The sequence below is a fragment of the Lactuca virosa genome, chromosome 5 (genome assembly GCF_052849685.1).
Source record: "Lactuca virosa cultivar CGN04683 chromosome 5, Lactuca_virosa_CGN04683_v6, whole genome shotgun sequence".
NCBI classification, from domain to species: domain Eukaryota; kingdom Viridiplantae; phylum Streptophyta; class Magnoliopsida; order Asterales; family Asteraceae; genus Lactuca; species Lactuca virosa.
The window spans coordinates 34,531,427-34,675,605 of record NC_136430.1 but is presented as its reverse complement, the minus strand read 5'-3'; positions in this window follow the sequence as shown (position 1 = coordinate 34,675,605).

Below are 144,179 nucleotides of genomic sequence, written 5' to 3'. Positions count from 1 at the left end.
ATTAGAATTAGACACAAAATCATCACCAATCAAATCATCAGTTTTAGACACAATATTATCTGAAACAGAAACATCATTTTTCAAAACAGAATTATTATTAGGACAATTCTCTCCAGACTCCTGCTTTCCCTGCCTTACGGACACATCTGCATTTGAAGTAGAAATGTTAGTATCCAAAACCCTATCACTAGGTCCTGTTGCCTGTTCGGCAGCTGGTTTACCATAAACCATATAAGGTTCTCTGTCGATCTCTTCCTGAGTCAAGGGATTAACATAATACAAATGGTTAAATAGAGGAGGGACTTTATCATACCCTAGAACCTTGGTTTGAATATCTTTAAAACTCAATTGTTTTTCAACTAAGGACTTGACTGTCTTACTTGACGCAGTATAAATTTTGAAACTAACATCTGTTTTTCCACACTTAATTTTCAAAGTGTCAAGTTCTTCAATTACAACAACATGTTTGTTTTTGATGTGATCATAATTCTCACACTTGTTGCTGTAATCTTCTTGCAGTTTCCTAAAATCATTTGTTTTGGACTCTAATTTTCTTTAATGGTTTTTGTTCTTTCCTTATAGTATACCTCTCGTATTTTAGATCCTCATTTTCTCTTTTAATCAACTCGATTTGTTCACGTAAAAACTTGACAGTCTTAATACAAGATTGAGAAAAAGAAACTTCATTGACGGGGATGTTTGAGGAACTCATTTTATAAAAAATATGCCCTTTGACTGAAAACTCAAAAGTCAACCTTAAAAGTCAAATTTAAAAAGTTAAACTTAAAAGTCAAACTTGAAAAGTCAAACTTCAAAGTCAAACCGAAAACCTAAATTTGAAAATTTGAAAGTTAAACAAGAAAGTCAAAGTTTAAAGTCAAAGGTCAAACTTTAAAGTAAAAGTCAAAATTTTAAGTAAAAAGTCAAAATTAAAAGTCAAAAATTAAAAACTAAAATTTTTGAGTTGAAAATGGAATTTAAAATTAAAAGGAAATTGATTTTGGGTTTAAAAGTGTCAAAAATGCGAAAGTAGGATCGAGACAAAGACGCCTTATGGATTAAATTCAGAAGGAGTGAAACAAAGGACTTGCTAGTCCAACTGGTAAAACACGTGGGATGAGGAGGTAGGAGACCCGGGTTCGATCCCTGGCACCCCCAATTTCGTTTCTTATTATTTAGACGTGCGTGCGAGGAAGCAAGGATACGAGGACGACTGCTGCGAATACGAGACCGAGGCTGCTGAACGAAGACTCGTTGGCCGAACACATGCGAGGCTGGCCGCACACCACGGACCGTGAACGCCGACCGAACACATGTCTTCGGACCGTAAACTCGCCTGACCGTACACGTGCGAGGCTGATGAGTCGTATACCGAGTCGTAAACGAACTTTGGCCGTACACCTTCAACTGGCCGTACACCTTCAACAGATCCGAAGAAAAACGATGTTTTTCACACTTTTTGCTCCAAAACTCGATCCAGAACTCGTTTTTATGAAAAATGCAAAGAACAACCCCCCCCCCTAATTTTCAGAGATGTATCCAAAAATGCAAAAGTCCTTCAAAAATACGATCAAATAAGCTCCAGATCTGACAAAATTGATTGATACAATCCAAGCTCTGATACCACTTGTAAGTCCCGAATCTGCTTTAGTATCAATCAGATCCGTTTGATGGTGCAGAATCCCAATCAAAAGGATGATGCCAGATCAAAATAGAAGAGAATGAGAAGAAGAATAACTTGAATCTATGATGTATTCAAAGATATGAGTGATGCTTCATACACATTAGATTCTCTCACACACACTATTCTTCTCTCTTCTCTCTAACTTTCTCTCTCTACAATATGCTCTCTGACATGCATCGATCACTCCTTACCCACCTAACATCTATTTATATACTTATGGGGAACATGGGCCTTAGATGGGTTCACGGTCGTGAACAGGTTTACGGCCGTGAACTGGTTTATGGCCGTAAACACTCACTTGGCCGTGAACACATCCGCAAATATATATTACATTACAGAAAAATATATTTTCCTAGAAAATTAAAGTATAAACCATATTTTTGACCCAACATATTTATTCTTTTTTTCCCTAACAGGAAAAGCGATATCTTTAGTCCCCTCGGTGATTTGGTGTTGACTTATAGTGCTGGGCCTAGCCAGGACTCAAATGATGTGGTCAATTTGAAGTCTTATGACGTCATAAAAAATCTGGAAATTAGGAAAGAAAACGTGGACAATGAGATTTATTCTAATCCATGTCTCATGTTTGTATGATATCTAGTAGAACGAAAGAATATTTGATCACTTATCTTAGGACCAATGTCTTTTCAGATCAGAGTTTGGCAGTTGTTACGGAAACACACTTTGTTGTATAATTTAGAAGTTATACTGGTAATTGTTGTTATAGACTTATCTAAGTGGGAGACTAGTGGAATATGCGTCTAAGCCAATAACTGAATTAGTATATACTTGATTTATTAGCAATGTCCTTTCGGGTTGCCCTCAAACTTAGTAATTGAATAAGATCATTTTAGACAGAGAGAATGATTTATCGATTTATTATATGATTAATAAATAGCAATAAATGAATTTAATAATTTGTTATGAAAATAATATATTAATTAGAAATAGTATTATTTAATTAATAATTAATCAGAAATTAATTGTAATTAATTTTGGGATAAATTGGATTAATTAAAAGTGGAGGGGTCTAATTTTAATTATTCAGTAGTTGAACAAGAGGTTCCAGAACCTTCCTCCTATGGAGGCGGATGGTTTCTTGGAGGATAATCTAGGGTTTCTAGAATATCCCTTATAGATAATTAGGGAGTGGATAATTACCTAATTTAAGATATTAATATAATATTCAAATTAGGGTAATCTAAGGTTTCCTAATCTAACTTTAAAAAGACCCTAAAGAATCCAATTTTCGGTCACTCCCTTTTGCCAAGGCAGAGCTGAAATTCCTTCTCCCCTCTCTTCTCTCCTTAAGCCTCCTTGTTGCTAGGGTTGGGTGTGAACCATCAAAGGCACGAGATTTCTGGTGCTAGCTTCAAAGTGACTACAAGAAGAATTTTGTTTTGATTATCTACTAGAATAATCAAGAGGTATGTTTATGTAAACCCTTTTGTTATTTTCTAAATTACTAGGGTTTTTGCAGGGTTCTTGATATTCAATTGGTTATTGCATTCAATAGTAAAAACATAGATCCTTTAGGGTGCATGTTAACTTAAGGTATATCTTTTTCTGCCAAAAATAGATTTTTTGTAACATACAAAACCCATCGATATGTTTTTGTGGTGGTAATTTTGGAAACTCACTAAACTTTGGCTTACAGTTTAAGTGTTATGTTTCAGGTATGACCGTACACATCCTTCAGTGACATGTTTTCGAGATTTTTATGATACTCTGATTTTGGGATAATTGTATTTGGCATCTGGTTTTGATTGGAAACAATTATTTTACCTTAATTGAAAATTGAAAATTTTCTTCGTGATTTTCGATATATATATATATATATATATATATATATATATATATATATATATATATATATATATATATATGGAAATATATTAGACTAGAAAGGTTATTACTCCACCAAAAAAAATTAATAGTAATAACAAACATTAGATTTTTATGGAACTTATATGTAGATAAATTTAAAGTATTAGGATAATATATAAATTAAATTTAAATAGCAATAGCAGATTTGTTTTGATACACTTACATCATGTGACAAACCATACTTTATGATTTACAAGCATAAACAATTACAAATACATTGTCTCATAGTTTACAAACAATAACACTCAATGTGACTAATATCAAACATAATGATTAATCGTTTTTGTCTATTATTGCTCTAAACAATAGCTACATGAATATTTCGCGAGGTGACTAATAAAAATCATTTGGATAAACATTTGTTATATGGTGTGGCTATTAGAAATCAACACAGTTACTTTGAAATAACATGTGACTGCACACATAAAAAATTACAAATATATTGTCTCTTGATTTACAAACAATAACACTCAATGTGACTATTATCAAACTTAATGATTAACACTTTTTCATCATTTTTTCTCTAAATAATAGCTACATGGATATTTTACCATGTGACTAGTAAAAATCATTCGATACACATTTGTGATATGGTGTAGCTAATCGAAATAAATACAACCACTTTAAAATAACAAGTGACTATACAAATAAACAGTAGGCAAGCTATAACACACGTTCAACTTCAGTTACATATATAGTTATGAGACATATTTACCGACTTTTTGCTACACTAAAATTATGTGAGACCAACACCAGCTTATGAGTTAGTGACATAAACATTTACTTCATGTGACGATTTATGACATTTGGACACTCTTTTGTCACTTTTTTTACTCTAGTATATTTGTCACTTTTTGTTATGTATAGAGTAACTAATGCGTCGAACTCAATCTTCTATAGTCACACCTCCCAATTAATAAGTGGTTGAACGCTCCACTAAAATCTTTCAGTTCACTTCAGGTACTTAATTATTAGAAGGTGTGCGAATACAGTTTCGAATAGTCACACGATGGAGACATTCAGCTACTTAAAATATCGTATGAGTGACTATTCGTTTCCGGAGTCGAGTGACCAAATCCATAAAATGTAGTAGTGACAAGAATTTTCTTAAAGTGAAAAGGCATTTGTAACTACAGTTTAAAGAAATATTGATGTGTATTGTTCATCTGGTGATGAAGGTGAAGGAAAAATATGGGAGAAACTTGTGTCTAATGGTCGGACAGTCAATTGAGTGTGATGAAGGTTACTGGTCTTCCAGTTCGGAAGTTAATGATGAAGATGTTGAGCCACATTCCAGCTACATGGAAACCAACGATCCACCTAGCCGTAGCATCATCCAGCAGGCAAAATCCTTGATCACTGATAATAATGTTGATTTATCTATTTGTGAACCTTATCTAACTCAAATTCAATTAAATATGAGAATTATCCATAAAGCATATGAGTTTACCATATATGTTAGTGAGAAGTTTGATAGTGAGTTGACCAGACTTAGATTACGATTTGAAGACCAGAAGCTTAAGATTGAATCAGTAGAGAGAGAACTTATAATGGCCAAATATGAATGTATTATTTTAAATGAAAAATATAAAATTTCAATTAGTGAAAGAAATGTTTTGGCTGCTGATAAAAAATGTCTTCATGCTAAAATCGATAGTTTGCATAATTCAATTGATGTTCTTGAAGCTATTGAAAGAATGACACATAATTTTCGTCATCCCTGGTCCAAAGCATCTGGTCTCGGAAGCGGGATTCTAGAACCTATTGCTCATCTCCTGAAGGAACATCAAAATTTAACATTTATGGGAGAGATTCTGAACCACACTTATTCGGATACCCCTGTCTCTCCATTGTCTTCCCTTAATGAGACCTCTAACATATACCAATCATTAATTCCTAAGTTCAAACGAAGAACTGTCACATGTCCTGATTCTATGCAATTTTCGCCTCTGATATCCATGGACCTGAACTTGTCTTTGGAAACTGTCTTTGGAAATTCCACATGTCATAGATGGTACTGGAATTTATATTCTAAACTCTTGTCCTCCAAACAATTGTGTCATTGAGGAAATTATTCCTGAGAAAAATGGACATGACTTGAACAAACTTAACGATTCCACAAATTCATTTTGGACGTCTTTTGATAGTGATGTAGATGTAGAAATTAGGTATGATGACGACACTTCGTCCGAATCCTGTGTTTCTAACTCCAAAGTTGTTTCTAAGTAGATCTTAGTTCCTATTAAGCCTCATTTCAACAATCCATCTGTTGGACAGTCTTCCAAGTCATTATTTGACTCTCAAAAGAAACCGTGGTTGAGCAAGAATGATATTTTTCATTCAAAGATCGAAGCTAAGACATCTATAGAAAAAGAAACTTGATTTAGGCAATCCTCTAGGTTCCTTGATAAATCCGAGAAGAAAGTGTCTCAAACAGTTAGTCTAACGACTAGGAATCACAATACCTTCATGCATGTTAAGATTCTTAAGAGACCATCTATTCCTATTAGCTCGAATACTTGTGACAAGTCTATCCAAACATGTGTGAAAATTGTTGTTGTTGATCCATCACCTAAGAAAAATCACTCTCCTCAGAAAGTATCTTATGTTATGTTTATTTCTACCTCGAATGGAACGATTTTCAAACCAAAACATTTTCCAAAATCAAATGTGCCTACGAATACATTGAACAAAGAAAAAGATACTCGGAATGCTATTGTTCAGAAACCTTCAAAATGATCAAATCAAAAGTTTGTATGGAAAGTAAAAAGGGATGAATTGTGCCTCTGGGGAAAGTAGTGTTGAAACAACCAATAGTTGACTATGACTTTTGGATCAATGAAAAGACTGTGAGATTCTGCATATTCCCATAAGATTCTCGAAAAAAGATTTCTGAAACATCAACTACTAATAATTCTCAAGCTAGGTCCAATGCCCAAGTTAAGGTCCCTAAATCTAACACGGAGCCTAAAAACTCCAAAACTCTTTGATTTTCAAGCTTTTTGTGCTTTGGAATAAGATAAAATATGATATATTGATAGTACTTGTTCCATGCACATGACTGGGCAGAAGGATTTTCTACGTGATCTAAAGCTTTCTCCGAACGTTGGTTCTACGTAATCTGAAGCTTGCTTCGAGGTTATGGCATCTTAACCAACAACAATCAAAAGATTAATGAATTCTAAATCTTAGAACACATGTAATTGAAGAAAGTTTTGACATCACTTTTGATGATAATTTTGTTCAGAACTCAGGACCTACTCATGTCATAGAACACATCCTGGAGTCCGATGCTCCACCTCCTCGGTCTCCAAATCCTCAAGTTATCTATGAAGTTGATTTCGAAAGCCTGTCCGGACCAATATAAACCACTGTTGATTCAGAATATCGATCAAGACCATCCTCAGTTTCCATTCTTATTTCTCAAAATATTTCTGGTCTGACCCCAACCTTTCCTGTATTTGATTCCTAAATTTTCACATCTTGGGTTAAGGGGGAGAATATCTCCATCACCGTGCCTCAAAGGAAAGAAAGTAACCCAACCCTCAAATCAAATGTCGATGGATTCCAAGATGCAACAGATCAATTTGTTGAAATTCCGAATAACAATGAAGATGATGTCAACTTCTTTGACTTTCCGAACGATGCTGACATATCTGGTTCAGAAGTTCAGGGTGACCATCATCCTTAAGTTCAAATTATTTAGGGGGAGCAACACAACCATATAGTGGATGTCAGATCATCTGTTGTATAAGAACTTCCAAGATTGCATATATGCACAAAGGATCATCGCCCGAATAAAGTTACTGGAAATATTTGAAGGTTTGTATTGATTGGATACACTTCAAGTATGAATAAAAAACGTAAAACTAATCTAAACAAAATAATAAACAGAAAGTAAATAACATAGAAGTTCTCCAAATTGTTCTTTCAACAAGAAAGAGTTTTTTCTTCACCAAGAAGACGGGTTTGTCACAAATATGATTTACATATAGCCACGAACACACACACACACACACACACTCTCTCTCTCTCTCTCTCTCTCTCTCTCTCTCTCTCTCTCAAGATTAGGGTTTTCCCTAATGTTGTATATATACTAATCTATACATCTATATCCATTGATTGAAGGGGTTGTGTCTAATCTATACTAAGAACCAATCTTCTCACAAAGATACCGGATCTGTGATCTATTGTATACTTATCTATATCATTACCTAATATACAAAAGATTACAATCGGATAACTGAACTGTAAGGTGATGCTGATAAGCTTGATATGTTGGCGCTATAGATGTAGTAGACGTTGACGCAGATCTATCAACGTGTCATGTGTTTGACTCATTCGATCATACTGTGTGACCTTAAAATCTCCCCCTATTTGATGATGTCAAAACAAAACTTCTTCTTCATATTCATTAGAAGAGACATTGTAGAACTTGTCAGCTTCTTTTAAGATTTCAGGATTGACCCATATGAACTGATCAAGCATAAGTTCATCCAGTCTTCGACTGATCTCCAGAGATATCAGTACACGATATCCTCTTTCTAGTTTATAATGAGCTAGTCCTTCCAAGCGAAGATCAACCAAGTGTTTACTAGGAGCAGAAGGAAGGTCATCAGTGCATTGAAAGCACGTCTGATTTTGACTATCGAGATAGAAGATCTCATGCTCTGGTTCTAGAACAAACATATACTGAATAGGTTTAACACCCTCTTGCAATTTGTTGTTGATGTATCTGGTGCCAAAAGGAAGAAGAAACTTGGTATTCTTGGACTGTCTGGGAACGCTTCTTCTTCCTGATGAGGTTGATCTAGATGAACTAGATGATGGACCAGCGGATGGCACAAGATTCAGTTTCTTTACTTTGTTGAGGAGATGTTGGATTTCCAACTTCACCTCCTGAGCATGAACACCCTTGTGTTTCTCGATGATTTCTAGAATTTTCATCCACTCGATATAGCCAAATTTGACTAGCTCATAAGCAAATACAACCTCAGTGTATTCAAATTTCACCTTCTTTCTGACCAAGTGAAGCTTTAGTGACTCGTTCTTTGGCTTGGTGCATCTTACTTTGATGATGGTATCAGGCTTTGTTCTATGAGTCAAAACATATTCAAACTTCTTTTTATCAATCCGGCCATATAGGTCTGAAACAATGTGTTGCTTTTCAATATTGTTATTGAAGATCTTTTTGACCTGATTATCAATGCTTTAAACATCATCACTCTTATCAGCGGAAACAAGTTCTTGAACAATTTTGGCAGACAAACATTCTTGTTTTCTGACTTCTTTCTTTTGTCAAACAGCAGCATTATACTCCAACATGATCTGTCTAACTTCCTCAATAGGTAAGTTCCATGTTTATGCTAACTCATTCAGATCAAAGATAAGCTTGTTTTTCTTTTTAGGAGGAGCTGAAGTATCGACAAATACAGAGGAACTTCCAGCTTCAGTGGTAAGATTTCCCTTGAGAAGGAAACCTTCCTTTTTCGAGGATTCAGTTGGGCACCATCATTAGAATCAATGTCACTATTGGTTCCTTGAGAAACCTCATGAGAAATCTCCCCCTCAAAAGAGGAACCAGGATAGACAAAATTTAAGGGAACAGCAAAAACAACAGCTTGTTGCATGCAACCAAAATCAAGATACCCTTCATAGTCATTGGTTTTTGATTGGTCAGCAGTGTCTGGAATGGGATGATCAGTTGTAGCATCAGAATCTATAATATCAGCAACAATAATCTGCTTTTGAGGATCAACTTCAGCTTCAACCCTTCCAATCATCTCAGGCTGAGATGCAATTACCACCTGCATTTGCATTGGCTGAGTACCCTCTTGATTATTCTCCCCTTTTTGGAAACATCAGATTGGGGAGGAGAGTTAGGAGGAGGAGGAGGATGATAAGTTCTCGGAGGGGGAGAGGATAGAGGAGGAGGTGGTGGAGGAAGATTTGTTGATGGAGGTGGAGGTGGAGGAGGTTGATCACTTGGAGAGCTTGGCAGGGTGTCATCAACAACCATATCATCATCATCATCACATAAAGCCATACATCACTTCATTGTGGCCACATCCTTTTCAACTTTTGTTAACCTTCTATCCATTGACTGAGTAATCTGCACAATTAGAGAGAGTTAGGAAAGCACAATATTTTGAAAGTTAGAGCTCGATGCTTCCTGATCACGCTGATGAAGAGCAGCAGTAATAATAGGTGTTGGCGTAGGGGGAACCATCTCAGCTTGAGGAAAAGTATCATATTGAGGAGAAGGAGACGGTTTTGGAGAAAGTTCATCTTGGATCATTGGCTCATTAGTATCTTCAACGGGAGGATTTGATCCACGATGTATAGTTTCATCAGCAAAGGAACAGGATGAAGAAGTAGTTGAAAAACGAATGTGCTTGTTTAACCTTGGAGGAGAGTTCATTTTTTGAGTGAAGTATTCTCCCATGTCATCTGGTGATTCTTCTTCATCTTTACTAGTGTCTTCTTCCTCATCAGCCCCTTCTTTATTACCAGCTTCCGAATCATCATCATTCTCATCATCATCATCTTCATCACCAGCATCATCATTATCATCGTACTCATTATCATTGTCTTCTTCATTACCAGTATCATCATTATCATCATCCTCTTTATAGTCTGAGGATTCAATCACATAAGGTTTTTCAATCTAATTTTGCATCCTTGCAGTAATAGACAAAGCACCCTGAGATGGAGCAGCACTGATAATTTTATAGGAGAGGGCATGAATTGGAATAATAATTCCATGACTTTCAATAGAGCCTTCATTTCGAGACAAGATCAGACCAATCCAACGAGGATAAGGAACATTCAAAGGCTTCTTGTTTCCGGTAATGCAGCCAATTTTTGATCAAAAAAAATGGAGCGAATTCCATTCTTTTGTTGTAAACAATGGAGTATAAAATCATTTTCTCAAAAAGATTCAGTTGATCCAAACTCTCAATCTTGTGTCCAAGACATTTTCCAATTACACCTATTAAGTACTTCCACCCTACATTCAAACATTGACAAAGAATGTTCTTGTATGGATCACGACTGAGGCCTGGAAGATGGAAGGTATACCCTAATTTTTCACATACAAATTTACAACTTTCTTCAAAGGGATTTTCAAAGTAACCTTCGAATCAAGGAAGACGAAGAGTAGTTCTAAAGGATTCCACATCAATGATAACCCTATATTGACCATCTCCAATGGTGCCAGTGATGGTTTGAGCAATAATATCAAAAGATCACGTATAGTAAAACCCACATACTTGTTTAGGGTAGAACGGATCAGGAAAGTCACAAAATACATATCGAAGAGGGAGCCTTTGGCATAGTTGACAAAATCTTTGATTCCTGAGTTTGCGAACTGCTTTAGGATTTCATCCGAGAATGCCACATTGGTGGATTGAATGATGATGTTTGATTCAGGAGCATGCGGTCCTTTGATGGTGTTTGTGTTGGGGAAAACTCATACAAGGGCGTTGACATGGTCAAGGTTTTGTGGAAGATGAAAATTTGGAGTCTTTTTGAGAGAGAGAGAGAGAGAGAGAGAGAGAGAGAGAGAGCTTAATTGCTTGAATTGCTTGTAAAAGTGACCTAGTATGAAGAATTCCTAATTTATACCAAAATGTTCTTCCTTTTTACGTGACGATATATACGCCGTAAAGATCTCGTATTCCAAGATAATGAAGAATCCTTTTAGAAGTTATCCAAAAAGTTACTGTTGAGACAAGGAAGTTACATCAGTGAGACAAGTCATTAGCTGCAATGAGCATCAGCTTAAGCGATCGGCGAATGAATTTATGATGATCATATACTTAGTTTGTGATGTCTCCTGATAGTGTGGGCTAAAACTACCACTCACTGACATAGTATTGCGAGGTTTAATCAGCATGTGGTTTCATACGCTGAATCCTAAATCTATTTTATTAGAAGAAAATGGAAAGAGTGGATAGGTGCGTGTAATATATCATGGACAATGATATACCCATCGGCACAGATTTGTCAAGCTCTCATCAATGTATTGTACATTACACTCAATCATAAAACCTTAAAGAATAATGTAAGGGCAAGAATGGATGGGTGCATGTGATAACCTACGGTACATAGACTAACCATTGGCACTGACTTTTGAACTTTTATTAGTGTGTGGTTTTAAACAGTGAATCATCAATTTATGTATTAGAAGACTTGTTGAGAAAATGGATTGTTTTAATAATGCTGAGGTGAAATCTGTGTGAATCATTAACAGTTTAACTCATCAACAAGAAGTCGCCTAAACTTTCGTATCATAGAGTAAGTTGCAATCTAGAATCAAAGATTCACCATTAACTGATAATGGTACCATGTCATACCTCAAACTAGGAGGTTAGGGACATGAACAACCCTTTATCATTTAAGGACCAAGCAAGTATTTCTTACGCTGATGACTATACAATCAGGATAAGCCATTAGGTTATGCTCAATGTTTCAGCAGAACATGAGATATGATGCATATGGAAAGCATGCTTTCAGGGACAGTGTCAGGTAAAGAGGATTAAATTAAAAATAAACAACCGAGCCTTTTTATCAATTTTTTTATTTGGATCAGCCAATCTTAATTGGGTAGTTTAGACAGTGCAAGACAGTTAGTGTGAGAGGGTGACTCAATTTTCTCAACAAATGGTCTCGTTGATGAGAGACTTAGAGAGATTTAGTCACATATTGCAGCATGCTTCTAGGGATGATGATGTGTCAAAAGTTACATACTAGGCTCAAAATTTCCACCGTCGGATTCCTTTACAAAATGGTTCAAAAGAATAAACAATATAATAATACAAACAAAAGAATTAGTCAAACAAGAAAATATTTTAAATAGTGAAAAATGTGCAACTTTTTCAAAAAGGTGATAAAGACTCGTTCCATCAAATCTTTGGAATTGAATGGTCATTAATGCACTTCCATTTTCCAAGATATCTACCTCTTGAAATTCCAGCTATAAAAGAGAACAAACAAGATCAACCATATCACACAAAAATAGTACAATACATAGTAAACAAGGAGAGAAAATGGCTTTAATCGTTGAGGTTTTGCAGATTGATTCCAAGCTTCATGTTCACCAAGAAAAAAAGAAGAACATGAACCAGTCTTTGTAACCAACGAGTAAGAGGGATCCAATCTTTGAAACCTTCGAGTTATGAGAGTCACCAAGACAAAATTCGAAGGTTCCACACATTGAGATCCCTGAGGGAAGAAAAGGTGGGATCATTGTCTTGTGGAAAACACATTTGGATCTTTGAGGTGATGAAGTTATAGTGACATTGTCTCTGGAAATTAATCGTGCCAAGTCACCTAACTTCATATCATTCCATTGAAACAGAAATAAGCTATTTAAGATACAAGAGATATGTGTCCAGAAGAACACTTGGTGGCACAGTTATCCCCATCAGATCTCATCAACATGAAGCAACATGTCAATCAGCATGTGCATCAGTGTCAGTGAGAGGGCAGTTGTAGCTGAAGAAAAGATGTAGAGTCAGCATTAAATAGATCTTCCAAGGAGGGTGATTCATTTAAGAAGTGACATGCTGATCTTAATCGGTTAAGGTCAATGTTGAGAGGAAAATGGAAGGTCCTGACACATATAGAGGAAAGAGAAAAATGAACATTGGTAATGTTAATAGCAAAATGTGTATTCACAATGTATACTTCGTTGGTAAGACAAAAAAAATAATGCGCAAAAATATAGTAAATAAATAAAATAAAAACTAGCAGCTTATGTTCAGAATTTTTAAAAGTAGCAAAGCATAAAACAACAATAAAGTATCAGCGTCAAAACCAACAAATCAAACCATATAAATATTGTTTTCCCTGAGAGCAAAAAGCACGATTTGTTTTTATAATCAAACAATTTTCCCACATGACGGTTGAAAAGAACTTTGTAGCCAGCGTCATAAAGTTGACTGATGGAAATGAAGTTGCCTTTCAGACCTTCTACATAAAACATGTGCTCCAGCTTAATCATCCTGCATTCAAAAGTTCCAACTCATGTTACATCTCTTCCATTATTGTCACCAAAGGTTACTATTGGACCATCCTTCTCTGTAAATTTTGTTAACAGGGACATGTAACCAGTCAAGTGTCTAGAACTTCCACTCTCTAGGTACCAAGTTTGACCTAGATTTGGACTTGATCCTTTAATAGCGTGAGAACCATAAACGTCATAAATGCTATCATGGGAATCATTTACAAGTGCCATGAGACCCTTAATGTTTAGCCCCTCATCTTCAAATGTTTCTTCTTCATCCACCCATTCTTCACGATCATCTTGTTTTGCAATGAAAGTTTTCGGTAGAGAGATGTTCTCTTTCTTCATGTGGGCCACCAGCTTCTTCTACAAAAATTCATAGTTCTCAGGACTTTGGACTTCTTTCTTCTCCTTGCAGTCCCTGGAAAAATGGTTAGGGCTCCCATAATTAAAGCAATTACATGAACATTTCTTCTCTGGAGTGGATCTTTTTGCTAAGCTGCTTCCCTTGAATTGAGCTCTTCTAACGCCGTTTGTTCTGCGTTCTTCTTAGCGCTTAACGATACGAGCGGCGTTGGAGCCAAGCTCATCGGATATACCTTTATCACTCTCTTCACCCTAATCTAAATTATATGAGTCGCTTATGTGCCTTATTTCCTTCGTTCGGGACACCAAGGCAATAGACTTTTTCTTTCTTGAGTCCTTCATGATTTCCTTACAAAGAGCTTTGGTCTCTTTATAATTTCGCAAATTACCGAACAAGGAATTCAGATCCATGGTATCAATCTTCTCACCGTTCTTAAGAACATCAAAGTGATGTTCCCAGCTATTCCCAAGAGAATCGAGAAACTTTAGAACCAACTATGATGAGTGCTTGACAATTCCCAGTTTGTGCATATCATTAACCAAACAGTTAAACCTATTGAAGGTTTAGGTAAGATACTCACCTTTTTTAGAAAAGAAGTGCTCGTATATTCGATTAAGGTTGTTGATGGTCGTAACATAGACTTCCATGGTGCCTTCATAAGCCACTGTCAGTGTGTCCATCATCTGTTGGGATGATTCACAATTCTGTATGAGATGATATATGTGGTATGGGAGAAAGTTTCCAATAGCAGCCATGGCTTTCACATCAAGACAGACCAGTCTCTTGTCATCGTCATCATAACTTTTTGTTGGCTTTTGCTTCAGGGGGCCAACGGGAGCGTTGTTTACCATGGGTTGGTACATAGGAACATGGGGACCTTTTTCAAAAATATTTCTCATCTCATAGTCAATGGTTTTAAGAACCACCATGGCCTTGGTTTTCCACGTGGCAAAGTTGTGTTCATCGAAGGGAGGAATTTTGTTGAGCCCAAAGGATTTGGAATTGCTTGAAATCGAGATGATAACTTGAGTACATCAAAAACCCGCTCTGATACCAATTGAAGGTTTGTATCGATCGCATATACTTCAAGTATGAATAACAAACGTAAGACTAATCTAACAAAAATAATAAACAGAAAGTAAATAACACAAAAGTCCCCAAATTGTTCTTTCACCAAGAAAGAGTTTTGTCTTCACCAAGAAGACGGGTTTGTCACAAAGATGATTGACATAAAGCCACGAACACACACATTCTCTCTCTCTCTCTCTCTCTCAACATTAGGGTTTGCCCTAATGTTGTATATATACTAATCTATAGATGTATATTCCTTGATTGAATGGATTATGTGACAACCCGAAAATTTTTGCCTTGTATAGTCAAGCCAATCAACCAAAGGTCAGACTTAAGTTTATTGCCTTTTAGCCTTGCTAAGGGTCATTCTAATGAGTTTTAAGCCTAGAGCATCCAAGGAATGAGTAACAGGAAGTTCCTGCTAGAGTCACTGTAAAACATACTAGCCTTAAACACCATCAAAAGCAGTTCCCGGCCATAACACATGAGTTTACGGCCGTAAACTCAAGGCTGGCCGTAAACTCCCCTCTTAAGTCTCATTCCCTTCACTTTTCTTTCATTCTTACACTTTCAACTCAAGAAACTTCCATTTGCTCTCAAGTATCATCAAGCCTTTCATCCCAGATCTTCAAAATCGTAAGTGTTCTTCCATCTTTGAGTTGTTATTCTTCTTAATCTAGTACACCCTTATGATTTCAACCATAAAAACATCTCTTTTGGTTAGATCTTCAAGATCATCAATTTTCACCAAGAACACACACTTGTTCTTGGTGGCCGAAAACTCCTCAAAGGCCCTCGAAAGAGTGAGTATTCCATCTATCATCTAGTTAGACCAGTTAAACACTAGATCATAGTCTTGAAACAACCATCTAGGCATAAACCTCATGAGTTTACGGCCATAGGAATCTCCCTTGGCCGTAAACCCATGTTTTGGTCACACATTGGCCACAAACCCTTCTCATATCCAAGCATTAGACCTTGAAACCCTAATTGTTCATAAATAGGACATTAAAACACCATAAAGTGCATAATGTTCATGAGTTTACAGCCGTAAACTCCTTGATTGGCTGTAAACTCATCCATCTTGGTCGTAAACAACTTAAAGCCTTCTAAGAAGTTAGTTTTGTTTATCCTCTTGTTGAGCCATTGTCCCACAAGCTTTCCTTATCATTCAATCACCCTCTTGTGCACATTTTAGCATGAGTTTCCGCTTCATTTCCTGTTCCTAGTTTGGTTGTGGGCTTAGAGCAGATTCACCCAGCCTACTATCTATCTGATCTTAGCTATATACATGTTCCGTATACACCAAGTAATCATAAGGGGTACCAGGTAGGGGCCAGCTCTAAGGACACTAATTCAATGCACCGTTTTCTAGTACAAAACATACTTTTCAAATAAATCATTTGATATTCAAAACTAGAAACTTACCCAGTAAAGGGTTTAATCCATTTTATTAAACAAGTATACCTTAAAGGACCTTAGGTAGTTAAATCTATAATACCTTAGTTTATACATCAGGGTTATATATAATTAATACCCGATAGGTAGTTAGATGTGTGCTTTCCGCTTCATTTCCTGTTCCATGTTTGGTTGTGGGCTTAGGGCAGATTCACACACTTAACTATCTGTTCGATATTAGATTATATATAACTAGTATAAACTAAGTGATTATAGAAGGAACCACTGTGGTAACCATTTTTACTAATAGAAATAAGGGTTTTCTTAAAGAATCTTTTCATCAAATATAAAGGAACTATTACAGTTAACTCTGTGAGTACCAAGTGAAAATGCCAGGGTTATATACAACGATGATCTAACAAACAATGGGATTTATGCCTTCCGCCTCATTTCCTGTTCCTTCTTTGGTTGTGGGCTTAGGGCAGATACACACAACTGATTGTTTGTTTACTCTGGGTTTTATATAACTTGTATCCATTTAGTACTCATAGAAAGGGATTTTAGAGTCGTTTTTACTTATCTTTCATCAAAGCAGGAAATATAGGATTTTCCTGGGGAAGAGGCGAACTTTTCTAAACAGAACTTACAAACTCACCAGCTTAAATGTTGATCTACTCTTTCAAAATAACTTGTATTCTCAGGAGACCAGTAGACAGGTACGCGCACTGGGATTCAGAAGATGGAGCAGTATAGCTTCATGTCTTTTTGTTATTTACTTTGTAAGACTATGTTATGGGAACCACATAATTTGTAAACACTTTCTTTCTAATGAAATGGTTGCTTATTACTTTGATTACTATGATACATGTCTTGTGATATTAAACATGATGTCCTCCACCCCAGAACGTTTCCGCCGTTCCGGTTTTGGGGTGTGACAGATTGGTATCAGAGCATTGTTTATAGTGAACTAAGTATATCAACCGATAAAAGATATACAACTATAAATACAATGGGGCCGAAGTGCTCTGGATAATAATATATTTTAAATATATAACGATACCATACATACATACTAGAACAAGTATCTCAGCAAGAACTGAACATAAGTATTTAAAGGTTAAACACTACGGTCAAACCTGGACAGTTATGTAATCATAGCTAGGATCAATATAGCCTGATCAACTATATTCATTCGAGATGTAACCGACATGTGTTTGGGAGTGATGTGGTGTTGCAACAGTCTTAACACTTACCTAACTCTATTCAAGAGAATTATAGATCAGAACATAAAGATAAGATAATATGGGAGTATTTTTATGATACTATAACACGATAACAAGTTTAAAACATACCAAGTAGATTCATTAAAAAACTATAGGAGTATTTTAGGCACTATATAAATAACTTACGTGATAACTTAAAAGACCCTTACGGATAGGTTTATAATCTTGCAATGTATACTCCCAAGGTTATATATAATTGAGATTTTATAGACTTAGAATTTGTGATCTACGCTTTACTACCTGTTCCTTGTTTGGTTGTGGTTTTAGAGTAGGATCACTTATTTGAAGGTCTATTTAATCTTAAATTATATACAACTTGTATACATTGTGTAATTATAGGAGGACTCTGTAAGGATCGCCCCGTAATGTTTCACTAAAACCTCATAGATTCTGTAGACACTTCCATTCTCGCACGACAAACCCAGATAGATGTAACCACTTCCTCATAGCAGTCAACAGAAGAGTCAAGGAGGAACAAGAGCAAGTTCAAGAGAAGTTTTCAAAGAGGGATCATCCGAAGTAACCAAAACGTCTTATGCGTCACACTAATAAATAATAATCTTGTTTAACTTAATGAGTTAGTGGAGACACTACTCACATTATGTGTTAGGATTATTTTCTTACATGCAGGTGGTAACAGATATTCATTCGAGGATAGCCATTCCAAATTCATAAAGTTTATTAGGTATAGACTCTTTTATGAATTGTTTCCAGAACCCTGTAGAAGTCAGGACCCGATACACTCAGAACTAGGATAACCATGTCTTTCAACTTTCGGCTTATAAACCACTGCTATAGACTTATTCCATGTCATCTTTGTATTCTTTTAGCAAAGATGCCTCCTCGCACACCAAACAGACGCACTACTCCGATAACTCCAACTCCTCCGCCACAATTCGATCATGCTGCTCTCCAAACAGCAATATCCTCCGTAGTGGCAACTACTCTAGCTCACTTCGGCGAAAGTGGTACCCTCGGATCTGGTAGCGGTACCCACTTAACCAACCCCGGAGTTACACAAAGACACCCAAGGGAGTGTTCGTACAAGGACTTCATGAACTGCAAACCCAATTCCTTTAACGGAAATGGTGGAGTCATCGCTCTAATGCGATGGTTTGAGAAAACAGATTCGGTCTTCGAAATCTGCTCGTGCCCAGATTGGAGCAAAGTGAAGTTTGCTGCTTGCACCTTCTCTGACAGAGAACTAACATGGTGGAATAGCCATGTTATGTCACTGACCCTATTAGTGGCTAACTCAATAGGTTGGGAGAACCTAAAACAGTTAATGTGGAAGAATATTGTCCGAGGGGCGAAGTTCCAAAGCTGGAACAAGAACTATGGGAGCTCATGATGGTCGGCTCAGGCGTAGTGGCCTACACTGACAGGTTCAGCGACCTAGCAGCACTATGCCCCGGGATGGTTACCCCGTAGAGCAAGAAGATAGAAAGATACATCTGGGGTCTAACTGCCCCGACCCAAGGAGATGTGTTGTCTTCTAACCCAGCCACATTCGATAGTGCCAAACGCTTGGCTCAGCGACTCATTGACCATGGAGTCTGCCATGACGTGGAAGAACTCAAAAGGAGAGGAATACAAACGGAAGTCGGGGAAGAAAAGGAAGAAGAAGAAAACAACACAAGAAACCCCGTATGAGCAAGAAAAGGGTTCTATATACGCCGCCACAACACCTCCTGAGGTGTGATGGTTGTAACTACCACCACACCGGAGTATGTCAGGAAATGCAGTGTCTGAACTGCCACAGAAAGGGACACACAGTCCATTTCTGCAGGGCACCGGTACAACCGATCTCCCAAGTCCCCATAGTTAAATAATACCAAGCCTGCTATGGCTGTGGTGAGACTGGACACTACCAGAGGGACTGCCCGATAACAAAGAACTCAGGAGCGGATGGACGAATTATGATGATCACCACAGGAGAATCAACCCCAGAGTCGTCAGCGAGCAGCGGTACGTTTTCGAAATAATAATTACTTTAAAATTTTATTTATATTTATATAAGATTAAAACTTGGGGAAAACACTTAAAAGTAATTATAATAACTCATAATTTGAAACAAGTCACAATATTTAAGAGAACTAAAAGATCCATTCAGAGAAGCTATGATGGCTTAGTATGTACATCAGGGTTGTGCATAGCTAATATTTTGTAGACTTAGAGTGAGTGATTCCCCGTTAATTCTTGTTCCTTGTTTGGTTGTGGATTTGGGGCAGAGTTACTCAGTCGACTGTCTAATTCATCTTGATTATTCATGACTTTTATATGACAGGCGATCATAGTGGTACCAAGGAGGATTATAGTATAAAGTATCTACACTAGTTATCAAAGCACTTTTACGGTATGTACTAGCTCATCGCGGTACGATACGTAGAAGTGTTAACATCAAAGGGAAAAACAGAAAGCACTAGAACGTTTACAAAGAGTACATTGTCAAGCACACTAGGGGTACATCATCGTATAACAGACGTTTCTTTCAAATCGGCCAAACTTTGTTCAGTAAAGAGTCCGCTACTATCCTTCGTCATTAGTTGGCGTGGTCCTCACCACACTAAGTTCATATGTTTCTATCGCCTCGACCGTCAAATTCACGAAACCTTCGTCATTTGTAACGACAGTTTGACCCAGACCTCAGTTTTGTCCTTCGTATTCTAAACCCCGAAGTAGTCATGCGAAGAGTACTTTGCCCTCCGAATCCTTGCCACCGTATGTCTCGCAGACCTTCACGAAATACCACTCGTCCAGCAGACCCAGTTCAAGCGCAGAGGGTAAGGACGAATACAGCCCACCTATCACTATTTAGGGTATACGCGAGGGTGGTATATGATTATGATTACACAGATTTAGTATGTGTGCTTCCGCCCTATCTCTTGTTCCTTGTTTGGTTGTGGACTGGGGCAGAGTAACACATCCGACCGTCTTACCAATCCTAACTATATACGACTTGTATACACGAGGTAATGATAGATAGACCAAGTATGAGTCCTATCATGAACAATAGGGTAAAGTTTCCAGGTCTACGAGTGGGTATTCTGCAAATCAGAGGAGCTCAACCCCAGTAGTACTACTAAGAAAGCTAATTTCGGGACGAAATTCCATCTAACGGGGGGATGATGTGACAACCCGAAATTTTTTTCCTTGTATAGTCAAGCCAATCAACCAAAGGTCAGACTTAATTTCATTGCCTTCTAGCCTTGCTAAGGGTCATTCTAATGAGTTTTAAGCCTAGTACATCCAAGGAATGAGTAACAGGAAGTACCTGCTAAAGTCACTGTACAACATTCAAGCCTTAAACACCATCAAAAGGAGTTCACGGCCATAACACATGAGTTTACGGCCGTAAACTCAAGGCTAGCCGTAAAATCCCCTCTTAAGTCTCATTCCCTTCACTTTTCTTTCATTCTTACACTTTCAACTCAAGAAACTTCCATTCTCTCTCAAGTATCATCAAGCCTTTCATCCTGGATCTTCAAAATCGTAAGTTTTCTTCCATCTTTGAGTTGTTATTCTTCTTAATCTAGTACACCCTTATAATTTCATCCATAAAAACATCTCTTTTGGTTAGATCTTCAAGATCATCAACTTTCACCAAGAACACACACTTGTTCTTGGTGGCCGAAAACTCCTCAAAGGCCCTCGAAAGAGTGAGTATTCCATCTATCATCTAGTTAGACCAGTTAAACACTGGATCATAGTCTTGAAATAACCATCTAGGCATAAACCTCATGAGTTTACGGCCATAGGAATCTCCCTTGGCCGTAAACCCATGTTTTGGTCACATATTGGCCACAAACCCTTCTCATATCCAAGCATTAGACCTTGAAACCCTAATTGTTCATAAATAGGACTTTAAAACACCATAAAGTGCATAATGTTCATGAGTTTACGACCGTAAACTCCTTGCTTGGCCGTAAACTCATCCATCTTGGCCGTAAACAACTTAAAGCCTTCTAAGAAGTTAGTTTTGCTTATCCTCTTGTTGAGCCATTGTCCCACAAGTTTTCCCTATCATTCAATCACCCTCTTGCGCACATTTTACCATGAGTTTACGGTCGTAATCTCCATGGCCGTAAACACCAAATGGTGGCCTTAAGCATCCCTTAGTTGAATCACATGTTATTCTAACACTTGGTCCAAGTGTTTCCTAGACCCAAAGGGTGTTTCCTTGCATGTTAGTTGCTTATAAACACTATATTCGTGCAAATACTTGCCATATATGTCATTTAGGACTAGTTTGTGTTTCGGGACTTCATTCGTGGAGCTTCTCATCCTTACGCGCATATTCGCTTGAATCACCCACATAAGGTGAGTTCATACCCCTATAATGAATCTTTTAACTGTTTTAAATGCTCTTAAGGGCGGGAATACAAGTTGAAAACAATGATAATTGTGTAATTGTTTGTTATAAACATCTTTCAAAAGATTGCTTATGTCTTTTATCAGTGATCAAAACATTTCAAAAACTTTTTTAAAGTTATGTTACTTTATAGTTTAACAAAACTCCGTTTTTAAAGTACAAGCATAACTTAGTAGTAAAATGAGTCTTTTCAATAACAGTTCAAGTAAAATACTAGTAAACTATAAGGGGTATAGATTAGAGGTTCAGTTCATACTAAATACTAGAACATACTATAAAAAGAAACAGGGAGGTAGATACAATACATCAGATAGACATACTATACACTATAACAAAGAGAACATACTAAGATACTATAACAGAACAAACATACTAAATGCTATAGCAGGAGAAAACTACAGGATCTAATTATACCAATAATCACTAACTCACTGTTCTAAACAATAGGTGATAGTAAATTGGGTATACATGATCATATAACTTTAATGTGAATTTACACGGCCTAGCAATTTGTTTGCGGAAGTCGCGTTTGGTCGCCAGAATCTCTTGCAGGGAGAGCGTATAGTATGGGTACTATTCATCACATTATGACCTTAATAAAACAAGCATGTTTTAAAGGTAATCAGTACTTAAGTATGTCAATTCAAAAGACAACTTTGTACTTAAATTTTCCCATTACTTTTATTTTGTGACACTTCCACTTGAAACTTAATGCAAACTATTTTCGAGTCAAGATAGTTATAAACTATGGGAAAACTTACATTTTACAAACGACAAAATAGAATAGTCGAGTCTAGTACATTCAGTAGACAGGGGGCCTATAATGCTAACTTTATGATTCCTTAGTGTATGCATTTAGGGATATATATTAATCGGATCTGATAGGTAATAGGATGTGTGTTTTCTGCTTCATTTCCTGTTCCTTGTTTGGTCGTGGGCTTAGAGCAGATTCACCCAGCCTACTATCTATCCGATCTTAGCTATATATATGTTCCGTATACACCAAGTAATCATAAGGGGTACCAGGTAGGGGCCAGGTCATAGGACACTAATTCAATGCACCGTTTTCTAGTACAAAACATACTTTTCAAATAGATCATTTGATATTCAAAACTAGAAACTTACCCAGTAAAGGGTTTAATCCATTTTATTAAACTAGTATACCTTAAAGGACCTTAGGTAGTTAATTCTATAATACCTTAGTTTATACATCAGGGTTATATATATAATTAATACCCGATAGGTAGTTTGATGTGTGCTTTCCGCTTCATTTCTTGTTCCTTGTTTGGTTGTGGGCTTAGGGCAGATTCACACACTTAACTATCTGTTCGATATTAGATTATATATAACTAGTATAAACCAAGTGATTATAGAAGGAACCACTGTGGTTACCATTTTTACTAAAAGAAATAAGGGTTTTCTTAAAGAATCTTTTCATCAAATATAAAGGAACTACTACAGTTAACTCCATGAGTACCAAGTGAATACGCCAGGGTTATATATAACGATGATCTAATAAACAATGGGATGTGTGCCTTCCACCTCATTTCCTGTTCCTTGTTTGGCTGTGGGCTTAGGGCAGATACACACAACCGATTGTTTGTTTACTCTGGGTTTTATATAACTTGTATCCATTTAGTACTCATAGAAAGGGATTTTAGAGTCATTTTTACTTATCTTTCATCAAAGCAGGAAATATAGGATTTTCTGGGGGAACAGGCGAACTTTTCTAAACAGAAATTACAAACTTACTACAACTTTCTTACAACTTACTTACATCACTAAAATCTTATGAACTCACAAGCTTAAAGGCTGATCTACTCTTTCAAAATAACTTGTATTCTCAGGAGACCAGTAGACAGGTACGCGCACTGGGATTCAGAAGATGGAGCAGTATAGCTTCATGTCTTTTTGTTACTTACTTTGTAAGTCTATGTTATGGGAACCACATACTTTGTAAACACTTTCTTTCTAATGAAATGGTTGCTTATTACTTTGATTACTATGATGCATGTCTTGTGATACTAAACATGACGTCCTCCACCCCAGAACGTTTCCGCCGTTCCGGTTTTGGGGTGTGACAGATTACGTCTAATTTATACTAAGAACTGATCTTATCACAAAGATACCGGATCCATGATTTATTCTATACTTATCTATATTATTACCTAATATACAAAAGATTACAATCAGATAACTGAACTGTAAGCTAACGCTAATAAACTTGATACGTTGGCGCTATTGATGTAGTAGACATTGACGTTGACCTATCAACGTGTCATCTGTTTGACTCATCAGATCATAATGTGTGACCTTACAATCCTAATGCTAGATTTCAACTCACTCTGCTGCTAATATTCAAAATGATTTTCACTTAATGACATTCATTCCAATGGTTGAACCAAAATCCATCAAAGAAGCTCTAGAATATTCTTGTTGGACTACAACCATGCAAGAAGAACTAGCAAAGTTTGATAGAAATCAAGTGTGGACTCTTGTCCTTACTCCTCAGGATCACCCTATTGTTGGAAGACAATGCGTCTTCAAAAACAAACTCGACGATGTTGGAGTTAGCATCTGAAGCAAAGTAAGATTGGTAGCCAAATGATTTACTCAAATAGAAGGTCTTGACTACGATGCGACTTCTCCTTTTTCCCATCTTGAAGCTATCCGAATATTTCTAGCTTACACTGCTCATAAAGGATTTAAAGTTTACCAAATGGATGTCAAAAGTGCCTTTCTCAACGGCGAACTCGACAGTGAAGTCAATCTTCAACAACCTCCTAGGTTTGTGAACATTTCATATCCGAACTACTGCTACAAACTCCAAAAAGTTGTTTTTGGTCTAAAGCAAGCTACTCACACATGGTATGAGACATCATCCCATATTATTCCAAAGAACAAATGGGAAGCATCTTATGTTAGTTTAAATCTATGGCGACGACATCATCTTTGGGAAACTGATTCAACGATGGTTGCTGACTTCGCTAAGTTGATGGTTAGTCGATTCCAAATGAGTATGAATCAAGAATTAAGTTTCTTCCTCGGACTACAAGTTAAATAGACCAACATAGTAATCTTTTTTCATGAAGAGGAATACATTTTCTAGCTTTTGAAGAAATATTCAGTGGGCACCTGTGCCTCTACAAAGGTTCCAATGGGTTTCGGACACAAGATCTTCTCAGACCCATCTGGTGTTTCCGTTGATCAAAATAAGTATATGGGAATGATTGGAAAACTACTATATCTCACTGCAAGTCGTCTCAACATCATGTTCTCCACATGTCTCTATGCTAGATTCTAGGTCATCTGAAGATGTCTCATATCTTGGATGTAGAGCAAATATTTAGATATCTCAAAGGAACAAAGAGCCTTGGAATTTGGTACCATGCTAATGAAAGTTTCCTATTGCAAGCTTATTCTGACTCAAACCACGGCGGACTTCAACTCAATAGAAAAAGAACATCTGGTGGGTGTCAATTTTTAGGTGGAAGATTAGTTAGCTGGTCATCCAAGAAACAAAATTGTATCACTCTTTCAACAATCAAAGCCAAATACATTGTTGCTGCTAGCTGCACCTCTAAAATTCTGTGGATGAAATCTCAGCTTTTGGTTTATGGTTATCGATTTCAAAATATTCCAATCTACTGTGACTCTGAAAGTGCTATTGCGATCTCACACAATCCAATTTAGCACTCCATGACCAAACACATAGATATTCGGTACCATTTTATTAAAGATCATGTTCTCAAAGGTAACATTTAGCTCATTTTTGTTCCATATGACGATAAAACTATTAATGTCTTTACTAAGGCATTAGATGAAACCAAATACAATGGTTTTAAACAAAATGGGAATGATGATGTCTAATCCTCAACTCTTCCTAGAAGTTTGCACTCTCTGATGTAATCATTGAAAAGTAAAATAATTCCGAACAAAACACTTCTCACCTCAGAATTGTTTCTTCTCAGAAAATAAAGGATCATTATATGTCTTTTTGTCTAAATTTTTCTTCTAGTCCTAAGTTTTTCAGCATGCCACCTTATGAAAGTTATGTCTGAAGTAATTTAGTGCAAAAAAATTTGCCTTGGAATATATCACATTCTGAGATCCTAACGATGAATAGACCTCAGAATTCCACTTTGAATTGGTAATGTGATCTCATACTTATCACATTCCGAGATTTTCTCATTCATCTCTCAGAACTTCTCGAATCTAAGCTTTTCAAAATTTGACCTCTAAGATGTTCATTCATTAAGATCTCTAAAATTCATTTGGAGATTGTGCCATCTCTGAACGTATATCAAGAACCAATGCTTCCTTGAAAATTCTTCCAGAGTATCTTATGTCATTTCCATCTCGGAACTTGATCTCTTCGAGATTCCCTCTTAAATAAACAATAAATTATTTTTAAGATCATCATTTAAAGAATTAATTACGAAACGTTTTCTCACGAAAACTTAAACGGAAATTTCTTTATGATTACGCTCTTAATCTCCAATAAACATGCTTCTGGCATGCATTCCAATAAAGTACTAAGTGTTTCTAAATCAAATCGTCGGTTACCAAAATTGAACAAACAAACTTCCCATCTCATGGTTTCCAAATATCATGTTAGAAGGTTTTCTAAACATATTCATTTAATGCAATCTGTTTCCTTTTTTGGGTGTCATCCTTGTTACCCTTCGACCCGACCCAGAAACATCCACATATAAAAGGATTTTGAATCCCAATTGTTCCCCTTTTTCTCACTTTTGGCTATCGTCTTCTTTCAACCATACTCTTCTTGTTCTTCAGAGTTCTTCAAACTTCATCAATTGCGTCGACAATTTCCAAACCTGTAACTAAGAAGAAATCATCAATGGGGTATGCTTCGTTATCATCAACTAAACTCATCCTTAGGGAAACCACCCAACTCTATTCCCTCGATCGCATGGACTATGATGAGACCGTTAGAATCATGATCGAGTTCATCTCCATACATCCCATCGCAATTCCTCTCACTAAAATACCAAACCCTAACTTCCCTCTTAGGTTGTTGCACAATGCCTTTGAAAGAGTCAAGATCTAAGATTGTGTACTTGACGTAAAAATCGCATATGATCAAATTATACATGGTCACAAAGCGACTTTTGTTAGTGTTATTGGAGTTGTATAAAATCCTCAAGGTTTTCAAGTGTGGGAACACACATCAGACGAATTTCAATCGTTTCTAACTCAAATAGGGTATAATGGTGAATTCAAATCCAAATAGTTTAAGAATTCAGTTGTTCATGGCTTATGGATCATCTTGATGCACCTCATTCTCATATGATTATCCATACGATATCTTGTAGAACAAAGGAATATTTGATCACTTATCTAAGGGCCAGCGTTTGATTATATTAGAGTTCAATAGTGGCTATGGAAAACACACTTTGCTAGTTATTCAAAGTCTATATTAACACTTGTAGTTGATGACTTGTCTAAGTGGGAGACTGTTGGAATAGGTGTCTAAGTTCATAACTAAATTGGTCAATGTCATAACTAAATTGGTATAACTTTATGGAATAAAAGTAAAGTCCTTTTTGGATTGCCCTCAATAACTAGAAATATCTAGAAATGACTTTAGGAGAGAGATAAAATGATTTGTTAATTTATTATATGATTAATAAATTAAATAGAAATTAATGGAACTAAATAATTATTAATCAGAATTAATCTAGAATTAATTTCGAATTAATTAGAATTAATTAAATGTGTTAGGGCTGAATTGTAATTGTTAATAATTGAGAAAGGAAGACAATTATATAATCCTCCATGGTATGGACGGTTTTAAGAATGCGTTTAGGGCTTCTGGAAGCTTCCTGATAGCCGATAAGGATAACTTATTTGAATAGATTAAATCTATTATTTAATTATACAAATCAAGGTTTCCATCAACTATAAATATGACCCCTTGGCATCTTATTTTCGTTTCTAAGATTTTTGGAAGACTGAACTCTGAATTTCATAAGTCTCTCCTATTTCCTCTTGATTTCTAATGCTCTAGGGTTTTAGGTGTGAGTCATTAGAGGCGTTCATACTATTGGTGCTTACTGTACATGAACCATTGAAGATCGAAGGAGTTAGTATATTCGTTTATACTTAAAGGTATGTTACTAATCTGATTTTTTTATTTCAAATAAGTAATTTAGATCGATATTTGATAATATGTTTGTATATTGAGAAAATGTCATAGATCTCTAGCTTGCATGTGCCCACAAATAGTTTTGTGTTTTTCCGTAGTGTTATTCTTATTGTAACCTAGAAAAACCATCATATGGGACATCAGTTTTAGGGGATTCAAAGAAGGAAATGATTTCACCTAAGATAAATGTTGAATGGTCAATGGAATCTCTACTAAAAGATACTTCATCAAACTTAAAATGTATGGATTCCTCAAAAACTTGTTTTCTCAGATTAACACCCTAAATGGTTTGGGAATTGCGGAGTAATCCAAGAATATCCCTTCACCAACTTTTGCTTAAAACTATGAAAGTTGTCCCTTCTGATTTAAAATGAAACAAACACAACCAAAAACATGAAAGCAAGAAATCCAGGCTTTCTACCCTTAAGCAGCTCATATAAAGGTTTTCCATGACACTTTACAATTATGGATCGCTTCTGATTGTAACATGTAGTGTTAACATCTTCAGTCCAAAAAGAGAGTGGATGACCAGCATCAACTACCATTGTCCAACCAGCTTCAATAATTGTCATGTTTCTTCGTTTAGTGACACCATTCTATTCAGGAGTACGAACTGTAGAGAAGTTTTGAGTAATCCCTTTTTTACCATAGAATCCTTCCGGTGTGTGATTTTAGAATCCAGTGTCACGATCGCTTCTGAGTTTTTTGATCTTTCGATTATATAGTACATCTAACGTTTTGAAGGATATAATCTCTTCAGTAGTATCTGTAACACCGTAAATTTTCAAAAAAAAAATTCAATTTTAAATCACATGAATCTCATCAACACATTTCACAATTCCCCAAAATGTCAATTTATCAAAACATATATTCGTAATTGCTTAAGCAAAATCTAGGATCCTCAAAAACATAACTCCGTCTCGTGTGTACAATCAAGTCGGCGCCTTCCCGTGATCCTGAGAAGTACCTGAAACACATAACATATAACACAGTAATCACAAAGCTTAGTGAGCTCCCCAAAATACCACATATAACTCATTAGCCTCTCATGTCTATATCTCAAATAAGACCCTCTGGTCGATGTGTCTCAGTGGAACCCTCCGGTCCCACAACTCGGGTGGACTCGTCCTAACTCAGTAAAGCTCAGCATAATACACAGCATAAATCACAAAGACATAATGCAAGATATCACAATACTCAATATAAGCACACAAGACCCTCCGGTCACACAAAATTACCACTCAAGGTAAGTATAGTGAGAAGACTCACCTCGTAAGCAAGCAAATAAACCTCGTACACGAATCACCGATCTATCCTCCGCCTAACACATAAGATAATTATCTCTAATTAACACTTAAATCACAACTCTAAATAAACCATGCTATTTTCTCTCTTCAATCTCTTGAGATGGGTAAAAGACCATTTTACCCCTCCATGGTCTCCAAAATCCCTGACTTGACCAAACCCTAAAGTCAACCGAAGTCAGCACTCGAGTCAACAGTCCATGTTGACCCGACTCCTCGAGTGCATCCATGTGACTCATCGAGTCCCCTCGTTCCTTCAAAAATGTCACGAAAATCCAACTTAACTCGTTGAGTTGTCTCATCAACTCGCCCAGTTACTCATGTCCAGGCTCGTCGGGGAAAACCCTAGCCGACTCTTCGAGTTAGCTCATCAACTCGGCGAGTCCTTTAAGTCTATTTTCTCATTCATACGTTTTAAGGAAGAGTTACAACCCCAAACTCTAGATCTAGCTTTCCAAAGCTGAGATACCACGTAAAGCTGCAAGCTTTACGTCCATGCATGGCACTTAGGGCTTGAAATGCCAAAACAAGTTCCATTTAGAGTCCTAAGCATAAAAGCTCTCCTCTAGCTTGATAAAGCTTGGATCTTTGGGCTTAAGGGACCTGACAATGTCTAAATCTGAAGTCTCATTCTCTTGGCAAGCTCAAAATACTCAAAGTCTCAAGGAAAGATGGAAAAAACCCTAAAACTTCCTAAACACGAGATCTAATCAAAATAATGAGCAAGGTGGTGACTTTTACCTTCAAACAGAAGCTAAGGATGGATAAACACTGGATCCAACAGTCCCTTCTCGTTCCACGCCTTGATACTCTTCTCTTCTCTTCCAAAAGTACACTAGAATGCTCAAAGTTAGCCCTTTTCTCTCTCTTAGATCAATCTAAACGATTAGGGTTTCACACAGGGGAGTAAGGTGACATGGGAGGCAGAATTGAGGGCTTAAGGTCCTTTAAATAGGACACAACCCCAGGAAATTAGGGTTTCCTCTCACAGCGCCAACTCGTCGAGTTGGTCGTAAAACCCACGCGGCCCAAATCCCTCTCTACTCGACGAGTTGGGGCCTCCAACTCGTCGATTTGCTCAGTCAAAATCATGAAAATTATGTAAATATTATACCTGGGAGTCGGGATGTCACATTATCATTCTTGATATGCACAAATACTACCCAGGTAAACCTCTAATATGCATCAACAATGATCGGTGAGTATCTTTTTATGGTCAGGAAATACCTTTTTATTTATGCTTATTTAAATACAGAGTTTATTTATTACTGCAAAATTTTTCCTATAAAAAGTATTTTCAAAGAAATTTTTTTCATAAATTATTAATTACTTGGGATGTCATAACTGATACAAGAAACATAAGCATAAACATAGTCATTTTAGGCATATATTATCATACTACTGGCCTATATTTCCTTGAATCTCTCATCAAATCACTATCCATATACCTTCGTAGCGCTACTTGTGATACAAATAAACTGAGTGGGTTAGACTTGGGAGCTTGGTGAGCACATAGTTTTTCCAACCCACACTATTATTATTATTGAATTGTTTTAAGCATATTTAATATGTAAAACAGATTTAATACCGATTACCCATTCCCGTTATTCTCACTCTTAGATCCTAAAATGATAATCTTAAAGAAGTTATCCTAAATGATATTTGTAACGAGTATATAACATTGCCTCAGGGATTCCTTAGTAATACATGTCTGTAAGGAAACCGTGAGAGGGATAGAGTACTCGAATGAACATACAATCCGTACTCCCGGATAGTATGATTCATTAACACCTACAGATTACGAGTATGCTAGTGTTTCACTAGACTGTCTAGAAGAGTCCATGGTCGTCATCAATACTCTGCTAGATTGTAACATCCAGATCTTCAAGGTACTTAACTTCTTGAATTTCTAACATTTCGGAAGAGGGTCACGACGTGGTAGTTACGTTGTGAGTGACCATTGACTTGCTAACCAGCGTTTTCGAATCTCATAACGTGAGATATGAAACCTCACGATGTGAGAATGTCCTGATGATCCAAAACCCCAATGTTCGAGTATTTAATAGAATGAGAGGGCCAGGGTTGCCCATCCTCAGCCTCCCTCACTCTTTAGCCTCCTGAAAATGCTAATCTCGACCTGCTTGAGCTCTTTATCTATTTTTGGTGACCTTGAAGAACTTATTTGGTGGTCCTTGGCTCATTGAAGTGGAAGAATACTTTTGTGGAGCATTCTCTTGGCAATTCAGCTTCTACCTCACCTTCTTGTTGAACTTTTGGACCTTTGTAAGTCATAAAGCTCTGACCTTTTTACCTCTTTCATGCTAGATCTAGGTTTAAGCTCCTTTTTCTATAGTTGATTTGGATAGCAAGCATGGGATCCATAAAGTTGACAACTTTATGGATTATTAAGACAACTTATGTATCATAAGCTTTGGATCTAAGTTTGGGAGATGGTTTTAGACACCAAGCAAGAGTCTTGATCTCATTTTCCTTCTTTTGAACTAGTAAGTGTTTAAGTCATGAATTGGTCATGCGTGACTAAACAACTATTATTGTTATTATCCTTTGGGTGAGGAAAGACACTCTAGAAAGTCCCAAGTAGTTGCTTAAAGGAATAAGAGCTTAATGCACAAAGCTGGCCAAGGCAGCGCTCACGACGTGATGATGAGTCTGCCACATCGTGAGAATGCATGCCATTCACGAATATTTGGTTAGTTTTAGGTCACGACATGACCCGAGAGTGATCACGATATGACGATGATTGGAATCGAGATTGGGCGAGTTGATTGGCTGAGTTGACCTGTTGAGTTGGGACCGGGTCGAGTTCATACTCACGATGTGACCATGAGTTGGTCATGCCATGAGGGTCAGCTGTTGAAGCTTGGACCGTTGACTTTAGGCCATTTTGGAGCTTTTGGGCGTTAGGGTCCACTAGTTGGGCTTGGGCCATTGGTGGGTCTAGTTTGGGTTTGGTCCATTATTGGGCCTTATGATTTATGGTGCTAACCTTCGATAGTAACTAGGTTTGGTAATGATTGTGTTCAGTGAGATTTTCAATCTTATGATCGAGGTGAGTCTTCTCACAGTACTTGTGAGTCGAAGGCACCAATGTTGGCCCATTGGATTATGTTATAGAATGCTAGATGTCTTAATGACTCTTGAATGTATTTTATATATATATATATATATATATATATATATATATATATATATATATATATATGTATATATATATAAATATATATATATATATATATATATATATATATATATATATATATATATATATATATATGTATATCGGGCAGGGCTTGATGGTGGGCGGGGCCCATTGTTCCGGGAGGGGCCCAATACTGGGTGGGGCCCGATGGTGAGCGGTGCCCATTATATGTATGGTATGTGGTATTATAGGGAACTCACTAAGCCTTGATCTTACGGTTTTCAGTTTATGTTTCAGGTACTTTAGATTCGAAGGGGGAGAGCTCGGGATGATCAAATTTCACACACCACGATTTTTTAGCTTTATTGACTCTGATGTATTTTGGATGATTACTGATACACTATGACTTTCTTATGGGTTTGATTATCATGTTTGGTTGATGCTTATTTAATATAAAAACAAAAGTTTTGGTTCTGGGTTTTTGGGACGTTACAAGTTTGTATCAGAGCCTTGGTTTGACGAATTCGAACATATTATCGGGTGTGTCTGAATTCAAACAGAGGTTTTGATAGATTTTCCATAAAAACAAAATATTTAACTAAAGGATTTTCTAATAAAAGAAAGGGGTGTGGTGCATATAACCGACCGAGCTCAATTCAGTTTTCCTAAAATACCCATACATGTTCTATGTGATATGCTTTGAACTATGAATTTGTGAACTGCATGTTAGATTAGGGCTAAGGATCTGCTCAGGATTTTTCATGGTAGAATGCCAGGAGGGATGCCTTTTATGCCTATTAAATGAGCTTGTAGACTTGCATACTAGTACTAGTTCAGTCGGTGATTGGATGGCCTGTTTAGGTTATGCTTTGATTCAAATTACTCTATGATCGAATGCTACTTGCTTTATACTTTTAGGTGATTACTCTATGATCGAATGCTACTTGCTTTGATTCAGATTACTCTATGATCGAATGCTACTTGCTTTATACTCTATGATCGAATGCTACTTGCTTTATACTTTTACAGATTAATGAGGTTAGATGATCTTAAAAGGTTAGGTTTAACCCTATTGTGCAGCTCTTATCTGAGTCCAACCGTTGTAGGGTGAGACCTTTCATTCAAAAAATTATCTGGTGTTGGTGATATGTAACTGTGTCTGTAAGCTAGTTAGAGGGTGTTAGAGGGAGTCCCTTCTTCAGCTGATAGCGGAGAGTGATGAGGTGATAGTTTTAGGAAAACCTAGGAGGTGATTCGATGATGAGAGCTTGCTATGCTAGAGGTCATTGGATTGATAGGGCAGCAACTTGGGGGATTCGGGGCGATCCTTGAGGAAAGTAGGGATAGATGTGGAAAGTAGTATGGGCCTATACTACTAGAAGCAGAGGATCCGTACTCAAGTCAAGGAAAGTCAAGATGATACTAGGAAGCTTGTAGAATATGGGATTCTTCGAGTATATATATATATATATATATATATATATATATATATATATATATATATATATATATATATATATATATATATATTCTGGTGGTTTGAATGGTTTATTTTCAGTATGGTGGTCACTCGAGGAGGTTCTGGTAGTGGTTCTGGTACCGGTGATGGTTCTAGTTCGGGCTCTAGGGTCGGGGTTTATAGATGATCAAATGCGGGATTTCATTTCATCATAGATTACCCGCAGTATTCTTGAGAAGACTCCTATGATCATCGGTGCAGTTAATGAGGGTATCATGGAGATTATGGATGAGTGCTTGGGCGCTTTTCGTACTGAGATGGTGGTGATGATGGAAGCTGACACTTTGACTTTCTGTGAGTTCCGGGCATGTGGAGCTCCAGAGTTCTTTGGGAAGAAGTACCAGATTGTTAGCAGACATTGGTTAGCGGATGTCACGAATGAAGTCTGTACTAGTTGTTTCCCCGAGGGGGCAAAGGTCATACTAGCATCATGTCTTCTGAAAGACAAAGCTTGAGACTGGTAGGAGGAGGTTGGACACACCTTCGCAGGCGAGGCGGTTGAGTCGATGACTTGGGATGATTTCGCGACGAGGTTTCGGGCTGAGTTTACACTGGTGATTGAGGTCCACCAGTTGGCAAGGGAGTTTCAGGACCTCCACCAGACTATTGAGACAGTGGCAAAGATAATTGCTATGTTTCGAGAGAGGGCATTACTGGTTCCGCGGTATGTGCTGGATGAGGAGATGAAGAATGTGAGATACCATGAGATGTTGAGGAGCGATATCAGACAGTTTGTGAACAGATCCAATTGCAAGACACTGGATGATATGGCGGCGCGAGCTAGGGAGAGGGAGATTGACCTAGAGATGGAGAACGAGAGGAAGCTAGATCAGATTTAGAGTTTTGAGGGTTCGGGTAAGACGTTCAGGGTTTTCGAATCGAGGTCAAAGGGCCAGCAGGGTCAGAGCTGTTGCGGCAAGACACACGATAGAGATTGCAGGGTGGGTGGTTCTGGCTGCTTCAAATACGGCAAGACGGGTCATCTCAGTAGGGATTTCACTTCCACCACCACTACCACCTCGATATCTGATCTGATCTGCTTTCATTACATTCAGAGAGGCAATAAGAAGGCTAACTGCCCGAGCCTAGCAGTAGTAGGACCAGTTGCAGCACCCGCTCCGGCGACCCTGAGGATTACAGATGGCCTTCAGGGCAAGGTGGAGGTGCCTATTATGAGGAATAGAGCAATTCAGCTGGCAGACGAGGAGGCTCGTGTAGCTCCGATTGTGGTGACAGGTATGTATCTTGTCACACCCCAAAACCGGAATGGCGGAATCGTTCAGGGGTGGAGGACGTCATGTTTAGTATCACGAGATATGTATATGGTAAGCAAGTAATGAACAACCATTTCATTTCGAAAGAAACTGTTTACAATGTGTGTGTTCACAAAACATAGAATTCATACACAAATAACAAAACAAGACTTGAAGCTATAATGCTTCATCTTCTCAATCCCCAGCACGAGCACCTGTCTAATAGTCTCCTGAGAATACAAGTTATTTGAAAGAGTTGATCAGCAATTAAGCTGGTGAGTTCATAAGAGTTTAGTGATGTGAGTAAGTTGTAAAGTGCTGTTGAAAATGTAGATGTAAAATGGTGTTGAAAGTGTACTTGAAACATGTGGTTGTAAAATTTTGTAAGTTGTAAGTTCCGTTTTGAAAAGTTCGCCTGTTCCTCTAGAAAATCCTATATTTCCTACTTTGATGGAAGTTTAAGTAAAATGTCACTACAACCCTTTCTATGGGTACTAAGTGGGTACAAGTTATATAAGACTCAGAGTAAACAAACAATCGATTGTGCGCATCTGCCCCAAGCTCACAACCAAACGAGGAACAGAAATTAAGGCGGATAGCACACATCCCATTGGTTGTTAGATCATCGTCCTATATAACCCTGGTGTAGTCACTTGTTACTCATGGAGTTAATTGTAATGGTTCCTTTATATCTAATGAAAAGTTCTTTAAGAAAACCTATATTTCTTATAGTAAAATGGTGACCACAGTGACTACTTGTATAATAGCTTAGTTTATACTGCTATATATAATCTAATATCGGGTAGAAAGTTAATTGAGTGAATCTGCCCTAAGCTCACAACCAAATAAGGAACAGGAAGTAAGGCGGAAAGCACACATCCAACTACCTATTGGGTATTAGTTTTATATATAAACATTGTGTATAAACTAAGGTATTATAGAGTTACTCACCTAAGGTCCTTTAAATTGTACTGGTTTAATAAAATGGATTAAACCCTTTATTGGGAAGTTTCTAGTTTTGTATACCAAAAGTACTGATTTTGGAAAGTATGTTTTGTACTAGAAAAACTGTGCTTTGACTCTGTGTCCTATAACCTGACCCATACCTGGTACCCTTATGATGTCTTAATGTATACTGAGCATACATATATATAGAATCGGATAGAAAATTGATTGGGTGAATTCGTTCCAAGCCCACAACCAAACAAGGAACAGGAAATGAAGCGGAGAGCACACATCCTATTACCTGTCAGACCCTATTGGTATATATATATATATATATATATATATATATATATATATATATATATATATATATATATATATGTGATGTATACATTAAGGAATCATAAGACTAGCATTATGGTTCTTTCTTTTAAACGTAGCCTTCTACCAAGGCATCTACTGTTATGTGCTAGATTCGACTGTTCCATTTGTCATTTGTAAAAATGTATGTTTTCCCTAGTTTATAACTATCTTAACTCGAAAATAGTTTGAGTTTGACTTTCAAGTGGTACTATCACTTTATGAAAGAAATGGGAAATGTAAGTACACAGTTGTCGTTTATAATGACATGCGGATGTACTGATGACCTAAAAACATGTTTGTTTTATTTTGGTCATAATGTGAAGGCTAGAACCCCTACTATACGTTCTCCCAGTCTAGAGATTAAGGGAACCAAACGCGACCTCTGTAAATTCTTGCAAGCCGTGTAATTCACATTTATTATATGATGTGACAACCGTCAAAATTGAGTCAAGTCAAAGTCAAGCAAAGTCAACAAGTCAAAACCAATCGACTCAATTAACCCTTGTATATTAGGGTTTACACTATGTAATTACTGTACAATGCAATATTTTAATCAGAGAAACATTATTTGGAAAGTTCGTGTGTTGAATTTCCTAAGTCTCAAATGCAGTAAACATTGAACCAAAACGATAAAAAAAATTTGCACACTCATCGGGAGTGTGTACGACACTAAAACACGGTTTAACGGGGTTTACGAACCTTGTGTTATGAAGCCGGACACTCAAATTAATCACAAACGAAACCTCTCTAAATCGTTTTCACTCTATCTCTTTCTATTTGAAATCTCTCCCAAATCTCTCTCAAAAGTTACTTTAACTTTTCGTAATCATTCGGGCCATCCCGACCCTTAACCGGGTCAAAAACCACTTGAAACGGGGTAAAAACGGGTAAAATAACCTTAAGGAACCAAAACCCTCCTATTAGAAGCAAAAACTCTCATGAGAAGCCTCTCAGGACCGAAGCCTCTCATGAGAAGCCTCTCAGGACCGAAGCCTCTCATTAGAAGCCTCTCAGGACAGAAGCCTCGCATGAGAAGCCTCTCAGACAGCCCATGCGAGAGGTCTCGCAGACGGCCCCTTTTTACCGGTTTTTCGACTACGACTTCGTTTTAACTCCGTTTTTCATTATTTTAATGTGGGATTTTCACCCAAAACTTTATTTTATAAACTAAGGCCCCAAGATATATAAATCTCCAGGGTTTTTATAAAAATGTATTAAAAGAATTGGTGGTTAGACTAATTATTGAGGGAATATTTGCTTTTCCTTATTTTATGACAAAAGCAAGCCACCACCACCTCACTCTATGATCAGCCATTCTTTCCAACCACCCCTTGTCTCCTTGGGGGACCTTTACACCCTATCTCCAGCTCTTCCCACATTCTAAGAGCTGGAGGATTGGTCCTCTCTCCTCATTCTGCTTAAAAGCCCTTTCATTTTACACTTAGCAACCAAGAACACTCTCCAAAATTCTCTCATCTTTTCTCTCAACTTCAAGAACTTCAAGGCTTTCTCCAGGGATTTCTTTCTTCAATTAGTAAGTATCTTCATCATTCACATAATTATTAAACTCCATTCTACTCAAATCATTGATATCTTACACAAATTCCATCTTATTCGGTGTTAGATTCTTGAATCATCAAGACATCTTCTTAGTGTTCTTGGGTTGAACACTTCCTCTCTCTCACTTTCGTCTACTGAAACCACATAAGGTGAGTTCATACCCCTACATTTACATGTTTTTCTTAAGTTTTAAGGGGGAAATACAAGTAAAATCATCAAGAACACAATTAAACTTTTTCTATCAGATTACATCAGAAAAGATGAACTTCGATCACGGACTGTTTTGGTCAACTTAAATATTTTAGTTTTCAAAACTGTTCCAGGTGCAAGTAGTTCAAACTCTTAGCTTTAAAATGGCTACTTGCACATCTCCATATGATTTTTCTACAATTTATGGTGATTTTTACAAAACTGTCTATCATTTCAGAGGCAAACCCGGACCAGTCTGTGATTATGAACATTTTCACCTCTGTTAGAGATCACTAAAAATCATGATAAAATTTACGAACAAACTAGACTCATATTCCAAACTCTCAAAATTTTCGGATTTGGATTTGGAGCTTTGATGTTTTTTCTATAAATTTTCTAAGAACAGCAACAGAAACTGTATTCAACAAAAAGCTGCTGTCAATTTCATTTCACCTTGTAACATGTTGAGCAAGGTGTATATCTTTATGTGATTATATGTTATTGCAATATATGACATTTTATCTTAATATTTATACACACATCAGTTTACAAATGGATTGGGACATATAAAATATAAAGAATAACAAGTGATTATAATCAAAGTACAACCGATACATTCAAACATTTAATAAACTATTTTGAATATAGTTTGCATACATTACTACGTACTACCCTTGGTTGATAAACTATAATAGGTATAGTTTATGATGCATTACATAATACATACATTTAAAAAGGGTACATTTATACAAAGGATATTTTCATTAAGCAAGGTACGGCCATACGGTACCAAGTTTTCATAACACGTAATTCCGTTAATGACTTTATGAAACATTACATAACACATACATTTAAAAAGGGTACATTTATACAAAGGATATTTTCATTAAGCAAGGTACGGCCATACGGTACCAAGTTTTCATTACACTACACGTAGATTCGTTAATGACTTCTGTGAGACATTCGATTCAATTTACAAATAAGTCCTGTATTATAACCAGAGTCTCCTCGAGGGAGAGCGTGATACTTGTGCATAGATCTATATTGGGTCTGACAAACCCACACCTTAGCTGCATGCAACAGCTAGACCGACAGGTCTGCGGTGACAAATGTCATAACATTTCCGACGCCTGAAGAACGTCGTTTCAGGCCAACTAGGTCATAGCATTGTTATAATAACTCACATGTGGTATTAACAAACATAGAATTTACGGGGATTTCACTAAAATCAAACGAGTTTATGTCGATTTAAACTTGCATTGTTTTACTATAAGGAACGAACACTACTTGTACATTTCGGTCTTTGGGTTTTAAGACTACATTTACACATTAAGGAAAATATTGGATTTTCTGGAACGAACACTACTTTTACAAGAAAAGGCTTTAATAAACTCACATAAAGTATTAATGAATATTGGAATTTACGGGAACTTCAATAAAATTAAACGAGTTTATGTCGATTTAAACTTACATTATTTATTATAAGTAAGAAAAGTTACTTATACATTTCGGTCTTTGGATTTAAGACTACATATACATTTTAAGGAAAATATTGGATTTTCTAAAACAAATAATACTTTTATAAACAAAAGGCTTTTAATAATACTAAACAAAAGCTTATGAACTCACCAACCTTTGTGTTGACACTTTTTCAAACAACTTGTATTCTCAGGAAATCATTAAACAGGTAACCAAGTGTATTTGAGGATGGGACGCTAAGGCGTCTACTATTTCATATTTTGTCAACATAATGTAATTGATTCGTAAACATGTAATTCATACAATGATGTAACTTTTTCAATTATATATATGTTGGTTGGGTTTGCTTGAATTACTATTACAATTGTTGTTATGATACTATACATGAAGTCCTCCACCCCCGGACGTTTCCGCCATCCTTGGTTTGGGGGTGTGACAGATTGGTATTAGAGCACAGTTTGTAGTGAATTAAGTACATCAAACCACATAAGATATACAAACTATAAACACAATTGGGACTAATAGTCTCTGATTTGTGCAAATAAATATACTTTTAGAAAATAAATGATTTTCTTGATTAAAGTATACATACATACATTACATGCTCGCATGGTATCATAACTAGCGAAAACATAAAGCAAAAGAAGAAGAGTTGAACATTTTGAGTATGCCTTAGTATATGTGGATTAAGTCTGGGAAGGATATAGCCTGATCAACTATATTTGTCCAGGAATTGACTTGTATATACCGGGGGATGGTCAGGATGGGCAACAAATCTAACAAACCTAATAACACACTACAAAGGATACTTTAAGAACTCAAAACTAAACATTTACAAATACTATAGGAGTATTTTGTGTTACTATAATAAATTATCTGAGAATTAAATAGGTCTTTATTTATAGATCAATAGCTGCTAAGTGGATGCGCTAAAGTCATATGTAACTAAGATGCTATAGACTTAGAATTTATGTATCTTTATTTCACTTCCTGTCCTTGTTTGGTTGTGGTCTTCGAGTTAGCGTCATCTATTCGAAGGACTATTATATCTTAATCACATATGACTGGTATGCACTTTGCAAGTAATGAAGTAACCGATAAAGATCTTTTTAAAACATAAATATATTAATTATGTCCCGATTAAATTAGTATGTGTGAAACTTTTACAAACGGTCATATACTTGGAAACAAGAAGCTGCTTTCCAAATGTTAAAACAAGCCCTATGCAGAGCACCGATCTTGTCTCTCCCAGAGGGAACCGAAGACTTCGTAGTGTACTGTGATGCTTCGAATCAAGGCCTCGGATGTGTGCTCATGCAGAGAGGGAAGGTTATCGCGTATGCATCAAGACAGCTTAAGACGCACGAGGTTAATTATACTACGCACGACCTGGAATTAGGAGCAGTAGTATTCGCTTTGAAGATCTGGAGACACTACCTCTACGACACGAAATGCACTATCTTGACTGATCACAAAAGTCTTCAACATATCCTCAATCAGAAAGAGCTCAACATGCGACAGAGGAGATGGGTAGAGTTGCTGAATGACTACGAGTGCGAAATTCGTTATCATCCGGGCAAGGCCAATGTAGTGGCCGATGCTCTAAGCAGGAAGGAGTACTCGGGTCGCCGAGTAAAATCCTTAACAATGACAATCCATTCCCACCTGACCATACAAGTCAAGGAAGCTCAACTGGAAGCTTTGAAACCAGAAAAGGTGGCAGGAGAGACATTAAGGGGAATGGATAAAAACTTAGAAGTCAAGGATGATGGAGCACGTTATATCATGAACCGGATTTGGACACCGAAGTTCGGTGGACTCCGAGACGTCGTCATGAATGAAGCACACAAGACTCGATACTGCATCCATCCCGGGTCGGATAAGATGTATTTGGACCTCAAGAAATTATACTGGTGGCCGAACATGAAAGCTGAGATTGCTACCTATGTGAGCAAGTGCCTGACTTGCGCCAAGGTCAAAATCGAAAACCAGAAACCATCCGGGCTATTACAACAGCCGGATATACCTGAGTGGAAGTGGGAACGAATAACCATGGACTTCATAACCAAGCTGCCTAAGACATCGGGCGGGCTTGACACCATATGGGTAATCGTAGATAGATTGATCAAATCAGCACACTTCCTACCGATAAAAGAAACCGACAAGATGGAGAAGCTGATTAGAACGTACATCAAAGAGATTGTACGACTCCATGGTGTGCCGATATCCATTATCTCCGATAGAGATAGTAGATTTACCTCACGGTTTTGGCAGTCTCTACAAAAATCCTTGGGAACTAGGCTTGACATGAGTACAGCCTACCACCCACAAACCGACGGACAGAGCGAACGAACCATTCAAACGTTGGAAGACATGTTAAGAGCTTGTGTGATAGACTTCGGTAAAGCATGGGATACCCATCTACCGCTTATCTAATTCTCCTACAATAACAGCTATCATACTAGCATCAAAGTCGCTTCATTCGAAGCTCTTTGCGGTTGCAAATGCAGATCACCCCTGTGTTGGGCTGAGATGGGGGATACACAGCTAACTAGAGGACAAGTCTCTAATAGCACCCTCACTGGCCCTGAAATCATAAGGGAAAAGAGTCTCGAGATCGGCAAAAGAGTTACGCAGACAAACAACGCAAACCCTTGGAATTCCAGGTGGGTGATCGTTTACTACTAAACGTTTCCCCTTGGAAAGGAATGATACGATTCGGCAAACGTGGGAAACTAAATCCAAGGTACATCGGGCCATTCGAAATCCTTGCTAGGATTGGGCTAGTGGCATACAAACTTCGATTACCTCAGGAACTCGACAAAGTACATCCCACATTTCACGTGTCGAACCTAAAGAAGTGTTTGTCTGGTGAGACACTCGTAATACCACTCGACGAAATCGAAGTTAATAAAAATCTCCACTTCGTGGAGGAACCAGTCAAAATCATGGATCGGGAAATCAAACGAACGAAACAAAGTCGTATTCCCATCGTGAAGGTCCGTTGGAACGCTAAACGAGGGCCTGAGTTCACCTGGGAACGCGAGGATCAAATGAAACAAAAATACCACATCTTTTCCCAAACTCTTGATGTCCCAGTCAAATGCAAATTTCGGGACGAAATTCCTTCTAACGGGGGGATGATGTGACAACCGTCAAAATTGATTCAAGTCAAAGTCAAACAAAGTCAACAAGTCAAAACCAATCGACTCAATTAGCCCTTGTATATTAGGGTTTACACTATGTAATTACTGTACAATGCAATATTTTAATGAGAGAAACATTATTTGGAAAGTTCGTGTGTTGAATTTCCTAAGTCTCAAATGCAGTAAACATTGAACCAAAACGATAAAAAAATTATAGCACACTCATCGGGAGTGTGTACGACACTAAAACACGGTTTAACGGGGTTTACGAACCTTGCGTTGTGAAGCCGGACACTCAAATTAATCACAAACGAAACCTCTCTAAATCGTTTTCACTCTATCTCTTTCTATTTGAAATCTCTCCCAAATCTCTCCCAAATCTCTCTCAAAAGTTACTTTAACTTTTTGTAATCATTCAGGCCATCCCGACCCTTAACCGGGTCAAACACCACTTGAAATGGGGTAAAAACGGGTAAAATAACCTTAAGGAACCAAAACCCTCCTATTAGAAGCAAAAACTCTCATGAGAAGCCTCTCAGGACCGAAGCCTCTCAGGATCGAAGCCTCTCATGAGAAGCCTCTCAGGACCGAAGCCTCTCATTAGAAGCCTCTCAGGACAGAAGCCTCGCATGAGAAGCCTCTCAGACAGCCCATGCGAGAGGTCTCGCAGACGGCCCCTTTTTACCGGTTTTTCGACTACGACTTCGTTTCAACTCCGTTTTTCATTATTTTAACGTGGGATTTTCACCCAAAACTTTATTTTATAAACTAAGGCCCCAAGATATATAAATCTGCAGGGTTTTTATAAAAATGTATTAAAAGAATTGGTGGTTGGACTAATTATTGAGGGAATATTTGTTTTTCCTTATTTTATGACAAAAGCAAGCCACCACCACCTCACTCTATGATCAGCCATTCTTTCCAACCACCCCTTGTCTCCTTGGGGGACCTTTACACCCTATCTCCATCTCTTCCCACGTTCTAAGAGCTGGAGGATTGGTCCTCTCTCCTCATTCTCCTTAAAAGCCCTTTCATTCTACACTTAGCAACCAAGAACACTCTCCAAAATTCTCTCATGTTTTCTCTCAACTTCAAGAACTTCAAGGCTTTCTCCAGGGATTCCTTTCTTCAATTAGTAAGTATCTTCATCATTCACATAATTATTAAACTCCATTCTACTCAAATCATTGATATCTTACACAAATTCCATCTTATTTGGTGTTAGATTCTTGAATCATCAAGACATCTTCTTAGTGTTCTTGGGTTGAACACTTCATCTCTCTCACTTTCATCTACTGAAACCACATAACGTGAGTTCATACCCCTACATTTACATGTTTTTCTTAAGTTTTAAGGGGGGAATACAAGTAAAATCATCAAGAACACAATTAAACTTTTTCTATCAGATTACATCAGAAAAGATGAACTTCGATCATGGACTGTTTTGGTCAACTTAAATATTTTAATTTTCATAACTGTTCCAGGTGCAAGTAGTTCAAACTCTTAGCTTTAACATGGCTACTTGCACATCTCCATATGATTTTTCTACAATTTATGGTGATTTTTACAAAACTGTCTATCATTTCAGAGGCAAACCCGGACCAGTCTGTGATTATGAACATTTTCACCTCTGTTAGAGATCACTAAAAATCATGATAAAATTTACGAACAAACTAGACTCATATTCCAAACTCTCAGAATTTGTGGATTTGGATTTGGAGCTTTGATGATTTTTGTATAAATTTTCTAAGAACAGCAACAGAAACTGTATTCAACAAAAAGTTGCTGTTAATTTCATTTCACCTTGTAACATGTTGAGCAAGGTGTATATCTTTATGTGATTATATGTTATTGCAATATATGACATTTTATCTTAATATTTAGACACACATCAGTTTACAAATGGATTGGGACATATAAAATATAAAGAATAACAAGTGATTATAATCAAAGTACAACCGATACATTCAAACATTTAATAAACTATTTTGAATATAGTTTGCATACATTACTACGTACTACCCTTGGTTGATAAACTATAATAGGTATAGTTTATGATACATTACATAATACATACATTTAAAAAGGGTACATTTATACAAAGGATATTTTCATTAAGCAAGGTACGGCTATACGGTACCAAGTTTTCATAACACGTAATTCCGTTAATGACTTTATGAAACATTACATAACACATACATTTAAAAAGGGTACATTTATACAAAGGATATTTTCATTAAGCAAGGTACGGCCATACGGTACCAAGTTTTCATTACACTACACGTAAATTCGTTAATGACTTCTGTGAGACATTCGATTCAATTTACAAATAAGTCATGTATTATAACCAGAGTCTCCTCGAGGGAGAGCGTGATACTTGTGTATAGATCTATATTGGGTCTGACAAACCCACACCTTAGCTGCATGCAACAGCTAGACCGACAGGTCTGGGGTGACAAATGTCATAACATTTCCGATGCCTGAAGAACGTCGTTTCAGGCCAACTAGGTCATAGCATGGTTATAATAACTCACATGTGGTATCAACAAACATAGAATTTACGGGGATTTCACTAAAATCAAACGAGTTTATGTCGATTTAAACTTGCATTGTTTTACTATAAGGAACGAACACTACATGTACATTTCGGTCTTTGGGTTTTAAGACTACATTTACACATTAAGGAAAATATTGGATTTTCTGGAACGAACACTACTTTTACAAGAAAAGGCTTTAATAAACTCACATAAAGTATTAATGAATATTGGAATTTACGGGAACTTCATTAAAATTAAACGAGTTTATGTCGATTTAAACATACATTATTTATTATAAGTAAGAAAAGTTACTTATACATTTCGGTGTTTGGATTTAAGACTACATATACATTTTAAGGAAAATATTGGATTTTCTAAAACAAATAATACTTTTATAAACGAAAGGCTTTTAATAATACTAAACAAAAGCTTATGAACTCACCAACCTTTGTGTTGACACTTTTTCAAACAACTTGTATTCTCAGGAAATCATTAAACAGGTAACCAAGTGCATTTGAGGATGGGACGCTAAGGCATCTACTATTTCATATTTTGTCAACATAATGTAATTGATTCGTAAACATGTATTCATACAATGATGTAACTTTTTCAATTATATATATGTTGGTTGGGTTTGCTTGAATTACTATTACAATTGTTGTTATGATACTATACATGAAGTCCTCCACCGCCGGACGTTTCCGCCATCCTTGGTTTGGGGGTGTGACATATGATCATGTATACCTAATATAACTATCACCTTTTGTTTAAAACAATGAGTTAGTGATCAATTGGTATAATTAGATCCTGTGTGTGTTCTCATGCTATAGCAACCTAACTTGTTTGTTTTGTACTGTATATTGTACGTTCTGTTTGTTTCTCATAATTGTGTGTTCTCTCTGTATGGTATTGTTTGTTTCTCTTCACTGTGTGTTTGACTCATGTATGAACTGACTCTTTGTGTGCTTCATTGTACTAGAAGTAATGAATAGCATTCTCCTAAACTATACCTATTATAGTTTACTAATGTTCTACTAGAACTGTTATTGAAAAGACTCATTTATCTACTAAGTTATGCTTGTACTTTAAAAACAGAGTTTTGTATAAGTATAAAGTAACATATCTTTAAACGAGTTTTTGAAATGTTTTGACAACTTATAAATGACATAAGTAACATTTTGAAATATGTTTATAACAAACATTTACACAATTATCATTGTGTTCAACTTGTATCCCCCCCTTAAAACATTTAAAACAGTTAAAAGATTCATTATGGGGTATGAAATCACCTGATGTGGGTGATTCAAACGGGTATGCGTGTAAGGATGATAAGTTCCACGAATGAAATCCCGAGACACAATAAGTCCTAAATGACATATAAGGACACATATTGACATGAATATAGTGTTTATAAACAACTATATTAAAGGAAACACCTTCCGGGACTAGGAAACACCTTGACCAAGTGTTGGAATCACATGTGATTCAACAAAGGAAGGTAGAATGACACTCAAAGGAGTTTTCTGTCCAAGTAGGTTTTCGGTCCAAAGAGGTTTTCGGTCCATATGGTTTTCGGTCCATATGGTTTTCGGTCCAAATGGTTTTGACCGAAAACTCATGGTCTTTGATGCATAAGGTGATTTCCAAGGGCTTTCAACAATCAATGAAGTGTTCTAGACTCAATACTAAGTATTAGGAAAGGCTTAAAGTCATTTTGCACCCTTCATAAGGGTTTTCGGTCTAAGGAGATGCACTAGACCGAAAACACCTTTTGTTCTTGGATAATGACGATTTCAAGGCCCTAAATCAAGTATCCTTACTAGATAACAAGTATAGGAGATAGATACTTACAATATGGAAGCAAAGAAGGGCGTTTTCGGCCCAAAACACTTGTGTGTGTTCTCGGTGTTCTTGGTGAAATGAAGAACACTTGAAGATCTAAGAAAATGGAATGATTTCATGGATGAAATCATGTAAGATCACTAGATAATGGAAGAGATCAACTAAACAAGGAAGGAAACACTTACAATCTTGAAGATCTTGACAAAAATTCGGATGATACTTGAGAGAGAATAGTCCTTGACTTGGAAATGGGAAAAATGACTAAAAATGACTAAGTGTCATTTATATACCCTTTAGGGGTTTCGGCCCTAACACTATTTTGGGCCGAAAACTCCAAACTCTTGGAGTTTTGAGACTTAAATGTTGCACAATTACTGTCACACCCCCAAAACCTATGAACAGCGGAAACGTTCTGGGGTGGAGGACGTCATGTACAATATCACAACAATGCAAGTAGTAAACAAGCAACAACATCATCCATTGCATTAATAAAATAATTTCATACAAGTGTGTTCTGTCAAGTTTTAAAGACACCAAAACAATATACATCAAAAATATAAGATGAGTCTGGAACGAGCTCCATCTTCTCAAAACCTGGCTCCGGTACCTGTCTACTGGTGACCTGAGAATACAAGTTATTTTGAAAGAGTTTATCAGCTTTAAAGCTGGTGAGATCATAAGTATATTAGTGTCTGTGTTTGTATGAAAGCATTTGTATGATGTTTTGTAAAATGTACTGTATATGTTTGTAAAAAGTTTGTACTTGTTTGAACTCTCCTAGAAAACCCTATGTTTCCTACTAAAAGTAGCCTTCTACCAAGGCATCTAGTGTTTGTGTGTATCTCTTGTAAAAGTGTGTATTTTCCCAAATCCGACTATCATTAACCAAAAATATAGTTTTTACATCATTGTTTATTGTGTGAATAACACAAAGTAAAATGTAAGGGAAAATGTTATAGTACTGTAGTGCTGTATTAAGTAACTACTGTTGTACTAACTACCTTAAGCCAAATGTAAAATTTTAAGGTAACATGTGATCGGCCTGTATCTTGCTACCGACTCAATGGTAAAACGACAATGTAAGATGCCGTAAAAATGACGTTTGGCACCCGTAGACTTGCAAGTCCCACTGTAGCGAGCAGCAAGGTGTAGGATAGTCAATCCAGTATAGATATATACACAAACTCGTATGCTCCCCAATTAAGGAGATTCTGATACAAAAACAGTCATGGCAGGTAGTGTCATGCCCTGTTTAATGGCTCACATAAATGTATTAATGTAAATGTTATGTGATTTGTGTGCTAGCTGTATTGTGTTCATTCTCTGTCTAGCCTGTATGTTTATTTCTCGTCATAGTGTCTATTGTTTGTTTCTCATCACTCTGTATTATGTTTGTTTCTCATCACTCTGTTTTATGTTTGTTTCTCATCATAGTATGTATTGACTCATGTATGAACTGACTCATTGTATGTTTCATTGTTCTAGTAATAGTATCTTCCTAAACTACCCCTATGGTAGCTTACTAGCAATGTATGAACATGTTTGTATACCCTTGCTAACCAAGGGCATGTAACTGAATGAAAGAAATAACCTTTTATATCCATATACATATACATAATATATAACTAGGATTCAAACGACCTTCGGACAACTAACCCTGATACCCTAAGTCCACAACCAAACAAGGAACAGGAAGTAAGGTAGGCTAGCAGTCCTAAGTCCTTTCAATCCTACTTATATAACTATATCTATATAGATACACAGAATATAAGTTTAAAAGAGTTTAAGTAAAAGTATTTGATAAGTAAAAGAGTTTGTAAAGTAGTTTGAGGTAAAACAGTTTGATAAACAGTTTGAAAAGTAAGAAAACCATTTGTTTGGTAGTTATTAATCATAGGTGATTGATATAATAACTATAGTTGTTCAACTTGTATCCCCCCCATAAAAGCATTTAAAAACATTTAACAGGTTAATTAAGGGGGTATGAACTCACCTGTAGTGAGAGGTTTGGATGAACTAAAGAGATAGGATTGCTAGGTGTCAAGTAAAGACTTGTACACACAGTGATCCTATTTAACATATAAATACACATATATGTAATCAATTAGTCTTTAAACAACTAATTTATAAAGTTAAGACATCCTAAGACAAGTTAAACACTTTATATAAGTGTTATAAGTCCCAAGGATTGCATCTAAGTGTTGTAGGACCAAGCTATGGGGTTTAGGGTCCAAGGGAACCCCTTTCATGAGTTTACGGTTTCTTGACCAAAAGCACATGAGTTTACGGTCGTAAACCCATGAGTTTACGGTCGTAAACTCACACCCTTTTGAACATTTGTTGTTTTAAAGGTTTCTAAGTCCTTAGTAGTGTTTCCATTTGAAGTATAAGTCTATGAAAGAGGTTAGGGCACCATTTCACTCCTAAAAGGAGTTTACAGCCCTAAGACCGTTTCCCTTTCGGTTTACGGTCGTAAACCCATATGGATGATGGTATTTTGATGTTTACAAGTCCTAAACACATTAAGGTATAAGTCTAGACTAGTTTCCAAGGCTAAGGAAGGGACTAGGGTCACTTTGGCCCCTTAAGAAGGGTTTACGGTCCAAGGCGTTCTTGGACCGTAAACACCTTTGATCTTGGTGTTTCCTTGTGTTTTCTTGATGTAAAGATGTGTAGCAAGCTTAAACATACTCTAGGATAGAATTACTTACAATATAGAAGCTTGAAATGAGCCAAAAGTCCAAGAACACTAGTGTGTGTTCTTGGTGTTCTTGGTGTTCTTGGTGAAATTTGAAGATCAAGCCTTTTCGACTAATTTTTCGGATAGAAGTTTGTTAAAACACTAGATTAAGTGATATACTAACTCAAAAGGGCTAGAAACACTTACTAGATTGAAGATCTTGAATAAAACTTGGATGATACTTGAGAGAGTTTGATATTTGTTCTTGAAAAAGTGGAAAAGTGTTAAAAATGGCTAAGTGCCACTTATATACCCCTTTCCCTTAGGGTTTACGGCCGTAAACACCAAGTTTAGGCCGTAAACTCTAAACTTTTGATGTGTCGGGACTTTATTGTTTCACAATAAACCCTAGGGCATCCTCTCTCCTGATCTCTCCTAAAGTATTAATCCTAAAATACTCAAACTTATTCCAAAAAGTATGAAAATTTAACAGTAACTATTTTGACTTCTATTGACTTGACATGTTGTACAGAATAGAAATTTCGGGTTGTCACATCATCCCCTCCTTAGAAGGAATTTCGTCCCGAAATTAGAATTTAAGCAAATAAGTAGTTACAGATAACTAAGTAAAAAGACGAGGATATTTCAGTTTCATCTGATCCTCTCACTCCCAAGTGAATTCAGGTCCTCGCTTGGCGTTCCAGCGAACCTTCACTATCGGGATGCGGCTTTGTTTCGTTTGCGTGACCTCCCGGTCCATGATCTCTACTGGTTCTTCCACGAAGTTGAGGCTCTCGTTGATCTCGATCTCGTCGAGTGGGATTACAAGAGTCTCGTCGGACAGACACTTTTTCAAGTTCAAGACGTGGAAGGTAGAATGTACGTTACTGAGTTCGCTCGGTAAGTTAAGTTTGTAAGCTATAGGGCTGATTCTGGCAAGAATCTCGAAAGGCCCAATGTACCTTTGATTTAGCTTTCCACGCTTTCCGAAGCGTATTAAGCCCTTCCAGGGTGAGACCTTTAATAGAACACAGTCGCCCACCTGGAATTCCAACGGTTTCCTTTGTTTATCAGCATAGCTTTTCTGTCGGTCTCTGGAGGCTTTCAATCGTTCACGAATCTGAACGATCTTCTCCGTCGTTTCCCGAATGATTTCCGGACCTGTGAGAGTGCTTTCAGGAACTCGTCCCTTAGCTAACTGGGTCTCACCCACCTCGGCCCAACACAGAGGGGATCTGCACTTGCGGCCGTAGAGGGCCTCGAATGGAGCAGCCTTTATGCTTGTGTGATAACTGTTGTTGTAGGAAAATTCGACAAGGGGTAAATGAGTATCCCATGCTTTCCCAAAGTCAATCACACAGGCTCGTAACATGTCCTCCAAGGTTTGGATAGTCCTCTCACTTTGCCCGTCTGTCTGCGGATGGTAGGCTGTACTCATATCCAGCCTAGTTCCTAGGGAATTTTGTAGTGACTGCCAGAACCTAGAAGTGAACCTACTATCTCTGTCCGAGATAATGGATATAGGAACACCGTGCAGTCATACAATCTCTCTAATGTAAGTTCTTGTAAGCTTCTCCATCTTGTATGTCTCTTTGATAGGCAGGAAGTGCGCGGACTTGGTCAATCTGTCGACGATGACCCATATGGTATCAAGTCCACCCGTTGTCTTGGGCAACTTGGTTATGAAATCCATAGTGATCCGCTCCCACTTCCATTCTGGGATCTCAGGCTGTTGAAGAAGACCTGAGGGTTTCTGGTACTCGACCTTGACCTTTGCGCAAGTAAGGCATTTACTAACGAAGGTAGCAATCTCTGCTTTCATGTTATGCCACCAGTATAACTTTTTAAGATCCAGATACATCTTATCTGAACCTGGGTGGACGGAATAACGAGTGTTGTGTGCCTCGTTCATGACCAAGTCTCTGAAACCACCAAGTTTCGGGGTCCAGATCCGATCCATGAGATAATAGGATCCGCCACCTTTGACTTCCAAGTTCTTATCCATCCCTCGAAGGGATTCACTGTTCACATTTTCAGGTTTCAAAGCGTCGAGCTCAGCTGCCTGTATTTGTGTGGATAAGTGTGAATGGATAGTCATAGTCAATGATTTGACTCTACGACCAGAATATTCTTTCCGACTTAGGGCGTCAGCTACTACATTGGCCTTGCCGGGATGATAACGAATTTCGCATTCGTAGTCACTGAGTAGTTCGACCCTCCGTCGTTGTCTCATGTTGAGCTCCTTCTGGTCGAATATATGTTGCAGGCTCTTGTGGTCTGTAAAGATTGTGCTCTTCGTACCGTACAGGTAGTGTCTCCAGATCTTCAAAGCAAAAACAACTGCTCCTAGTTCAAGATCGTGGGTCGTGTAGTTGACCTCATGTGTCTTCAGCTGTCTCGACGCATAGGCGATGACCTTACCTCGCTGCATCAGAACACATCCGAGACCTTGGTTCGATGCATCGCAATAGACAACGAAGTCTTCTATCCCTTCGGGGAGGGATAGTATTGGTGCGGTGCACAAGGCTCGTTTGAGCGTTTTGAACGCTCTCTCCTGCTTTTCTTCCCAGTCAAAGGGTACGCCCTTCTGGGTAAGCGCTGTAAGAGGCTTTGCAATGCGGGAGAAGTTCTGAATGAACCTGCGATAGTAGCCAGCGAGGCCTAGAAATTGATGAATTTCTGTAGGCGTCTTCGGTGCTGACCAGCTCTCAATGGCTTTGATTTTGGATGGGTCCACGTGGATTCCCTCTTCGCTAACCACGTGCCCTAAGAATTCGACTCGTCGGATCCAAAATTCGCATTTCAAGAACTTCGCATAAAGCTTCTCCGCGCGCAGGGTTTCTAAGACTAATCGCAGATGTTGGCTATGCTCCTCCTTACTTCGAGAGTAGATAAGTATGTCATCGATGAAGATGATGACGAACTGATCCAAGTAAGGACGTCACACCCTATTCATTAAATCCATGAATACTGCGGGTGCGTTTGTTAATCCGAATGGCATCACTACGAATTCGTAGTGCCCATAACGAGTTCGGAAGGCCGTCTTCGGAACATCCTCCTCTAGCACTCATAGTTGGTGATATCCGGATCTTAAGTCGATTTTGGAAAAGAAATTCGCCCCTTGAAGTTGATCGAATCAATCGTCGATCCGAGGCAAAGGATAACGATTTTTGACGGTCAATTTGTTGAGCTCCCTGTAGTCGATGCACATATGAAATGATCCGTCTTTCTTCTTGACGAACAAGACTAGAGCTCCCCAGGGTGAGAAGCGCGGTCTTATAAAGCCTTTGTTGAGCAGCTCGTTAAGTTGACAGGATAGTTCTTGCATCTCTGCAGGTGCTAGACGATAAGGCGATTTGGCTACGGGAGTAGCTCCTGGAACTAAGTCGATTCTGAACTCGACTTGTCGTTGCGGAGGTAATCCTGGTAGCTCTTCTGGAAAGATGTCGGGAAAGTCGCGTACTACTGGAATGTTCTGAATAGGTTTCGTTTCTTGGTTCACATCGACCACATGAGCAAGGAATGCGCGACATTCCTTTCGCAAGAATTTCTAAGCTTGAATGCTCGAGATAATACGAAGGTTTGTGCCGGGTTTGTCGCCATATGCTACTAGGGTTTCGCCAGACGAAGGATTAAGGCGGACAGCCTTTTCGTAACACATGATGTCGGCACGAAGAAAACTCAACCAATCCATGCCGATGATGACGTCGAAACTTTTAATTGAGACCGGCATGAGATCGATCGAGAATGAATGGCTATCTAAGGTTAAGGTACACCCTATGAATATGCAGCTAGTGCTCTCTGTCTTCCCATTAGCCATTTCTACTGTGAACGGTTCTTTGAGTGCTCGTGATTTTTGCTTAAGTAAATGAGCAAATTTTTGGTTCACGAAGCTCTTCTCCGCTCCACTATCAAATAGTATACAAGCATAAGAGTTGTCGAGGAGAAACGTACCAGTGACCACTGTGGGGTCGGCAACCACCTCCTTATGACCTATAGCCAGAACTCTTCCTACTCCACCGGCAGTCCCTGCCTTGGGGCAGTTCCTTTTGTAGTGGCCCACATCGCCACAATTGTAGCAAGCTTGGCCCACTCCAGCGCCGGGGACTTGGGTGATTGGCCTCACCGGAGATTTGCAGAAACGGGCTGTGTGCCCCTTCCTGTTGCAGTTTACACACTGCATTTCCCGGCAGGTTCCCACATGGTGGTAGTTACACTTGTTGCATAGCGGCAAACTTCCAGAATACTGCTTTAATGGAGCAGCAGTAGTGGCAGGTGTTGTCACACTATGAACTGCCACGATCTGCTGTTTCTTGGCAGCCATCTTCTTTTTCTTGTCATCCCAGAATTTCCGCTTGGGCTCTGCAGTTCTGGCAGTTTCTGAGATGGCCAGGGTGGTTGTTGCAGCCGGGGTACGGACCCCGTGGTCAATTAGCTGCTGTGCCAATCGCTTGGCACTATCAAATGTAGTGGGGCGTGATGACAATACATTTCCCTGGTATGGTGGCACCAGCCCCCATATATATCTCTCGATCTTCTTTCCCTCTGTATGAATCATGTTGGGACAGAGGGCCACCAGTTCACAGAACCTGGCGGTATATGCGACGATGTCGGAGCCCTTCATGGTTAGGCGCCAAAGTTCTTCCTCCAGCTTTTGGATCTCGCCTCTCGGGCAGTACTCCTCAATCATGAGGTCTTTCATGGTGCCCCAGCCCATATCATTTACCACCACTAGAGATAGGGACTTAACATGGCTATTCCACCATGTTAGGGCTTTTGATTCAAAGGTGCAAGCAGCAAACTTGACCTTGCTTCTCTCCGGGCACGAGCAGATTTCAAAGACTGATTTTGTCTTCTCGAACCATTGTGAGAGTACAATGACTCCGCCAGTTCCCCTAAAGGACAATGGCTTGCAGTTTGTGAAGTCTTTGTAGGAGCACTCTCTCGAGCGCACAAGGGTTTCAACCTGAATAGTCGGAACAGGAGTCCCTCCTCCAGTGGAACTTGAGGAATGATATTCAGCCATGGCTGTAGCCACAGCCGCAGCTATAGCAGCATTTAGAGCTGTTGTATCAAATTGAGGAGTAGGTGGAGTTGGTGCGGGAGGATTGCGTCTTGTTGATTTACGTGGAGGCATCTTTGAACTGAAAGTTTAGAAAGATGAAAACATTGATAAGAATTTGATAGAAATATGATGAGAATGACTCATGAACTAACTCTTCATAGCCCAACAGCGTAATTGAATGAATACTTGAATGAAGATGAAAGCATTTGGATAATAATTTCCATTAGATTAGATATCTGTCAAAGACACTGGGTTTACAGATGTAACAAGTTCGGGAAAAATGACCTAGAAGTAGGTCTTACATCAACCAAGATTGGAAAATTTTGACAGAACTACGACCTAATAATTGACCTAACAGGTCTAAGGTTGAACAAGATAGGAAATTAGCCTAATGTTTTTTTACATAAACTAGGTTATATCGAAAAGAGAAGTCGATAAGACTCTAATGGCGACGAGAACTGCTAGAGTGAGTTCTTGAATCCGATAGGAGACGCTCTATGTCCCTCACACGCCTATCAGATCTTGCTTGCTGAGTTCGAAGTTCCCTGACTTCGGCTCGGGTTTCAGCAAGTTCCCTCTGAAGCATTGCATTACTAACCTGAGCCCTTTCATGAGCGGACTCCAGCTGGCGAATGCGGACAGTGTTAACACAAAAATTGGCATCCACTTCTACTACCCGGTCGATAGCTGCTCGACCATGCTCGGTGTTCCGAGCAATCCTACGAACCATGATAGGTAGGACCCTATCAGCTGTACCTCCCTCAGTAAGGTTGTAGAAACTTCTGTCTCCATTGTAGGGAAAAGGTTGACCTTGTTCCTGACTCCACCTATTCAAGTTTGTGGCCCACAGAGGTGTGGGTCCTTGGAATGCGGGACGAGGGTTTGGGTTTTGAACAGCTGGGGGTTGGTTGTTGTCTTCTCGAACCATTGTGAGAGTACAATGACTCTGCCAGTTCCCCTAAAGGACAATGGCTTGCAGTTCGTGAAGTCTTTGTAGGAGCACTCTCTCGAGCGCACAGGGGTTTCAACCTGAATAGTCGGAACAGGAGTCCCTCCTCCAATGGAACTTGAGGAATGATATTCAGCCATGGCTGTAGCCACAGCCGCAGCTATAGCAGCATTTAGAGCTGCTGTATCAAATTGAGGAGTAGGTGGAGTTGGTGCGGGAGGATTGCGTCTTGTTGATTTACGTGGAGGCATCTTTGAACTGAAAGTTTAGAAAGATGAAAACATTGATAAGAATTTGATAGAAATATGATGAGAATGACTCATGAACTAACTCTTCATAGCCCAACAGCGTAATTGAATGAATACTTGAATGAAGATGAAAGCATTTGGATAATAATTTCCATTAGATTAGATATTTGTCAAAGACACTGGGATTACAGATGTAACAAGTTCGGGAAAAATGACCTAGAAGTAGGTCTTACATCAACCAAGATTGGAAAATTTTGACAGAACTACGACCTAATAATTGACCTAACAGGTCTAAGGTTAAACAAGATAGGAAATTAGCCTAAAGTTTTTTTACATAAACTAGGTTATATCGAAAAGAGAAGTCGATAAGACTCTAATGGCGACGAGAACTGCTAGAGTGAGTTCTTGAATCCGATAGGAGACGCTCTATGTCCCTCACACGCCTATCAGATCTTGCTTGCTGAGTTCGAAGTTCCCTGACTTCGGCTCGGGTTTCAGCAAGTTCCCTCTGAAGCATTGCATTACTAACCTGAGCCCTTTCATGAGCGGACTCCAGCTGGCGAATGCGGACAGTGTTAACACAAAAATTGGCATCCACTTCTACTACCCGGTCGATAGCTGCTCGACCCTGCTCGGTGTTCCGAGCAATCCTACGAACCATGATAGGTAGGACCCTATCAGCTGTACCTCCCTCAGTAAGGTTGTAGAAACTTCTGTCTCCATTGTAGGGAAAAGGTTGACCTTGTTCCTGACTCCACCTATTCAAGTTTGTGGCCCACAGAGGTGTGGGTCCTTGGAATGCGGGACGAGGGTTTGGGTTTTGAACAGCTGGGGGTTGGTTGTTGACTTCTGGCTCTGATTCGGAACCATCAGAAAAACCTTCAGCTTCATAATCATCTAAAGGGATTGGGTGATTATCTTCTGGTTCTTCTTCCAGCCATCCTGCGTTGTCGTGGTTGGGATAGTACGGGTCTCCGTGGGGATGGAATCCAGCCATGATATCTACGCGAGAAAAGGGATATAAGAAATAACTAAATTAGACTAACTAAGTAGATAATTATAAGATGATCTTTATTAGTTGCTTCAATACTTGTTTAAAGCATACTAGTTACATGTAACGTAGACGGGACAGACCTTCGAATAAGTGACCCTAACCCGAAGCCCACAACCAAACAAGGAACAGGAAGTAAGGCAAAGATCACAGATTCTAAGTCTATGAAATCCTAGCACATATAACCTTAGTGTATCCACTAAACAACCATTGATATACTAATAAAGACCTTTAGTTCTCAAATAAGTAATTATTGTAACACAAAATACTCCTATAGTATTTTCAAGTTTAATGTTCTGTTCTACTGTTCTCATTGTAGTAGTGTTGGTAAGTTTTTAGACTTGTTGCAACCTCACAACCACACTTAGGAACATGCTAATCACTCCTCGGATAACGTAGTTGATCAGGCTACATCTTCCTAGGGTTGACCATATGTCTCTAAGTCTACTTGTGCTGTCCAACAATCGTAATACTTTCGTTCTGTCCTAGTGACACTGATTTTAGTATGAATGCAGGTATGTATACTTTATTAAACATTTTATTATTTAAAGTATAAACTCTTCATCAGAGTATTTTAAATCCCGCTTGTGTTTATAGTTCGTATATCTTTAATGGGTTGATACACTCGATTCACTATAAACAATGCTCTGATACCAATCTGTCACACCCCCAAAACCTATTAACAGCGGAAACGTTCTGGGGTGGAGGACGTCATGTACAGTATCACAACAATGCAAGTAGTAAACAAGCAACAACATCATCCATTGCATTAATAAAATAATTTCATACAAGTGTGTTCTGTCAAGTTTTAAAGACACCAAAACAATATACATCAAAAATATAAGATGAGTCTGGAACGAGCTCCATCTTCTCAAAACCTGGCTCCGGTACCTGTCTACTGGTGACCTGAGAATACAAGTTATTTTGAAAGAGTTTATCAGCTTTAAAGCTGGTGAGATCATAAGTATATTAGTGTCTGTGTTTGTATGAAAGCATTTTTAAGATGTTTTGTAAAATGTACTGTATATGTTTGTAAAAAGTTTGTACTTGTTTGAACTCTCCTAGAAAACCCTATGTTTCCTACTAAAAGTAGCCTTCTACCAAGGCATCTAGTGTCTGTGTCTGTATCTCTTGTAAAAGTGTGTATTTTCCCAAATCTGACTATCATTAACCAAAAATATAGTTTTTACATCATTGTTTATTGTGTGAATAACACAAAGTAAAATGTAAGGGAAAATGTTATAGTACTGTAGTGTTGTATTAAGTAACTACTGTTGTACTAACTACCTTAAGCCAAATGTAAAATTTTAAGGTAGCATGTGATCCGCCTGTATCTTGCTACCGACTCAATGGTAAAACGACAATGTAAGATGCCGTAAAAATGACGTTTGGCACCCGTAGACTTGCAAGTCCCACTGTAGCGAGCAGCAAGGTGTAGGATAGTCAATCCAGTATAGATCTATACACAAACTCGTATGCTCCCCAATTAAGGAGATTCTGATACAAAAACAGTCATGGCAGGTAGTGCCATGCCCTGTTTAATGGCTCACATAAATGTATTAATGTAAATGTTATGTGATTTGTGTGCTAGCTGTATTGTGTTCATTCTCTGTCTAGCCTGTATGTTTATTTCTCGTCATAGTGTCTATTGTTTGTTTCGCATTACTCTGTATTATGTTTGTTTCTCATCACTCTGTTTTATGTTTGTTTCTCATCATAGTATGTATTGACTCATGTATGAACTGACTCATTGTATGTTTCATTGTTCTAGTAATAGTATCTTCCTAAACTACCCCTATGGTAGCTTACTAGCAATGTATGAACATGTTTGTATACCCTTGCTAACCAAGGGCATGTAACTGAATGAAAGAAATAACCTTTTATATCCATATACATATACATAATATATAACTAGGATTCAAACGACCTTCGGACAACTAACCCTGATACCCTAAGTCCACAACCAAACAAGGAACAGGAAGTAAGGTAGGCTAGCAGTCCTAAGTCCTTTCAATCCTACTTATATAACTATATCTATATAGATACACAGAATATAAGTTTAAAAGAGTTTAAGTAAAAGTATTTGATAAGTAAAAGAGTTTGTAAAGTAGTTTGAGGTAAAACAATTTGATAAACAGTTTGAAAAGTAAGAAAACCATTTGTTTGGTAGTTATTAATCATAGGTGATTGATATAATAACTATAGTTGTTCAACTTGTATCCCCCCCATAAAAGCATTTAAAAACATTTAACAGGTTAATTAAGGGGGTATGAACTCACCTGTAGTGAGAGGTTTGGATGAACTGAAGAGATAGGATTGCTAGGTGTCAAGTAAAGACTTGTACACACAGTGATCCTATTTAACATATAAATACACATATATGTAATCAATTAGTCTTTAAACAACTAATTTATAAATTTAAGACATCCTAAGACAAGTTAAACACTTTATATAAGTGTTATAAGTCCCAAGGATTGCATCTAAGTGTTGTAGGACCAAGCTATGGGGTTTAGGGTCCAAGGGAACCCCTTTCATGAGTTTACGGTTTCTTGACCATAAGCACATGAGTTTACGGGCGTAAACCCATGAGTTTACGGCCGTAAACTCACACCCTTTTGACCATTTGTTGTTTTGAAGGTTTCTAAGTCCTTAGTAGTGTTTCCATTTGAAGTATAAGTCTATGGAAGAAGTTAGGGCACCATTTCACTCCTAAAAGGAGTTTACGACCCTAAGACCGTTTCCCTTTGGGTTTACGGTCGTAAACCCCTATGGATGATGGTATTTTGATGTTTACAAGTCCTAAACACATTAAGGTATAAGTCTAGACTAGTTTCCAAGACTAAGGAAGGGACTAGGGTCACTTTGGCCCCTTAAGAAGGGTTTACGGTCCAAGGCGTTCTTGGACCGTAAACACCTTTGATCTTGGTGTTTCCTTGTGTTTTCTTGATGTAAAGATGTGTAGCAAGCTTAAACATACTCTAGGATAGAAGTACTTACAATATAGAAGCTTGAAATGAGCCAAAAGTCCAAGAACACTAGTGTGTGTTCTTGGTGTTCTTGGTGAAACTTGAAGATCAAGCCTTTTCGACTAATTTTTCGGATAGAAGTTTGTTAAAACACTAGATTAAGTGATATACTAACTCAAAAGGGCTAGAAACACTTACTAGATTGAAGATCTTGAATAAAACTTGGATGATACTTGAGAGAGTTTGATATCTGTTCTTGAAAAAGTGGAAAAGTGTTAAAAATGGCTAAGTGCCACTTATATACCCCTTTCCCTTAGGGTTTACGGCCGTAAACACCAAGTTTAGGCCGTAAACTCTAAACTTTTGATGTGTCGGGACTTTATTGTTGCACAATAAACCCTAGGGCATCCTCTCTCCTGATCTCTCCTAAAGTATTAATCCTAAAATACTCAAACTTATTCCAAAAAGTCTGAAAATTTAACAGTAACTGTTTTGACTTCTATTGACTTGACATGTTGTACAAAATAGAAATTTCGGGTTGTCACATCATCCCCTCCTTAGAAGGAATTTCGTCCCGAAATTAGAATTTAAGCAAATAAGTAGTTACAGATAACTAAGTAAAAAGACGAGGATATTTCAGTTTCATCTGATCCTCTCGCTCCCAAGTGAATTCAGGTCCTCGCTTGGCGTTCCAGCGACCTTCACTATCGGGATGCGGCTTTGTTTCGTTTGCTTGACCTCCCGGTCCATGATCTCTACTGGTTCTTCCACGAAGTTGAGGCTCTCGTTGATCTCGATCTCGTCGAGTGGGATTACAAGAGTCTCGTCGGACAGACACTTTTTCAAGTTCGAGACGTGGAAGGTAGAATGTACGTTACTGAGTTCGCTCGGTAAGTTAAGTTTGTAAGCTATAGGGCCGATTCTGGCAAGAATCTCGAAAGGCCCAATGTACCTTGGATTTAGCTTTCCACGCTTTCCGAAGCGTATTAAGCCCTTCCAGGGTGAGACCTTTAATAGAACACGGTCGCCCACCTGGAATTCCAACAGTTTCCTTTGTTTATCAGCGTAGCTTTTCTGTCGGTCTCTGGAGGCTTTCAATCGTTCACGAATCTGAAAGATCTTCTCCGTCGTTTCCCGAATGATTTTCGGACCTGTGAGAGTGCTTTCAGGAACTCGTCCCTTAGCTAACTGGGTCTCACCCACCTCGGCCCAGCACAGAGGGGATCTGCACTTGCGGCCGTAGAGGGCCTCGAATGAAGCAGCCTTTATGCTTGTGTGATAACTGTTGTTGTAGGAAAATTCGACAAGGGGTAAATGAGTATCCCATGCTTTCCCAAAGTCAATCACACAGGCTCGTAACATGTCCTCCAAGGTTTGGATAGTCCTCTCACTTTGCCCGTCTGTCTGCGGATGGTAGGCTGTACTCATATCCAGCCTAGTTCCTAGGGAATTTTGTAGTGACTGCCAGAACCTAGAAGTGAACCTACTATCTCTGTCCGAGATAATGGATATAGGAACACCGTGCAGTCGTACAATCTCTCTAATGTAAGTTCTTGTAAGCTTCTCCATCTTGTATGTCTCTTTGATAGGCAGGAAGTGCGCGGACTTGGTCAATCTGTCGACGATGACCCATATGGTATCAAGTCCACCCGTTGTCTTGGGCAACTTGGTTATGAAATCCATAGTGATCCGCTCCCACTTCCATTCTGGGATCTCAGGCTGTTGAAGAAGACCTGAGGGTTTCTGGTACTCGACCTTGACCTTTGCGCAAGTAAGGCATTTACTAACGAAGGTAGCAATCTCTGCTTTCATGTTATGCCACCAGTATAACTTTTTAAGATCCAGATACATCTTATCTGAACCTGGGTGGACGGAATAACGAGTGTTGTGTGCCTCGTTCATGACCAAGTCTCTGAAACCACCAAGTTTCGGGGTCCAGATCCGATCCATGAGATAATAGGATCCGCCACCTTTGACTTCCAAGTTCTTATCCATCCCTCGAAGGGATTCACTGTTCACATTTTCAGGTTTCAAAGCGTCGACCTCAGCTGCCTGTATTTGTGTGGATAAGTGTGAATGGATAGTCATAGTCAATGATTTGACTCTACGACCAGAATATTCTTTCCGACTTAGGGCGTCAGCTACTACATTGGCCTTGCCGGGACGATAACGAATTTCGCATTCGTAGTCACTGAGTAGTTCGACCCACCGTCGTTGTCTCATGTTGAGCTCCTTCTGGTCGAATATATGCTGCAGGCTCTTGTGGTCTGTAAAGATTGTGCTCTTCGTACCGTACAGGTAGTGTCTCCAGATCTTCAAAGCAAAAACAACTGCTCCTAGTTCAAGATCGTGGGTCGTGTAGTTGACCTCATGTGTCTTCAGCTGTCTCGACGCATAGGCGATGACCTTACCTCGCTGCATCAGAACACATCCGAGACCTTGGTTCGATGCATCGCAATAGACAACGAAGTCTTCTATCCCTTCGGGGAGGGATAGTATTGGTGCGGTGCACAAGGCTCGTTTGAGCGTTTGGAACGCTCTCTCCTGCTTTTCTTCCCAGTCAAAGGGTACGCCCTTCTGGGTAAGCGTTGTAAGAGGCTTTGCAATGCGGCAGAACTTCTGAATGAACCTGCGATAGTAGCCAGCGAGGCCTAGAAATTGACGAATTTATGTAGGCGTCTTCGGTGCTGACCAGCTCTCAATGGCTTTGATTTTGGATGGGTCCACGTGGATTCCCTCTTCGCTAACCACGTGCCCTAAGAATTCGACTCGTCGGATCCGAAATTCGCATTTCGATAACTTCGCATAAAAGTCCAAGAACACTAGTGTGTGTTCTTGATGTTCTTGGTGAAACTTGAAGATCAAGCCTTTTGGACTAATTTTTTGGATAGAAGTTTGTTAAAACACTAGATTAAGTGATATACTAACTCAAAAGGGCTAGAAACACTTACTAGATTGAAGATCTTGAATAAAACTTGGATGATACTTGAGAGAGTTTGATATTTGTTCTTGAAAAAGTGGAAAAGTGTTAAAAATGGCTAAGTGCCACTTATATACCCCTTTCCCTTAGGGTTTACGGCCGTAAACACCAAGTTTAGGCCGTAAACTCTAAACTTTTGATGTGTCGGGACTTTATTGTTGCACAATAAACCCTAGGGCATCCTCTCTCCTGATCTCTCCTAAAGTATTAATCCTAAAATACTCAAACTTATTCCAAAAAGTCTGAAAATTTAACAGTAATTGTTTTGACTTCTATTGACTTGACATGTTGTACAGAATAGAAATTTCGGGTTGTCACAATTAATCCTAAAGTATACTTCCTCTAATTATCTCTTGAAGTACTAGGCTTTACAACACTCAAACTGACTCCAAAAAGCTTAAAAATTAGCAGAAATAAATCTGACTTCTATTGAAGTGAATGGTTGTACAATATAAAATTTTCGGGTTGTCACATATCTTCTCCTTATCCCTTTATTTATTTTAATCTTCCTGCTTATATCCATGTTTTGCTTGTAGGGTCATTCCTCGTGAACGGTATCTCAGCTCTGGTGTTATTTGATTCGGGGGCTGTCCGATCCTTTGTGTCTCTTGCGCTTAGCAAGAGGTTTGTTGATGCTCCAGGGGAGCTGGATTATCCATTGGAGGTCGAGATTGTTGATGATCAACATGTGTGAGTATCGAGATTTCATCAGGGTTGAATAATGGAGTTGTTTGGTGAGCGGTACCTGATTGATTTGGTTCCTATTCCTCTATGTGAGAGCAAGATTATTATGGGGATGGATTGGTTAAGACCGATTGGGGAAATGATTGACTACAACCATCAGTTAGTACATATTCGAAACCCAAGTGGGAGAGATTTAGTGATTCAGAGAGAGGGTGTTCAGCGTGGGCCGACTCTCTGTTCAGGAGCCAGGGCCAGCCACTATCATCAGCAGGGTTGTACTGGATTTGTGGCTTATATGATGGATACCCAAGATAAGGATAAGATGAATGTGGGTGATGTACCGATTGTTTGGGAGTACCCAAATGTGTTCCCATAGGATTTTCCTGGAGTGCCTCCAGAGAGGTAAGTGGAGTTTCAGATTGACTAGGTTCCGGGTGCGGCTCTGATAGCCAAAGCACCTTATAGGTTAGCACCCCCAGTGATGCAGGAGTTGTCTACACAGCTGCAGGAGCTGTTAGATAAGGGGTTTATTCAGCTGAGTAGTTCTCCATCGGTAGCGTCAATCTTGTTTGTGAAAAAGAAAGATGGGTCGCATCGAATGTGTATCGACTACCGGAAGCTGAATAAGCTAACGGTGAAGAAATGTTATCCGCTCCCGAGGATTGATCATTTATTTGACCAGCTCCAGGGTGCATCTTGGTTTTCCAAGATTGATCTGCATTCGAGTTATCATCAGATGAGGGCATAGAGGAGGATACGGAAAAGACAGCCTTCAGAACTCGTTATGGTCATTACGAGTTTGTGGTGATGCTCTTTGGGCTCACCAATGCTCCAGTCGCATTCATGGATCTCATGAATCGCGTATGCAAGCCTATGCTGGATCGGTCGGTGATTGTGTTTATTGATGACATTCTGGTCTATTCCAAGACCCGAGAGCAGTATGAGGAGCAGCTGTGGGAGGTATTAGAGACCCTGAGGAGGGAGAGGTTGTATGCGAAGTTCTGCAAGTATGAGTTCTGTTTGCGCGAGGTGCAGTTTCTGGGGCACCTTGTCAACTAGAACGATATTCTAGTTGATCCAGCCAAGGTTGAGGCATTGATGAGGTAGGAAGTTCCGAGGTCTAAATCTGAGATTAAGAGTTTCTTGGGATTAGCAGGGTACTATCGGAGATTCATTCAGGATTTCTCCAAGATAGCGGTTCCGTTGACCCGATTGACGAAGAAGACTGTCACTTTTTGTTGGGGGCCTAAGCAGCAGGCAGCTTTTGAGACTCTGAGACAGAGATTGTATGATGTGCCAATTCGGACCCTGCCAGAGCGTGTTGAGGATTTTGTGGTGTATTGTGATGCATCAATCACAGGTTTGGGTGCGATATTGATGCAGCAGGTTCATGTGATCGCTTACGCTTTGAGGCGGCTGAATCCGCATGAGGCGAATTATCCCATGCATGATTTGGAGTTGAGGGTAGTGCTTTTTTCCCTGAAGATTTTGCGACATTAACTGTGACATCCCCATTTTGACGGCCAGAAATGACCAATTTTGTTTATGATTTGTTTGAAAATCATAGTAACATTTTAAATAAAAGTGTTGCGGAATTTGTTCCCAGAAAAACATGATAAATACGTTATCAAAGCATTTTCGAAGAAATGTATTTTTATTCATTTTAAAACATTGGGATGTCATCGTCAATACAGAAACATAAGCATAAACAGAACTTACACTCATTATCACTACTGATTTATATCTCCTTAATCCCTCAGTGTAATGTAACTTCATATAGACACATGTGATACAAATAAAGTGAGTGGTTCAGGTTGGGAAACCTGGTGAGTACATAGGGTTTTCAACCCACAATAATATAATTATTATGTTTAAACATCAAACAATCAACCCAATTACCCATCCCCATTATCTTCTTCACCCTTAAGGATCTACCCTAAGAATCAGCTATTCCTTGTTCATTCATTCCTAAGGATCATCCTAAGGAATCGGCACGAAGTCCATCGTTGCCACGGTTTACACAACGGGCACTAAGTCTGCATAGTCGCCAGGGTTTAGGCACCAAGTCTGCATGGTCGCCAGGGTTTAGGCACCAAGCCTGCATAATCGCCAAGGTTTAGGCACCAAGTTTGCATGATCGCCAGGGTTTAGAGTACACCGGGTGAACACATCATTCACAACACCTATAGGTTGTGAGCCTGCTAGTGTTCCACTGGACTGTCTAGTATAGTCCGTGGTTGTCATCCATACTCCGCTAGATGACTGGATCACCAACAACATCGAGGTCTCTCATCATTTTATCACACATCGTCTATTACATCTACCCATGTTTTACCCCAACATTTTTGTAGATATAAAATACATATACAGTTTAAATCATTTAAAACATGTATAAAAATCTTTCACCAGCATAGACAGCAAGTATTTAGACAATATGCACACATAGCAGGTAGTTTATATTAAATACTTCATATCTATGTGTAAGATGAAAGTAACTATGCACTCACTTGCTACAGTGACGACTCGGCATTCGAGCAGCGCTTCGCTTCTTAACGATATGATTTCCTTCGACGAAACCTAGTATTATTACCACTAGATTTTAGTCTAATATTCATTGCGACTAATTATTAGTCTTAGCATTATTATTATTATATAAGCGTTTAAACAATATTTTCCAACCACTATGTACAGACAGTGGCCAGTCATAAAACACCGGAGGGCATGACCATTTTGGCATATAGCACTTCTGAAATCCACCAACCCTATGTGGCCCTTTAAACCAGATTCCCCGTGCCGCGAGTACTTAAAAAGATATTATAACGACACTTATATAACCCATAATAATAGCTCAAATAATTATTGTAAGGTCCTAATAACGTTAATATAATTAATTAAAAGCTATATTAAAAATAGCGTAGGCGTAGCTCACTTACAGCGGGTTTTCTCGAAAACCGTACTTCGCTTGGAGCAGCGTTTCCGAGCCGAAAGGCTCTTTTTCCCGGGACTCCGGGAGCCGCGGGGCTTCCTTCGAGTGCTAGGGGGTTTACCTAGGGTTAGGAGGGGGTTAGGGAGGTAGTGAGAGAAAGTAGAAAGAGAAAGTTGTGATGGAAGGGGTGAGAAAGTCGAATGCCCTCGCAGCCCTTTTATAGGCTGGTCCTCGGACGTATGTTGGGCGTAGAGGGCCTCGGACGCAGGGCGTAAGTCGGATAAGATCACAGGTGTCATCGCTTCGGTGGGGCGACGTGAAAGATGTTGGTCCGAGGAAAGCAGCTGTACGCGGCGCGTTTCGAGCTCGGACGCTGGACGTATGCGAAGGCGACGTGTCACGATCCGAAGCGAGCTCTATGATCAGCATCTGACAGCTGGGATTCGGCCATGTTATCGAGTTCGCATCAGGCTTCGCAAATTCTTACTCCGACTTCACAAATTCGTATCTTTCGCATACGAGCTTCGTTTTCGACATTCTTTATATCCACGTGTAGGCGGGAACGTACTCTACAACTTTCGTTTAGACTCCGTCGGCTAATTTTGTCCGACGTCCGTTTTTAACAGGCCGGGACAGGATTGGTCCGTTAAAATCCATAACTTCTTCGTCCGACGTCCGTTTTCGTCTGTCTTTTTATCGTTATGCTACTATTAACGAGATCTTCGATTCTCATTCAGGTTGTGTCGGCTAAAAACCGCTCGATCTAATATTCGAACTTCGGGTTGTACACTGCTAAGCCGAAACTTTGAAAAATCATAACTTCCTCATACGAAGTCAGATTTAGGCGTTCTTTTTATGCATGCTCTCGGTTTAACATATTCTACGACTTTCGTTTAGATCGCTAAAGCTAAAAATCGCTCTATCGTAAATTCACTATTTACGTTTCTCGGTGTCGTGTCGGTTCCGCCTCGAAACTTCGACGGGTCATAACTTCTTCGTTATAACTCGGATTTCGGCGTTCTTTATATGTACAGAATCCTTGTAACATACACTACAACTTTTATTATGATTATTCATTCTAAATAATATTCTACCAAAAAGTCATTTTCAACACTTATTGTCTCTATAATGACTAGCCCGGATCTACGGGCGTTACATTAACCTTATGGGGCACGTTGTAGTATTTACACGGATCACAAGAGTCTGAGGTATCTGATGGATCAGCCAAATCTAAACATGAGGCAGCGTAGATGGTTGGATGTGGTGAAGGATTATGATTGTGAGATCCTTTATCACCCGGGGAAGGCCAACGTAGTGGTCGATGCTCTCAGCCACAAGACGGTTGCTGCCTTGATAAGGGATTTGTGTTTGAGGATGATAGTGATTACCCCACTCTTAGAGCATATTCGAGAAGCTCAGATTGAGGCTTTGAAGGAAGAGCACCGGAAGAGTGAGCACATAGTGGGTCTGGTGGATTCCTTAGATTATGAAAGTAGAGTCTTATTGACCCTTCATCGGAGGGTATGTGTTCCATACGGGGTGGTGCACGTCAGGTTTTGATAGAGGAGATGCACAAGTCGAGATTCTCAATTCATCCCGAAGCGATGAAAATATATAGAGATCTTCGGCTTGATTACTGGTGGTCATGCATGAAGCGGGATGTGGCTTGTTACGTGGAGAGGGGCTTGACTTGTAGGAAAGTCAAGGCCAAGCATCAACGACCTCATGGCAAGATGCAGCCGTCAGATATTCCCATGTGGAAATGGGAAGAGATCACAATGGATTTCATTATGAAGTTTCATCAAATGGCACGAGGAATTGATTCGATATGGGTCATCATAGATCGATTGACCAAGAGCACACATTTTATCCCGATTCAGGAGAGTATCTTTGCGGAGAATGTGACAACCCGAAATTTCTATTCTGTACAACCACTCACTTCAATAGAAGTCGGACCTGTTTCTGCTAACTTTCAAGCTTTTTGGAGTCAGTTTGAGTATTTTAAAGTTAGTACTTTAGGAGATAACAGGAGAGAGGATGCCCTAGGGTTTATTGCGCAGCAATAATGTCCCAAAACTCCAAGAGTTTGGAGTTTACGGCCTAAACATGGTGTTTACGGCCGTAAACCCTAAAGGAGGTATAAATATGACACTTAGTCATTATTTACCACTTTTTCACATTTTCAAGATCCAAACTCAAATCCTCTCAAGTATCATCCGACTTTTCTTCTTGATCTTCAACTTTGTAAGTGTTTCTAGCCCTAAAAATTTGATATCTACCTTAATCTAGTGATCTTACATGATTTCATCCATGAAATCATTCCATTTGTGTAGATCTTCAAGTGTTCTTAGTTTCACCAAGAACACATACTAGTGTTATTGGACTTTTAGCACCTTTCAAGCTTCTCTATTGTAAGTACTCTTACCCTAGTGTGTTATAAGACTTGTTACACTTCTTAATCATCTAGAAAACACCAAGGAGCACAAGATCAAAGGTGTTTACGGTCCAACAACACCTTGGACCGTAAACCCTAATAAATGGGCCAAAGAGTGCCCTAATCCCTTACTAAGCCTTGGAAACTAGTCTAGATCCCATCCTTGATGTGCTTAGGACTTAAAACAACAAAGAGACCATAAACCATATGGGTTTACGGCCGTAAACACATGGAGAAATGGTCCATGGGCCGTAAACTCCATAAAGGGGTGAAATGTTGCCCTAATCACTTCCTAAGGCTTAGACATGAAGTAGGAATGCTTCTTATGACTTGTAGAGCTTCAAAACACAAAATGGTAGAAGTACCATGAGTTTACGGCCGTAAACTCATGGGTTTACGACCGTAAACTCAATTAGAGATGGTCACAAAACCGTAAACTCCAAAGGAGTTTACCCTTGAACCCTAAACTCAAATGCAAGGTCCTACCACCCTTAGATGCAATCCTTAGTACTTATAACACTTAAATAAAGTGTTTTACATGTCTTAGGATGTCTTAAACTTGGTTAATTAGTTGTTTAATGACTAATTGGATACATATATGTGTTATTATATGTTAACTAGGATCCTTGTGTGTGTTCAAGTCTTCACTTGACACTCAGCATCCTATACATTCCGTTCATCCAAACCACTCACTACAGGTGAGTTCATACCCCTTAATCAATCTTTTAAATGTTTTTAAATGCTTTTATGGGGGGATACAAGTTGAATTCTTATAGTTATTATATCAATCACATGTGATTAATAACTACCACGCAAGTGGATTTCTTACTTTTCAAACTGTTTTACTTCAAATTGTTTTACTTCAAATTGTTTTACTTCAAACTGTTTTACAAACTCTTTTACATGTCAATTACTTTTACTAAACTCTTTTACACTTATATTAGGTTAAATTTGTATCTATGTAGATATAGTTATATAAGTAGGATTGAAAGGACTTACGACTGATAACTCACCTTACCTCCTGTTCCTTGTTTGGTTGTGGACTTAGGGTATCGGTTTTTTCTCCGAAGCTCGTTTGAATCCTAGTTATATATTATGTATATGTATATAGATATAAAAGTTCCTTCTTTCTATTCAAAACCTTTGGGTAGCAAAGGCATACATACATGTTTATACATTCAAATCATATTACTAGTAAGCTACTATAGGTGTAGTTTAGGGAGTTAATAATACTATTACTAGAACAATGAATCATACAATGAGTCAGTTCATACATGAATCAATACATGCTAGATAGAGAGAGAGAACACACAATACAGCTAGTACACACAGTACATTACAATACATGCTAGATAGAGAGAGAACACACAATACAGCTAGTACACATAGTACATTACAATACAGGCTAGACAGAGGGAGAACATACAATACAGCTAGCACATACATTACATATACATTTCTTCAGTTATGTGAGCCGCGTAACGGGGCATGGCATCACCTGCCATGACCGTTTTGTATCCAGAATCTCCTTAATTGGGGAGCGTATGAGTTTGTGTATAGATCTATACTGGATTGACTATCCTACACCTTGCTGCTCGCTACAGTGGGACTTGCAAGTCTACGGGTGCCAAACGTCATTTCTTACGACGTCTTACATCGTCGTTTTTCTATAGTCAGTAGCAGGATACAGGCCGATCACATGTTACTTTAAATTACAATTGGTTTAAGGTAGTTAGTACAGTAGTAGTTACTTATTACAATACTACAGTACTATTTCATTTTCCCATTACATTCACTTTGTGATATTCACACAATAAACAGTAATGTAAAAACTATATTTTTGGTAAATGATAGTCAGATTTGGGAAAATACATACTCTTACAAGAGACACACACACGATCACTAGATGCCTTGGTAGAAGGCTACTTTTAGTAGGAAACATAGGGTTTTCTAGGAGATTCAAACCTTTTCAAACATTCACAAACTTTTACATACTTACACAGCACATACTTACAAGCACTTTCTTACAAATACAGACACTAAAATACTTATGATCTCACCAGCTTCAAAGCTGATACTCTCTTTCAAAATAACTTGTATCTTCAGGTCACCAGTAGACAGGTACTGATGCAGGGTTTAGAGAAGATGGAGTTCGTTCAAGACTCATCTTTCATTTTGATTTATATTTTGGTGTCTATTTAACTTGACAGAACACACTTGTACTAAAATTATATTATTAATGCAATGGATGATGTTGTTGCTTGTTTACTACTATTCATTGTTGTGATACTGTACATGACGTCCTCCGCCCCAGAACGTTTCCGCCATTCTTGGTTTTGGGGTGCGACAGATTGGTATCAAAGCATTGTTTATAGTGAATTGAGTATATCAACCCATAAAAGATATACGGACTATAAATACAATAGGGATTAAAATACTCTGATAAAGAGTTTATACTTTTAAATAATAAAATATTGTAACATCCCAAAATACGAGCCAAAAAAATTCATTTTTGAAACATATACTTAGCAAACATTAGAAATAAAACATTCACTGATCATATCATTTCATAAAAATGTCGCGTGTCCGGAAACCATTTTATAAAAACATAATAATGTCAGAGTACAAATCCCAGAATAACTCATGATGCGGAAATTAATGTGTGTGTATGATGTGCCGCTACCGCGCCAGCTCTTTCCCCTTCGACGAAGAGGTACCTGAAAACAAAACTATAAACTATAAGCACAAAGCTTAGTGAGTTCCCCCATCATACCACCTACCATACAGTTACATAACATACATATATTGTCCGGCATATCTGGGTGCCCGACCTACCCCTTCGGTCCTCCCGACCGGATACTGTCTAGCATATCTGGGAGTTGGCCTGCCCTTCGGTCCTCTCGACCGGGTTCTGACTAGCATATCTGGGTGCTGGTCTCCCCTTCGGTCCTCTCGACCGGGTACTGTCTAGCATATCTGGGAGCTGGCCTCCCCTTCGGTCCTCTCGACCGGGTACTGACTAGCATATCTGGGTGCTGGTCTCCCCTTCGGTCCTCTCGACTGGGTACTGGGGACTTTTTCACCCCCTTACTACTACCACATAACACATTTATCACATAATCTATCTAGCATGGCTGGGCACGACCGCCCCTTCGACCCTATTGGCCAGTAATCTGGGGACTATCTCCCCCTACAGTCACTAGTACATAGCATCATGTCATTTTAGCACATAAACATATCACAGGTAGTAACAACCCTAGATGAATATCACAGAGACAATCATCTATCATGCAACTCCTACTGGTGGGCCGACATTGTGGCCGTAGACCCACCGCTACTGGAAGGTAACTCACCTCAAAGTGGCTGCTGATCTGCGTGGGAACTGACTGACTTCTGCTGCTGCTGCTCCGGAAATCCTCCGGCTATAATTCCCACAAAAACACTCAGTCAAATACTGCTAACCGACCTCAGGGTAAAATGACCATTTACCCCTAACTAAACCAAGAGTCAAAATCAAAGTCAACTTCCAGTTGACCCGACTCGCCGAGTCCCTATCCACTCGATTGACCATAATATCCTCTCTACTCGTCGAGTTAGGCATTGACTCGATGAGTTTCCTTCTAAACCGATGACCACTAGTCCTTCATCCCACTCGCCGAGTTATATGAACAACTCGGCGAGTTCATCTTCAACCGAAGAACATTCTATGCTGAGACTCGCCGAGTCGTATGAACAACTCGTCGAGTCTGTTCTTGAGGCTCGCCGAGTCAGGGTATTGACTCGCCGAGTTCCTCCATGAGTGAGTCTGGCTTCCGACTCACTGAGTCACCCCCACCCATGACTCACGACTCCACTCAGCAATACGAAAAGGGGAAAACTCGAGGACTCGCGACTCGACTCGCCGAGTCCGATGAACGACTCGCCGAGTCGGCCACATGCCACTATTATATACTCGTTTTTTGCTTGGATCCAGCTCATTCCATACGTAGATCTAGGTTCCTAGGGCTTGATTAACACGTAAAGTTTCCAACTTTACGTGTAAATAAACACCAATGAAGGTTTTAGGGCTCAAAATGCACTAAAAGAGTAGATCTAGGGCTTTCATGCAATATGGCTTCATAAAGGCAGTGGATCCGAGCTCCTGGAGCTCAATCATGCCTAGATCTAAAGGTTAATCAGCTTATCACAGACCCTAGTTCATGCCCAAGCTTGGAAATGGCTCAAGAAGGACTTTAATGGAGCTCTAAGGGACTATAAGCATGAAAACAGAGGGAAACTGAGTTATACCTCAAGGAAATCTCTAAAATAACACCAAGATGCCTGACCTCCTTCCTCTCCTCTTGATCTACTCTCCTTTCTCTCTCAAAGTCTTCAAGAAATCACACCAAGCACTTCAATTTCACAAGGAACGATGTTAGAACGATATAGGGGGCTCTGAGGGTGAATGGGGGCGAGCTTGGGGCGCATAAGGTTGGTTTAAATAGGGTGTAAACCCTAGGAAGTAGGGTTTCACCAGACAGCGGGGACTCGCCGAGTCCATAATGTGGACTCGCCGAGTCGCCAACTTAAACGTGTTCCATGTCCCGGCTCTACTCGGCGAGTCGGGCCTACAACTCGCCGAGTCCAAGGCTAAAAATGCAAAATACTTAGATAAATTTACATACCAGGAACCAGGTGCTACAAATCTCCCCCACTTATTTTAGACTTCGTCCTCGAAGTCTGCTGCTCGGTCCTGAAACAGCTCGGGGTAATGCTCCATTATTTCTTCCACCGGCTCCCAAGTCCACTCTGAACCCTTTCGGTGCTGCCATTGCACCTTCACTAATTCCACCCTCTTATTCCTCAGATCCTTCGACTTCCGGTCGAGGATTGCGACTGGGCGCTCAATGTAATTCAGGCTGTCGTCAACCTGGATATCCTCTAACGGCACCATCGCTGAATCATCCACTAGGCACTTCCGCAGCTGGGAGACATGGAAGGTGTTGTGGATCTGACTGAGCTCGGCTGGCAGATCCAGCCTATATGCCACCTTGCCCACCCGGGCCAGAACCCTGAAGGGTCCAATGTACCTAGGGCCCAATTTGCCCCGCTTCCTGAATCGGATGACACCCTTCCATGTTGACACCTTCAGGAGGACCATATCCCCGACCTGGAACTCCAGGTCTGATCGGCGCTTGTCAGCATAACTTTTCTGCCGACTCTGTGCAGTCTGAAGCCTGCTCCGAACCTGCTGAATCCTCTCGGTCATCTTGAGCACCACTTCTGTGCTCCCCATGACCCTCTAGCCTACCTCACCCCAGCATATCGGGGTCCTGCACCTCCTCCCATACAACATCTCGAAGGGAGGTCGGTCGATACTCACGTGGTAGCTGTTGTTGTACGAAAACTCAGCTAGAGGAAGATAGGTATCCCAGCTACCACCGAAGTCTAGTACGCACGCCCGCAACATATCCTCCAGAGTCTGGATGGTCCGCTCACTCTGACCATCGGTCTGCGGGTAAAAAGCGGTGCTAAAATGTAGACGAGTACCCAGCTCGTCATGGAACTTCTTCCAAAACCTAGAAGTAAACCGTACATCTCTGTCTGAAATCACGGAGACTGGCACTCCGTGCCGCGCCACCACCTCTCGGATGTAGATTTTGGCCAACTTCTCTGCCGAGATACTCTCCTGGATCGGTATGAAGTGAGCGCTCTTGGTCAACCGATCCACGATGACCCATATAGAATCCACTCCCCGTGCGGTCCTGGGAAGCTTGGTGATAAAATCGATCGTGATGTCTTCCCATTTCCACAGCGGGATATCCAACGGCTGCATCTTGCCGTGTGGCCTCTGGTGCTCGGCCTTGACCTTCCTGCAGGTCAAGCACCGCTCAACGTACCATGCTACATCCCGCTTCATGCAGGGCCACCAATAGTCTAGACGAAGATCTCTATACATCTTCGTTGCCCCGGGATGAATGGAGAATCAGGATTTGTGCGCCTCCTCCATCAGAACCTGACGCACACCCCCGTGATACGGTACCCACACCCTACGGTGTAGTGTCAATAACCCTCGACTATCATAGTCGAAGGAGGAAACCTGTCCCATAATCTGCTCGCTCTTCCGATGTTCCTCCTTCATAGCCTCCTGCTGAGCCTCCCGGATCCGCTCCAAAAGCGGAGTCACCACTGTCATCCTCAGACAGATATCCCTGATCGGTGCCGCCTTGCGGCTAAGCGCATCGGCCACCACGTTGGCCTTTCCCGGATGGTAAAGGATCTCGCAGTCGTAATCCTTTACCACGTCCAACCACCGACGCTGCCTCATGTTCAGATTCGGCTGATCCATGAGGTACCTTAAGCTCTTGTGGTCCGTGTAAATCGTACATCGAACCCCATAGAGGTAATGTCGCCACATCTTGAGGGCGAACACAACAGCCCCCAACTCCAAATCATGCGTCGGGTAGTTCGCCTCGTGAGGCTTCAGCTGCCTCGACGCGTAGGCGATGACGTGCCCTCTCTGCATCAATACTGCGCCCAAACCTGAGATAGACGCATCGCAGTACACAACAAAATCCTCCATGCCCTCTGGCAGGGCTAAGATTGGCGCCTCGCACAATCTCTGTCTCAGTGTCTCGAACGCTGCCTGCTGCTCAGGCCCCCAATGAAAGACCACAGCCTTCCTCGTTAGCCTGGTCAGGGGTAATGTTATCTTGGAGAAATCCTGGATGAATCTCCGATAGTAGCCAGCTAATCCCAGGAAACTCCGAATCTCAGATGGAGACTTCGGAACCTCCCATCTCATCACGGCCTCTACCTTGGCCGGATCTACCGAAATCCCGTTCTGTTTGACAAGGTGCCCAAGAAACTGCACCTCGTGCAACCAGAAATCACACTTGGAGAACTTGGCGTACAAGTTCTCCCTCCTCAAGGTCTCTAGAACCTCTCGCAGATGCTCCTCATGCTCCTCCTGCGTCTTGGAGTAAACCAAGATATCATCAATAAACACTATCACAAACCGGTCTAACATCGATCTGCACACGCGGTTCATGAGGTCCATGAACGCGGCAGGAGCATCGGTGAGCCCGAAAGGCATCACCACAAACTCATAGTGGCCATAACGCGTCCGAAACGCCGTCTTCTGCACTTCCTCCTCCCTAACCCTCATCTGATGATACCCTGAACGCAAATCTATCTTGGAGAACCAAGATGCTCCCTGAAGCTGGTCAAAGAGGTCGTCAATCCTCGGGAGTGGGTAACGGTTCTTCACTGTTACCTTGTTCAGCTCCCTATAGTCTATACACATACGATGCGACCCATCCTTCTTCTTCACAAACAGAATCGGGGCTCCCCAGGGTTGTGACAACTGTCAATTCAGGTCATTCTCGGACTCATGCATCTTTATAAAAACCATTCATGCACAACATGCCATGGCCTAGTAGTATAAATTAGGTCAAAATCTTGCATAAACTAGGACCCAAGTAAGATCTAGGACTAATATACTTGACACTTACGATTCTAGTAAGTTGCTTAACTACAATAGGAAATGCCAATGCTATAATTAGAATGAAACTTCAAACTTTGTTACAATTGAAAAAGGGTATAAAACCCTAAAAATAAATTAAAGTATTCTAATTATGCTTCAATGTGATGGTGAATATCAAACAATATTCCAAAAACCCTAAAGAGCCAAAAATCCAAATTTATAAACCTTAAAGCTTAAAAACTTTATAAAAATTTGGCTATAAACTTCCTAATATCAAGTTTTTATTAATCAAATTATGAATTATACCAATGAAATAGAAATTTAAATTATCATGCATTAATCATAATTTATTAGTTAAAAACAAGATTTTTAAATAAAAAAAAATTGCTTAAAGAATCACTTTTATAAAAATTAGATTTTTATAAAAATTAAGGAAGGATTTTTATAAAATTTGAATTGAGGAGAGAGAAGGCCTTAATGCCTCAAAAATCCAGCCACTCTCCCCTCCCTATGTCCTCTCTCTTCCCAAAACTCAATCATTAAACTTAAACCTTCACTCTTCCACTTCTCTCTTCATTTCCTCTCACACTCCACCTTTCCAACTCTCTTCCTCTCTCTCTAACTCATGAAAATCCTCCATTCTCTGCCATAATTTCGAGATTAAGGAGGCCTTGAAGTGTTCTTGCTTCTCTCAAGATCAAAACCAAGGTAAACAACACAATCATCCCTCATGGTTTCATGATTTTACTTCCTCTTCTTCATGGTTTTCTCTACTCTTCGGATTCTATGCCCTTCCATGGCTAGAAATCCTTACTTTTCCCTTGTGGTTTGTACATTCTCACCATAACACAATGTATGTGTTTGAGATGGTGAAAATCCAGGATCAAACCCATGCAAGGAGTGAAAAAGATGAACATGTGTTCATGTGACTACAAAACCGAGTATTACATCTTCTTCTCCATTTCTTTTGTGTTCTTGCATGACCAAAAGCATTTAAACCATTTCTAGTACATCTTGGATGCTCATTCACTCCATGCATGTGCTAGAAATCGGACCTTAACCGAAGCATGCATGTTGTTCTTGTCAAAATGCCCTAAGAATGCACTCAAAGCAAACATGCAATCTGCCAGATTACATTGTTCAGCTTTGAACGGCCATAACTCGGTCATTTCTTAACCAAATCCTGATATTCTTTTTGTATTGGATAGTTCCACGAGTTAACTTTCAAACCCAACTGGTCTCAATGTAAAATATTAAATATCGGATTTTTGGCAATTTTTACAAAATGGTTGCGCAAACAGCTCTTTTTCTGTGATCACCATTTTTGCTTTGCGTGATCAATGGCCTTAAACCCAACCATAAATCTGGGGAAAAATAATTTAGAAACTTAACATATCCAGCGAATGATGGCTGAAATTTCGTGGCTTAAAACGCCACTGAATGGGCTACTCAAATTCATGAATTTCAGCCACATTTACATCTCATGCACCATTATATGCAACATTTCTTAACTTGTTTGGGTTCAATACCCCTATTTCCCTTCTGAATAAAATTTGAACATTTTTCCTTTTGAAAGCCCTCACATGCATGTGATAATCTGGAAAATTTCAAGAGCTTTTATCATTTCTTTGATTTATTAAAATTATTGCAAGAAAACAAGGGCATAAATCACATAAAATACTTCCAGAGGTCTATAAATCCGGAATAAATTTATGGATGACGCCTATGGTGAATAATGAGCCCTCACTAAATTTCATCGATTTTTGTTGCAGTTTGGTATGATTTCCGATTTTCTTTTTGTTTGGGTATAATAAATCACAAAACCACTTTAGAGAGTGTGAAAATTGTATCTAACAATTTTCGCAGCCCTTACCTGTGGTGGGTGACTCAGAAAAATAATTTCAGAATTTTTCATCATGCCTTACTATTTTTCCCAATTTTTGGTAATTATAATGGCCTAAAAATAGGAAAAATAGTTCTGATTATCCAAAATTCATGAAAATTTACCAGAACATCATGTTGTACAGTAGGAGATTACATAAAAATTCTGATGATTTTTCTCTACTGTAAACTATTTTTCTTCTATTTTCTAAACTTAAATACACTTAAATACACATAAATACCCAAAACCGGAGTATACAATATGAAAACCACTTTTGGTATTTTTCCCAGGTTGCTTATACTGTAATGATGTTACAAAAATTTTTGGTAATTTATTTTAACTGTTTAATATTATTTCTTCAATTAATGATTATTTAAAGGAATAAAACAAGGAAAAATAGAAATACCCACTGAAAAATATCTTTTAACTTTTTCTCAGGCTAGTTATATATAATAACAGTCAAATAAAAAGTTTGGGTAATTTTGGAAACTGTTTTCTATTTATTCCAAATTTTTATTGGAATAAATGCTCAAAAAAAATCATAAAATATAATTAAACAACTTGGAAATCGATTTTTATATTTTTACCAGCTTAGTAATGTGTAATAACAGTAAAATAAAAAGTTTGAGAATTTTTATCCTTTGAATGCTATTTTTCGTGAATTTATGTTGTTATGAAGGCTTAAAAAAAATCTGGAAAATTAATATCTCAAAGTTGTATTAATCGCATAGCGTGTAGAATTTCATCATTTAAGAAAAAGTGTAACCAATTAATATAAAAACCGATATTAAAACATAAATTTGGCATTTCTCTATATGTAGAGTTTAGTATATTAGCATTAGATTTCGACATGGAAACTCACTAGTGTGTGTTTGATGTCGTAGGATCCCGGTATTAAGACGTTGGTGTATTCTGAGCCACCACTTATATCTACTTGAAACATTGTGAGTATTCACGCACTCCCCTATTTTCAGTTTTTATGTTTTGGGGTGGAAAAGCATGTCCAGAAAAACTATTATTTGCATGTTGTATTAAAATTGAATTGTATCAAACATGATTGCTATTGTATTGCTATGTTTCTTTATGTATGTCTATGCAACACGGAACATGAGAACTTATCGTACTAAGGCCCTTCCCTTATCTCTAACAATTAACTCTTTGAGCCAATGGTCATTATGGATAGCGCTATTAGGAATTGACAACTCCTCACTCGCCCTATTGCTGGAGTGCATGATACCATATTCATCTATGGAACGATAAGCATAGATCTCGATAGGGCTTCAATCATAGGTTTGGTTGAGACTCATTGTTTGCTCATACACATACAAACTCGTTTCTCGTTATAGCAATAAACTTGTATTCATTAATAGCAATCAACTTGGTTTATCATTAAAGCAATGTACTTGTAATTACGAAAAGCCTTATTTCAAGCTCGATTTTATATACTTGTGAACTCACCAACTATTTTCATAGTTGACGCTCGTTTTACATGCTTTTTCAGGAAATAATTAGTAAGTGGATGTAAAGATTTATCATCATAGAGCATGCTGCATCGTGTTGAAGCTATTATGAAGTTATATTTTGAACAATGTTGTTTTGGAAAAACTTGTACTTTGTTTCTTTTTAAGCTATGGGTTGTAAACTTTTAAATACTGCTATGGTGATGTATCTTTATCTTTTGCAATGAAACCGTTATCGCTGTCATATCTTGCGTTTCCGCTTTAGCGGGGTGTGATAGAAGTGGTATCAGAGCTAAAGTTATAGAGAACATCAGTTTTCCTTTAAGAAAACACAACCTATAACCAAAACTTATAAAAATTCTTTTTACATCAAACATATTACTAATATAATTAGGTCGGGAATTGTATCGTTGGACCTCAATTAAGCATAGCCTGATCACCTATGTTTAATTAAGGAAAGATTTATACAAAGCTTGAGCTAATTATAATGGGAATATGTTCAACAAAATTTTTGAGAAAACTTTATTTCAAAAATTCAAAAAGGTTAATTTTGGTGTGTGTAAGCATTGCATATTATAGGCATGCATTGTCATTTATTTCATATCTCATTGAATCTATGTCTCAGTCTACTATGTCGACATCGTCATCTTCTCACGCTACCGCCTCAGCTGATGAGTCCGGCTACGTCACTATTATCCCTCGACGTAACCCCCCCGCCTCGGTAGAAGAAGATCCATCGGAGGATACGAAAGATACAGGAAACTCGGTGGAGATCAGCAATGACAACGCCCCGAGTCAACGACGCGAGGCATCGCCTTCATCGGTGTTGCCACAGACACCACTTTATGGGCTTCGTATTCGGAGGACAGCGAGGAAGAGTGTTCCTATTACAGGAAGGATAGCCACCAGCACAGCAGGACTTGGCACGGCAGGACCTAGCGGGGTAGGACCCAGCGTTGCAGGACCGAGAGCACCCTCACCACAGCAAGTCATAGGGATACCTGTCAGGCAGCCAGGTATGACCCCGGAGGAGTCCCGGAGATTGCAGTCGATGGCAGCGGGCCTACGTCACAGTCTCGCTGTGATAGCTGGGCATCGGGAAGTTTTGGATGAAGTCTTGACAAGGATGGAAATCCTGTTTCAGCATTCGATGGAGGCTGCTGACACTGCTAGTGCTGCTAGACGAGTGGCATGTCGTGCGATGACCGCATATTATGTGCTTGTTGGGCTATTACTGATTGTGGTGCTGATGATTCTTGTTGGGATAGCGATTAGTGTTTGGTTCTGATTTCAGTATTTTATTTTATTTTGTCATGAAATGAAAACCCATGTTGGGTGTCTTTTGGGAAAGACATTTAAAACTTTATTTTGGGATTGATGTATTGGTTTGGTTTTAAGACAATTTCAAATGGTAATGAAGAATTTTATTTTATGTTTGAAAACTTTTACTATGAGGTCAAACCCTTGAATTTAATTGGTAAATGGTCGAATAAAGAGATTTTTTTCTTTTCTTTTCTTTCTAAAATATATATGCCTAGTATTAATGCAAACCAATGATTTGACAACACTTACGGTTTTCAAAATAGTAGTGAACTAAATATTATACATTATTTTATGTATTTATACGTATTTCTTCTCCTGTGTAATAGAACCATGTCAGGAAGGCCTAATCGCGGGCGCCCACAGAACGAAACACCCGATGTTGCTCAAATTGTAGCACAACAACTCATGGAAGCAATCCCAAACATTGTTACTCAAGTAACTGCAGGACTTAATGCTAACCAAGGAAGTAGTGGAGGAAACCGGGGAAACAATGAAAGAGAATGCAACTACAAGTCCTTTATGGCCTGTAAACCTAAGGAATTCCATGGAAAGGAAGGTGCGGTCGGGTTGCTGAAATGGATTGACAGTATGGAGTCGGTCCTTCACATTAGCAAATGTCTCGAACGCAACAAAGTGGAGTATGCAACTTGTCTACTTCAGGATAGGGCATTGACCTGGTGGAATACTTTAGTGCAAACCCGAGGTCGTGCAGCGGCATATCAGCTAACTTGGGAAGACCTAAAGAAGCTGCTGATAGAGGAGTATTGTCCCAAGGATGAAATTCAGAAGCTTGAATCTGAGTTCTGGAACCATTCTATGGTTGGAACACAAATAGAGAAGTACTCAGTCCGATTTCATGAACTAGCAAAACTGGTACCTCACATGGTTACTCCTGAGGAGAAACGGGTAGATCGTTACATCTGGGGTCTGGCACCAGAGATTCGGGGAATGGTTACTTCAGCAAATCCAACTACTATTCAGAGTGCAGTAAGTCTAGCAAATCGACTAACCAATGATGTGATAAGGATGGGAGCATCGACAAAGGAAAACTCTAGTAGCAAGAGGAAGCCAGCAGATCAGGGAGAGAAGAAGTATGGAGGCAAGTCAGGGAGGAAGCAGAAAGTCTCAAGAAACTTTATGGTAAGAGCCCAGGAGCAAGAACCAGTGAAAACTCAAGAACAGGAAGTGCAGGAGAGAAAGCAATACTCAGGACCGCTTCTGAAGTGCAATAAGTGTAACTTTCATCACAAGGGAGCTTGCCCAGTGTGCCAAAACTGTAAGCAAACAGGCCATTACTCGAAGTATTGTAAGCTGAATAAGGAGGGAAAAAGGGCATGTTACGAGTGCGGGAGTATTGATCATCTCCGTAGAGCATGTCCCAAACTGAACAAAGGGCCTGGTAACAATGGACAAGGCCAAGCCAGGCAAAACTTCCAAGGAAATCAAGTTGGACGGCCAAGAGGTGTAGCCTTTGTGATTGGTGCAGAAGAAGCTCGTTAGAACCCTGAAGTGATAACAGGTACGTTTCTCCTGAACAACCATTTTGCATCGGTAATATTTGATGCGGGAGCAGATAGGAGTTTTGTTTCTTTAGCATTTAGACCGTTAATTGGCTTGAAATCGAAAAAGATGAGGAATGCTTATGCTATTGAACTTGCTGATGGGTATGAAATTAGGGCTAATGATATAATTCCTGGTTGTACTCTGAATTTAGCTGATAAACTCTTTAGCATTGACCTAATTCCTATCGAGCTAGGTCGTTTTGATGTAATAGTAGGAATGGATTGGTTATCCAAGAATAGAGCGGACATTGGTTGTTACGAGAAAGTCATTAGGATACCTCTCCCTAATGGAGAAACCCTTATCATACACGGTGAGAAGCCAGGAAGAAGTTTAAACATTGTATCGAGCATAAAGATTCATAAGTACCTGAAAAAGGATTGTATTGCATTCATGGCCCACGTGATAGAAAGAGAACCTGAAGCTAAGCAACTCAAGGAGATCCCGGTGGTTCAAAACTATCCCGAAGTGTTTCCGGAGGAATTACCCGGTCTACCGCCTCACAGACAGGTCGAATTTCGGATAGACTTAATTCCCGGAGCGGCACCGGTAGCAAAAGCACCATATCGCCTCGCGCCATCCGAGATGCAAGAACTGTCCGGACAACTTCAAGAACTTCTAGACAAAGGGTTCATACGACCAAGTTCTTCACCTTGGGGAGCCCCCGTGTTATTCGTCAAAAAGAAAGACGGGTCATTCCGAATGTGTATTGATTACAGAGAATTGAACAAGTTGACAATCAAGAATCGATATCCTCTTCCTCGAATTGATGACTTGTTCGATCAGTTGCACGGCGCTTCATACTTCTCAAAGATCGACCTCCGATCAGGATACCATCAACTAAGAGTTCACGAAGGAGACATTCACAAAACAGCATTTAGAACCCGTTATGGACATTATGAGTTCTTAGTCATGCCTTTTGGACTAACGAACGCACCCGCTGTTTTCATGGATTTGATGAATAGGGTCTGTAAACCATACCTAGACAAGTTTGTAATTGTATTTATCGATGACATACTTGTTTACTCACAAACCAAAGAAGATCATGAGAGACATTTGAAGCTAGTGTTGGAGCTGTTGAAGGAGCAGAAATTGTATGCCAAGTTCACTAAGTGTGAATTTTGGATTCGGGAAGTACATTTACTTGGTCATGTGATCGGCGAAAGAGGAATTCATGTAGATCCAGCTAAGATCGAGGCAATCAAGAAATGGGAAGCCCCCAAAACCCCGAGAGAAATATGACAGTTCCTAGGATTAGCTGGGTACTACAGACGCTTCATTGAGAATTTCTCTAGTATTGCTCAACCATTAACATCTTTGACCCAAAAAGACAGAAAATTTCTCTGGGAAGAGAAACACGAAGAGGCGTTTCAAATCCTGAAAAACAAGTTGTGTAATGCACCAATTCTGGCTTTACCAGAGGGATCAGAGAACTTTGTAGTGTATTGTGATGCATCTCATCAAGGATTAGGATGTGTGTTAATGCAAAAAGATAAGGTCATTGCGTATGCTTCTAGACAACTCAAACCGCATGAGAAGAATTATACCACCCATGATCTAGAACTAGGAGCAATAGTTTTCGCTCTTAAAATATGGAGGCATTATTTGTACGGAACCAAGTGCACCATTTATACCGATCACAAAAGCCTTCAGCACATCCTAGATCAGAAAATGTTAAACATACGGCAGAGGAGATGGGTAGAGTTGTTTAGTGATTATGACTATGAGATACGATATCACCCAGGGAAGGCTAACGTAGTAGCCGACGCTCTTAGTAGAAAAGAAAGGGTGAAACCTTCCCGTGTGAGAGCTTTGGGAATGGTAATTCAGACAAACTTGAAATCTCAAATCATTGATGCCCAGGAGAAAGCTTTATTCAAGGAAAATCTTCCAGGTGAAACTTTACATGGTTTGGAAGTGAGATTTGAAACCAAACCTGATGGAGTTCGTTATTTTAAGGACAGGGTCTGGATTCCAAGGGTTAACGATCTGAGAGACATGGTACTAGAGGAGTCTCATCGATCTAAATACTCAATCCACCCTGGAGCGGATAAGATGTACAAGGATCTTAAAGAATACTATTGGTGGCCTGGAATGAAAAGGGATATTGCCTTACATGTTGGGAAGTGTTTAACTTGCTCAATAGTCAAAGCTGAACATCAAAAACCATCCGGCTTATTGCAACAACCTGAAATTCCCCAATGGAAATGGGAGCAGATATCCATGGATTTCGTTACCAAACTTCCTAGAACTGCTAAAGGTCATGACTCAATTTGGGTCATAGTGGATCGACTGACGAAATCTGCTCACTTTCTCCCCATTCGGGAAGACTTCAAGATGGAAAAATTGGCCCAAATCTACATCGACAAAATTGTTTCTCTGCATGGTGTACCCCTATCCATCATTTCTGATAGAGATAGTCGTTTTACATCACGATTTTGGTGGATGTTACAGAAGACACTAGGGACCAAGATAGATTTGAGCACAGCTTACCACCCTCAGACAGATGGGCAAACAGAGAGAACAATACAAACATTGGAAGACATGCTACGGGCGTGTGTCATTGAGTTCAAAGGAAATTGGGATACTCATTTGCCTCTAATTGAGTTTTCCTACAATAACAGTTACCACACGAGTATCCAATGTGCCCCATACGAAGCATTGTATGGACGCAAGTGTCGTTCTCCATTGTGTTGGACAGAAATCGGAGACAGACAATTGACTAGACTCGACCTTATCCAGGAAACAACTGAAAAGATTGCTATCATCAAAGATAGGCTTAAAGCCGCCAGAGATCGTCAGAAAAGTTATGCGGATAATCGTCGAAAACCATTAGAATTCCAAGTTGGAGACAAGGTACTTCTAAAGGTGTCGCCCTGGAAAGGGCTTGTACGTTTTGGTAAGAAAGGAAAACTAAGCCCAAGATATGTTGGACCCTTCGAGATCATTGAAAGGATTGGTCCGGTGGCATATAAACTCCGATTACCCCAAGAGTTAAGCGCCATTCACGACACATTCCACGTCTCCAATCTTAAGAAATGTTTAGCCGACGAAGCATTGATAGTACCCCTCGAGGAAATCAAGATCAATGATAAGCTAAACTTTGTTGAGGAACCAATAGAAATCCTTGACAGGGAGGTAAAACAACTCAAGCGGAGTAAAATTCCGATTGTGAAAGTTCGATGGAACTCAAAACGCGGGCCGGAGTACACCTGGGAGCGTGAGGACTTCATGAAGGAAAAGTATCCACAACTTTTCCCATGCGATGACAAACGATGACATAGAATGAATTTCGGGACGAAATTCTTTTTAAGTGGGGGATACTTTGACAACTGTCAATTCAGGTCATTCTCGGACTCATGCATCTTTATAAAAACCATTCATGCACAACATGCCATGGCCTAGTAGTATAAATTAGGTCAAAATCTTGCATAAACTAGGACCCAAGTAAGATCTAGGACTAATATACTTGACACTTACGATTCTAGTAAGTTGCTTAACTACAATAGGAAATGCCAATGCTATAATTAGAATGAAACTTCAAACTTTGTTACAATTGAAAAAGGGTATAAAACCCTAAAAATAAATTAAAGTATTCTAATTATGCTTCAATGTGATGGTGAATATCAAACAATATTCCAAAAACCCTAAAGAGCCAAAAATCCAAATTTATAAACCTTAAAGCTTAAAAACTTTATAAAACTTTGGCTATAAACTTCCTAATATCAAGTTTTTATTAATCAAATTATGAATTATACCAATGAAATAGAAATTTAAATTATCATGCATTAATCATAATTTATTAGTTAAAAACAAGATTTTTAAATAAAAAAAAATTTGCTTAAAGAATCACTTTTATAAAAATTAGATTTTTATAAAAATTAAGGAGGGATTTTTATAAAATTTGAATTGAGGAGAGAGAAGGCCTTAATGCCTCAAAAATCCAGCCACTCTCCCCTCCCTATGTCCTCTCTCTTCCCAAAACTCAATCATTAAACTTAAACCTTCACTCTTCCACTTCTCTCTTCATTTCCTCTCACACTCCACCTTTCCAACTCTCTTCCTCTCTCTCTAACTCACGAAAATCCTCCATTCTCTGCCATAATTTCGAGATTAAGGAGGCCTTAAAGTGTTCTTGCTTCTCTCAAGATCAAAACCAAGGTAAACAACACAATCCTCCCTCATGGTTTCATGATTTTACTTCCTCTTCTTCATGGTTTTCTCTACTCTTCGGATTCTATGCCCTTCCATGGCTAGAAATCCTTACTTTTCCCTTGTGGTTTGTACATTCTCACCATAACACAATGTATGTGTTTGAGATGGCGAAAATCCGGGATCAAACCCATGCAAGGAGTGAAAAAGATGAACATGTGTTCATGTGACTTCAAAACCGAGTATTACATCTTCTTCTCCATTTCTTTTGTGTTCTTGCATGACCAAAAGCATTTAAACCATTTCTAGTACATCTTGGACGCTCATTCACTCCATGCATGTGCTAGAAATCGGACCTTAACCGAAGCATGCATGTTGTTCTTGTCAAAATGCCCTAAGAATGCACTCAAAGCAAACATGCAATCTCCCAGATTACATTGTTCAGCTTTGAACGGCCATAACTCGGTCATTTCTTAACCAAATCCTGATATTCTTTTTGTATTGGATAGTTCCGCGAGTTAACTTTCAAACCCAACTGGTCTCACTGTAAAATATTAAATATCGGATTTTTGGCAATTTTTACAAAATGGTTGCGCAAACAGCTCTTTTTCTGTGATCACCATTTTTGCTTTGCGTGATCAATGGCCTTAAACCCAACTATAAATCTGGGGAAAAATAATTTAGAAACTTAACATATCCAGTGAATGATGGCTGAAATTTCGTGGCTTAAAACCCCACTGAATGGGCTACTCAAATTCATGAACTTCAGCCATATTTACATCTCATGCACCATTATATGCAACATTTCTTAACTTGTTTGGGTTCAATACCCCTATTTCCCTTCTGAATAAAATTTGAACATTTTTCCTTTTGAAAGCCCTCACATGCATTTGATAATCTGGAAAATTTCAAAAGCTTTTATCATTTCTTTGATTTATTAAAATTATTGCAAGAAAACAAGGGCATAAATCACATAAAATACTTCCAGAGGTCTATAAATCCGGAATAAATTCATGGATGACGCCTATGGTGAATAATGAGCCCTCACTAAATTTCATCGATTTTTGTTGCTGTTTGGTATGATTTCCGATTTTCTCTTTGTTTGGGTATAATAAATCACAAAACCACTTTAGAGAGTGTGAAAATTGTATCTAACAATTTTCGCAGCCCTTACCTGTGGTGGGTGACTCAGAAAAATAATTTCAGAATTTTTCATCATGCCTTACTATTTTTCCCAATTTTTGGTAATTATAATGGCCTAAAAATAGGAAAAATAGTTCTGATTATCCAAAATTCATGAAAATTTACCAGAACATCATGTTGTACAGTAGGAGATTACATAAAAATTCTGATGATTTTTCTCTACTGTAAACTATTTTTCTTCTATTTTCTAAACTTAAATACACTTAAATACACATAAATACCCAAAACCGGACTATACAATATGAAAACCACTTTTGGTATTTTTCCCAGGTTGCTTATACTGTAAATGATGTTACAAAAATTTTTGGTAATTTATTTTAACTGTTTAATATTATTTCTTCAATTAATGATTATTTAAAGGAATAAAACAAGGAAAAATAGAAATACCCACTGAAAAATATCTTTTATATTTTTTCCAGCCTAGTTATGTATAATAACAGTCAAATAAAAAGTTTGGGTAATTTTGGAAACTGTTTTCTATTTATTCCAAATTTTTATTGGAATAAATGCTCAAAAAAAATCATAAAATATAATTAAACAGCTTGGAAATCCATTTTTATATTTTTACCAGCTTAGTAATGTGTAATAACAGTAAAATAAAAAGTTTGAGAATTTTTATCCTTTGAATGCTATTTTTCGTGAATTTATGTTGTTATGAAGGCTTAAAAAAATCTGGAAAATTAATATCTCAAAGTTGTATTAATCGCATAGCGTGTAGAATTTCATCATTTCAGAAAAAGTGTAACCAATTAATATAAAAACCGATATTAAAACATAAATTTGGCATTTCTCTATATGTAGAGTTTAGTATATTAGGATTAGATTTCGACATGGAAACTCACTAGTGTGTGTTTGATGTCGTAGGATCCCGGTATTAAGACGTTGGTGTATTCCGAGGCACCACTTGTATCTACTTGAAACATTGTGAGTATTCACGCACTCCCCTATTTTCAGTTTTTATGTTTTGGGGTGGAAAAGCATGTCCAGAAAAACTATTATTTGCATGTTGTATTTAAATTGAATTGTATCAAACACGATTGCTATTGTATTGCTATGTTTCTTTATGTATGTCTATGCAACACGGAACATGAGAACTTATCGTACTAAGGCCCTTCCCTTATCTCTAACCATTAACTCTTTGAGCCAATGGTCATTATGGATAGCGCTATTAGGAATTGACAACTCCTCACTCGCCCTATTGCTGGAGTGCATGATACCATATTCATCTATGGAACGATAAGCATAGATCTCAATAGGGCTTCAGTCATAGGTTTGGTTGAGACTCATTGTTTGCTCATACACATACAAACTCGTTTCTCGTTATAGCAATAAACTTGTATTCATTAATAGCAATCAACTTGGTTTATCATTAAAGCAATGTACTTGTAATTACGAAAAGCCTTATTTCAAGCTCGATTTTATATACTTGTGAACTCACCAACTATTTTCATAGTTGACGCTCGTTTTACATGCTTTTTCAGGAAATAATTAGTAAGTGGATGTAAAGATTTATCATCATAGAGCATGTTGCATCGTGTTGAAGCTATTATGAAGTTATATTTTGAACAATGTTGTTTTGGAAAAACTTGTACTTTGTTTCTTTTTAAGCTATGGGTTGTAAACTTTTAAATACTGCTATGGTGATGTATCTTTATCTTTTGCAATGAAACCGTTATCGCTGTCATATCTTGCGTTTCCGCTTTAGCGGGGTGTGATAAGGGTGAACTGCTCGGTCGAATGAAACCCTTGTCTAACAACTCCTGAAGCTGTGTAGACAACTCCTGCATCTCAGGAGGAGCCAACCGATACGGTGCCTTGGCTATCGGAGCCGCACCAGGGACTAGGTCGATCCTGAACTCCACCTGTCGCTCCGGAGGTATCCCTGGCAACTCCTCGGGGAATACATCCGTGAATTCTCGTACTACGGGCACATTGCCCACCGTCGCCCTACCCGCCTCCCGGGTATCCATAACATACGCGACATAACCTGCGCAACCCTGCTGAAGGTAACGCCTAGCTCTCGCTGCTGAACATAAGGCCGGTCCTCGCTGTGGCCTCTCGCCCTGAATCACCAGCTCTCCCCCACTTGGGGTCCTGATCCGCACCAACTGCTGCGCGCAGTCGATCACTGCCCCATTAGGGCTGAGCCAATCCATGCCTATAATCACCTTGTTCCCACGCAATGGAATGGGAACCAAGTCTACCAAGTAGCGCTCCTCAAATAACCTCAGCACACAATCTCGGAAGACCTCAGATGCTCGCACTGATCGGTCGTCCACAATCTCGACCTCTAGAGGGCAATCCAACATACCCGAAGACTCAGAAAACTTCTTGCTAAGCGCAAGAGAAACGAATGATCGGGTAGCGCCCGAATCAAACAGTACCTGTACTGGGATACCGTTCATATGGAACGATCCCATCACCACATCGGGTGCAGCGCGTGCCTCCTCGGTAGTCAGCTGAAATGCCCGACTCCTCACCATTGGAGCCTCTGCCTTGCCCTGCCGGCCATCGGTAATCCGCAGGGTCGCTGGAGCTGGCGCCTTTACTGGCGCTGCTGCTGTCAACTGGGGGCAATTGGCCTAACTTGCCTTTACTGGCGCTGCTGCTGCTGTCAACTGGTTGCAGTGGAAACACAGCAACTCTGACGTCTGTAACACGGGTACAGGGGCGGTACAATCCCTGCTGAAGTGCCCTAACTTGCCGCACTTGTAGCAGCCTGACGATCCCAACTTGCACGCTCCCTCGTGCGTCTTGCCGCATTTCCTGCAGCGGCCCCGTCCCTGTTGGCCTTTCGGCCCCGCATCTGGTCCTTTGGGCTTCTTCCCCGAAGCCCCCATAACATGCCCCTCTTCCGCCTTTCTCTTCCGAATGTGCTCCAGGTCTATCTCCCTCTCCCTTGCCCTAGCAACCATAGAGTCCAGGGTAGGGCAAGCTGAAAAACTGACATGCTCCCGAATATCAGCTCGTAGCATGTCATGATAGCGGGTCCTCCTCATATCCTCATCACCCGCGTACTGGGACACCAGTAACGCTCTCTCCCGGAACTTGGCGGTGATCTCCGCCACAGTCTCCGTCGTCTGTCTCATATCTAGGAACTCCCTGGCCAGGTGCTGAAGCTCGACAGCCGGCGCAAACTCTGCCCTGAACCTGGTCACGAAGTCCGACCAGGTCATAGCCTCGATAGCCGAGGCTCCCAACGAGTCACCAACGGATTCCCACCAATCCCTAGCTCGATCTCTCAAACATCCTGCTACAAATCTCACCTTCGACCCCTCGGGGCAGAAGCTAGTCATCTGTGCAGACTCAATGTATGCAATCCATCACCTGGCAGCTATGGGGTCCTTCGCCCCGTGAAAATCCGGCGCACCACTGCCCCGGAAGTCCTTGAAGGACAGTGTGCGAGATCCTGACTGGCCAGATGCCATGTCGCTCCTGAATGCCCTGAGGCGATCCTCCATCAACTCCACTATCCCTTCCTTGATCGACCCGAAGATAATGGGAGTCGAATCAAGGATGTCTCTGGTGATCTCTGACGCGATGAACTCGCGTAGCCTCTCGTCTATTGGCTCGGAACCTGATCCCGAACCCGATCCCTCTCCTGAACTGCCAACTTCTGGCCTCGAGCGTAGTACCACCATTCTGCAATACATAACGACAACTGTCAGTGGTACTGATACATCTAAAGGGATCACGTCTACTGCAAGGTTCCTGGTTTCGCCTCAGCCTCCCTTAATTCAAGTACGGATCCTCTGCTTTCAGTAGTACGGGCCCATACTACCTTCCACATTTATCCGTACTTTCCTCAAGAACTGCCTCGACTCCACCAAGTCCCTACTACTACTGTTGATCTCATGCTAATCTCATCCTAGGCTCGCCCTAGGAAGTCGCCAACTCACTCTCCGCCCTCAGCTGCATAAGAAGTCCCTGCTTTCTTCCCCTAACTAGCTTGCGAATACTATTACATATTACTCAGACTAGATAATTCTTCGAATGAGGGATCCTACCCTACAACGGTTGGACTCAAACAAGAGCTGCGAAATAGGGCTAGACCCAACCTTCTGAATTTATTTAGTCCTTGCAATATGTATCTTAACATATTCGTTTACTAGTTAGTGAAAGACAACTAGAACTCCTAAAAGCACATAGCAAGCAGCATTCGGACATTGAGTACACATAATCATGTATGTACTACTCTGGCTATCATATCGACTGATCTGTACTAGCATACACTGCTAAGCTCATACTATCAGGCATAACCTAAACAGGCTATCCTACTACTGTCTACTCGGTACTAGCATGCAATTCTCATAAAGCTGGAACACATAAAGCAGGCACATAAGGCATCATTCCTAGATCCTTAGTCCTATTCTAGCATGATGTTCTACTGAAACTGAAACTGATAATCATAACATAAACTTGTATGGGTACTTTGGGGAAAACTTACTTGAGCTCGGCCGGTCGCGCACATCACACACCTCGTTCTTTCTCGAAACTCTTTTACTCAGTCTTTAGAAAATCATTTCTTTATAAAAAAATCTTTTAATCCCTCGATTTGAGTCCAGACATCCCCCGAAGGTGTGTCCGAATCCCTCAAACCAGGGCTCTGATACCAACTTGTAACATCCCAAAATACGAGCCAAAAAAATTCATTTTTGAAACATATACTTAGCAAACATTAGAAATAAAACATTCACTGATCATATCATTTCATAAAAATGTCGCGTGTCCGGAAACCATTTTATAAAAACATAATAATGTCAGAGTACAAATCCCAGAATAACTCATGATGCGGAAATCAATGTGTGTGTATGATGTGCCGCTACCGCGCCAGCTCTTTCCCCTTCGACGAAGAGGTACCTGAAAACAAAACTATAAACTGTAAGCACAAAGCTTAGTGAGTTCCCCCATCATACCACCTACCATACAATTACATAACATACATATATTGTCCGGTATATCTGGGTGCCCGACCTACCCCTTCGGTCCTCCCGACCAGATACTGTCTAGCATATCTGGGAGCTGGCCTCCCCTTCGGTCCTCTCGACCGGGTTCTGACTAGCATATCTGGGTGCTGGTCTCCCCTTCGGTCCTCTCGACCGGGTACTGTCTAGCATATCTGGGAGCTGGCCTCCCCTTCGGTCCTCTCGACCGGGTACTGACTAGCATATCTGGGTGTTAGTCTCCCCTTCGGTCCTCTCGACCGGGTACTGGGGACTTTTTCACCCCCTTACTACTACCACATAACACATTTATCACATAATCTATCTAGCATGGCTGGGCACGACCGCCCCTTCGACCCTATTGGCCAGTAATCTGGGGACTATCTCCCCCTACAGTCACTAGTACATAGCGTCATGTCATTTTAGCACATAAACATATCACAGGTAGTAACAACCCTAGATGAATATCACAGAGACAATCATCTATCATGCAACTCCTACTGGTGGGCCGGCATTGTGGTCGTAGACCCACCGCTACTGGAAGGTAACTCACCTCAAAGTGGCTGCTGATCTGCGTGGGAACTGACTGACTTCTGCTGTTGCTGCTCCGGAAATTCTCCGGCTATAATTCCCACAAAAACACTCAGTCAAATACTGCTAACCGACCTCAGGGTAAAATGACCATTTACCCCTAACTAAACCAAGAGTCAAAATCAAAGTCAACTTCCAGTTGACCCGACTCGCCGAGTTGGCTTGCCAACTCGCCGAGTCCCTATCCACTCGATTGACCATAATCTCGTCTCTACTCGTCGAGTTAGGCATTGACTCGACGAGTTTCCTTCTAAACCGATGACCACTAGTCCTTCATCCTACTCGCCGAGTTATATGAACAACTCGGCGAGTTCATCTTCAACCGAAGAACATTCTATGCTGAGACTCGCTGAGTCGTATGAACAACTCGCCGAGTCTGTTCTTGAGGCTCGCCGAGTCAGGGCATTGACTCGCCGAGTTCCTCCATGAGTGAGTTTGGCTTCCGACTCACTGAGTCACCCCCCCCCCATGACTCACGACTCCACTCAGCAACACGAAAAGGGGAAAACTCGAGGACTCGCGACTCGACTCGCCGAGTCCGATGAACGACTCGCCGAGTCGGCCACATGCCACTATTATATACTCGGTTTTTGCTTGGATCCAGCTCATTCCATACGTAGATCTAGGTTCCTAGGGCTTGATTAACACGTAAAGTTTCCAACTTTACGTGTAAATAAACACCAATGAAGGTTTTAGGGCTCAAAATGCACTAAAAGAGTAGATCTAGGGCTTTCATGCAATATGGCTTCATAAAGGCAGTGGATCCGAGCTCCTGGAGCTCAATCATGCCTAGATCTAAAGGTTAATCACCTTATCACAGACCCTAGTTCATGCCGAAGCTTGGAAATGGCTCAAGAAGGACTTTAATGGAGCTCTAAGGGACTATAAGCATGAAAACAGAGGGAAACTGAGTTATACCTCAAGGAAATCTCTGAAATAACACCAAGATGCCTGACATCCTTCCTCTCCTCTTGATCTACTCTCCTTTCTCTCTCAAACCCTTCAAGAAATCACACCAAGCACTTCAATTTCACAAGGAACGATGTTAGAACGATATAGGGGGCTCTGAGGGTGAATGGGGGCGAGCTTGGGGCGCATAAGGTTGGTTTAAATAGGGTGCAAACCCTTGGAATTAGGGTTTCACCAGACAGCGGGGACTCGCCGAGTCCATAATGTGGACTCGCCGAGTCACCAACTTAAACGTGTTCCATGTCCCGGCTCTACTCGGCGAGTCGGGCCTACAACTCGCCGAGTCCAAGGCTAAAATTGCAAAATACTTAGATAAATTTACATACCAGGAACCAGGTGCTACAAATATTTAATTAAGTATACATGCCTGCATTCATACTAAAATCAGTGTCACTAGGACAGAACAAAAGAATTACGATTGTTGGGCAGCACAAGTAAACTTAGAGACATATAGTCAAAACTGGTAAGATATAGCCTGATCAACTATATTATCCAAGGAGTGACTAGCATGTGCTTAAGTGTGGTCGTGAGGTTGCAACAAGTCTAAAAATCTTACCAACAATACCACAATGAAAACAATAGAACATAAACCTAAAATACTATGACAACCCAAAAATTTCTATTCTGTACAACATGTCAATTCAATAGAAGTCAAATCAGTTACAGTTAAATTTTCAGACTTTTGGATTAAGTTTGATTATTTTACGATTTACACTTTAGGAGATACCAGGAGAGAGGATGCCCTAGGGTTATAGTGCAACACTGTTATTCCTAAACTTCAATAAATTGGAGTTTACTGCCGGAATAAAATAGTTTCAGCCAAAAACCCAGAAATTTGGAGTATATATATGACACTTGTCATTTTATGTCTTTTTTCCAAATTTCTCAAGAACAAAAGCAAATCCTCTCAAGTATCATCCCGGGATTTATTCCAGATGTCGATCTAGTAAGTGTTTTCAACCATTTCAAGTTAGTAGATCACTTAATCTAGTGTTTTAACACCTTTCTAACCGTGAAATCATTCCAAAAGGTTGATTCTTCCATTTTCACCAAGAACACCAAGAACACACACTAGTGTTCTTGGCATTTTGGCTCATTTCAAGCTTCCATATAGTAAGTACTTCTATCCTAGAGTGTGTTTAAGCTTGCTATACTTCAGTATAACATAAAAACATCCAAGAAACATCAAGAAAATGGTGTTTACGGTCCAAGAACATCCTTGAACCGTAAACCCATTTTAAGGGACCAAAATGTCCCTAGTCCCTTCCTAAGCCTAGGTAACTAACTTGGATCCTTACCTTGATGTGTTAAGGACTTGAAACCATCAAAATACCAACATCCATAAGGGTTTACGACCGTAAACCCAAAGGGATGTGGTCTTTGCGCCTTAAACTCCAAATAGGAGTGGAATGGTGCCCTAGCTTCTTGCTTAGGCTTATACTTCAAGTGGAAACACTTCAATGAACTTAGAAACCTTCAAATCAACAAATGGTCAAAAGAGGGGGAGTTTACGGCCGTAAACTCTAGGGTTTACGACCGTAAACCCATTGGGTTGAGGTCACAAAACCGTAAACTCAAGTTAGGGTTTCTTTTGAACCCTAAACCCTATAGCATTGTTCTACAACACTTACATGCATTCCTTGAGACTTATAACACTTATATAAGGTGTTTAACTTGTCTTAGGATGTCTTAACTTTGCTAATTAGTTGTTTAAAGGCTAATTAGATACATATATGTTGTATTTATATGTTAAATATGATCATTGTGTGTGTACAAGTCTTCACTTGACACCTAGCAATCCTATTTCTTCAGTTCATCCAAACCACCAACTACAGGTGAGTTCATACCCCTTAATTAACCTTTTAAATGTTTTTAAATTCTTTTATGGGGGGGAATACAAGTTGAACAATTATAGTTATTATATCAATCACATGTGATTAATAACTACCAAACAAATGGTTTTCTTACTTTTCAAACTGTTTTACCACAAACTACTTTACAAACTCTTTTACTTATCAAATACTTTTACTTAAACTCTTTTAAACTTATATTCTGTGTATCTATATAGATATAGTTATATAAGTAGCATTGAAAGGACTTAGCACTGCTAGTCTACCCTGCTTCCTGTTCTTGTTTGATTTTGGTCTTAGGGTATCAAGGTTAGTTGTCCGAGGGTCGTTTAAATCCTAGTTATATATTATGTATATGTATATAGATATAAAAGGTTTTCCTTCATTCAAGTCCATGCCCTTGGGTAGCAAGGGTATACAAACATGTTCATACATTGCTAGCAAGCTACCATAGGGGTAGTTTAGGAAGATACTATTACTAGAACGATGAAACATACAATGAGTCAGTTCATACATGAGTCAATACATACTATAATGAGAAACAAACATGAAACAGAGTGATGAGAAACAAACATACAGGCTAGACAGAGAAAGAACACACAATACAGCTAGCACACAATTCATATAACATTTACATTAATACTTTTATGTGAGCCATTAAACAGGGCATGGCACTACCTGACATGACTGTTTTTGTATTAGAATCTCCTTAATTGGGGAGCGTATGAGTTTGTGTATAGATCTATACTGGATTGACTATCCTACACCTTGCTGCTCGCTACAGTGGGACTTGCAAGTCTACGGGTGCCAAACGTCATTTTTGTGGCATCTTACATTGTCACTTTACTATTGAGTCGGTAGCAAGATACAGGCCGATCACATGTTACCTTAAAATATACAATTGGCTTAAGGTAGTTAGTACAGCAGTAGTTTCATAATACTACATTAAAGTACTATAACATTTTCCCTTTACATTTTACTTTGTGATTTCACACAATAAACAATAATGCAAAAACTATATTTTTGGTTAATGGTAGTCGGATTTGGGAAAATACTCACTTTTACAAAGGATACACACACAGACACTAGATGCCTTGGTAGAAGGCTACTTTTAGTAGGAAACATAGGGTTTTCTAGGATAGTTCAAACAAATACAAAACTTTTACAAACACACAGTACATCTTACAAAACATCTTACAAATGCTTTCATACAAACACATACACTAATATACTTATGAACTCACCAGCTCTAAAGCAGATAAACTCTTTCAAAATAACTTGTATTCTCAGGTCACCAGTAGACAGGTACCGAAGCCAGGTTTTGAGAAGATGGAGCTCGTTCAAGACTCATCTTATATTTTTGATGTATATTGTTTTGGTGTCTTTAAAACTTAACGGAACACACTTGTATGAAATTATATTATTAATGCAATGGATGATGTTGTTGCTTGTTTACTACTTGCATTGTTGTGATATTGTACATGACGTCCTCCACCCCAGAACGTTTCCGCCGTTCATTTGGTTTTGAGGGTGTGACAGATTGGTATCAGAGCATTGTTTATAGTGAATCGAGTGTATCAACCCATAAAAGATATACGAACTATAAACACAAGCGGGATTTAAAATACTCTGATGAAGAGTTTATACTTTAAATAATAAAATATTTAATAAAGTATACATACCTGCATTCATACTAAAATCAGTATCACTAGGACAGAACAAAAGTATTACGATTGGTGGACAGCATAAGCAGACTTAGAGACATATGGTCAACCCTGGGAAGATGTAGCCTGATCAACTACATTTATCGGAGGAGTGATTAGTGTGTGCCTAAGTGTGGTTGTGAGGTTGCAACAAGTCTAAAAACTTACTAACACTTCTACAACAAGAACAGTAGAACAAAACATTAAACTTAAAATACTATAGGAGTATTTTGTGTTACTATAATTACTTATTCGAGAACTAAAGGTCTTTATTAGTATATCAATGGTTGTTTAGTGGATACACTAAAGTTATATGTACTAGGATGTCATAGACTTAGAATCTGTGATCTTTGCCTTACTTCCTGTTCCTTGTTTGGTTGTGGGCTTAGGGTTAGGGTTACTTATTCGAAGGTCTATCCCGTCTGCATGACATATAACTGGTATGCTTTAAACAAGTATTGAGGCAACTGATAAAGATCATCTTATAATTATTTATTTAGTTAGTTAGTTTAATTTAGTTATTTCTTATATCCCTTCTCTCGCGTAGATTTAATGGCTGGATTTTATCTTCCCGGAGACCCGTACTTTCCCAACCACGACAACGCAGAATGGCTGGAAGAAGAACCAGAAGATAATCACCCAATTCCTTTAGATGATTATGAAGCTGAAGGTTTTTCTGATGGTTCCGACTCGGAGCCAGAAGTCAACAACCAACCCCCAGCTGTTCAAAACCCAAACCCTCGTCCCGCATTTCAAGGACCCACACCTTTGTGGGCCACAAACTTGAATAGGTGGAGTCAGGAACAAGGTCAACCTTTTCCTTACAATGGAGACAGAAGCTTCTACAACCTCACTGAGGGAGGTTCAGCTGATAGGGTCCTACCTATCATGGTTCGTAGGATTGCTCGGAACACCGAGCAGGGTCGAGCGGCTATCGACCGGGTAGTAGAAGTTGATGCAAATTCGTGTGTTAATACTGTCCGCATTCGCCAGCTGGAGTCCGCTCATGAAAGGGCTCAGGTCGGTAATGCTCTACTTCAAAGAGAACTTGCTGAGACCCGAGCCGAAGTCAGGGAACTTCGAGCTCAACAAGCAAGGACTGATAGGCGCGTAAGAGACATTGAACGTGTGCTTTCGGATTCAAGGGCTCACTCAAGCAGTTCTCGTCGTCGTTAGAATCGTACCGACTTCTCTTTTGGATATAACTTAGTTATGTAAAAACTTAAGTCTAATATCCTATCCTTATAAATCTTAGACCTACTAGGTTTTGATTAGGTAGTATGCTGTCAAAATTTTCCCATCTTGGTTGATGTAAGACCTACTTCTAGGTCATTTTTCCCCAAACTCATTACATCTGTAATTCCAATATCTTTGACAGATATGAAAATCTAATGGAAATTATTATCCAAATGCTTTCATCTTCATTCAAGTATTCCATTTAATTATGCTGTTGGGCTATGGAGAGTTAGTCCATGAGTCATTCTCATCAATGTTCATGTCAAATTCTTATCAATATCTTATTCATTCTAAAAGATGCCTCCACGTAAGTCAACAAGACGTAATCCTCCACCACCTATTCCTCAATTTGATACAGCAGCCCTCAATGATGTTGTAGTTGCGGCTATGGCAACGGCCATGGCTGAGTATCATTCTTCAAGTTCCACTGGAGGAAGGACTCCTATTCCAACAATACAGGTTGAAACCCCTGTGCGCTCGAGAGAGTGCTCCTACAAAGATTTTACAAACTGCAAGCCATTATCCTGCAGAGGAACTGGCAGAGTCATTGTACTCTCGCAATGGTTTGAGAAAACCGACTCGGTTTTCGCAATCTGCTCCTGTCCAGAAGGGAGCAAGGTGAAGTTCGCTGCTTGCACCTTTGAAACCAGAGCCCTAACATGGTGGAATAGCCATGTTAAGTCACTATCTCTTTCAGTGGCAAATGATATGGGCTGGGATACTTTAAAAGACCTCATGATTGAGGAGTACTGCCCGAGGGGCGAGATCCAAAAGCTGGAGGAAGAACTTTGGCGCCTAACCATGAAAGGCACCGACATCGTAGCATATACAGCCAGGTTCTGTGAACTGGTGGCCCTCTGTCCCAACATGATTCATACAGAGGGAAAGAAGATCGAGAGGTATATATGGGGGCTGGTGCCACCATACCAGGGAAATGTATTGTCATCACGCCCCACTACATTTGATAGTGCCAAGCGATTGGCACAGCAGCTAGTTAACCACGGGACCCATACCCTGGCTGCAACAACCACCCTGGCCATCTCAGAAACCGCCAGAACTGCAGAGTCCAAGCGGAAATTCTGGGATGACAAGAAAAAGAAGAAGGCTGCGAAGAAACAGCAGACGGTGGCAGTTCATAGTGCGACAGCACCTGCCACTGCTGCTATTCCAATAAAGCAGTATTTTGGAAGTTTGCCTTTATGCAACAAGTGCAACTACCATCATATGGGAGCCTGTCGGGACATGCAGTGTCTAAACTGCAACAGGAAGGGGCATACAGCCCGTTTCTGTAAATCTCCGGTGAGGCCAATCACCCAAGTCCCCGGCGCTGGAGTGGGCCAATCTTGCTACAACTGTGGTGATGTGGGCCACTACAAGAGGAACTGCCCCAAGGCAGGGACTGCCGGTGGAGTAGGAAGAGTTCTGGCTATAGGCCATGAGGAGGCGGTTGCCGACCCCACAGTGGTCACTGGTACGTTTCTCCTCGACAACTCTTATGCTTGTATACTATTTGATAGTGGAGCGGAGAGAAGCTTCGTGAATCAGAAATTTGCTCATTTATTTAAGCAAAAATCACGAGCACTCAAAGAACCGTTCACAGTAGAAATGGCTAATGGGAAGACAGAGAGCACTAGCTGCATATACATAGGGTGTACCTTAACTTTAGATAGCCATTCATTCTCGATCGATCTCATGCCAGTCTCAATTAAAAGTTTCGACGTCATCATTGGCATGGATTGGTTGAGTCTTCAGCGTGCCGACATCATGTGTTACGAAAAGGCAGTCCGCCTTAATCTTTCGTCTGGCGAAACCCTAGTAGTTTATGGCGACAAACCCGGCACAAACCTTCGTATCATCTCGAGCATTCAAGCTCAGAAATTCTTGCGAAAGGAATGTCGCGCATTCCTTGCTCATGTTGTCGATATGAGCCAAGCAACTAAATCTATTCAGAATATTCTAGTAGTACACGATTTTCCCGACGTCTTTCCAGAAGAGCTACCAGGATTACCCCCGCAACGACAAGTCGAGTTCAGAATCGACTTAGTTCCAGGGGCTACCCCCGTAGCCAAATCGCCTTATCGTCTAGCACCTGCAGAGATGCAAGAACTATCCTGTCAACTTAACGAACTGCTCAGCAAGGGCTTTATAAGACCAAGCTTCTCACCTTGGGGAGCTCCAGTCTTGTTCGTCAAGAAGAAAGACAGATCTTTTCGTATGTGCATCGACTACAGGGAGCTCAACAAACTGACCGTCAAGAATCGTTATCCATTGCCTAGGATAGACGATTTCTTCGATCAACTTCAAGGGGCGAATTTCTTTTCTAAAATCGACTTAAGATCCGGATATCACCAGTTACGAGTGCTAGGGGAGGATGTTCCAAAGACAGCCTTCCAAACTCGTTATGGGCACTACGAATTCGTAGTGATGCCGTTCGAATTAACAAACGCGCCCGCTGTATTCATGAACTTAATGAATAGGGTGTGTCGTCCTTACTTGGATCAGTTCGTCATCGTCTTCATCGATGACATACTTATCTACTCTCGTAATAAGGAAGAACATAGTCAACATCTGTGACAAGTCTTAGAAACCCTGCGCGCGGAGAAGCTTTATGCGAAGTTCTCGAAATGCGAATTTTGGATCCGCCGAGTGGAATTCTTAGGGCATGTGGTTAGCAAGGAAGGAATACACGTGGACCCTTCCAAAATTAAAGCCATTGAGAGCTGGTCAGCACCGAAGACACCTACAGAAATTCGTCAATTTCTAGGCCTCGCTGGCTACTATCGCAAGTTTATTCAGAACTTCTCCCGCATTGCGAAGCCTCTTACAACACTTACCCAGAAGGGCGTATCCTTTGACTGGGAAGAAAAGCAGGAGAGAGCATTCCAAACGCTCAAACGAGCCTTGTGCACTGCACCAATACTATCCCTCCCCGAAGGGATAGAAGACTTCGTTGTCTATTGCGATGCATCGAACCAAGGTCTCTGATGTGTTCTGATGCAGCGAGGTAAGGTCATCGCCTATGCTTCGAGACAGCTGAAGACACATGAGGTCAACTACACGACCCACGATCTTGAACTAGGAGCAGTTGTTTTTGCTTTGAAGATCTGGAGACACTACCTGTACGGTACGAAGAGCACAATCTTTACAGACCACAAGAGCCTACAACACATATTCGATCAGAAGGAGCTCAACATGAGACAACGACGGTGGGTCGAGCTACTCAGTGACTACGAATGTGAAATTCGTTATCATCCCGGCAAGGCCAATGTAGTAGCTGACGCCCTAAGTCGGAAAGAATATTATGGTCGTAAAATCAAATCATTGACTATGACTATCCATTCACACTTATCCATACAAATACAGGCAGCTCAGCTCGACGCTTTGAAACCTGAAAATGTGATCAGTGAATCCCTTCGTGGGATGGATAAGAACTTACAAGTCAAAGGTGGCAGATCTTATTATCTCATGGATCGGATCTGGACCCCGAAACTAGGTGGTTTTAGAGACTTGGTCATGAACAAGGCGCACAATACTCGTTATTCCGTTCACCCAGGTTCAGATAAGATGTATCTGGATCTTAAAAAGTTATACTGGTGGCCTAACATGAAAGCAGAGATTGCTACCTTCGTAAGTAAATGCCTTACTTGCGCAAAGGTCAAGGTCGAGTACCAGAAACCCTCAGGTCTTCTTCAACAGCCTGAGATCCCAGAATGGAAGTGGGAGCGGATCACTATGGATTTCATAACCAAGTTGCCCAAGACAACGGGTGGACTTGATACCATATGGGTCATCGTTGACAGATTGACCAAGTCCGCGCACTTCCTACCAATCAAGGAAACAGACAAGATGGAGAAACTTACCAGAACATACATAAGGGAAATTGTACGATTGCACGGTGTCCCTATATCCATTATCTCGGACAGAGATAGTAGGTTCACTTCTAGGTTCTGGCAATCGCTACAAGGTTCCTTAGGAACTAGGCTGGACATGAGTACAGCCTACCATCCGCAGACAGACGGGCAAAGTGAGAGGACTATCCAAACCTTAGAGGACATGTTGCGAGCCTGTGTGATTGACTTTGGGAAAACATGGGATACTCATTTACCCCTTGTAGAATTTTCCTACAACAACAGTTATCACTCAAGCATAAAGGCTGCTCCATTCGAGGCCCTCTACGGCCGAAAGTGCAGATCCCCTCTGTGCTGGGCTGAGGTGGGTGATACCCAGTTAGCTAAGGGACGAGTTCCTGAAAGCACTCTCACAGGTCCGGAAATCATACGGGAAACGACGGAGAAGATCGTTCAGATCCGTGAACGACTGAAAGCCTCCAGAGACCGACAGAAAAGCTACGCTGATAAACGAAGGAAACCGTTGGAATTCCAGGTGGGCGACCATGTTCTATTGAAGGTCTCACCCTAGAAGGGCTTGATACGCTTCGGAAAGCGTGGAAAGCTAAATCCAAGGTACATTGGGCCTTTCGAAATTCTTGCCAGAATCGGCCCTGTAGCTTACAAACTTAACTTACCGAGCGAACTCAGTAACGTACATTCTACCTTCCACGTCTCGAACTTGAAAAAGTGTCTGTCCGACGAGACTCTTGTAATCCCACTCAACGAGATCGAGATCAATGAGAGCCTCAACTTCGTGGAAGAACCAGTAGAGATCATGGTCCGGGAGGTCAAGCAAACGAAACAAAGCCGCGTCCTGATAGTGAAGGTTCGTTGGAACGCCAAGCGAGGACCTGAATTCACTTGGGAGCGAGAGGATCAGATGAAACTGAAATATCCTCGTCTTTTTACTTAGTTCCTTGTAACTACTTATTTGCTTAAATTCTAATTTCGGGACGAAATTCCTTCTAAGGAGGGGATGATGTGACAACCCAAAAATTTCTATTCTGTACAACATGTCAATTCAATAGAAGTCAAATCAGTTACAGTTAAATTTTCAGACTTTTGGATTAAGTTTGATTATTTTAGGATTTACACTTTAGGAGATACCAGGAGAGAGTATGCCCTAGGGTTATAGTGCAACACTGTTATTCCTAAACTTCAAGAAATTGGAGTTTACTGCCGGAATAAAATAGTTTCAGCCAAAAACCCAGAAATTTGGAGTATATATATGACACTTGTCATTTTATGTCTTTTTTCCAAATTTCTCAAGAACAAAAGCAAATCCTCTCAAGTATCATCCCGGGATTTATTCCAGATCTCGATCTAGTAAGTGTTTTCAACCATTTCAAGTTAGTAGATCACTTAATCTAGTGTTTTAACACCTTTCTAACCGTGAAATCATTCCAAAAGGTTGATTCTTCCATTTTCACCAAGAACACCAAGAACACACACTAGTGTTCTTGGCATTTTGGCTCATTTCAAGCTTCCATATAGTAAGTACTTCTATCCTAGAGTGTGTTTAAGCTTGCTATACTTCATTATAACATAAAAACATCCAAGAAACACCAAGAAAATGGTGTTTATGGTCCAAGAACATCCTTGAACCGTAAACCCATTTTAAGGGACCAAAATGTCCCTAGTCCCTTCCTAAGCCTAGGTAACTAACTTGGATCCTTACCTTGATGTGTTAAGGACTTGAAACCATCAAAATACCAACATCCATAAGGGTTTACGACCGTAAACCCAAAGGGATGTGGTCTTTGGGCCGTAAACTCCAAATAGGAGTGGAATGGTGCCCTAGCTTCTTGCTTAGGCTTATACTTCAAGTGGAAACACTTCAATGGACTTAGAAACCTTCAAATCAACAAATGGTCAAATGAGGGGGAGTTTACGGCCGTAAACTCTAGGGTTTACGACCGTAAACCCATTGGGTTGAGGTCACAAAACCGTAAACTCAAGTTTGGGTTTCTTTTGAACCCTAACCCTATAGCATTGTTCTACAACACTTAGATGCATTCTGTGAGACTTATAACACTTATATAAGGTGTTTAACTTGTCTTAGGATGTCTTAACTTTGCTAATTAGTTGTTTAAAGGCTAATTAGATACATATATGTTGTATTTATATGTTAAATAGGATCATTGTGTGTGTACAAGTCTTCACTTGACACCTAGCAATCCTATTTCTTCAGTTCATCCAAACCACCAACTACAGGTGAGTTCATACCCCTTAATTAACCTTTTAAATGGTTTTAAATGCTTTTATGGGGGGGAATACAAGTTGAACAATTATAGTTATTATATCAATCACATGTGATTAATAACTACCAAACAAATGGTTTTCTTACTTTTCAAACTGTTTATCAAACTGTTTTACCACAAACTACTTTACAAACTCTTTTACTTATAAAATACTTTTACTTAAACTCTTTTAAACTTATATTCTGTGTATCTATATAGATATAGTTATATAAGTAGGATTGAAAGGACTTAGCACTGCTAGTCTACCCTGCTTCCTGTTCTTGTTTGATTCTGGTCTTAGGGTATCAAGGTTAGTTGTCCGAGGGTCGTTTAAATCCTAGTTATATATTATGTATATGTATATAGATATAAAAGGTTTTCCTTCATTCAAGTCCATGCCCTTGGGTAGCAAGGGTATACAAACATGTTCATACATTGCTAGTAAGCTACCATAGGGGTAGTTTAGGAAGATACTATTACTAGAACGATGAAACATACAATGAGTCAGTTCATACATGAGTCAATACATACTATAATGAGAAACAAACATGAAACAGAGTGATGAGAAACAAACATACAGGCTAGACAGAGAAAGAACACACAATACAGCTAACACACAATTCACATAACATTTACATTAATACATTTATGTGAGCCATTAAACAGGGCATGGCACTACCTGCCATGACTGTTTTTGTATCAGAATCTCCTTAATTGGGGAGCGTATGAGTTTGTGTATAGATCTATATTGGATTGACTATCCTACACCTTGCTGCTCGCTACAGTGGGACTTGCAAGTCTACGGGTGCCAAACGTCATTTTTGTGGCATCTTACATTGTCACTTTACTATTGAGTCGGTAGCAAGATACAGGCCGATCACATGTTACCTTAAAATATACAATTGGCTTAAGGTAGTTAGTACAGCAGTAGTTTCATAATACTACATTAAAGTACTATAACATTTTCCCTTTACATTTTACTTTGTGATTTCACACAATAAACAATAATGCAAAAACTATATTTTTGGTTAATGGTAGTCGGATTTGGGAAAATACTCACTTTTACAAAGGATACACACACAGACACTAGATGCCTTGGTAGAAGGCTACTTTTAGTAGGAAACATAGGGTTTTCTAGGATAGTTCAAACAAATACAAAACTTTTACAAACACACAGTACATCTTACAAAACATCTTACAAATGCTTTCATACAAACACAGACACTAATATACTTATGAACTCACCAGCTCTAAAGCTGATAAACTCTTTCAAAATAACTTGTATTCTCAGGTCACCAGTAGACAGGTACCGAAGCCAGGTTTTGAGAAGATGGAGCTCGTTCAAGACTCATCTTATATTTTTGATGTATATTGTTTTGGTGTCTTTAGAACTTAACGGAACACACTTGTATGAAATTATATTATTAATGTAATGGATGATGTTGTTGCTTGTTTACTACTTGCATTGTTGTGATACTGTACATGACGTCCTCCACCCCAGAACGTTTCCGCCGTTCATTTGGTTTTGAGGGTGTGACAAATACTATAGGGGTATTTTGTGCTACTATAAACTACTTATGTGCTAGATTCTTATATCCATTTTCTCGCGTAGATAACATGGCTGGATTCCATCCCCACGGCGACCTGTACTTCCCTAATCAAGGTGATGGAGGAGGGTTTGAGGCAGAGCCAAAAAATGATCACCCAATCCCTATGGATGATCACCAGGCTGAAGGCTTTGCAGATGGTTCTGACTCCAAGCCTGAAGTTGAGAACCTACCCCCGATGGCTCCTATCCCAAATCCTAACCCTCGTCCGGCTTTTCAAGGCCCGACACCTCCATGGGTGAAAAGATTGGAAACATGGAGCCAAGATCAGAATCAACCCATACCATTCAACGGGGACCAAAGCTTTTATGACCTGAGCGAAGGAGGCTCAGCAGACAGAGTCTTGCCAATCCTGGTCCGCAGAGTGGCCCGAAATGAGATTCAAGGCAGGACACCCCTCCATCGAATCATGGAAGTTGACGCCAATGCGAGAATGCATACCATCCGTACCATTCGTCTGGAAGATGCTCGTGAGAGATCTAGGGGAGACCATGAGACCCTACAACAAGAGCTAGCTGAAACTCGGGCTGAGGTCATAGAGCTCCGAGTACGCCAAAGAGTGTACGAAAGGTACCTACTTGATATGGAGCGTCAGCTGGCTGAACTGAGGGTTCACCCAAGGGATAACCGTCCCCAGTAGGAGATATTCTACCTTTCTTTCTATGGTTGAAAGAATAGTCTTCCTATCTATGCTCCAAGTAGCTCTTTTCTATGTAACTAACTTTGTACTGTAAAGGCTTTCTAGTTAGGCCAGTATGCCGTCAAAACATTTGCTACTTCGGATATGATGTAAGACCTACTCCAAGGTCATTTTTCCCAAACGTATTGCATCTTAAATATCAATGTTATTGATAGTCAGCTAATTTCTGTGTCAATCTTTATTCAAATACTTTCATTTTGCTATCATTAGAATCCTATCGAAACACCCACTTCGTCAAAATATTGAGCTATGGTGAATTAGCTCAAGGATTTCTTTCAATTCTTGTCTAAGGTTGGATCCTGTTATCCACCGACCAATGATAGTCTAGTGCAAAATAGAAATGGTCTAGTAACTATTCTATGAACTTACTTCTACTCTTTACTAGGACTGCATCATAGGGATGTAGCTCAAACCCCCGAGAACTTACTCCTACTCTTTGTATGAATAGTCGAAATACATCTGGGTTGAACCATAATCACTCACGAACTCATTTTCTTTTGTATATCATAATCATGTCGTCATCCAAAAATAGTCAGCCGAGCAACGAAACCCGTATCCTTCATATCGACGCCGCTACATTCCAAGCCGCGGTAACAGCTGCAGTGGCGGCTGTCCTAGTAAACCTCAGCGCTAACAGCGCGAGCAAGGCTGGCAAGGGAGTTGAAAATTCCGATCGTTGTATCGATCCGGGAAACCAACAAATAATAACAGTCACATGCTTGCAAAGCCGTAAAACCGAAAATAGGAAACGAAAGCGCCAAGCCCAAAAGGAGCGTAAGCGATCCCAAAGACTTTCCATGCAACAGCAACAAGTGGCTACCCCTACCATCCCAGCACCGATCAGACCATACCAGGGAAAACTTTCGAATTGTGATAAGTGTAGCTTTCATCATAATGGGGCTTGCCATGAAATGCAATGCTGCAATTGCTACCAAATAGGGCACCATGTTCGTAGCTGTAGAGCACCGGCACGACCTATCACTCAAGTCCCTGACATCGGAGTCATTCAGGCTTGCTATAGTTGCGGTGAAATCGGACACCTTAAGAGGAATTGTTCGAAAAGGAGGAGCAATGAAAGCAACCGTGTCCACAAAACTCCTACTCGACACATTACTTCCACCACCGATGCTAGTGATGGCCAGATATGTCAACTATGCGGTGAGATAGGACATCTCGAGAAGGATTGTCCAATAACGAAGAACTCTGGTGCAGACGGGAAGATACTAAGGATCACAGCTGCAGGAGAGACTACGTCGGACCCACGTTGAAATACTAGGGCGTTACGTAATAGTAGACTTATAAACTGTTAAAAACTAGTGCAACTCGAGTTTAGTCTTTTGCGAGATCCCATCAGTCAAAGGACTCTCGTGCTGCGTGTACTCGCTTTTTGTAGTATACCCTGTTCGCAGCAGTAGTCTTAGATAAAACTAAAGTACTCAAACTCTGTAGGAGTTGCACCGTTATGTTTTGTAACACTTTTATTATCCAGTCTAACGCCTTTTATTCCGAGTAGTCCGACATTTTCTTATAATGTGAGCAAATTCGACCTTCACAACGCCAGCTTCATCCATAAATTCTTTTCTACGAAATCGCCTCTCTAGCGAAGCCGTCATTCAAGAACTCCGAAGTACCCATGCAGAAAGTACCTTAAGTTTCGTATCCTTCCCGAAGATACCTCAGCAAACCTCCCCGGAGTACCACTTGTACAGTACGTCAAGTTCAACCCGAAGACCCCTACGGTTGATCTATCGCTGAAGAAGGTATACGCAAGGGTGGTATATAATCAAGGTTCTGCAGGCTTAGAATTGGTAATTCCGCTTCAACTTCTTTTCCTTGTTTGGATGTGAGCTTGAAGAAGAATTATTTATTTGATTGCCTTTTCAGTCTTAATTATATACGACTCGTATACACGAAACTGTGATTGAAGAACCAAATATGACTTCCGATATGAACTTTAGGACGGAGACTGCCCAAGACTACGAGTGATAGTACTGCCATGCGGATAAACTTAGAATCCAAATCAAATACCCTTCCCACCGATCGACTAAATAGATTCAGATAGAACAGAAAACCCCCAGGATTACCTCCACAATGCCGAGTCGAGTTCAGAATCGACTTAGTTCCGGGGGCTACCCCAGTAGCCAAATCGCCCTATCGTCTAGCACATGCAGAGATGCAAGAACTATCCAGTCAACTTAATGAACTGCTCAGCAAGGGCTTAATAAGACCAAGCTTCTTACCATGGGGAGCTCTAGTCTTGTTCGTCAAGAAGAAAGACGGGTCGTTTAGTATGTGCATCGACTACAGGGAGCTCAACAAGTTGACCGTTAAGAATCGTTATCCTCTGCCTCGTACTGACGATTTATTTGACCAACTTAAAGGGGCGAACTTCTTTTCAAAAATCGACTTAAGATCCGGATATCACCAACTACGAGTGCTAGGGGAGGATGTTCCGAAGACAGCCTTCCGAACTCGTTATGGGCACTACGAATTCGTAGTGATGCCGTTCGGATTAACAAACGCGCCCGCAGTATTCATGGATTTAATGAATAGGGTGTGTCGTCCTTACTTGGATCAGTTCATCATCATCTTCATCGATGACATACTTATCTACCCTCGTAGTAAGGAGGATCATAGTCAATAACTTCAGCACGTACTAGAAACATTTCGATCAGAGAATCTTTGCGCGAAATTCTCTTAAATGCGAGTTTGGATTCGAAGGGTCAAATTCCTCTATCGCATTTCTAGTGAAGAGGGAATTCCAGTAGACACTTCCAAACTCCAAGCCGTTGAGAATGATTAGATCCGAAGACACCTAAGGAAATTCGCAAATTTCTAGGTCTCGCAGTCTACTAAAGTAGATTCTATCAGAACTTCTCCCGATTCGAGAAGCCCCGTACAGCTTTGACCCAGAAGGGCATGGCCTGTGACTGGGAAGAGAAGCTGGAGAGAGCATTCCAAACGCTAAAATGAGCCTTGTGCACCATGCCAATACTATCCCTCCCTGAAGGGATAGAAGACTTCGTTTTCTATTTCGATACGTCAAATCAAGGGCTCGGGTGTGTTCTGATGCAGCGAGGTAAGGTTATTACCTAAGCCTCCCATCAGTTGGAAACACTCAAATCTAGTTATGAAATGCACGATCTGGAGTTAGAGGACATCAATAGAGAGGATCGTTCAGTTTAATGGACGATTAAAAGCCTCTAATTGTCCGACAGAAAGGTTACGCAGGGCTTTTCGAGATTCTCGCTGGAATCGGCCCTGTAGCTTACAGACTCAACTTACCACGCGAACTCAGTAGCGTACATTCTACTTTCCATGTCTCGAACATGAAAAAGTGTCTGTCCGACGAGACTCTGGTAATCCCACTCAACGAGATCGAGATCAACGAGAGCCTCAACTTCGTGGAAGAAACTGTAGAGATCATGGACCGGGAGGTCAAGCAAACGAAACAAAGTCGTATCCCGATAGTGAAGGTTCGCTGGAACGCCAAGCGAGGACCTGAATTCACTTGGGAACGAGAGGATCAGATGAAACTGAAATGTCCTCGTCTGTTACTTAGTCATTTGTAACTACTGATTTGCTTGAACTTTAATTTCGGGACGAAATTCCTTCTAACGGGGGGATGATGTGACAACTCGAAATTTCTATTATGTACAACCACTCACTTCAATAGAAGTCGGAACTGTTTCTGCTAACTTTCAAGCTTTTTGGAGTCAATTTGAGTATTTTAAAGTTAGTACTTCAGGAGATAACAGGAGAGAGGATGCCCTAGGGTTTATTGTGCAGCAATAATGTCCCAAAACTCCAAGAGTTTGGAGTTTACGGCCTAAACATGGTGTTTACGGCCGTAAACCCTAAAGGAGGTATAAATATGACACTTAGTCATTATTTACCACTTTTTCACATTTTCAAGATCCAAACTCAAATCCTCTCAAGTATCATCCGACTTTTCTTCTTGATCTTCAACTTTGTAAGTGATTCTAGCCCTAAAAAGTTGATATCTACCTTAATCTAGTGATCTTACATGATTTCATCCATGAAATCATTCCATTTGTGTAGATCTTCAAGTGTTCTTAGTTTCACCAAGAACACACACTAGTGTTATTGGACTTTTAGCACCTTTCAAGCTTCTCTATTGTAAGTACTCTTACCCTAGTGTGTTATAAGACTTGTTACACTTCTTAATCATCTAGAAAACACCAAGTAGCACAAGATCAAAGGTGTTTACGGTCCAAGAACACCTTGGACCGTAAACCCTAATAAATGGGCCAAAGAGTGCCCTAGTCCCTTACTAAGCCTTGGAAACTAGTCTAGATCCCATCCTTGATGTGCTTAGGACTTAAAACATCAAAAAGACCATAAACCATATGGGTTTACGGCCGTAAACACATGGAGAAATGGTCCATGGGCCGTAAACTCCATAAAGGGGTGAAATGTTGCCCTAATCACTTCCTAAGGCTTAGACATGAAGTAGGAATGCTTCTTATGACTTGTAGAGCTTCAAAACACAAAATGGTAGAAGTACCATGAGTTTACGGCCATAAACTCATGGGTTTACGACCGTAAACTCAATTAGAGATGGTCACAAAACCGTAAACTCCAAAGGAGTTTACCCTTGAACCCTAAACTCAAATGCAAGGTCCTACCACCCTTAGATGCAATCCTTAGTACTTATAACACTTAAATAAAGTGTTTTACATGTCTTAGGATGTCTTAAACTTGGTTGATTAGTTGTTTAATGACTAATTGGATACATATATGTGTTATTATATGTTAACTAGGATCCTTGTGTGTGTTCAAGTCTTCACTTGACACTTAGCATCCTATACATTCCGTTCATCCAAACCACTCACTACAGGTGAGTTCATACCCCTTAATCAATCTTTTAAATGTTTTTAAATGCTTTTATGGGGGGATACAAGTTGAATTCTTATAGTTATTATATCAATCACATGTGATTAATAACTACCACGCAAGTGGATTTCTTACTTTTCAAACTGTTCTACTTCAAACTGTTTTACTTCAAACTGTTTTACTTCAAACTATTTTACAAACTCTTTTACATGTCAATTACTTTTACTAAACTCTTTTACACTTATATTAGGTTAAATGTGTATCTATGTAGATATAGTTATATAAGTAGGATTGAAAGGACTTACGACTGATAACTCACCTTACCTCCTGTTCCTTGTTTGGTTGTGGACTTAGGGTATCGGTTATTTGTCCGAAGGTCATTTGAATCCTAGTTATATATTATGTATATGTATATAGATACAAAAGTTCCTTCTTTCTATTCAAAACCTATGGGTAGCAAAGGCATACATACATGTTTATACATTCAAATCATATTACTAGTAAGCTACTATAGGTGTAGTTTAGGGAGTTACTAATACTATTACTAGAACATCAGTTCATACATGAGTTAATGCATGCTAGATAGAGAGAGAACACACAATACAGCTAGTACATACAGTACATTACAATACATGCTAGATAGAGAGAGAACACACAATACAGCTAGTACACACAGTACATTACAATACAGGCTAGACAGAGGGAGAACATACAATACAGCTAGCACATACATTACATATACATTTCTTCAGTTATGTGAGCCACGTAACGGGGCATGAGATCACCTGCCATGACCGTTTTGTATCCAGAATCTCCTTAATTGGGGAGCATATGAGTTTGTGTATAGATCTATACTGGATTGACTATCCTACACCTTGCTGCTCGCTACAGTGGGACTTGCAAGTCTACGGGTGCCAAACGTCATTTCTTATGACGTCTTACATCGTCGTTTTTCTATAGTCGGTACCAGGATACAGGCCTATCACATGGTACTTTAAATTACAATTGGTTTAAGGTAGTTAGTACAGCAGTAGTTACTTATTACAATACTACAGTACTATTTTATTTTCCCATTACATTCACTTTGTGATATTCACACAATAAACAGTAATGTAAAAACTATATTTTTGGTAAATGATAGTCAAATTTGGGAAAATACATACTCTTACAAGAGACACACACACGATCACTAGATGCCTTGGTAGAATGCTACTTTTAGTAGGAAACATAGGGTTTTCTTGGAGATTCAAACCTTTTCAAACATTCACAAACTTTTACATACTTACACAGCACATACTTACAAGCACTTTCTTACAAATACAGACACTAAAATACTTATGATCTCACCACCTTCAAAGCTGATACTCTCTTTCAAAATAACTTGTATCTTCAGGTCACCAGTAGACAGGTACCGATGCAGGGTTTAGAGAAGATGGAGTTCGTTCAAGACTCTTCTTTCATTTTGATTTATATTTTGGTGTCTATTTAACTTGAAAGAACACACTTGTATTAAAATTATATTATTAATGCAATGGATGATGTTGTTTCTTGTTTACTACTATTCATTGTTGTGATACTGTACATGACGTCCTCCGCCCCAGAACGTTTCTGCCGTTCTTGGTTTTGGGGTGCGACAGAGAAGCTATCAGACGTCTACATCCGGGAGATTGTGGCACGGCATGGGTGCTGGTTTCAGTGGTTTCAGACAGGGATGTTGGGTTCACTTCTAATTTCTGGATGAAGTTTCATGAGGAGTTAGGTACACGTCTGCTTTTCAGCACAACTTTTCACCCGCAGACTGATGGACAGAGTGATCGGACCATCCAGACCTTGGACAACATGCTTCATGCATGTGTATTGGATTTTGGTGGGAGCTAGGATACTTATCTTCCATTGGAAGAATTCTCATACAACAACAGCTACCATACCAGCATTGTCTGACCTCCCTTTGAAATGCTTTATGGGAGGAAATGCTGGACCCCAATTTTTTGGGGCGATATTGGTCAGTGTGTTATTGGGAGTAATGAGGTAGTACTCAAGAGGATGGAGTATATTTAGCAGGTTCGAGGCAGACTTCAGATAGCACAGAGCTGGCAAAAGAGCTATGCATATAGGTGCCGATCGTATCTAGAGTTTCAGGTCGGGGATATGGTACTCCTGAACGTGTCACCATGTAAAGGTTTTATCTGATTCAGGAAGCGAGGCAAGATGGGCCGCATGTATATTGGTCATTTCAGAGTTTTAGCCCAGGTGGGCAGGGTTGCATATCGCTTGGATCTGTCCGAGGAGCTCAGTCAGATCCACAACACCTTTTGTGTCTCTCTGCTGCGGAAATGTTTGGTTAGTGATTCCACAGTGGTTCCTTTGGAGGATATTCAAGGGGATAAGCGACAGAATTATATTGAGAGACCGGTGGAGATCCTTGACCGGAAGACAAACACCTCGAGGAACAAGGTGTTGGGTTTAGTGAAGGTGCAATGGCTGCACCGAAAGGGTTCAGAGTGGACGTAGGAGCCTGAGGAGGAGATGAGGGAGCATAATCCCAAGTTATTTGCGGCAGTGGACTTCGAGGACAAGGTCTGATTCTAGTGGGGGAGAATTGTAACATCGGGATCTTGAAGGTACTTAACTTCTTGAATTTCAAACCTTTTAGAAGAAGATTATGACATGTGATATGGTAGTCACGGCTTCAGTGACCACTGACTTGTTGACCCGTGTTTTCGAATCTCATGACGTGAGGTATGAAACCTCACGACGTGAGAATGGCCTGATGATCTAAAAGCCTAATGTTCGATTATATAATGGAATGAGGGCTAGGGTTGCCCATCCTCAGCCTCCCTCACTCTCTAGCCCACTGAAAACTCTAATCTCGACCTAATCTAGGTCCTTAACCATTTTTGATGACCTTGAAGAACTTATTTGGTGGTATTTGGCTCATTGAAGTGGAAGAAAACTTTTGTGGAGCATTCTCTTCACAATCTAGCTTTTACCTTACCTTCTTGTTGAGCTTTTGGACCTTTGTAAGTCATAAAGCTCTGGCCTTTTACCACTTGCATGCTAGATCTAGCTTTTAAGCTCCTTTTTGCATGGTTGAGTTGGATAGCATTCATGGAATCCATAAAGTTGGTAACTGTATGGATCATTGAGACAACTCCTGTATTATAAGCTTTGGATCTAAGTTTTAGAGTTGGTTTTACAGTCCAAACATGAGTCTAGATCTCATTTTCCCTCTTTTGACCTAGTGAGTGTTTAAGTCATGCATTGGACATGCATGAATAAAAAGCTACCATTTTTATTATCTTTTGGGTGAGGGAAGACCCTCTGGAAAGTCCCAAGTAGTGGCTTAAAGGAATAAGCGGTTAATGCTCAAAGCTGGCCAAGGCAATGCTCACGACGTGGGATAAACCTGTTGGGTTTTGAGCACTATAACACTCCTATGGTGCATATGACATCCCCATTTTCACGGCCAGAAAAGACCGATTTTTTTTATGCTTTATAAAAATCAGAGTACCTCTTTTAGTGAAAATGTTGCGGAATTTGTTCCCAGTAAAACATGATAAATACGTTATCAAAATATTTCCGAAGAAATGTATTTTTATTCATTTTAAAACATTTGGGATGTCATCGTCAATACAGAAACATAAGCATAAAAAGAACTTACATTCATTTACACTAGTGATCTACATCTCTTTAATCTCTCAGTGTAATGTAACTTCGTATCGACACCTGTGATACAAATAAGCTTGAGTGGGTCAGGTTGGGAAACCTGGTGAGTACACAGGGATTTCAATCCCACAATGTTATATCATATATATAATTTAGAACTCAGAAAATATACAATTTCACCATATATATATAAGCAACTCTTACCCCACCCCGTTAATCCTTACAACGAGACTATCCATACTCTCGGACCTTAAATTTTACCTCTTACTTAACGCATACTCTCGGATCTAATTCATGCTCTCGGATCAATAATTGTGCCCATTCCATACTCTCGGATTAGGGACAAATGTCTATGTGTAAATCCATTCTCCCGGATTAACGACGAATGACTATGTCCTATCCATACTCCCGGACTGAGGACGACTGACTATGTCTTAATCCATACTCCTGGACTAAGGACAACTGACTATGTCTTAATCCATACTCCCGAATTAATGACAGTTGACTATGTCCAATCCATACTCTCGGACTAGGGACAATGACTATGTCTAATCCATGCTCCCGGATCAATGACATATACTAAAGTTCTATTCTCTGATTATAACTCACTCGTACTTGTAAGAAAATACTACCCAATATTCCTCATAATTAATTTAGGTTTACTCTTTATCCTAAATCATCATATATAATCAGGTATGTTCTTTAACACGTATTTCAGGCAACATCAATTAACTCGCACATAAACATATAATTAATACTTTAATCAATACTTGTAATAAAATCATGTTCATGAAAGGGACTATGCACTCACTTGATAAGGTGGTGACTCGGTACTCGGACAGCGCTTCGTTTACTTTAAAATAATTTCCTTCGACGAAACCTTGTATTATTACCATTAGATTTTAGTCCAATATTTATCGTGACTAATTATTAGTCTTATTATTATTATTATTATATAAGCGTTTAAACAATACTTTCCAACCACTATGTACAAACAGGGGCCAAACATAAAACACCGAAGGGCGGGACCATTTTGGCATATAGCACTTCTAAAATCCAACAACCCTATGCGGCCCTTTAAACTAGATTCCCAGTACCGCGAGTAGTTAAAAAGATATTATAACGACACTTATATAAGTCATAATAATAGCTCAAATATTTATTATAAGTTCATAATAACAATACTAATTTTAAATATAAACTACATTAAAATAGGGTAAGCATAACTTACTTACAAGGGGGTTTTAGCTAGGAGTCGGGCTCTGCAGGGGCAGAACTTCGTCGCTGAATCTTTCTAAGAAAGATTCGTGCAGCGCTTCAGCGCTCACCTTACTATACTAAAACTATAGAAAGAGAAGTCGAATCAGGAGGGACCGAAATGCTCGGGGGATAAGGAGAGAAAGACTTTCGAATCAAGAGAATGGTGCAAGAAATATGAGAGCCCAAGCCTCTTATTTATAGTAATTGAATTTACAAAAACTACTCTCCATAATTACTTAATGACCTTATAGTTATATAAACGACTAAACACCCCTTCATAATACTATTTTAAATAGATTTGACGATATTTGTACTAAACTAATGTCGAAAGTACTCAACACCAGTCTTATAATAACCGCATCGTCGATACCTTTCTAATGATATATACATTTGTATATATATGTGTACGTATATATGATTTATACTTTATTTTAATACGTAAATATGCTATTATAATTTGTAACTCGTTCATACGAACTCCATTTTTGAAGTTCTTTATATCTACACGTTGGTATTTACGAGTACTACAACTTTCATTTATACGCCGTCAGGTAATTCTCATTCTATCTCAGATTTACAAAACTGTATCGAATTTATCGCGCTCGAAGAGTAGGGACCAAGTTTCATCCATATCTTTAACATACGAGCTCTACTCTCGACATTCTTTATATCCAGGCGTAGGTATCCGTCGGCTAATTCTCGACCGATCTTAAATTTAACAGTAGGAGGAGATTATACTGTTAAATGTCCGCGTAAAATTCATAACTTCTACATACAGACTCCGTTTTCGTCTGTCTTTTTACCGTTGAGTTCCTATTAATGAGATCTTCAACTCTCATTTAGGTCGCGTAGGCCAAAAACCGCTCGAACCAAAATTCGAGTTTCGGGTCGTGCACTGCTATGCCAAATCTTAGAAAATTCATAACTTCCTCATACGAACTCAGATTTGGGCGTTCTTTTTTTGTATGTTCTCAGTTTTACGTATACTACAAATTTTGTTTAGATCACTAAGTCTAAAAAGTCTTCTACCATAAATTCACTATTTACGTCTCCCGGTGCCGTGCCGGTTTTGCCATAAAACTTCGACGTGCCATAACTTCTTCGTTATAACTCGGATTTCGACGTTCTTTATATGTACGGAACCCTTGTAACATATACTACAAATTGGTTAAGATTAATCCTTCTAAATAATCTTCCATCAAAAACTCATTTTTGATGCTCATTCTCTCTAAATTGACTAGCCCGGATCTGCGGGCGTTACAGTGCACATGCAACCCTAGATGCTTTGGATATATGTTTTTCTAATTATACATGCATTTTTCAATTTTCCAAAGCCTACATCCTAACTAGCATACAATTGAAGCTATACAACATAAAAACTAGTTTAGATGAATAACTCTTGATGTAGGGTGTAGTTCTTGGCCTTTGAAAGTTTGAGCACCTCAAGTGTGATGCCTCTAATATGTCACAAACACCAAATGCAAGAGGAGGCTTGAGAGAATAAGTTATTTAACTCAAAATTGATTATGACTCTCTTAGAATCAATGGTGCAACCGATTTTGGCCATGAGGGGTTCCTTTTATAGTGTTGCAAATGCTAGGGTTACATCTATGCAAACCCTAATGCACTACGACCTTTCATATTACTTAGGCTCCATGGGTTAAACCTCCACGGACTATCCATGGACTATCTCATTGGTTTAGCCCATCCTAAATAACCATGGATCATTGGCCCACACTATAAGAATCATTTATTTACACAATCAATCCCCATATATTTAATTAGTCTCTTTTGATCACAAAATTAATTCTTCATCAATACTAATTAAATAATATGATTTCTCAATTAATATATTATACTTATAATATATTAATAAATCATGAATAACATTATTATCAAAAGTCCATCATATCAAATTGCACTGGTGAAGTCAACCCAAAAGGACCATGCTACTATCGGGTCAAGTACATCCCAGTTATAGTTATAGGCTTAGACACTAAATCCAAAAGAACCTGCCACATCCTGAGAATGCATTCCATCCGCGACTGTTTTGTTTGGTTTAGGTTACGACGTGGCTCGGGAATGGCCATGACGTGACGATGATTGGAATCGAGACTGGGCGAGTTCATTGGCTGACTTGATTCGCTAAGTTAGGATGGGGTCAAGTTCATACTCACGACGTGACCATGAGATGGTCACGATGTAAGGGTCAGTTGTTGAAGCTGTTGGGTTTTGAGCATTCTAACACTCCTATGGTGTACATGCTACCCTATAAACCTTGGATCTATGTTTTCTCTATTATACATGCAAATATTAACTATTCCAAGGTTTCATCCTAACTAGCATATTATGAAGCACCTATACTACAAATTTCTAGTTAGATGACATACCTTTTGATGTAGCTTGATGTCTTCAAGCTTTAAGAGCTTAGCCCCAATAGTGTGGAAGCCTCAAATGGAATCACAAATCACCAAAACACCTTGGAAGAACTTGAGAGAATATATATGCACACTAAAATCGGCCCACTCTTATTTTCACACACTTGTGCCAATTTTGTGAGCCAAGGACCCCTTTATATATTATGGAGGATTAGGGTTACATCCATGTAAACCCTAATACCCATGACCTTTCATTTACATAGGATCCATGGGTTAAAAGCTACATGGACCATCCATGAAAGCTTAGCCCAACCTAAATGAACTTGGCCCATTCCATATATATAAGAGTCCATATTTAATTAGTTCTTTTTGATCACTTAATTAATTCTAAATTAATTCTTGATCAATACTAATTAAATAATATGATTCCATATTAATATATTAGAACTTATAATATATTAATATAAATCATAAATATACTATTCTCAAAAGACTATCCATATAAATTGTGCCGGTGAAGTGCAACCCAAATGGACCATGTCGGGTCGGGTCAAGTACATACCAAATATAGTTATGGACTTAGACATTAATCCAATAGTCTCCCACTTGGATAAGTCTAAAACTATTATTGAGTATGACTTCAAAACCTAACTGGCAATCGTAGCTCTTAAAGCCGCTGTCGAACTCTGACCTTGTCAATGACTTGTCCATTAGATAAGGGATCATATATTCCTCCATTCTAGATATCATATGGACTGAGACATGGATTATAATCATTCTCTCTGTCCATTTGTTGTTTCCCGATTTTCGATTTATGATGACTGACTGATTGAACAAATCAAATCAGTCCTGGCTTCGCCAAGCACTCACATGTGTCATCGCTAAATCATCGAGGGGCCCACAGATATTGCTTTTATCCCGAACGTAAAAGGAATGGATAAACTTCGACTCATATGGCTTGTTCTACTACTTGTTGAATCATACACAAAGGCACATTTTATAACATCGAGTTACCAAATGCGTTTTCGTGCAATCAATGTACAACCAACTCATAGTAACAACTCATATCTCTAGGTTTGAAGAATATAAGATATTATCGTCTCATGATCACTCGTGATAAAATCCATGAAGTGATTCAAATGAGCGCGGGTTGAATCCAATACTCAGAACTTATGAGCACTCATGAGTGTTGTAGCACCACTTTGTCCACCAACTTGGACCTCTACAAACCAACCCATAACAGTCTTGATTCATATCTACTTCCAACATATGACCGACTGTGGATGGTTTGAATAACTTAATCATTCAGGAAGAGCGACTTAGTTATTCTGGAAGTCAAAACATGCAAAGTGAAACACAAGAATAAATGAATCAAATATGGTATCAAACCCTATAAATATAAATAAACACTTTTATTTATCACCATACTGATTACTCATTATTCATTGTTTCGGTTTTATCAACTTTATACTTGAATTAAAAACACTAGTTGTCCCATGCTCCAAGCATGTACACTATATTTTTCTTAAACAATAGCTTTGCCATACACCAAGTATGCACTCTATGTTTGTCTATGATCCTTACTTTGTGAAATAAACCAATTGAACATAATTTCAATGATTCTAGTTTCACACTCCCAAATCCTTATCGAAAATGTGAGAATTTCAAATTCCTATCATTTATCGAAATTTGTTTAGATTTTAAACTTATATGCACTGACCCTCCTGTAATGAATATGTACAAAGTCACAAAGACTTGTCAACAGTCATTATAAGGTATTCCAATGGAGATCAACTCCATAGAAACTAAGTCTCATATTCAAAGTACATTGCTTTGGACATGCTTCTTGCATTAAGTTTTCTAATCTTACACAGATAACTTACACCTATGGAGACAACTCCATATTCTCATTTTGACTATCACTTCTGAATAAGAGATGCCTCTTTTCAGAATATGTCAATATGGTCCTTCCAAAATTAGCACTATACTTCCAACTGTCCCTGAGCAACCAATCTTTGGTAAACCTCAGATTGTCCTCGACAATTGCTTAATCATTTTAGTCATATCCAATTCTAGACCTTTTCCCTTCTTAATGCCTCTAGGCATTTGGAAAAATTTAGAAATGACAAATATTATAGCACATGCAATCGATCCTGTACCCAAAGCAAATGGTACACGATTCATGATGTCTCACATAAAGACATGATTCTAGACCAGTCTTTTGCTACAATATTTTTATTTGCCATGTTTTCAAAATTTGACTATGAAGAGGGATGTCGTAATCATAATCGAATTTTGAGAATGCAATATATAGAATTTCCTTAAGTTGAACCAATCCAACATGAAATTCATATATATATTCTTGACTAAAGATGATTAAGGTCTCAATCTAAGCCTTTAGAACTGAAATGAAGTATATCCTCTCCCTTAATTATAGCAAAACAACTTTTTCAATCCCTGCAGCCTCACGAATTGAAACTTTTGTTTTCTATAATTAACATTGCTAACTTGCAACACTAACAATAATTATCATGCTCCCACTAACATGATGATTATTAGCATAATACTTATGCTCCCACTAGCTTTGACATGTATTCAGAAATCAGCTGGACTTCTAGAAATCAATACTTTATTGACTTTCTTACCAAAGTTCAGATTTCTGATACGAGATGCTTTGATAAAACTTTATCAAAATCATACACCTTTCCTTAGATAGAATGCATGTGTGTCTAAACAATTTCAGAACTATGAAAAGGGATGCCGTAATCATAGTCTCAATTGTTTAGACCTTTTGCCATCTGCTTCAAATCTACTTGGTGGAAGTGTTTCCTCACCATCATTTTCATGAATCGGAGAGAAACCTTATGACCCTTAGATTTTATGGTGTATGTTTTCTTATCCATGTGAATCGTCAAAACCATAGTCACAAGACAAGGATAATGACAAATCCAAACTCATATGGACTTAACTTATGCAATCTTAACTTCTTGCCACCTGGCAGTACAGGGCCTGCCATTGCTTCCAAGTTGTTATGCAACCAATTGAGAACTTTCAGAACTCCTATGCAAAGCCAACTTTAACTGAAATGGGCACAGAATATGTCAACATGATAGGTTATAAACCTCAAGTCGTGTGCTAGTGAAGAACCTCAGGTTTTATTCTTGATTAGTTCTTGAAATTCTTTTTAGGATCTTTAAGACTCCCACTATCCTCTTGACATATAAGACTATCTTGCCAAATATTCAAGAGATAGTGCGGATTCTTTATCAAGACAAATACTTCACACAATTGGCCTTAGTTGGTCTTTGTTTTATCCAAAACATCACAACTTACCAATTTCAAATGTACAAGAGTAGGACACTTTTACTCTTACATTTGACAAGTGTTTTAAACCTTACTTTAAGATATGTCACTCAAGTTACAATCTTGGAGTATGACTCTAAGAATTGTTTTGGAACGAAGTATGACTCATCTTCCTGATCTAACCATTTCAACAATTCATGACTCCTCTTCTTGGTCATAAGAATGCACTAAGATGACCTTTAGAGGACTAATTGTGATATGATTTCTAAATCATTAAGATGATCACAAACATGATACTAAAGTACTCTCCCATCTTTTCAGATTTGAGAAACTTTTATCTTTCTGCCTAATTTGATTCTTCCCATTCGTTCTGCCATACATTGAGACTTTTCCAATGTTTCAGAATTATACTTAAACTTGTAAGTATAACCATATTTACTAAACTTTAGTAAATCAAATAGTCTTAACGAGCTTTGTGGTGGACATGACCAGTGCACAAGAATGTGTACTCGATCCCTTTAGTCCTTCACTTGACTCACACATCCATGTGAACAAGTAATTAGTCTTGATTTTCCAATGCTTGAAAGTTCTCATTCATCATACTATTCAACTTGCATGATTCCAAGTTTCGGTCAAATTGAAACTTGGGTGATGAGGAACTTTCCTGATTTGGTAAATTTAGACACTACCACAAATGAAAGAATCAAATCCATTTTCCAATATTGTTGTCAGTGGAATCATATAAGCAACAATTTTCCACAAATGCCATTGTAAGGATACTTCAAATAAATAAAATTAAACAATTTTCTTTTATTTTAAAACTTTGCGGAAAAACTTATCCTTACAATCCACATGGAAAAATGTTGTTATCTATTCCTTAGCAATATATCATAACTTCTTAAGCAACTGCTCAAAATTCTGATGCGATCGAAATCCACCTTCGCGATCAGAATCAGCATATACTTCCTTTAAGATTTCTCTCTATTCTTTGATTCTTAAAACATCAACATGTGACCCAGTCACATCATGTAATGAGGATCTCAGAATAGAACTTAACAGAGTTAGATAATGGGCTCTACCTGATGTAGAGTCAAACTTATTGACTTTAACATCCTTACGTAAATTTGGCAGCTTTGCAATCAACGCCCCTTACTTTGGATAAAATAAACATATGGACCCTTTGGTAATGGGACTATCTCAGACATAGCCTTTCTCTTTACCATTTGGTCAACCGGGTTGACTATGGCCAATCCCTTTCCATTGGGAAGAGAATGCTTTTTCTGGATTTGCAGTGTCACCATTGTCACTGTCCATAAAGTTTTTGGGAAGTTGATCTTCTAATCAAATTTGCTTTACTATCGTTCCAAATCATTGCTGATTCAGCAGCACCAAGAAAATAGATATGCTCATTAAGGTTCATGTCATAGTCTATTTCATAGTAGTCCCAAAGGAACTCACTATGTGACTTAGAAAGTGATTGAACATCCAACTTTCTCAAGACTTTGACACCCAACTCTCTCGGCTTGTCAATATGTGACTTCATCTCTAAGATGTGATCACACATAGACCTTGCTTGCCATTAGGGCTTGAGTGACCTTGAACTTGTGGGTTAGGGAGAATAATTGGAGGAGGTGGAGGAAGAGAAGTATGACTTCCATGAGCCAAACTCGGGAAGTCATATTCATTAGGAAAGCTTGGTTTGGGAAGATCATTGTTGTCTAAACCAGACATCAACAATGGGAGAAATTCACGTAAAGTTGATTTAAGTCCTTAATATAACACCCAATATGATATATTAAGGCTAGGACCCAACAAACTATTTTATAACTTGGAAGAGGGATGCCGTAATCCAAGCTATAAAATATTTGAAGGTAGGTGAATGACGATTCACCAATTTCCACCAAGATAAACAAAATGTATTATTAGGTTTTAATTGGTTTTGAAACTCCTAGATTATTTTGAGATTCATTGAACATTTCAATGGCATGTTTCAATCTCGAGTGTGCCCTTCAGGTTTTGTGACTGGGATGTCGAGGATCACAAAACAAGGTGTGAAGTAACCATGCAAATATACTTGGTACCCTTAATATTTACCCCTCAATCGATGTGCCGGTTAACCACACACGCTCCAACGATACTATGATAAACATTAAGTTACCCTTTGCCTACCTTGTTAAGTCCAGGTTAGTGTGCCGGTTAACCACACATGCTCCACTAACAGCTTAAACAAAGTGCAAAGTGTAATTTCATGGATTAGCACCTTATTCACATTTTCCTAAGCAACTAAGATTGAGAATTTATAAGTTTTTAGTTACTTAGTATTTATCATTATACTTATAATGAAGGGAGAATTATAGTCCTTGTCCTACCTGTTCGGCTAACGACCCTCCACCGATCAAGGAAGCGGTGAGTGAGAGTGGACACCCATTAAACTGCCATTTTATAGGCAGTAACCTTATACCCCCTTTATAGACCGGCTTCGTGAATGAGGCCTACTAATGGTAAGACGACTTGCTCTTATACATATAATATATTAAACTTTTAATATTATAATAGTATAAGGGTGTATTTTAGACATTTAAAATACTTGGTGGTTTAATCTATTAATTAAACTAGACTTTTAATTTAATTAAACTCAAACCATATATTTATGGATTTAATAATACTCTTTTAATTAAACGATTTAATTAACTATTAATAAAGTCCATAAGAGTTAATTTGAACTATTCAACAAAACATTATAATTCCAATTATTAAACTCAAAATTAAAACCATTTAATTAATTGTTTAAGTTATGAACCCAAGAGTTTTAGAATTCAATTCTTTTTTTCATAAAAAACTTTTCTCAAATTCCAAAACTTGAGGGCAAGTTTTGTAATTCTTGAAAACCTTTGGATTCCATAACTTATGGAATCAATGGTGTTTGATGATGAAACTTTCCATGTTCCATAACTTAAGAACAAGTTATGGAATTCTTTAAAACATTAACACCAAATTTTGAATCACTCCATAAAAACTTTGAATCAAATTTTTTTTTTAAAAAAAACTTTCATATCCATAACTTATGGAAGTTTCAAAAACCCTTAAGATCACAACTTTAAAAAAAACTTTTGAGCTCCAAAATTTTATGACAAAATATGTAACTCCTTAAAACATTTAGATCAAACTTTTAAAACTAATAAAATAATCATATCATTTTATCTTTTACTAAATTTGACCTAATTCACCTCATATAACAAATGATTCAAATTTTACAAATAATTCGTTTTTCACAAAACAAGTAATTATCTTAAAATTTTACAAACGTCATGTTTTTTTTTCCTTATTTTTCAACTTGAAAATAAAACATTTGCATCAATATAACAGAAAACAACCCATGGCTCTGATACCACTGTTGGGTTTTGAGCATTCTAACACTCCTATGGTGTACATGCAACCCTATAAACCTTGGATCTATGTTTTCTCTATTATACATGCAAATATTAACTATTCCAAGGTTTCATCCTAACTAGCATATTATGAAGCACCTATACTACAAAGTTCTAGTTAGATGACATACCTTTTGATGTAGCTTGATGTCTTCAAGCTTTAAGAGCTTAGCCCCAATAGTGTGGAAGCCTCAAATGGAATCACAAATCACCAAAACACCTTGGAAGAACTTGAGAGAATATGTATGCACACTAAAATCGGCCCACTCTTATTTTCACACACTTGTGCCAATTTTGTGAGCCAAGGACCCCTTTATATATTATGGAGGATTAGGGTTACATCCATGTAAACCCTAATACCCATGACCTTTCATTTACATAGGATACATGGGTTAAAAGCTCCATGGACCATCCATGAAAGCTTAGCCCAACCTAAATGAACTTGGCCCATTCCATATATATAAGAGTCCATATTTAATTAGTTCTTTTTGATCACTTAATTAATTTTTGATCAATACTAATTAAATAATATGATTCCATATTAATATATTAGAACTTATAATATATTAATATAAATCATAAATATACTATTCTCAAAAGACTATCCATATAAATTGTGCCGGTGAAGTGCAACCCAAATGGACCATGTCGGGTCGGGTCAAGTACATACCAAATATAGTTGTGGACTTAGACATTAATCCAACAGAAGCTTGGACCGTTGACTTTAGGCCATTTTGGAACTTCTAGGCCTATATTGGGCCTTAGGGTCTTCTATTTGGGCATGGGCCATTAGTGGGCCTAGTTTGGGCTTGGGCCATTATTGGGCCTTATGATTTATAGGCTTAAACTTAAATAGTAACAAGGGGTGGTATTGATTGTGTTCAGTGAGAGGATCTGTTGTGCAGCAGACTCGGGTGTGAGATTTTCTATCTTCTCATAGAGGTGAGTCTTCTCATAATACTTGCGAGTCGAAGGCACCAATGTCATCCCATTGTATTATGTTATAGTATGACAGCTGTCTTTGTGACTCTTGCATGTATTATATGTGTTTGTATGTATATCGGGCGGGGCCCATTGTATGTATGGTTTGTGGTATTATGGGGAACTCACTATGCCTTGAGCTTACGATTTTCAGTTTATGTTTCAGGTACTTCAGGTTCGAAGGGGAATAGTTCGGGATGATCGCATTGCACACACCACGATTTTTCCACTTTATTGACTCTGATGTATTTTAGATGATTATTGATACACTATAACTTTCTTATGGGTTTTATTATCACGTTTGGTTGATGTTTATTTAATATAAAAACAAAATTTTTGGTTCTAGGTTTTTGGGACCTTGCATAGATGATTGATCTCGGTTGGGCATGGTCTCTCACCATTATATTATCTCTGGTATGGTCTCTCACCACTATTTTATCTATGGCATGGTATATCACTAGTATATTATCTCTAGTATGGTCTCTCACCACTATTTTATCTCTGGCATGGTCACTATCATCTCATCTCTTTCTCTCTCAACCCTTTCTAATCGATATAATGTATGTATAATAAAAATACATATAATACATTGCTAGTAAAAAATCATTATCTAATTCAGCACAATTATCAAAAACGCATATAATAAGTACATAGGGCATCTAAAAAAATTGAATACTTGATATCTATGTGTAAGCTGAAAGTAACTATCCACTCACTTGTTAAAAGTGGATGACTAGAAATTTAGGTAGTGCTTCACATCAGTACTTAGGTTTTCCTTTCATGTGACCTAGGTTGATATCACAAAGTCTTAGTCTTATATTTCTGGCGACCGATGATAGTCTAGATTCCCAACTAATCCTAATGTCTACATCAAGATCTATCAAGTAAGGAACAAGCAGGTAGGATCATATCGGAGGTAGGGTCCGCTTGGTATATAGAGTATACTGTTTGGAAATCCTACTTTAAACACCTCACTAAATACAGCCTATACACCATCCTCGTAAGTAGATCAATCAGTGTAATGACTTGGAATTACTGATAAATCTTACTTATAGGTTCATAATAATGACTATGAACATAATTATAAGTAACACTTGAAATAAAATAAGTGTAGCTTAACTTACAGAGATTATTAGCGAAAACCGGGAGATTGCGCGGGCAGAATGTCGAAACCGAAAGCTCTATTTCTCCTGGCTATCTAGCGCTTTGGAGCCATGCAATAAGTCCCTAAAAGTTCCTAAATTCATGCCTTGAGTTGTGGGAGAAGTTAGAGAGAAATCTGGAGTGAATCATTGAGCAAAACAAATAAAATCGGAGGGTATTTATAGGGCTAAGAAGGGGTGCGCACCGCGCTTCTTGTCTGCATGCCTTGCGCCCTTTCTCGGCTACGATGACGTGGTTTCTTCTCAGGATGACACATGGTGGGTTTTGGGTGGTGTGTTAGAGGCGCTCTGCGCCGCTTGTCGGCGCACCCATGTGCATATGAAATATCGAATTTTCAAGAATTCATTTCTTCATGCGAGCTTCGTTTTTGGCGTTCTTTATATATCCACGCATATCTATCGACGAGTACTACATCTTTTGTTTCCTTCGGCTAATTCTCAATTTATTTTTAAAGCTATATTTTTAACCGACTTAGATTCTTAAAGTTCGTATAAAAATCATAACTTTCTCATACAATATCCATTCTCGACCGTCTTTATATCGACGGATAGGTAATAATGAGATCTTCAACTCTCATTTAGATTTTTTTCGTAACAATCGACCGATTTTAATTTTTTTTTGTGTCGCATACTGTTGCACTGAAACTTCTAAAAATCATAACTTCCTCTCACCAAGTCAGATTTGGACATTCTCTATATGCACACTCTCAGTTTTATGATTACTATGACTTTCATTTAGATTACTTAGGCTAATAAGAAATCTATCTAAAATTCACTTTTTACGATACGCATGGTCGTGTTAGTTTAATCACGAAATTCGAAGAAGCATAACTTCTTCATAAGAAGTCTAATTGCAAAGTTTTTTATATGTACGGAATCCTTGTCACATATATTATAACTTCGGTTAAGGTTATTTATCCTAAATAACCTTCTGTCAAAATGTTGTTTTTATCGCTTATTATATCTTAATTATCTAGCCCGAAGTTGTGGGTGTTACAATTATTTCCCTCTTAAGGTGATTATGTCCCGGAATCATCAACAAAGCAAGGCTTGAGAAAATGACTCTGCACGTTACCTTTCCATCCTAGATAATAACCGTAACTCTTATGTATTTTAAAATGAGTTTCTAACTCTTAGACTCCTTGACTGTTGGCGGTACTCAATCTTGCACCTGCTCTTCCTTCTAAACTCGATCTACATCGGACACTCCTGCTCCTTATAGAACATACTTAACCTAAGATAAGGTATTTACTTCGACTGACGTAACAAACCAATGGGTCATGCTCTAAAGACCTTTCATCATCTGATGCAATGGCTAGACTCATGTCTCTTTAAGTCGTACTCTAGAATGAAAGATACCTTCCTAATGTGATATAATTACATCATTGTAGGTAGTATTTCTAGTTACTGGCTGCTTAGCTTTAATGACGGTCGTTATCAATTAACAATCACTTCGGTCATTTTATCCTTCAATCTCTTAACTAAATTTGGATACTAAATCGAACTTACTTCGCAGATTTATCTTTGTCGGACTCGGTTCGATATAACCGCTAGGGTCAGATTAACATTTATCTTCGTTGTCATCACCGAAACGAAGGTAATTGCAGAAACAAATGAACAACTTAATTACTAGTGCCTTAGTAACCTTGTAACTCTTCCTGATCCAAGTGCGAGTTATGTACTTCCGGTAGTATAGACATGTACTACCTTTCACACCTACTCCTACCCAGTCTAAGAATTGTCCCGCAGTCCCCAAGTTGCTACACATAAAATCACATGTCCATGTAACACATATCAAGATGTCCAATCAAGCATGTACAACAAAAATTTCCTAGATTCTACTAGAATTTTGTCTTCACAGTGGTAGGTTCTACTCTTCTATTTTTTATATTTTAAGATAACCTAACTTTATCTACGGTTCTATTTCCCAAAGTCTCTATATAAATTATTTTCCGTGTAGTGTCATGTCTGCAAGGCACACTATACCAAAACTTGTTCTACTAACCAACCCATTATGTTGGAATCATAATTTCTTACTGATACCCATCAAACAATGGAACATAATTAGGGATTTTATAACTTCTGAAAAACGGTTACAGTAGCTATTCATACTTTATGCCTTTTACATCAGGATACACAACCTATTATTATCTATATAGAATGATTGCTTCATATATTGACTTCGGAGAAGCGACTTCCTTCTCTTGACTTTGGAGAAGCGACTTTGGAGATCCGTCTTCCCACATTTGAATCATGTTACTTCTTCGGTGCATTTCCCAAAGTGTTTCATTCTACACTTGTGACACCACTTTTCCTCGTTACTCCCATACTTCTGATCCTTTGACTTCGATATTTTACTCTTCTTATCAGATTTTAAGAATCCTTCACTCTTTCTTTTCTCGCCAATAGTAGCCTTGTCGGCATTTCTTTCCTTGATCATGCTTTCCATAGACCTTCCAGCCTAGATGACTACTTCAAAAGTAAGAGCCTGCTTAACTGGCACAATATACTTCCATGGTAGTCCCTTAGAGTACATATCGATTTTTGTGAGCTCGTCCGGTACCAGGCTCAGAGCAAACTCCATCTTGTCTGTGAAGGCATTGGTGTATTCATCAACTGATATGTTTCCCTTCTTTAATGTTAGAAGCTGGTTTTCCACATCTAGCATGTTTTGGGCTGAGCAAAACTTGCCCTTGAAGTGAACCAAGAATTCTACCCATGTCGGTTGTAGTGGCTTGTTAGGGATTATAATTTTTCCTAACGTGTTCCACCAACGAATAGCCATGTCCCTAAATTGCCACACCGTATAAGTGGTATGTAACTTGCCTTTTCAACTGCAAGTTATGGAGGGTAATTCCATATCAGAGATTCAATCCATAATTCCAATCGGATCTTCCTTTCCATTAAAATTCGATGGTACGCAAGTCATAAAGTCTTTATACTTGCATTTACCTCGGGGTTCATCATTTTCGGACATCTGGTTCCTGTGGTCCTTGATAACTCTCAGACTCATTGTTTCCTTCTGGGACCGTTGTTGCATGAGAAAGAACCGGCCCATGGTTAATTTTTTCAACGACTATCGGTTCATTAACCATAGGTACTCCACCGCTAGCGTTAGCTAGCTCTTGGGTTAGGGCATCCATAAAATCGTGTCGTTCCTGATCTAGCATGCAATGCATCATCAATCAAACTTCATCTATTGGGAACTGAGTAGCTCCTACTCTGGCGTTATGAGGTGGTGGATCTCCTTCATTATTGACGACTATACCGCTCCTCGTGACCATCATGTTGTTCTATACCCGTAGGTTAATAAAATAATACTTTACTTACTATATATATTCATCTAACATGTATTAACAACTAAGGCATCTCCCTATACTATGCGACTGCTCATGAGTATAGCAATTTAGGCATGTATCATAAAGCATGTTATCATATCAATCGTTTAGCACATAATAACAATTAAGGCACATTCCCTAGATTATTCTAGTGCAGGTGTCAATTCAGGTATACTACCTATAATAAAATAGACACTCACCTCAGATTCATTGCTTAGCATTGTAAGTTTAAGTCTAGAAATACTAAAAATTCCTAGTTTGCTTAAACTAATGCTCTGATACCAACTGTGACATCCCCAAATTTTCATAGTCATAAAAGACCTTTTTATTAATGCTTATTTTAAAACAAAGTTATTTATGACTGCGTAGTTTGTCCCATAAAAAGTATTTCTTAAGAAATGTTTTTCATTGATTATTGAAAACTTGGGATGTCATAACTAATACAAGAAACATAAGCATTAACATAGTCATTATACGCCTTACAATATCTTATCATAATAGTGTCCTATATCTCCTTGAATCTCGCATCAGATCACTATCCATATACTTTCGTACCACTACCTGTGATACAAAGAAACTGAGTGGGTCAGGCTTGGGAGCCTAGTGAGCACATACGGTTTCCAACACATAATATTATTATTATGATATTGTTTTAAGAATATTTGACACGCCAAACAAATTTAATCCCGATTACCCATTCTCGGTATTCTCACTCTTCGATCGTAAAATGATAATCTCAAGGGACCTATCCTAAAGGATCTCTATAACAATGAGTAGACAACACTGCCTCAGGGATTCCTTAGAAATATATGTCTGTAAGGCAATCCTGAGGGGGATAGAGTACTCGAATAAACACACAATCCATACTCCCGGATAGTATGATTCATTAACACCTACAGATTGCGAGTACGATAGTGTTCCACTGAACTGTCTAGAATAGTCCATGGTCATCATTAATACTTTTCTAGATGACTGCTCTAAGTTGGGCATGGTCTCTCACCATTATATTATCTCTGGTATGGTCTCTCACCACTATTTTATCTTCATCATCGTATCTCACCATTATATTATCTCTGGTATGGTCTCTTGCCACTATTTTATCTATGGCATGGTCACTATCACCTCATCTTTTTCTCTCTATCCTTTCTACCCGATATAATGTATGTATAATAAAAATACATATATAATACATTGCTAGTAAAAAAATCATTATCTCATTTAGCATAAGTATTATGAATGCATATAATAAGCACATAGGGCATCTAAGAAAATTAAATACCTAATATTTATGTGTAAGTTGAAATTAACTATGCACTTACTTGTGAAAAGTGGATGACTGGAAAGTTGGGCAGCGCTTCGCTTCAGTACTAAGCTTTTCCTTTGATGTGATCTAGGTTCATATCACTAAGTCTTAGTCTTATATTCATGGCCACTAATGATAGTCTAGATTCCTTACTACTCCCAACGTCTACATCAAGATCTACCAAGTAAGGAACAACTAAGTAGGATCATATCAGAGTTAGGGTCCATTCGGTATACAGAGTATACTGTTTGGAAATCTCACTTTTAACACCTCACTAAATCCAACCTAAACATCATCCCCTTAAGTAGATCAATTAGCGTAAAGACTTGGAATTACTGATAAATCTTATTTATATGTTCATGATAAGGAGTATGAACATAAATATAAATTACACTTGAAATAAAATAAGTGTAGCTTAACTTACAAAGAGTTTTAGCGAAAACCATGAAATTACACGGGCAAAACCTCAAAACCGAAAGCTCTATTTCTCCGGGCTATTTGGTGCTTCAGAGCCTTGCTACAAGTCCTTAAAAATCCATAAAGTCGAGCCTCGTTTTGTGGGAGACGTTAGAGAGAAATCTGGAGTGAATTGGCGAGGAAAACAAAGAAAATCTGAGGGTATTTATAGGTCTATGAAAGGGCGTATGATGTGCATCTTGTCTGCACGTGTCGCGCCCTATGTCGTCTACGATGACATGGTTTCTTCTCAGGATGGCACGTGGTGGGTTTTGGGTGGTGTGTCAGAGGCACTCCGCGCCTCTTTGCGACGTGCCCATGTGCGTGCGAAATATCATATTTTCAAAAATTCATATTTTCTTCATACGAGCTTCATTGTTGACGTTCTTTATATATCCACGCGTAGCTATCGACAAGTACTACAGCTTTCGGTTAGACTCCTTTGGCTAATTATCAATTTACTTTTAAAGTTGTATTTTTAACAGGCTTAGACTGTAAAAGTTCATATAAAAATTATAACTTCCTCATACAGTATTCGTTCTCGACTGTCTTAATACCGACGGATAGATAATATTGAGATCTTCAACTCTCGTTTAGATTGTTTTTCCTAACAATCGACCAATATTAATTTCGGTTTTTGTGTCGTATACTGTTGCGCTGAAACTTCAAAAAATCATAACTTCCTCTCACGAAGTCAGATTTGGACATTCTCTATATGCATGCTCTCAGTTTTATGATTACTACGACTTTCATTTAGATTACTTGGGATAATAAGAAATATATCTAAAATTCACTTTTTACGATACGCATAGCCGTGTCGGTTTAATCATGAAACTTCAAAGAATCATAACTTCTTTATACGAAGTCGGATTTCAGAGTTCTTTATATGTACGAAATCCTTGTCATATATACTACAACTTTGTTTATGGTTATTTACCCTAAATAACCTTCTATCAAAATGTTGTTTTTATCGCTTGTTATATCTTAACTGTCTAGCCTGAAGTTGCGGGCGTTACACATGATTCAAGGGGAAAATGGCCAAACAAGTCCATATGCAGGAGAGGGAATGGAGTAGTGATAGAAGAATATTTCTTAGGCTTGAAAGAAAACTTGTTTGCTTTTCGTTTTCACACGGTTAACATAACCTATCCTTTACAAATCTTGTCTTAGGCAACCCTCTCACAAGCTGATCATTTCATATCTTGAATATAGCTTTGAAGTTTAGGTGAGAGAGTCTCTGTTCCAAAACCAATTTAGGTGAGATTGATAACGAGAGTAGAAATAGCACCTAAGAGAGTTGTAAGTAGAAAACATGTCCGGGATGTAAATGTCATTGTGACGATTAGCAGTGAGAAATGTAACATTATTTGAATCAATCACCATTCCTTGATTTTAATTAAAATTCACCTCATAATCAACGTTAAACAGCTGTCTAATAGCAATAAGGTTAGCCGTAAGACCCTTTACATATGAGACATTTGAAAATTACAGTGATCTACACTTGATGGTGTCATATCCCTTGGTTTTCCCCTTTCCATTGTCTTCATAGGTAACTACATAACCATCTTTCTTAACATAATCCTCCATGTGAGACTTGAATCATGTAATATGCCTAGAGCATCTACTGTCAAGATACCAAACATGCTCTTGACCCTGCAACACTTATAAATAGTTAGAATGAACCCTTTTTGCAATGATTAAATATGTCATAGCACACAACAAGAAGAAAATTTAATGAATTATCATTTTTGATCCATTTATTATTACGAATTAGGATATTGTCAATAACCATTGTGTTTTCCTCTAATGTACATTCACCCACTTTATGAGAGGGATCACCATATCTATAACACTTTCTTATCCGAAAATTATTTTTCTTTACCAATCATGGTTTACGATTTTTCATAAATTTTTGTTTCCAGGGAGTTGAAACACATTATTTAATTTGTAAATTCTACCTTTTTCATGTAAAGATAAGAGTGTTTAGTGCTACTCAGTGACATGACACTCTGATGAAGAACATTTTGAATCAGCGTTAGAAGGCACTAAGTTGGAATCACTTTCATAAAGACTGGTTGTGCATTCAAGTAATTCATATAATACATCTTTAACAACATGTATGTCGTTATTGGAAATGGGAAACTTAATTAAGGTCGCAGTGTTAGGACCCAGATAGTCATGATCATGGTTTTTACATAATAGTATATAACAGTGAAAGGAGTGACAAATGAAGTGAATCCAGTGGCGTTTGTAACACAATGTTTTTCTCTAAGGTCTTGATGATGTATAAAACATTGCTTACAACTTTAGTTTTATATTCATGAAGAATCTCAGTTGGAGTTGGAAAACTTGGTTCAATTTCTATTTGCTTAAAAATTTTAACAACTTCTTCAATATTTCCACCAATTATCTTTTGACACTTGTTAGGAATTTGATCATTTATTTTTTAGACGTTTTGAGGTGTGAATGAGTCTAACTCTTTATTATACCTTGATAGTTTTTATCAATACATTGAGCAAAGTCTCTTTCACTGATGAGTCCATGATTTGTGAGAGATACAACTCAGAATTTAGAACTCATCAGAGAGAGAGAGACTTCTCACTGATTGAAGGATCATTTTTTAAAGATTCAATTTTATTTCTAAGATCTGGGACTTCCTTTTTAGATTTTGAAATATCATGACAAAATACTCAAACTGTTGGGTTTCGAGCATTCTAACACTCCTAAGTGTACATGCAACCCTAAATACCTTGGATCTATGTTTTCTCTATTATACATACAAATATTAATATTCCAAGGTATTACCCTAACTAGCATACAAAACATTGATTCATATGTAATATAGCAAGTTAAAAGACATACCGTTTGATGTATCTTGATTCCATGAAGCTTAAGAGCCTAGTGCCCCAAGTGTGACACCTCAAATGGTTCATACAACATCAAATACACTTAGAATAACTTGAGAGAAATAAGACACTTCATGAAATTGGCTATCCCTCACCATTCCTTCATAGTCTCTCATGGTGGCAGATTTTGGGAAGAATAAGATGCTTATATAGTGTGTCACAATTAGGGTTAAACCATGTAAACCCTAATTTTCATGGCCTTTCATTTCCATGATCCATGGGTACAAAAATACCATGGAGCATCCTATGGGTTTTAGCCCAACTTGATAATCCATGGAGCATTAGCCCACTATACAAGTATGGATGATTTACACAATCAACCCATATATTTAATTAGTCTCCTTTTGATCATTTAATTAATTCCAAATTAATTCTTGATCAATACTAATTAAATAATCTTATTAATATATTAGAACTTATAATATATTAACAAACCTTAAGTGTTATTTCTCTCATTTTAGTCTATCCAAATACATGATACCATGCAACCCAAATGGACCATGCCAATCGGGTCAAGTACATACCAATTATAGTTGTGGACTTAGACACTAATCCACCAGTCTCCCACTTGGATAAGTCTAAAACTATTATTGTGTATGACTTCAAACCCGACTAGCAATCGTAGCTCTTAAAAGCTGCTGCCGTCGAACTCTGAACAAATCAATGACGCGTCCATCAGATAAGGGATCATATATTCCTCCATTCTAGATATCATATGGACTGAGACATGGATTATAATCATTCTCTCTGTCCATTTGTTGTTTCCTGATTTCTGATTTATGACGACCGACTAATTGAACAAATCAAATCAGTCCTGGCTTGGCCAAGCACTCACAAGTGTCATCATTAAATCATCGAGGGGCCCACAAATATCGCTTTTATCCCTTTAAGGGTAAAAGGAATGGATAAACTTCGACTCGTATGGCTTGTTCTACTACTTGTTGAATCATATACAAAGGCACGTTTTATAACATCGAGTTACCAAAGCGTTTTCGTGCAATCAATGTATAACCAACTCATAGTAACAACTCATATCTCTAGGTTTGAAGAATATAAGATATTATCATCTCATGATCACTCGTGATAAAACCCATGAAGTGAGTCAAATGAGCATGGGTTGAATCCAATACTCATAACTTATGAGCACTCATGAGTGTTGTAGCACCGCTTTGTCCAACATCTTAGACCTCTACAAGCCAACCCATGACAGTCTTGATTCATATCTACTTCCAACATATGACCAACTGTGGATGGTTTAAATAACTTAGTCATTCAGGAAGAACGACCTAGTTATTCTGGAAGTCAAAACATGCAAAGTGAAATACAAGAATAATTGAATCCAATATGGTCTCAGAACTTATGAATATAAATAAACACACATTTTATTTATCACCATATTGATTACCCATCATTCATTGCATACTGTTTCAAACTATCAACTTTATACTTGAATTAAAACAATAGCTGTCCCATGCTCCGAGCATGTACACTATGTTTTTTAAACACTAGTCATGGCATACACCAAGTATGCACACTATGTTTTTCCAAACATTAGTTATGCCATACACCAAGTATGCACACTAAGTTTGTCTATGATCTTTACTTTGTGAAATAAATCGATTGAACATAATTCCAATGATTCTCATTTGACAATCCCAAATCCTTACCGCAAATGCAAGAATTCCAAATCCTGCCATTTACCTAAATCTGTTAGATTCTAAACTTATATGCATTCATTCTCTTGTAATGATTATGCACAAAGTCACAAAGACTTGTCAACAGACATTACAGAGTATTCCAATGGAGATCATTCCATGGAAACGAAGTCTCAAATTCAAAGTACATTGCTTTGAACATCCTTCTTGCATTAAGTTTCCTAATCTTACACAGATTTGATGAATAACTTCCACTTATGGGAATATTTCCATATTCTCATTTTGACTATCACTTATGAACAAGAGTTGCCTCTTTTCAGAATATGTCAACATGGTCCTCTCCAAAATTTACACCATACTTCCAACTGTCCCTGAGCAACCAATCTTTGGTAAACCTTAGATTGTTCTCGACAATTGCTTAATCAAATTAGTCATATCCAATTCTAGACTTTTCCCCTCTTAATGCCCTGAGCATTTGAATATTATAGCACATGCAATCGATCCTATATCCGAAGCATATGGGACACGATTCATGATGTCTCACATAAATACATGATACTAGACAAGTCTTTCTGCTATAATATTTCTATTTCTATTTGCCAAGTTCTCATAATTCAGATTATGAAAAGGGATGTCGTAATCATAATCGAATTTTAGAACGCAAATAATGGACCCATGTATAGAATTTCCTTATGTTGATCCATTACAACATAAAATCATATATATATCATTGACTAAAGATGATTAAAACCTCAATCTAAGCTTTTAGAATTGAAATGAAGTATAATTTCCTCTCCCTTAATTATAGCAAAACAACTTTTCCCAATTGAAACCTTTTGTTTTCTATAATTAACATTGCTAACTTGCAACACTTATCATAATTATCATGCTCCCACTAACATGATGATTATTAGCATAACACTTATGCTCCCACTAGCTTTGACATGTACTCAGAAATCAGCTGGACTTCTAGAAATCAATACTTTATTGACTTTCTTACCAAAGTTCAAATTTCTGATACGATATGTTTTGATAAAACTTTATCAAGATCATACACCTTTCCTTAGATAGCACACATGTGTGTCTAAACCATTTTAGAACTATGAAAAGGGATGTCGTAATCATAGTCTCAATTGTTTAGACCTTTGCCATTTCTCACAAGTCCATCTTAGTGTGCCGGTTAACCACACACGCTCCACTAACGACTTTGAGAATGCAAATATCACAATTGCTATCTACCTAAAATCTACTTACTGAAAGCGTTTCCTCACCATCATTTTCATGAATCGGAGGGAAACCTTATGACAATTAGATTTTATGGTGTATGTGTTCCTTTCCATGTGAATTTGTCAAAACCATAATCACAAGACAAGGATAATGACAAATCCAAACTCATATGGACTGAACTCAATCTTAATTTCTTGCCACCTAGAAACACAAGGGCCTGCCATTTCTTCCAAGTTGTTATGCAACCAACTGAGAACTATCAGAACTCATATGCAAAGACAACTTTAACTGGAATGGGCACAGAAATAGGAGAAATGTCAACACGATAGGTTATAAACCTCAAGTCGTGAGCTAGTGAGAAACTACAGGTTTTATTCTTGATTAGATCTTGAAATTCTTTCAGGATCTTTAAGACTCCCACTGTCCTCTTGACATATAAGACTATCTTGCCAAATATTCAAGAGATAGTGCGGATTCTTTATCAAGACAAACACTTCACACAATTGGCCTTAGTTGGTCTTTGTTTTATCCAAAACATCACAACTTACCAATTTCAAATGTACAAGAGTAGAAAACATTTTACTCTTACATTTTACAAGTGTTATAAACCTTCTTTAAGATATGTCACTCAAGTTACAATCTTGGAGTATGACTCTAAGAATTGTTTTTGGAACGAAGTATGACTCATCTTCTTGATTTAACCATTTCAACAATTCACGATTCCTCTTCTTAGCCATAGGAATGCACTAAGATTTCCTTAGAGGACTAATTGTGATATGATTTCTAAATCATTAATATGATCACAAAACATGATACTAAAGTACTCTCCCATCTTTTCAGATTTGAGAAACTTTTATCCTTCTGTCTGATTTGATTCTTCTCATTCGTTCTGCCATACATTGAAACTTTTTCAATATTTCAGAATTATACTTAAACTAGTAAGTATAACCATATTTACTAGGCTTTAGTAAATCATGACGAATAGTCCTATCGATCTTTTGTGGTGGACTTGACCAGTGCACAAGAATGCGTACTTGATCCCTTAGTCCTTCACTTGACCCACATATACATGTGAATAAGGAATTAGTCTTAATTTTCCAAAGATGAAAATTCTCATTCATCATACTATACAACTTGCATGATTTCCAAGTTTCTATCCAACTGAAACCTTGGGTGATGAGAATATTTCCTTATTTGGTAAATTAGACATTACCACAAATGAAAGAAACAAATCCATTTTCCATTATTGCTATCAATGGAATCATATAAGCAACAATTTTTCACAAATGCCATTGTAAGGATACTTAGAATAAATAAAATCAAAATTTTCCTTTAATTTTAAAACTCTGCGGAAAAACTTATCCTTACAGTGCAGATGCATATGAAAACTATGTTGTTATTTATTCCTAAGCAGTCTATCACAACTCTTAAGCAGTAGCTCAAAATTCTGATCACCGAACCATGCAATCGAAATCCATCTCCGCGATCAGAATCAGCTCACTCTTCTTTAAGCTTCCTCTCCTTTATTTGATTCTTAAAACTTCAACATGTGACCCAGTCACATCATGTAATAAGAATCTCCAAATAGGAACTTAATAGAGTTAGATAGTGGACTTACCTGAAGTAGAGTCAAACTTTTTCACCAACCTTATCATCTTTCAGGTAAATAGGGCAGGTTTGCAACCAATACCCCTTCCTTTGGCAATATAAGCATATGGACCTTTTGGGAATGGTACACGAGACTGTCTCAGACTTAGCCTTTCTCTTTACCATTTGGTCAACCGAGTTGACTATGGGCGATCCCTTTACATTGGGAAGAGAAAGCTTTTCTGGATTTTCAATGTTACCATTCTCAATGTCCATGGAAGTTTGGGAAGTTGATCTTCTAATCAAATTTGCTTTACCAGTGCTCCAAATCATTGTTGATTCAGCAGCACCTAGCAAATAGATAAGATGATTAGGGGTCATGTCACAGTCTGTTTCATAGTGGTCCCAAGGAAACTCACTATGTGACTTAGAAAGTGATTGAACAACCAACTTTCTTAAGACTTTGACACCCAACTCTCCCGGCTTGTCAATATGTGACTTCATCTCCAAGATGCAATCACACATAGACCTTGCTTGCCAATAGGGCTTGAGTGACCTTGAACTTGTGGGTTAGGAGAATAATTGGAGGAAGTGGATAAAGTGAAGTTCCAAGAGATTTGGGAAGATCATAGATGTCTGAACTAGACATCTTTTGTGAGATTTTCAAGATAGTTGATCTAAAGTCCTTAATATAACACCCAATATGAAATATTAAGGCTAGGACCCAACACAATACTTTTATAACTTGGAAAAGGGATGCCGTAATCCAAGCTATAAAATATTTGAAGGTAGGTGAATGACGATTCACCAATTTCCACCATGAAAACGAAATAATTTAATTAGGTTTTTCTTGGATTTGAAACTCCTAGATCTTTTGAAATTCATTGAACTGTTCAAAGGCATGTTTCAATCTCGATTGTGCCCTCTCAAATTTTGTGACTGGGATGTCGAGGATCACAAAACAAGGTGTGAATAACCATGCAAATATACTTGGTACCCTTAATATTTACCCCTCAATCGATGTACCGGTTAACCACACGCGCTCCACCGATACTATGATAAACATTAAGTTACCCTTTGCCTTCCTTGTTAAGTCCAGCTAGTGTGCTGGTTAACCATACGCGCTCCACTAACCGACTTTAGCAAAGTGCAAAGTGTAATTTCATGGGTTAGCACCAAATTCTCATTTTCCTAAGTAACTAAGATTGGGAATTTATAAGAGGTTTCGTTACTTAGTATTTATCATCAATACTTGTAATGAAGGGAGAATTCTAGTCCTTGTCCTACCCGTTCGGCTAACGACCCTCCACCAGTCAAGGAAGCGGTGGGTGAGAGTGGACACCCATTAAACTGCCATTTTATAGGCAGTAACCTTATACCCCCCTTATAGACCGGCTTCGTGAATGAGGCCTACTAACGGTAAGACTGACTTGCTCTTATACATATATATATATATATATATATATATATATATATATATATATATATATATATATATATATATATATATATATATATATATATATATATATATATATATATATATATATATATATATATTATTAACTTATAATAGTAGAAAGTATAAGGGTTGAATTTTAACTTTTAAAATTCTATGGGCTTAACTTGGAATTAAAGTAGTCATAAGGGAAAACTTTACAAATTCCAAAACTTGAGGGCAAGTTTTGAAACTATTCAATCCCATAACTTATGTGTTTAAAGTAGTTTTAATTCAAAAACTCTTCAAGTTCCATAACTTGAGGACAAGTTATGCAAGACTTTAAACTATTAAAAAAATATGACTTTTCTTTATTCATAACCTATGGAAATATTTATGAGTTTTATGAATCTTAAATGTGACTTTTCATATAACTTGATGACAAGTTACAAAAACACATTTTAGAACCAACTCTTAGATTAATTTGGATTGAAAACAACAATTTCACATAACTTTTCTATTAATCTAAGCAACTCATAAAAACAAGATAATTCAATCAAACTTATTCATGTAATTAGCCTAACCATTAAACTAATACAAAACATGAATCTATTGACAATTATCTTTGAAATTGGATTAAAATGAACATTACCACATCAAAAACAGGTTTATATGTTCAAAAACAGCTTAGGGTAATGATTCTAGTCCAATTCCAGCCTTAAAAGTCGAAAATATGATGTCATGGGGTCCTACTCGTCGAGTGTATGAACCTACTCGACGAGTAGGATGAGTTTCCTCATGGACTCGGCGAGTCCATCAGTGGACTCGGCGAGTCCAGTGCCCAGACAGCCCGAAAATCGATTTTTTCAGCATTTTTCAGCACTTTGCATCAAGTATAATTGAAAACAAGCCTATGCTCTGATACCACTGTTGGGTTTT